This window comes from Salmo salar, chromosome 09 (genome assembly GCF_965601325.2).
Source record: "Salmo salar chromosome 09, fSalSal1, whole genome shotgun sequence".
Lineage (NCBI taxonomy): Eukaryota > Metazoa > Chordata > Actinopteri > Salmoniformes > Salmonidae > Salmo > Salmo salar.
The window spans coordinates 25654271-25798449 of NC_138299.1; the positions used below are offsets into that span (position 1 = coordinate 25654271).

At 43.3% G+C, this 144179-nt stretch overlaps 2 protein-coding genes and 1 pseudogene across 2 annotated transcripts; 1 reads left to right on the top strand and 2 right to left on the bottom strand.

Moving 5' to 3' along the window:
- Positions 1-22434: 22434 nt before the first annotated feature.
- Positions 22435-115123, top strand: LOC106610918 (voltage-gated delayed rectifier potassium channel KCNH5). The gene is made up of 11 exons (XM_045724261.2): positions 22435-22773; positions 27740-27900; positions 31044-31150; positions 31295-31444; positions 43146-43282; positions 46572-46964; positions 51654-52083; positions 65842-66041; positions 72327-72579; positions 77085-77281; positions 112105-115123. Exons 1-11 carry the CDS (start codon positions 22435-22437, stop codon positions 112930-112932), a joined length of 3195 nt encoding a protein of 1064 aa, XP_045580217.2. The 3' UTR covers positions 112933-115123.
- A 4784-nt stretch (positions 115124-119907) lies between these two features.
- Positions 119908-121174, bottom strand: LOC106611087 (glycoprotein hormone subunit beta 5). Its single transcript, XM_014210951.2, has 3 exons — positions 121038-121174; positions 120539-120737; positions 119908-120244 (listed from the first exon to the last, which is right to left on the bottom strand). Exons 1-3 carry the CDS (start codon positions 121061-121063, stop codon positions 120053-120055), a joined length of 417 nt encoding a protein of 138 aa, XP_014066426.1. The 5' UTR covers positions 121064-121174; the 3' UTR covers positions 119908-120052.
- Positions 121175-134190: 13016 nt separating this feature from the next.
- On the bottom strand, positions 134191-141591 carry LOC106610917 (estrogen receptor beta-like; annotated as a pseudogene).
- Positions 141592-144179: the final 2588 nt, after the last annotated feature.

A 144179-nucleotide genomic window follows, 5' to 3' on the forward strand; every position in this document is an offset into this window, starting at 1 on the left:
CAAAATCAGCAGGGGATCAAATACTTTTTTCCCCCCACTTTGTGTGTATATATATATATATATATCTGGCAACCCACGCAGCAGACTTCATTTTCCCAACTGCTCATTGTACTTGCCCTTGCAATCTGATGTGTGTGTGTTCTGTGTTATTATGACGTTGAAGTCTCAACCTGACCACATCCTTGTAGTAGGCCATTCAGTGACTAGTTTAGGAAAAATTACTATCAACTAGAGGTCGACCGATTAATCGGAATGGCCGTTTAATTAGGGCCGATTTCAAGTTTTCATAACAATCGGTAATCGGTATTTTTGGACACCAATTTGTCGATTATTAAAAAGAAAAAAAAAATGTACACCTTTATTTAACTAGGCAAGTCAGTTAAGAACACATTCTTATTTTCAATGATGGCCTAGGAACGGTGGGTTAACTGCCTTGTTCAGGGGCAGAACGACAGATTTTTACCTTGTCAACTCGGGGATTCAATCTTGCAACCTTACGGTTAACTAGTCCAACGCTCTAACCACCTGCTTTACATTGCACTCCACGAGGAGCCTGCCTGTTATGCAAATGCAGTAAGAAGCCAAGGTAAGTTGCTAGCTAGCATTAAACTTATCTTATAAAAAACAATCAATCAATCATAATCACTAGTTAACTACACATGGTTGATGATATTACTAGTTTATCTAGCCTGTCCTGCATTGCAAATAATCGATGCGGTGTGCATTCGTGAAAAAGGACTGTCGTTGCTCCAACGTGCACCTAACCTGTCAGAATGCTCAAGGAAGCAGGAGGGTTGAAGTCAGGCACAGGAGACACAAGTCCGTGAACACTCGTTTCTTTTTAATAAATAATCCACGCTTGCCAAAAACAGGTAGGGCAGGGCAAGGTAAAACAAATACCCATAAACAGCCCGAACACAGCGTAGGGACGCAGCCCAAAACACACTGCCACAAAACCTACAGGCAGAAGGGAAAAATCACCTGTTCCCCAGACGTACAACCTGACGAAAATAATCACGCACAAACACAGACATACCTTGCTAGACTAAATAACCCCCCTTGCTAATAACTAAAGGTGCGTGCCTACCTAGACCTAACCAACAGAAAGTGAATCAAAAAGGATCGATGGCAGCTAGTAGGCCGGCGACGACGACCGCCGAGCGCCGCCCGGTCGAGGAGGGGCGCCACCATCCGTCGGTGTCATGACAGTACTCCCCCCCTGACGCGCGGCTCCCGCAGCGCGCCGACGCCGGCCTCGAGGACGCCCCAGAGGGCGAGGCGCAGGGCGATCCGGATGGAGGCTGTGGAACTCCCGGATGAGCGCTGGGTCCAATATGTCCTCCACCGGTACCCAGCACCTCTCCTCCGGGCCGTACCCCTCCCAGTCCACGAGGTACTGCAGGCCCCTCGCCCGGCGTCTGGAGTCCAAGATGGACCGGACTGTGTACACCGGGGCCCCCCCGATATCCAGGGGGGGTGGAGGGACCTCCCGCACCTCATTTTCCTGCAGCGGACCAGCTACCACTGGCCTGAGGAGTGACACATGAAACGAGGGGTTAATGCGATAATAAGAAGGAAGTTGTAATCTGTAACACACCTCGTTTATTCTCCTCAGGACTTTAAATGGCCCCACAAACCGCGGACCCAGCTTCCGGCAGGGCAGGCGGAGGGGCAGGTTCCGGGTCGAGAGCCAGACTCTCTCCCCTGGGGTAAACACGGGGGCCTCACTGCGGCGCCGGTCAGCGCTCTCCTTTTGTCGTTCCCTGGCTCGTTCCAGGGATTCCTGAACAGTGTCCCAGGTCTCCCTAGAGCGCTGAACCCATTCCTCTACTGCAGGGGCTTCCGTCTGGCTCTGATGCCATGGCCCCAGGACCGGCTGATAACCCAACACACATTGGAACGGCGACATGTTGGTAGATGAGTGGCGCAAAGAGTTCTGCGCCATTTCGGCCCATTGCACGAACCTTGCCCACTCCCCTGGCCGGTCCTGGCAGTAGGACCGCAGGAACCTGCCCACTTCCTGATTTACCCTTTCTACCTGCCCATTACTTTCGGGGTGAAACCCTGGGGTCAAACTGACCGAAACCCCCAGTCACTCCATAAACGCCCGCCACACTCGGGACGTGAACTGGGGGCCTCGATCTGAGACGATATCCTCGGGCACCTCATAGTGCCGGAAGACGTGGGTGAATAAGGCTTCCACGGTCTGCAGGGCCGTAGGAAGACCGGGTAAAGGAAGCAGACGGTAGGACTTAGAGAACCGGTCCACAACGACCAGGATCGTGGTGTTGCCCTGAGACGGCGGGAGATCGGTCAGGAAATCCACCGCCAGGTGGGACCATGGTCGCTGTGGAACCGGGAGGGGCTGTAATTTCCCTCTAGGCAGGTGCCTGGGAGCCTTACTCTGGGCGCACACCGAACAGGAAGAGACATAGTGCCTCACGTCCTTCACCAAGGTGGGCCACCAGTATCTCCCACTAAGACCACACACTGTCCGCTCAACCCCTGGGTGACCCGAGGAGGGAAGCATGTGCGCCCACCGAATCAGACGATCGCGAACACCGAGCGGAACGTACTTACGACCCACTGGACACTGAGGAGGAGTAGGCTCCATCCGTAACGCCCGCTCGATGTCCGCGTCCACCTCCCAGACCACCGGTTCACAAGGCAGGAGGCTGGAAGTATGGGAGTTGGATCGGTGGACCGTTCCTCGGCGTCATGGAGACGAGACAGTGAGTCGGCCTTAGTGTTCCGGGAACCTGGCATATACGAGATGTTAAACTGAAAACGAGTAAAGAACATCGCCCACCTGGCTTGACGCGGGTTCAGTCTCCTCGCCGCCCGGATGTACTCCAGATTGCGGTGGTCAGTCCAGATGAGAAAAGGGTGACACGCCCCCTCAAGCCAATGTCTCCACACCTTCAGGGCTCTGACCACAGCCAACAACTCCCTGTCCCCCACATCATAGTTACGCTCCGCCGGACTCAACTTCCTAGAGAAGAAGGCGCAGGGGCGGAGCTTGGGGGGGTGCCCGAGCGCTGGGATAGCACGGCTCCTACCCCAGCCTCGGACGCATCCACCTCCACTATGAAGGGCAAAGAGGGATCCGGAGGAGCCAGCACTGGAGCGTCGGTGAACAAAACCTTCAGACGACTAAAGGCCCTGTCCGCCTCCGCTGACCACCGCAACCGCACCGGGCCCCCCTTCATCAGTGAGGTAATGGGAGCCGCCACCTGCCCAAAGCCCCGGATAAACCTCCGGTAGTAATTGGCAAATCCCAAAAACCGCTGCACCTCCTTCACCGTGGTGGGAGTCGGCCAATTACGCACGGCTGATATGCGGTCACATTCCATCACTACCCTTGATGTGGAAATGCGATACCCCAAGAAAGAGACGGCTTGTTTGGAAAACTCACATTTCTCAGCCTTGACGTATAGGTCATGCTCCACCAGTCGCCCAAGCACTTTATGCACCAGAGACACATGCTCGGCGCGTTTAGCGGAGTAGACCAGAATGTCATCGATGTACACCACTACACCCTGACCGAGCAGGTCCCGGAGAATCTCGTCCACAAAGGATTGGAAGACTGCGGGAGCATTCTTTAACCCATACGGCATGATGAGGTACTCATAATGGCCAGATGTGGTACTAAATGCAGTTTTCCACTCGTCCCCTCCTCGGATACGCACCAAATTATATGCACTCCTGAGATCCAATTTCGTGAAGAAGCGCGCCCCGTGAAATGACTCTATCGCCGATGCGATGAGAGGTAGTGGGTAACTGAAACCCACTGTGATGGCATTTAGACCGCTATAGTCAATGCACGGGCGCAGACCTCCCTCCTTCTTCTTCACAAAAAAGAAGCTCGAGGAGACGGGTGAGTTAGATGGCTGAATGTATCCCTGCCTCAAAGACTCAGTGACGTATGTTTCCATAGCCGCTGTTTCTTCCTGAGACAGGGGATAAACGTGACTACGAGGAAGTGCAGCGCCCACCTGGAAGTTTATCGCACAGTCTCCTCATCGATGAGGTGGTAATTGGGTCACCTTCGTTTTACTGAAGGCGATAGCCAAATCGGCATGCTATGAGGGAATGTGCACGGTGGAGACTTGGTCTGGACTCTCCACCGTAGTCGCACCGATGGAAACTCCTATGCACCTGCCCGAGCACTCATTTGACCACCCCTTAAGAGCCCTCTGTCCCCACGAAATCTTAGGGTTGTGAGTGGCTAGCCAGGGAATCCCTAGAACCACTGGAAACGCTGGGGAATCAATGAGGAAAAGACTAATCCGCTCCTCATGACCCCCCCGCATTACCATGACCAGTGGCACAGTGACCTCCCTGACCAGCCCTGACCCTAGTGGTCGACTGTCTAGGGCGTGCACGGGGAAGGGTTGGTCCAACTGAACCAGGGGAATCCCTAACTTAGCCGCGACCCCACGGTCCATAAAACTCCCCGCCGCGCCTGAATCGACTAGCGCCTTAAGCCGGGAGTGAGGGGAGAAACAAGGAAAAGACACTGACACATACATGTGACGGACAGGGGGCTCTGGGTGAGGCTGGTGCTGACTCACCTGAGGTGTCAAAGGAGCGCTCTGCCTGCCTTCTGGACTCCCGGGTGAGTCTCTCCAGCACCGGTCCACAGTGTGCCCTCTGCGACCACATGAGGTGCAGGAGCGAACTCCCCCTCCAGTCTTCCTGGCTGCTGCCCCCCCTATCTCCATAGGCGTGGGAGCAGGAGGGCTGGAGGGTGGAATGAGCAGGGCCCGGGTCGGACGTCCGCGGGCGGCCAGCAGATTGTCCAGTCGGATTGACAGGTCAACCAGTTGGTCCAGGGTGATGGTCGTGTCCCGACAGGCTAATTCCTGGCAGACGTCCTCCCTCAAACTACATCGGTAGTGATCTATAAGGGCCCTCTCATTCCACCCTGCTCCCGCGGCCAGGGTCCGGAACTCGAGAGCAAAGTCCTGCGCGCTCCTCGTCTCCTGTCTCAGGTTAAATAGCCGCTCACCCGCCTCTCTCCCCTACGGGGGATGATCAAACACTGCCCGAAAACGGCGGGTGAACTCTGGGTAGTTGTCCCTGGCTGAGTCCGGACTGTCCCACATGGCGTTTGACCATTCCAGGGCCCTACCCGTGAGACAGGAGACGAGGACGCTGACGCTCTCCCCCCCCCCGAGGGAGAGGGACGAACGGTCGCCAGGTATAACTCCAACTGGAGTAAGAAGCCCTTACACCCAGCGGCCGTCCCATCGTACTCCCTGGGGGGAGCGAGTTTCACCCCACTGGTACTGGGTGCTGTGGGTGCTGGTTGGGGCGCAGGCTGTTGACCTGCCGCGTTCGTGGGGCCGAGAGCGCTTCGGTCCCAGCTCTCCAATGCGCGCCAACACCTGATCCATGGCGGTACCCAGACGGTGGAGTGTTGGGCAACTCTTTCCTCCATGGACGGGGTTGGCACTGAAACTCCTGCTGACTCCATCAGTTGGTGCGTGATTCTGTCAGAATGCTCAAGGAAGCAGGAGGGTTGAAGTCAGGCGCAGGAGACAAGTCCGTGAACACTCGTTTCTTTTTAATAAGTAATCCACGCTTGCCAAAAACAGGTAGGGCAGGGCAAGGTAAAACAAATACCCGTAAACAGCCCGAACATAGCGTAGGGACGCAGCCCAAAACACACTACCACAAAACCTACAGGCAGAAGGGAAAAAACACCTGTTCCCCAGACGTACAACCTGACGAAAATAAACACGCACAAACACAGACATACCTTGCTAGACTAAATAACCCCCCTTACTAATAACTAAACCAAAACAGGTGCGTGCCTACCTAGACCTAACCAACAGAAAGTGAAACAAAAAAGATCGATGGCAGCTAGTAGGCCGGCGACGACGACCGCCGAGCGCCGCCCGGTCGAGGAGGGGCGCCACCATCCGTCGGTGTCGTGACATAACCATAAACATCAATCTCTTTCTTAAAATCAATACAGAAGTATATATTTTTTTTACCTGCATATTTAGCTAATATTGCTTGCTAACATGAATTTCTTTTAACTAGGGAAAATGTGTCACCTCTTGCAACAGAGTCAGGGTATATGCAGTGTGAAGACTATTTCTTCCTAACAAAGACAGCCAACTTCGCCAAACGGGGGATGATTTAACTTAACAGAAGCGCATTTGCGAAAAAAGCACAATCATTACACGACTGTACCCAACCATAAACATCAATGCCTTTCTTAAAATCAATACACAGAAGTATATATTTTTAAACCTGCATAGTTAGCTAAAAGAAATTCAGGTTAGCAGGCAATAACCAGGTGAAATTGTGTCACTTCTCTTGCCTTCATTGCACGGAGAGTCAGGGTATATGCAAGATTTTGTGCCGCCTGACTCGTTGCGAACTAATTTGCCAGAATTTTACGTAATTATGACATAACATTGAAGGTTGTGCAATGTAACAGGAATATTTAGACTTAGGGATGCCACCTGTTAGATAAAATACGGAACGGTTCCGTATTTCACTGAAAGAAAAAACGTTTTGTTTCCGAGATGATAGTTTCCGGATTCGACCATATTAATGACCTAAGGCTCTTATTTCTGTGTGCTTATTATATTATAATTAAGTCTATGATTTGATAGAGCAGTCTGACTGAAAAGTGGTAGGCACCAGCAGGCTCGTAAACATTCATTCAAACAGCACTTTCGTGCGCTTTGCCAGCAGCTCTTCGCAATGCTTCAAGCGTTGTGCTGTTTATGACTTCAAGCCTATCTACTCCCAAGATTAGGCCGGTGTAACCGATGTGAAATTGCTAGCTAGTTTGTGGGGTGCGCGCTAATAGCGTTTCAAACGTCACTCGCTCAGAGACTTGGAGTAGTTGTTCCCCTTGCTCTACATGGGTAACGCTGCTTCGAGGGTGGCTGTTGTCGATGTGTTCCTGGTGTGAGCCCAGGTAGGAGCGAGGAGAGGGACGGAAGCTATACTGTTACACTGGCAATACTAAAGTGCCTATAAGATAGTATCTAATAGTCAAAGGTATATGAAATACAAATCGTATAGAGAGAAATAGTCCTATAATTCCTATAATAACTACAACCTAAAACTTCTTAACTGGGAATATTGAAGACTCATGTTAAAAGGAACCACCAGCTTTCATATGTTCCCATGTTCTGAGCAAGGCACTTAAACGTTAGCTTTCTTACATGGCACATATTGCACTTTTACTTTCTTCTCCAACACTTTGTTTTTGCATTATTTAAACCAAATTGAACATGTTTCATTATTTATTTGAGGCTAAATTGATTTTATTGATGTATTATATTAAGTTAAAATAAGTGTTCATTCGGCTTTTTTTGGGGTCCTCCAATAATCGGTATCGGCGTTGAAAAATCATAATCAGTCGACCTCTACTATCAACAGTGTGCAGTAAAAAGGATATCAAATATTCAGATCTGGATTGACAAGAAGGCTAAATCATGTAAAGTTACAAACCTCTATATTGTTAGGCTATATTGTTGTCATTCAATAATACTGTAACGTTACTGTAGCCTACTGTGCATCACATTATTATCCACCTAGCTAGCTAATGATAGCTGAGCTAGCTCCAAAGAAACAACCAATGAATGACAACAGGCTTTTTACGTTTTTCTTGGAATAGAAACACCATAATATTAATCAAATTAATTAAGCAAGTACCAGTCAAAAGTTTGGACACACCTACTCATTCCAGGGTTTTTCTTTATTTGTACTATTTTCTACATTGTAGAATAATAGCGAAGACATCACAACTATGAAATAACACATATGGAATCAGTTAATAACAAATTCTTATTTACAAGGACAGCCTACTCCTCCCTCCCCCTCAGGAATTGAACCCCGGTCTCCCGCGTGCCCGAGTCATTGCGCGCGACAGGGGTTAAATTCACCGATGGGGAGGATGGAGTAGACTGTCTTGTAAATAAGAATTTGTTCTTAACTGACATGCTTGTCTTAGAGCAGTGCGAAACGGTGCTAAAATAGTTGTAGGCTATTGCTTCAAATCCTATTGCTTCTAACTTCAATATGCTCTAAAATAAACAAGACCTACACCACTTTTAACAGCACATTACTCAACACTAGTGAGACTCATATCGTCTACGGTAGGCCTACAGTATATCGAAAAATATGACGTGACTCCTTGCAAATATTTACATATAGTGGATTGGAGGATTCTAAATTAAAACCAGAAGCCGCCTCATGGGTCTCCCGGTGGAAGCCGGCACGGGTATCGAACCTGCATCTGTGAACCTTCATCTGTTTGTTCTGCGTGAGCCACCATCCACTCCGGATCCCCAATCCAAAAAGTTTCAAAATACAGAGAGGTGTTGGTAAAGGTATATTGTCCTGCTATTAGCCCATAATGAATGTTGATACTTATTTATTTTGATCCAAAGCCATGAATGAGTGAGTCGCTCAGCTTTATGCACTGTAGGTGCCGTCTATATGACTGTGCCGTCAACTTGATAATATATAACGATATTTTGGAGGTTATTTCGTTTTCAAAAAAACGTAAGTGAGCGATTGTACACTGAAAAGGCCAAAATAATATTTGTAAAGGTCAAAACATTTATTTTTGTTTTTAGTGGGAGAGAAAGGCTGGGCCAATTGTGCGCTATGGGACTCCCAATCACGCTTGGATGTGATACATAATACTTTTTGTGGTATTATTTATTTTGTCTTTCTGGTGGATTAAATTGAATTTGCATCCAATCACGGCCGGTTGTAATACAGCCAACCTAACTTAGAAATACATTCGACGATAGAATTCTCCCCCTACCCTCCTTCTAGGCAAGTATATTGTCCAGCTACCTGCTAATAGCCATAATGGCGCTGTACAACTTGACCGTGTGTGTTTGAAATAGTATTTTCCAGTAAGCAACAATTTGTTTACCTTCATTAGACAACTTTGTTCCAATATTTCTATAATTCAGTGATATTTATTCCCATAGTAATGGAGTAATAACTAAATAAACATCGGCATTTTGAAATAGTATTTCATCATTATTTTATTAACGAAAGCATAAAGATGCCATTATTAGTTACATTGTTTTAGTTTGAACGTGCAGACTGGCACTAAGAACAGCGGGAACGTTTCCCTAGTCAGCGCCATTATTAGTGCAATGCCCCTTAAAGTGTTGCTCTGTGCTAGCCAGTGCGGCGGGGTGGGGGTCCACCCCCCCTCCCCCATGGTACTAGGTCTGTCTAATTGTGCGCGGCTCTGCGGCCCATCGCGTGCTCTCTGCCCTTATGCCTTGAACCTTGCACGTTTTCAGTGGATACAGCTGGAGAACTGCAAAGGAAATCTCATCGGGAGCCATGACCAATATATATTGTCCTGCTAATAACAGGGTTAATAATATATATGTGAGAATATCCAAGGGACTTTTATATCATTCTAAATTAATAATAATAATAATAATCGCTTTGTTTAAAAAAAATATTTTGGAGATTATGTTGTTTTCAAATAACGTAAAATGAGCGATAAATAGGCCATTCTTGAACATGGGGTGAGACATTCTTACTAATTTGGAAATAAAGCGTGTTTGGTCTGGTCTTCCCTGTGGCTCAGTTGGTAGAGCATGGGTTGTGGGTTCGATTCCCACGGTGGTCCAGTATGGAGAAGAAAAAACATTTATGAAATGTATGCGTTCACTACTGTAAGTTGCTCTGGATAAGAGCGTCTGCTAAATGACTAGAAATATAGAATCATTTATTTATGTTTTTAGAGGGAGAGAAACCAAAAACCTACAGTCATCTCATGGGTCTCCCAGTCAAGGCCAGCATGTGTATTGAACCAGCATCTGCAGTGTCTTAGACCATTGCGCCACTCAGGCACTGTACAATGTAACCGGTCAGGAGTGGGATACAGTAAATGATAAATAATCCTAACAAAATAAAATAAAAACCTTAGTGTAACAACAGTTTTGGTAAGTAATAATGAAGTCGTGCACAATTATCAGTTTCTATTTAGGTTTAAAAAAAAATAATAATAAAAAAAATATAAAAAAAAATAATAATAATAATAATAATATGAAATGAAATATATGCATTAGCTACTGTAAGTCGCTCTGGATAAGAGCGTCTGCTAAATGACTAAAATGTAAATGTCGCCCATTCATTGTCAGGTGGAGACACAGTAGGACCCAAAAGCATAAGCAGTGCTCTAACTCCCCCTTGCGCTGGTTTGGAGCAATGAAGTGTAACACAGAGTACCATACTAAACCACAAATGACCTCTAAATCCTGCAGCAAACACTGTACACAACCTTCCCAAGTTCTCTCACGTCAGACCATGGTGCTTGCCTACGGAGCTGTGAGGGGAACGGCACCTCCGTACCTTCACCCAAACAAGGGCACTGCGTTCATCCACCTCTGGCCTGCTCGCCTCCCTACCTCTGAGGAAGCACAGTACTCGTTCAGCCCAGTCAAAACTGTTCGCTGCTCTGGCACCCCAATGGTGGAACAAGCTCCCTCACGACGCCAGGACAGCGGAGTCAATCACCACCTTCCGGAGACACCTGAAACCCCACCTCTTTAAGGAATACCTAGGATAGGATAAAGTAATCCTTCTAACCCCCCCCCCCCTTAAAAGATTTAGATGCACTATTGTAAAGTGGTTGTTCCACTGGATATTATAAGGTGAATGCACCAATTTGTAAGTCGCTCTGGATAAGACCGTCTTCTAAATGACTTAAATGTAAATGTAAATGTCAAGGCTTAAAAATATTTGTTTAACCTGTCTCATCCCCTTGATCCACACTGATTGAAGTGGATTTAACAAGTGACGTCAATAACGGTTCATAGCTTTCACATGGATTCATCTGGTCAGTCTATGTCATGCCGCCATCATTACACGCACCTGAGCTTCATGAGATTCACCTGGACTCCATCACCTTCCTGATTATCTCCCCTATATCTGTCACTCCCTTTGGTTCCTTCCCTAGGCGTTATTGTTTCTGTGTTTTATGTCTGTAGCTACTCGTGGTTTGTGACATGTTCGTTTATTTATTAAATTCACTCCCTGTATTTACTTGCCGACTCCTAGCATACACGTTACAACAAGGCAATGAATATTTGCATTATTGTTTTCAAGTAAGTACAATTCTACTCTAGGCTGTACACTGCAGTGAAAATGTCACTTGAATAATTGTATATTTTGCTCCATTTGGATCAGTTGTGCGTCTACTCTCAACAGATTGAAAGGCACGGGACTGTCTGGCTTTTTCTTCTTTTTTGTAACTTCTGATAGTGATGTTCTGTCTGTTGCCGATCATCCAACTACCTCATCCCCATATTATTTTTTTGCTCCTTTGCACCCCAGTATCTCTACTTGCACATCATCTTCTGCACATCTATCACTCCAGTGTTTTTAATTGCTAAATTGTAATTACTTCGTCACTACAGCCTATTGCCTTACCTCCCTAATCTTACCTCATTTGCACACACTGTATATATATTTATTTCTATTGTATTGACTGTACGTTTGTTTATTCCACGTGTAACTGTGTTTGTGTTTGTCGCTTTATCTTGGCCAGGTCGCAGTTGTAAATGAGAACATGTTCTCAACTGGCCTACCTGGTTAAAGGTGAAATAAAATGAATTATTCTCAAGTCATTCTATATAGTGTGGCCACGTAGGCCTATGTTCCTAGCAGGCCCAGTTATTCAGGAAAGCTTAACTGTCGTTCTGCCTCCTTTCTGATCCATGCGGCTATTCCTCGAACATTACGCTTCAATATACCCTGAATATTTGTAATTTTACTTTTAAGATGTATGTGCTTTTATGTGGAGCATAAACACAACCAGTCACAATGTTTTAATCTGATCAGTCTACTTCACACGTCTCCTGTAGGCTACCTGCGCACATTCATCCACTCCACGCTAATATAATTCCAACATCCAATCAGCGCACCGGCCATTCCTTGAATGGAATGAGACTGTTACAAAACACGTTTACTGACATTGTCAAGCCAACCCTTCGATACTGAATAGGGAGGTATGCATCGTCTGTGTCGAGAGACATATTTGATTGTAATGTTAACTCAAACCATGATGAAGCGCTCGTAGTTGGTAAAGCGTTACTTATTGGTTGTGTGTGGCGCATTGGCACAGAAACCTGTAGGTGGAAAACCAGACTGAAGTACTCAAGTCGATATCCACATTTACACTGAGTATACAAAACAGACTGACCAGGTGAAAGATATGACCCCTTATTGATGTCACTTGTTAAATACACTTCAATCAGTGTAGATGAACGGGAGGAGACGTTAAATAATGATTTTTAAGCCTTGAGACAATTGAGACATGGATTTTGTATGTGTACCATTCAGAGGGTGAATTAGACAAGACAAAATATTTAACTGCCTTTGAACAGGGTATAGGTGCCAGGCACATCGGTTTGTATCAAGAACTGCAACGCTGCTGGGTCTTTCACTCAACAGTTTCCCGTGTGCATCAAGAATGATCCAGCCAACTTGACAACTGTGGGAAGCATTAGAGTCAACCTGGGCCAGCATCCCTGTGGAACACTTTCAACACTTTAAAGTCCATGCCTTGAAGAATTGAGGCTGTTCTCATGGCGAAAGGGGGCCGTGCAACTCAATATTAGGAAGGTGTTCCAAATGTTTGGTATACTCCTTGTATAAACACAGGGTTGCTACAGTTATTTGGTGTTAATCATCTTTTCTTTTTTTATTATTTGCAGTACAAGGGGAGGGTAATGTGAAAATATTTTTTTTACATTGGGGAGGTTCATTTACACCTGCATTTCTAGCTGTTTGGGGTTTTAGGCTGGGTTTCTGTACAGCACTGTGAGATATCAGCTGATGTAAGAAGGGCTATATAAATACATTTGATTTGATTTTTCAATGACACCGCCTATTATCATCTGCTTTGTGGACTCAAATATATACTTCTGTGTTTTCTGCATTCACCAGAGATGACGGTCTGCACAGTCAATACAATCCAATTTCTTTTGAGATCATCTTTATGAACCTAATTAAATGTTGGTGATTATACATGTCTAGTAATTTACCTATGTTATCTAACGTTCTCTTATGCGCAGGCACATTGTTTTGTGGATAGGCTCCAGTAATTGTTTTAAAAAGTGTCATTGAAAACCTCTACACAAAAAGCGAGTGCGTAAACGTTTCCGCCAAAAAGAGGTAGGAAATCTAGAGACCCACCGACACCTGTCTCTAGGAGCGTGTTGTGTGTGGCGATAAACAGAAGGCAGCGCATCTCGGGAGGAGCGAGTCTCTGCCACAGTGTGCTCTGAGCAGTTGAAGCAAATTTTTTACAATAAGCTTCTATCTCACCGGCTGTTAAATCAATTTTTATTTTATTAGGCAAGTCAGTTAAGAACACATTCTTATTTTCAATGAACAGTGGGTTAAGTGCAGAACGACAGATTTTTACTTTGCAACCTTTCGGTCCAACGCTCTAACCACTAGGCTGCCCTGCCGCCGCACGGTGGTCCTATAAGAAGCCTCAAAGATTTCCACCACCCTGACCATCACCTGGCCCCAGGATGCCCGGGGGAAAGAGAGGGCTTGTGGAACCAAAAAATACTTTCTTGGGAAACCTTGTCCAGTGTACAAATGGTAAGCAATGAAACCAAAAGAGAAAGCTAGTTTTGATGATTGTGTTCCTTTTTTATGTCAAAATTATAGTTTTTTTTCATTTTCTTTTATACGACTTGTATGAAGTTTGTACAAATTATATAGTTTGTTTTCAAAGTTTATTCCACAATGTGTATATATTGTTTTAGTGATGATATGTAACTATTTACAGTTCATACATACAGTACCAGTCAAACGTTTGGACACCTACTCATTCCAGGGTTTTTCTATATTTTTACTATTTTCTACATCAGCCTTTCTTAAAGTATAGGACGCGTCCCAAAGTGTAGCTGCCAAACAGCAGAGGACGCTGCTAAGCAGAGAGTGCACTGAACAGTGAGGGCAAAAGGAAAACAATTATACATTTACTCTTGACATGTCGCGACCCACCACTTACAGGCCCGTGACATGTCAGAGTACATGTATAATTATTGAATTCATTGATTTGGCCAAGTGCAACTGAACTCTGTTCAGTGCGCTCTCCGGTGTGATACCCGGATGTATTGCAATGTACTGAACAAGACCGGTTACTCGCATCAATGTCTCTGTCATTTAACATTCAAACATGGTGTCAGTCGAACAACTAACCATGATTTCCGCAAATTAGAGACCCCTGTTCTGGTTTACAAAAAAAACGCTTATGAGTAAAATTTCGCCGGAATTGACCATAGAGTGAGTTTGCTAGTTAGCTTCAGTGTTGTTAGCACCAGTTAGACATGGCAGCGAACATTTCCCCCTCTCAACGTTATGAAGCTTACCGGAGATTGGAGCACGAACTGGGATACGTTTAGAGGTGAATGGGAGGGCTATGCACTAGCAACGGGACTTCTGAAAAGGACGATGAGGTAGTGGCTGCCACTTTGAGGACCATAATGGGAACTGATTGCCGACAAGTATACAAACAACTTGAACCTAACAGCAGCTCAGCAAGGTAACGCAACAGCTATTCTTGATGCTCGTTAAAATTACTTTAAACCAGTAAAGAACGTTATCTACGAGCGTTATATTTTCGGTTGTTGCAAACAGTAACTGATGAGGACACGCGCAGATGTTTGTTGAGTGAATGTGATCTGATGCTGGTCTTGGCAGTGGAGACATGCCGTGCAGCAGAGCTTACTGATATAAATAAGGATAAGGTCCATGGAGCTAGAAAGGCAACATATTGTAATGACCTGACTAGATCATAAAGGAACAATTGTCCAGACAGAGGATGGAGTTAACGAATTGACGGTTTATTAACCCAACTTAACACAGGCTACTGTTTGGCCGTAGCCCACGCCAAATAAATGAAAGGTACCCTCCAAACCAACCGTGACGTTCTCTTGTGAAGCCCAGACGTAAGTGAGAGAACAATGGCTAAACCCGGTCTTAACTTCCAATGCTCCATCCCCCTGCCCAACCCCCCTCCACGCCACTTCGCCAACCACGGTATCAGAATATTCCAGGCATTCCCGTCATTGGCAGATAGCAGGTTGATTGGCATGACCCCGCGAACACTGGTAAGTACAACACAACCCACTAATAGCCTAACACATAACCCACAGCTGTCTGTGCGGGTCGCTACAATATGGACATTGTCAATGCTACATTCAGGCAGCCAGTAAAGGAATTTCCCTTTGCCACAGCTAATGCTAATACTACAGCAAACTCTGCAGTAAGGAAAAGAACACTGCCCAGCAATATGCAAATCATGTGGTACAGCTAATCTCTTCCGCAAGGGTCTGCATGAAAAGCAAGAGAAAGGAGGATGAAGTGCACTCCATTTAAACAAACACAGATGAAGGGAACAACAGCACTGATGATGTATATGTTAGCGAGTGCTTAGGGGCAGTGAGGGCAAAAGGAAAAAAGTGGTTTGTCACTCTACTACTTAATAATAAAGCACAACAATGCCAGCTAGATTCAGGGGCCACATGTAACGTTATGAGCCTTAAAGACAAAAGGAGGCTGGCGCCCAGAGACAAACTCACACAGAGTAGCACCAAGCTGAAACTGTATTCAGGCCAGTTCATGACCTCTTTAGGCGTGTTTGTGACAGTGTGTTTTACGTGGCCAGAAACACACCCTTGAGTTTGAAATAGTTGAGGCTAGTCAACAGCCATTACTGTCAGGTTCTACATGCGATCGCCTTGGGCTTATTAACTTAACCATCCCAGCAGACTGTAACAATATAGACAAAGTCCAGGCTGGGCCCCTGATCAAGGAGACACTTCTAAACAAATGCCATGATGTCTTCAATGCACCGGTCGAGTCAGTTCCCGGCGAAGTCCACTTTGAGTTGGATGCAGCAATCCAGCCTGTCCAGTGTGCACCCTGCAATGTACCAGTGACCATGAAAGCAGCTACGAAGGCTCAGCTTGACAAATGATGCAGATGGCCACATCATATCCGTCACTGAGCCTACAGACTGGTTAAGTAATATGGTTATCGTCAAGAAACCAGACAAGCTACGGATATGCATTGATCCTAAACACCTCAACTGGGTTCTGCGACGTTCACATTACATCATGCCCACGTTGGAGAATGTTCTTTACAAGCTTCTTCACGATCATTGACGCCAGAGATGCCTTCCTGCAGTGCATGCTCGACGAGCCCAGCAGCTACATGACCATCTTTTGGACACCCTGGGGCAGGAAGAGGTGGTTGAAGCTCCCGTTTGGGGTGTCCGTGGCTCCAGAGGTGTATCATCGGAAACAGCACGAGCTGTTGGTGGGAATCAGTGGCGTGGAACCCATAGCAGATGACATCCTCGTAGTGGGCTGTGGGGACAGTGATGAGGAGGCAGAATGTGACCATGACGCCAAGCTGCTGGCCCTGATGGTCAGATGCAGACAGTTCAAGCTAAGGCTAAGCATAAAAAAAGCTTCAGTTTAAAGTGCCAGAGGTCAGCTTTCATTGGCACATCTTGTCCTCCACTGGATTGAAGGCAGATCCTGAGAAAGTGAAGGCTGTCTTGGAAATCCCCCCCCCCCCCCCCATCTTGCAGCGCTTTGTCAGATTCGTCACCTACCTGGCCATGTTCCTACCGCGGCGGTGAGGTTCCCAAAACACGACGCAGCGGTGAGGGAAATGAAACAACTGGTCACCCAGACACCTGTACTGTGATACTACGATGTGTCTCAACCTGTCACGATTAGAGGTCGAGCGATATGATTTTTCCACGCCGATACAGATTTCTTGGAGGACCAAAAAAAGCTGATACCGATTAATCAGCCATTTTTTTTTTTTTATGTATGTATGTATTAGAGGTCGACCGATTAATCGGAATGGCCGATTTTAATTAGGGCCGATGCAAGTTTTCATAACAATCGGTATTTTTCGCCAGTGATTTGCCGATTTCTTAGTTTATTTATTTATAATTTTTTACTCGTTGTTTTTTTTTATTTTTTATTTTATTAACAACATTTAAAAAAATGTATTTATTTATTTATAAAATTTATTATTTTTAGTATTTGATTTTTTAAATAATATTTTTTAATTTATTTTTAATTTTTATTTGAAATTTTTTCTTTTCTATTTTATTCAATTTTTTACTTTTTATTATTTTGTAATTTTATTTATATTTGTATTTTTTGTATTTTTTTATTTTATTTTTTTAAAATTAATTTTTAATAATATTTTTTAACTAGGCAAGTCAGTTAAGAACACATTCTTATTTTCAATGACGGCCTAGGAACGGTGGGTTAACTTCCTTGTTCAGGGGCAGAACGACAGATTTTTACCTTGTCAGCTTGGGGATTCAATCTTGCAACCTTACGGTTAACTAGTCCAGCGCTCTAACCACCTGCTTTACATTGCACTCCACGAGGAGCCTGCCTGTTACGTGAATGCAGTAAGATGCCAAGGTAAGTTGCTAGCTAGCATTAAACTTATCTTATAAAAAACAATCAATCAATCATAATCATTAGTTAACTACACATGGTTGATGATATTACTAGAGTATCTAGCCTGTCCTGCGTTGCATATAATCGATGTGGTGCGCATTCGCGAAAAAGCACTGTCATTGCTCCAACGTGTGCCTAACCATAAACATCAATGTCTTTCTTAAAATCAATACACAAGTATATATTTTTAAACCTGTATATTGCCTGCTAACATGAATTTCTTTTAACTAGGGAAAATGTGTCACCTCTCGCAACAGAGTCAGGGTATATGCAGCAGTTTGGGCCGCCTGGCTCGTTCCGAACTGTGTGAATACTATTTCTTCCTAACAAAGACAGCCAACTTCGCCAAATGGGGGATGATTTAACAAAAGCGCATTTGCGAAAAAAGCACAATCATTACACGACTGTACCTAACCATAAGCATCAATGCCCTTCTTAAAATCAATACACAGAAGTATATATTTTTAAACCTGCATATTTAGCTAAAATAAATCCAGGTTAGCAGGCAATATTAACCAGGTGAAATTGTCACTTCTCTGGCGTTCATTGCACGAAGAGTCTGGGTATATGCAACAGTTTGGGCCGCCTGGCTCGTTGCAAACTAATTTGCCAGAATTTTAAGTAATTATGACATAACATTGAAGGTTGTGCAACGTAACAGGAATATTTAGATTTAGGGATGCCACCAGTTAGATAAAATACGGAACGGTTCCGTATTTCACTGAAAAAATAAACGTTTTGCTTTCGAGATGATAGTTTCCGGATTCGACCATATTAATGACCTAAGGCTCGTTTTTCTGTGTGTTTATTATATTATAATTAAGTCTATGATTTTCTATTTGATAGAGCAGTCTGACTGAGCTGTGGTAGGCACCAGCAGGCTCGTAAGCATTCATTCAAACAGCACTTTTGTACGTTTTGCCAGCAGCCCTTCGCATTTCTTCAAGCATTGCGCTGTTTATGACTTCAAGCCTATCAACTCCCAAGATTAGGCTGGTGTAACCGATGTGAAATGGCTAGCTAGTTAGCGGGGTGTGCGCTAATAGCGTTTCAAACGTCACTCGCTCTGAGACTTGGAGTAGTTGTTCCCCTTGCTCTGCATGGTTAACGCTGCTTCGAGGGTGGCTGTTGTCGACGTGTTCCTGGTTCGAGCCCAGGTAGGAGCGAGGAGAGGGATGGAAGCTATACTGTTACACTGGCAATACTAAAGTGCCTATAAGAACGTCCAATAGTCAAAGGTATATGAAATACAAATCGTAGAGAGATAGTCCTATAATAACTACAACTTAAAACTTCTTACCTGGGAATATTGAAGACTCATGTTAAAAGGAACCACTAGCACAGAAAAAAAATGTATGAAATGTATGCATTCACTACTGTAAGTCGCTCTGGATAAGAGCGTCTGCTAAATGACTAAAATGTAAATGTAAAATGTTCTAATAGGTACCATTGCCAGCCTAATCTCGGGAGCTGATAGGCGTGAAGTCATAAACAGCGCAATGCTTGAAGCACAGCTTACGAGCCTGCTGCTGCCTACCACCGCTCAGTCCGACTGGTCTATGAAATCATAGACTTAATTATAATATAATAACACACAGAAATACGAGCCTTTGGTCATTAATATTGTCAAATCCGGAAACTATCATTTCGAAAACAAAATGTTTTCTCTTTCAGTGAAATATGGAGCCGTTCCGCATTTTATCTAACGGGTAGCTTCCCTAAGTCTAAATATTGCTGTTACATTGCACAACCTTCAATGTTATGTCATAATTATGTAAAATTCTGGCTATTTAATTACTGTCTTTGTTAGGAAGAAATGGTCTTCACACAGTTCGCAACGAGCCAGGCAGCCCAAACTGCTGCGTGTACCCTGACTCAGAACGCAAGAGAAGTGACACAATTTCCCTAGTTTAAAAGAAATTCATGTTAGCAGGAAATATTAACTAAATATGCAGGTTTAAAAAGATATACTTGTGTATTGATTTTAAGAAAGGCATTGATGTTTATGGTTAGGTACACATTGGTGCAACGACAGTGATTTTTTTTTTCGCGAATGCGCTTGTTAAATCACCCGTTTGGCTAAGTAGGCTGTGATTCAATAATAAATTAACAGGCACCGCATCGACTATATGCAACGCAGGACCGGCTAGATAAACTAGTAATATCATCAACCATGTGTAGTAAACGAGTGATTATGTTAAGATTGATAGTTTTTTATAAGATAAGTTTAATGCTCGCTAGCACCTTACCTTGGCTCCTTGCTGCACTCGCATAACAGGTAGTCAGCCTGCCACGCAGTCTCCTCGTGGAGTGCAAGGTAATCGGTGTCCAAAAATTCAGATTACCGAGTGTTACGAAAACTTGAAATCGGCCCTAATTAATCGGCCGTTCCGATTAATCGGTCGACCTCTAGTCAGATTTAGAGTGACTCGAGCCAGTATGGCCTTGGCTGTTGCCTCATGCAGGAGGGCCAGCCTGTGGCATTCGCCTCTAGGGCACTCACTCCAACAGAGCAGAACTATGCCCAGATAGAGGAGTGCCTCCGCAATGTGTTTGCATGCCAACACTTCCACCACTACCTGAACGGGCGCAACAACATTACCGCAGAGACAGATCACAAGCCCCTTATTGGTATATTCAGCAAGCCTCTCCTGAATGCCCCGAAATGACTGCAGAGCATGCTACAGGCCCTACTAAACTACAACCTCAAGGTGGTGTATAAGCCAGGGCCAGAGATGTACAGTTGAAGTCGGAGGTTTACATACACTTAGGTTGGTGTCATTAAAACTTGTTTTTCAACCACTCCACAAATGTATTGTTAAAAAAAACTATAGTTTTGGCAAGTCGGTTAGGACATCTACTTTGTGCATGACACAAGTCATTTTTCCAACAATTGTTTACAGACAGATTTCACTTATAATTCACTGTATCACAATTCCAGTGGGTCAGAAGTTTACATACACTAAGTTGACTGTGCCTTTAAACAACTTGGAAAATTCCAGAAATTGATATCATGGCTTTAGAAGCTTCTGATAGGCTAATTGACATCATTTGAGTCAATTGGAGGTGTACCTGTGGATGTATTTCAAGGCCTACCTTCAAACTCAGTGCCTCTTTGCTTGACATCATGGGATAGTCAAAAGAAATCATCCAAGACCTGCTTTGCTGCAGGAGGGAATGGTGCACTTCATAAAATAGATGGCATTATGTGGATATATTGAAGCAACATCTCAAGACATCAGTCAGGAAGTTAAAGCTTGGTCGCAAATGGGTCTTCCAAATGGACAATGACCTCAAGCATACTTCCAAAGTTGTTGCAAAATGGCTTAAGGACAACAAAGTCATGGTATTGGAGTGGCCATAACAAAGCCCTGACCTTAATCCTATAGAACATTTGTGGGCAGAACTGAAAAAGCGCGTGCGAGCAAGGAGGCCTACAAACCTGACTCAGTTACGCCGACTGTGTCATAAGGAATGGGCCAAAATTCACCCAACTTATTGTGGTAAGGTTGTGGAAGGCTACCCAAAACGTTTGACCCAAGTTAAACAATTTAAAGGCAATGCTACCAAATACTAATTGAGTGTATGTAAACATCTGACCCACTGGGAATGTGATGAAAGAAATAAAAGCTGAAATATATCATTCTCTTTACTATTATTCTGACATTTCACCTTCTTCAAATAAAGTAGTGATACTAACTGGCCCAAGACAAGGAATTTTTACTAGGATGAAATGTCAGGAATTGTGAAAAACTCAGTTGAAATGTATTATTCTGACTTCAACTCTGTGAGTGACACGCTCAGCAGGGCTACTGCTTCAGGAACACACATATGCTCCATGCATGAACAACACGCAGTGTACAGCTTACAAACAGAGCAAGTGGATGTTTAACACATCAACCAGGCTGACTACCTCAATGTTACGGACCAGCGCGTTTACAAATCAGACAGCACACAGATGGGGACGAGCAACTCCAGGCATTGAGGTCTGTGATTCTCATGGGCTGGCCCGACTGCAAGGAAGAAACTGCTTTAGACGTCAGAGAATATTGGCCAGTCAAAGAGGAGCTCAGTGTTCAAAACGGAGTAATATTCAAGGGTAAGAGTCGTTGTTCCTTTGTCTCTGCGCCCTGAGATGTTGGCGCGCGTGCACTCAAGTCACATAGGAGGTGAGGCCTGTTACAGACAAGCATGTGACACACTGTTTTGGCCAGGAATGTAGAGTGAAATCAGACTGTCAATAAATGCACAGTCTGCAATGAATATGCCATTGAGCAACGGAGAGAGACGATGATGTCCCACGAGCTACCGATGCGCCCCTGGCAGATAGTAAGTCTAGATCTCGTCCAGCACAGTGGCAAAGACTTTCTGCTGGTAGTCGATCATTACTCAGACTTCTGGGAGATTGACCTCCTCCCCGACCTTTTAGCAGAGACAACGATCAAATGCTGCAAGGCTCAGTTTGCCCACTATGGCCAGCCAGATAGGGTAACTTCAGATACTGCACCCCAATTCTCTGGATTTGAGTTCTGAAAATTTGCTGCAGAATGGGAATTCGAGCACGTCACCTCATCACCACGACACTGAAAAGCTAAGGGGAAGGCGGAGTCAGCCATCAAAATCGCAAAGAACGTCTGCAAAAAAAGCTCTGCAAGAGGGCAAAGCTGCCTGGAAAGCAATCTTGTAGTGGCGCAATACCCCGACAGAAGGCATGGATAGAAGCCCGGCCTCATGGCACGGTGCTTAAAAGCAGCTCTGCCTGTAGCCAACACTCTCCTGGAGCCATGTAAGGTGACAGACATGCTGGTGATGCTACATCACAGAATACAGGTCTCCAAGTTCATCTATGACAAATAAGCAAAAGACTTACTTACCTGAGCTCAGGGTGGGTGAAACAGTGCGAATGAAGCCACTACCAGGGGACCGGACGGGCCTCTGGAGACTCGGATCCTGTGTACAGGAAGTGGCACCACGCTCCTACTTGGTCGAAGTGAATGGATCACTGTACCGTCGTAACGGGGTTGACTTTCGGATTGCTGAGCCAGCACCTACTCAGAACCCTGATGGTCATAGGGGTCGCGTGACAAAAGACGGAACCCCAGCAAGTCACATGGGGCCTGAGGCACTGGGCAAAGAGCCAGGTGATCACTGGTCGGCCGCTCCCTCGCCCATCAATACTCCCCTTAGACAGTCAGGTGACAAGCCTGTGCGGGAACCCGCAGTCCTCGCAGACAAGCCCCCTGTCTGTTCATGCTGCGGCGCGTCTGTCCCAGCCACCTAAAACACTTAATTTGTAGGTTTCCCATTTGGGATTGTTGACAGACAGTCTTTTCACTGTTATCACTATCAAAATGTGTTAAGTTGTTACCTGAAGAAAGGAAGAAAAAAACCCGAAACTGTTCATGTTGGAAATTATTACTAGGTTTGTTTTGTTAGTGAATTGAAAGCTCCTGTCCTATTAAAAAAAAATAAAAAGGTTCAATTTAAATAAAAAAAGGATTTAACATTTTTTTATCACACGGATGTAGACCAGAAAACACACACACAGTCCTAATGAGAGGTGTGCAGCTGGTTGAAGTTTTTAACAAGCATGTCTATTCTGGGCTCATTTTTTGACAGTGTAACATTGAAGTCATGCTCAGCATTCTGTACTTGTTTCTGAAGTAATCCAGAGTTGAGAACCCTGACTGACATAGGTACGTGGTGCAAAACAGGACCAGAACATCTACTGCTTTCTCAGTCAGGCAGGAGACCGCTTCCTGCTGTAGATGAGCAACCCAGAACTGTGTGTGTTTGCCTCCAAAAAGTATATTGCTTCAATCAGTTTATTCCAGTTCAGAATAAAAATTATGACTTGTATTTTAACTGCAACGGTTCGAATGTTAAATGACGAGACAGAGGCATTGATGCGAGTAACCAGTCTTGTTCAGTACATTGCAATACATCCGGGTATCTCAAGCACACCGGTAAAAACACTGGAGTTGCAGTAATTAAAATTTACCAACAGATGGCATCACTGTGCCATCTTACACCCATAGCATCTTCCCTTTTATAAACTAGGCAAGTCAGTTAACCTCCCTGGGAAGGTGGGACGCTAGTCAACAGCCAGTGGAATCGCGTGGCGCGAAATACAAATACCTCCATAAATGCTATAACTTAAATTTCTCAAACATATGACTATTTTACACCATTTTAAAGATGAGACTCTCGTTAATCTAACCACATTGTCCGATTTCAAAAAGGCTTTACAGCGAAAGCAAAACATTAGATTATGTCAGGAGAGTACCCTGCCAAAAATAATCACACAGCCATTTTCAAAGCAAGCATATATGTCACAAAAACCACAGCTAAATGCAGCACTAACCTTTGATCTTCATCAGATGACACTCCTAGGACATTATGTTATACAATACATGCATGTTTTGTTCAATCAAGTTCATATTTATATCAAAAACCAGCTTTTCACATTAGCATGTGATGTTCAGAACTAGCAAACTTCCGGTGAATTTACTAAATTACTCACAGTTAACGTTCACAAAATACATAACAATTATTTTAAGAATTATAGATACAGATCTCCTTTATGCAATCGCGGTGTCAGATTTTAAAATAGCTTTTCGGCAAAAGCACATTTTGCAATATTCTGAGTACATAGCCCGGCCATCACGGCTAGCTAATTTGACACCCACCAAGTTTGGCCCTCACCAAACTCAGATTTATTATAAGAAAAATTGGATTACCTTTGCTGTTCTTCGTCAGAATGCACTCCCAGGACTTCTACTTCAACAACAAATGTTGTTTTGGTTCCAAATAATCCATAGTTATATTGAAATAGCTCCGTTTTGTTCGTGCGTTCAGGTCACAATCCGAAGGGTGACGCGCAAGCTCATTTCGTGACAAAAAAAATTCAAAATATTCCATTACCGTACTTCGAAGCATGTCAAACGCTGTTTAAAATCAATTTTTATGCGATTTTTCTCGTAAAATAGCAATAATATTCCAACCGGGCGACGTTGTATTCATTCAAAGTCTGAAAGAAAAACATGGAGAATTCTCATGAACGCGCATCTCCAATGTCACTGTCCTCAGCCTGACCAGTAACAAACAGAGCTGCTGTACTTCGCCCAGAGACTGCAGACACCTCATTACACTTTCTGGCGCCTTCTGAGAGCCAATGGAAGCCTTAGAAAATGTCACGTTACAGCACAGATGCTGTATTTTCGATAGAGAGGCTACAGAAGGACAATAAATTGTCACACAGGGCACTTCCTGTATGGAATCTTTTCAGGTTTTGGCCTGCCATATGAGTTCTGTTATACTCACAGACACCATTCAAACAGTTTTAGAAACGTTTGTGTTTTTTTTCTATCCAAATCTACTAATTATATGCATATTCTCGTTTCTGGGCAAGAGTAGTAACCAGTTTAAATCGGGTACGTTTTTTTATTTTTTATCTGGCCGTGCAAATACTGCCCCCTAGCCCCAACAGGTTAAGAACAAATCATTACTTACAATGACGGTCTACGCCGGCCAAACCAGGACGACGCTGGGATAATTGTGCGCCACCCTATGGGACTCCCAATCACGGCCGGATGTGATACAGCCTGGATCAATCAGTTTATTCCAGTTCAGAAAAAAAAATGATAACTTCTATTTTAACAGCAACAGCTCCAACTTAGACTTCGACAATAATTTCTACAGTAAGATGTAATGTAGACCTGATCATTTTTCATCTTAATCTGTACTGTTACTTAGGGTTGCACTATCAAAAAGCTTGCGTGTCTGTTCTGCATCTGTGTGATGTGATCAATCAGTTTGTTCCAGTTCAGAATGAAATTATTTATTGAATTTTAACAGCAACAGTTCCAACCTAGACAGATATAAAATAGTTTTGAATGGGGGAAATTAACATGACTAGCTATTTATATGGCTATTTCATTTAATTGTTATTTGTTTTTGTCTAATATTGTATTTATTTTAGACATAAGGGCAATGAATTGTACCAATATTTACATATAGTTGCATGTTTTAATAAGCTTGGGTCCCAGGAAAACACAGAATTTCTAATTTGGGTCCCAGGCTGAAAGGTTTAAGAACCCCTGTCCTACATAATAGTGAAGACATCAAAACTATGAAATGACACATATATGGAATTGTGTCTTTGGCATCATTAAACTGAAGACTTATTTTTATCAAATAAATGATCCGTAATTATTATTACGTGATTAAACTAACTTAACTTGTTATGGATAGGGGGCAGTATTTTCACGGCCGGATAAAAAACGTACCCGATTTTAATCTGATTATTACTCCTGCCCAGAAACTAGAAATGCATATAATTATTAGCTTTGGATAGAAAACACTCCAAAGTTTCTAAAACTGTTTGAATGGTGTCTGTGAGTATAACAGAACTCATTTGGCAGGCCAAAAAGATTCCAAACAGGAAGCGCCCTCTCTGACCATTTCTTGGCCTTCTTGATCATCTCTATCCAAAACAGGGGATCTCTGCTGTAACGTGACATTTTCTAACGCTCCCATAGGCTCTCAGAAGGCGCCAGAACGTTGAATGATGACTTTGCAGGCCATGGCTGAAAAACAGTAGCGCATTTGGATAGTGGTCGATCTGAGAACAATGAGACTGGGGGCGTGTGCACGAGACGACTCCATGTTTTAATTTTTTCGTCTTTGAACGAAAACAGGGTTTCCCGGTCGGAATATTATCGCTTTTTTACGAGAAAAATCGCATAAAAATTGATTTTAAACAGCGTTTGACATGCTTCGAAGTACGGTAATGGAATATTTCGAAATTTGTCACGAAACGCGCCGGGCGCGTCACCTTTCTTTACCCTTCGGATAGTGTCTTGAACGCACGAACAAAACGCCGCTATTTGGATATAACTATGGATTATTTGGAACCAAAACAACATTTGTTGTTGAAGTAGAAGTCCTGGGAGTGCATTCTGACGAAGAACAGCAAAGGTAATCCAATTTTTCTTATAGTAAATCTGAGTTTGGTGAGTACCAAACTTGGTGGGTGTCAAAATAGCTAGCCATGATGGCCGGGCTATCTACTCAGAATATTGCAAAATGTGCTTTCACCGAAAAGCTATTTTAAAATCGGACACCGCGATTGCATAAAGGAGTTCTGTATCTATAATTCTTAAAATAATTACGTTTTTTTGTGAACGTTTATCGTGAGCAATTTAGTAAATTCACCGGAAGTGTTCGGTGGGAATGCTAGTTCGCTGTACACAAAGAGGGCAATGGCATTGACATCAAAACTATGAAATAACACATGGAATCATGTAGTAACCAAAAAAGTGCTAAAAAATAAAAATAGATTTTATATTTGCGATTCTTCAAAGTAGCCACCCTTTGCCTTGATGACAGCTTTGCACACTCTTGGCATTCTCTCAACCAGCTTCATGAGGTTTGAAAGGACATCCAGCCAACTTGACACTACTGTGGGAAGCACTGCAGTCAACATGTGCCAACATCCCTGTGGAGCGCTTTCGACACCTTGTAGAGTAAATGTCCCGACGAATTGAGGCTGTTCTGATGCGGAGGGTTTACAATCCATTCAGCAATCATTAGACTGTTCTCTTATATTTGGCTGATTGTAGAGTGTTTAGGTTATATTACTTCTTGCCAAAGTGTTAGGCTACAGGCTTGAAAAGTTGCAGTAAAGCAGAACATGCTGTTTAACTAATTGAGAATCAATTTCATTTTAAATCAATACCTAATTTGAAGTAAGTTTCATGCTGTTGTAAGGATAATATTGCTTGTTATTTCTCTCTTCAAGTAGAATTAACCCCTCTACTACTTGTTTATCTCACATCCAGTAAAACTGCTGCAGCTGATGCATAGAATCCCTAATGCAGAGACTGGCGTGGAGTTGGCAGTAGAGTTCATGCATTATATGTGCTGTAAACTCCCTCTCTGATTGATGGCATTTGTGTGTGGTAGTTGGTGGAAAAAATTACAATACAATAAAGTTTCTTTACTAATCGTACTGGATTCCAAGTGTATCAACCAATCACTCTAATCTTAATTCCATTGAAGCATGATTGTTGTTGCGGATATAGAATAAGCTACTGAATGTAGTGCCGTAATTGTTTGGAACAAAAAACAGACATTTGAGGGATACGTCATCACTGTATTGGACACACATCACCAATGGGTTGTGCCAACCCATCTGAATATTTCAGCCCTCACCACACACCTGTTTCCCTGACCTCTCTTCAGAGACCAGCTTCATCCTGGGGAATGCCCAGATCGTGGAGTGGCCTGTAGTTTACAGTAATGACGAATTCTGCAAGCTCTCAGGGTTCTCCAGGACGGAGGTTATGCAGAAGAGCAGCACTTGCAGGTAAGGATGGTTGTGGTATAGTAATCATCTTATTTTCCCCTTTGTAGGTGTAATGTATCTGCTGTTAAAGATGAACTCTAAACCACTGTAGAATGCTTTCAAAAGGGCTTTCATGAAGTGAAGTAATTCTGAACATCACAGTACAGGAGTCACTGAAAACCCCTTGGTATCTGGTGTTCCACTAGTACTGAATGAGTGCCTGTACTGCCTGGTGAGCATAGAAATTGTTTCAAATGGAACCAATTTCCAAATCAAACTGTATTGGTCACATACACATGGTTAGCAGATGTTATTGCGAGTGTAGCGAAATGCTTGTGCTTCTAGTTCCGACAATGCAGCAATATCTAACATGTAATCTAACAATTCAACAACATATATATATATATATATATATATATATATATATATATATATACATACACACACACACACACACACACACATCCTAAGTAAAGGAATGGAATAAGAATATGTACATGGAAATATATGGATGAGCAATGACAGAGCGGCATACGCAAGATGCAACAGATGGTATAAAAGACAGTATATACATATGAGATGAGTAATGCAAGATATGTAAACATTATTAAAGTGGTATTATTAAAATGACTAGAGATCCATTTATTAAAGTGGCCAATGATTCCAAGTCTGTATGTAGGCAGCAGCCTCTGTGTTAGTGATGGCTGTTTAACAGTCTAATGCCTTGAGATAGAAGCTGTTTTTCAGTCTCTCGGTCCCAGCTTTGATGCACCTGTACTGACCTCGCCTTCTGGATGGTAGTGGGGTAAACAGGCAGTGGCTCGGGTGGTTGTTGTACTTGATCATCTTTTTGTCCTTCCTGTGACACTGGGTGCTGTAGGTGTCCTGGAGGGCAGGTAGTTTGCTCCCGGTGACGTAACCCTGCACCTTAGACACCTTAGTATTTCCTCACGTGTCCCTTAATGTCCCTTAATGTTGATGATATGGTTGTTACTGACAAGAAGCACATGGCTGAGATCTTTAATCACCACTTCATTAAGTCAGGATTCCTATTTGACTCAGCCATGCCTCCTTGCCCATCCAACATTTCTTCATCTCCCACCCCTTCTAATGCGACTATCCCTGATGCTTCTCCCTCTTTTTTCCCCCCTGCCCCGCTACAAAGTTTCTCCCTGCAGGCAGTCACTGAGTCTGAGGTACTAAAAGAGCTCCTTAACTTCTATGGGCTATATCAGGGTGGAAAATTCAAAAACAGCAAATGTCATAATTCAACTTTCTCAAACATACAACTATTTTACACCATTTTAAAGATGCACTTCTCCTTGATGTAACCACATTGTCTGATTTCAAAAAGGCTTTACAGCGAAAGCAAAACATTAGATTATGTTAGGAGAGTACATAGACAAAAATAATCACACAGCCATTTTCCAAGCAAGGACATGTCAACAAAACCCAAAACATAGGTAAATGAAGCACTAACCTTTGACGATCTTCATCAGATGACACTCCTAGGACATTATGTTACACAATACATGTATGTTTTGTTCGATAAAGTTCATATTTATATCCAAAAACAGCATTTTACATTGGCGCGTGATGTTCAGAAAATGTATTCCCACCAAAACGTCCGGTGAATGTGCACATCAATTTACAAAAATACTCATCATAAATGTTGACAAAATATATAACAATTATTTAAAGAATTATAGACAGACTACCCCTGGATGCAACCGCTGTGTCAGATTTTAAAATAGCTTTACGGAGAAAGCACATTTGTCAATATTTACATTTACATTTTAGTCGTTTAGCAGACGCTCTTATCCAGAGCGACTTACAGTGGTGAATGCATACATTTCATACCTTTTTTTTCCCTTCGTACTGGTCCCCCGTGGGAATTGAACCCACAACCCTAGCGTTGCAAACACCATGCTCTACCAACTGAGCCACACGGGACCAAGCAATATAGCTCAGCCATCACGGTGAGCTATACAGACACCCGCCAAGTTCGGGGCAACCTAAACTCAGAATTAGTATTAGAAATATTCTCTTACCTTTGCTGATCTTCATCAGAATGCACTCCCAGGACTGCTACTTCCACAAGAAATGTTGTTTTTGTTCCAAATAATCCATATTTATGTCCAAATACCTCCGTTTTGTTCGTGCGTACAGATCACTTATCTAAAGGCATAACGCGCGAGCGCGGAACCAGAGACGAAAAGTCAAAATGTTCCATTACCGTACTTAGAAGCATGTCAAACGCTGTTTAAAATCAATCTTTATGGTATTTTTAATGTAAAATTGCGATAATATTCCAACCGGACAATATCGTATTCATTCAAGGAGAAAAAGAAGGAACAGCGTGACTGCGCATATCCAATCCCTTTGTTGCCAGGCAGTCCACTCAGAAACTGAGCTCCTATTATCTGCCCAGTGACAGGAGAATGCTCAAACCACTTTCTGAAGGCTTTAGACAGCCAATGGAAGCCCTAGGAAGTGCAACGTAACCCCACAGATACTGTAGTTTCGAAAGGGACTAGAAAGAAGAACTACAATTCTCAGATCCTCCACTTCCTGGTTGACTTTTTCTGAGGTTTTTGCCTGCCATATGAGTTCTGTTATACTCACAGACACCATTCAAACAGTTTTAGAAACTTCAGAGTGTTTTCTATCCAAATCTACTAATAATATGCATATTCTAGTTTCTGGGCCAGAGTAGTAACCTGTTTAAATTGGGTACGTTTTTCATCCGGCCGTGAAAAATACTGCCCCCTAGCCCAGACAGGTTAAAGACAGTGTAGCACCTATTTCTCAATGCCAGATATGCATATAATAGTAATTTAGAGCACCCCAAGAAAACATTCCCAAATTACAAACTTTTAAATCAGTTGCTATAGTATTGTAATGTTGTTCTAAAAGTTGGGTTTAAGGTTTTCTCCAAAGCAGCTCTAACTTCAGAAACAATCCCACAATACACTGTGGTCAGCGTCACATGGTAAATGAAAAACTTCATGCTAGCAGATACCCATAGTTTTCCAGTCATTGCGATAACGCTAGTTAGCATTGGATCGCGAAACTACCTCATTGCCAAAATCCTGAAGTATCCCTTTAAGGGTCATATGTCAGATGACTAATCCTTTTGATCTTATTTGTCACTTTTCTTCCAGTTTTATGTATGGAGAGCTGACGGACAAGAAGACGACAGACAAAGTCAAAGAGACCTTTGCTTCTTATGAGTCCAACTGCTTTGAGGTCCTTCTATACAGGAAGAACAGTGAGTGTTCCAATTTAATTGTTGCCATTGTATATGTACTGTAGATTATTGTATAGAAAGGAAAATATAAACAAAATGTAATGTGCACCTTATGAGAAAAGCAATTATTAATACTACATTGTAAAGAATCTATTCTGCCTGCAGGGGTACCAGTGTGGTTCTACATGCAGGTGGCCCCCATCAGAAATGAGAATGACAAAGTGGTTCTCTTCCTGTGCACCTTCAAAGACCTCACTGTCGTCAAGCAGCCCATCGAGTACGAGTCCACTAAGGATAAGGACGAGTCCACTCCAGGTAAGTCTCTGGCTATTTGCTTGTTATGAAGAGCCAGTCTATGAATTACTGGAGATGGAATGGTCTTGTGGCTGATATGATCAGAAGTGGTTGTTTTTCCCCTTTCCTCTTATATGAGTGCCCTCGGAAAGAATTCAGACCCCTTGACTTTTTCTACATTTTGTTACGTTACAGCCTTATTCTAAAATTGATAAAAACCTTTTTCCCTCATCAATCTACACACTATACCCCATAATGACAAAGCAATAACTGTTTTTTAGAATGTTTTGCAAATTTATTAAAAACGGAAATATTATATTTATATAGGTATTTTTACTCAGTGTATAGGTATTTTTACCCTTTACTCAGTACTTTGTTGTAGCACTTTTGGCAGCGATTTAAAGCATTGAGTCTTCTTGGGTATGACTCTACAAGCTTGGCACACACTGGTATTTGGGGAGTTTCTCCCATTTTTCTCTGCAGATCCTCTCAAGCTCTGTTGGATGGGGAGCGTTGCTGCACAGCTATTTTCAGGTTTCTTCAGAGATGTTCGATTGGGTTCAAGTCCGGGCTCTCGCTGGACCGCTCAAGGACATTCAGAGACTTGTCCTGAAGCCACTCCTGCGTTGTCTTGGCTGTGTGCTTAGGGTCATTGCCTGGTGGAAGGTGAACCTTCACCCCAGTCTGAGGTCCTGAGTGCTCTGGAGCAGGTTTTCATCAAGGATCTCTCTCTGTACTTTGCTCCGTTCATCTTTGCCTCGATCCTGACTATTTTCACAGTTCCTGCCTCTGAAAAACTTCCCACAGCATGATGCTGCCACCACCGTGCTTCCTCGTAGGGATGGTGCCAGGTTTCCTCCAGACGTGACGCTTGTCATTCAGGCCAAAGAGTTCAATCTTGATTTCATCAGACCAGAGAATCTTGTTACTCATGGTCTGAGAGTTTTTAGGTGCTTTTTGTCAAACTCCAAGCGGGCTGTTAGGTGCCTTTTACTGAGGAGTGGCTTCCGTCTGGCCACTCTACCATAAAGGCTTGATTTGGTGGAGTACTGCAGAGATGGTTGTCCTTCTGGAATGTTCTCCCATCTCGACAGAGGAGCTCTGTCAGAGTGACCATCGGGTTCTTGGTCACCTCCCTGACCAAGGCCCTTTTCCCCCGATGGCTCAGTTTGGACGGGGGGCTAGCTCTAGGAAGAGTCTTGGTTCTTCCAAACTTCTTCCATTAAAGAATGATGGAGGCCACTGTTCTTGGAGAACTTCAATGCTGCATACATTTTTTTGGTACCCTTCCCCTGATCTGTGCCTTGACACAATCTTGTCTCGGAGCTCTACGGACAATTCCTTTCACCTGATTACTTGGTCTTTGCTCTGACATGCACTATCAACTGTGGGACCTTATATAGACAGGTGTGTGCCTTACCAAATAATGTCCAATTCATTGAATTTAGCACAGTTGTAGAAACAACGACTCCAAGTTGTAGAAACATCTCAAGGATGATCAATGGAAATATGATGCACCTGAGCTCAATTTCGAGTCTCATAGCAAAGGGTCTGAGTGCAACCTGTTTTTGCTTTGTCATTATGGGGTATTGTGTGTAGATTGCTGAGGATTGTTTTTTATTTAATACATTTTAGAACAAGGCTATAATGTAACAAAATGTTGAACAATTCAAGGAGTCTGAATACTTTTTGAAGGCACTGTGTGTTGTTTGGTCTTGGCCCTGGGCTCTGTTCTTGCCAGAGGGCACAGGGGAATGTGCCCCCTCAGATTTGTTCTGTTTAAAATATATATACACAATACAAGTCAAAAGTTTGGACACATTCTCATTCAAGGGTTTTTCTAATTTTTTTAAGCTATTTTCTACATTATAGAATAATAGTGAAGACATCAAAACTATGAAATAACACGTGGAATAATGTAGTAACCAAAAAAGTGTTAAACAAATCAAAATAGATTTTACATTCTTCAAAGTAGCCACCCTTTGGCGTGATGACGGCTTTGCACACTCTTGGCATTCTCTCAACCAGCTTCACCTGGAATGCTTTTCCAACAGTCTTGAAGGAGTTCCCACATATGCTGAGCACTTGTTGGCTGCTTTTTCTTCACTCTGCGTTCCAACTCATCCCAAACCATCTCCATTGGGATGAGGTCGGGTGACTGTGGAGGCCATGTCATCTGATGGAGCACTCCATCACTCTCCTTGGTCAAATAGCCTGGAGGTGCGTTGGGTTATTGTCCTGTTGAAGAACAAATGATAGTCCCACTTAGCGCAAACCAGATGGTATGGCGTATCGCTGCAGAATGCTGTGGTAGCCATGCTGGTTAAGTGTGCCTTGAATTCTAAATAAATCACTGACAGTGTCACCAGCAAAGCAACCCCACACCATCACACCACCTCATCCATGGTTCATGGTGGGAACCACACATGTGGAGATCATCCATTCACCTACTCTGCGTCTCACAAAGCCACGGCGGTCCCGTGTGTCTCAGTTGGTAGAGCATGGTGTTTGCAACGCCACCGGGAAAAAAAGAAAATGTATGCATTCACTACTGTAAGTCGCTCTGGATAAGAGCGTCTGCTAAATGACTAAAATGTAAATGGTTGAGTGGGTGTGTTTTCCCTTTGGTCCTCCACGCTTTGAATTCCAAATTGTCCATTATTTACTGTATTTGAGTAGAAAGTATTTTATTATCATATACAGTTTTTTGAGGGGTAATGCTTTGACTTGTTCTTGCTATTTGTATAGTCGTCGCATTGTATTTGGTTGTCATGGTGTTCTGGTCAGGTCGTTTTCTCTTTGTTCTATAAAGCTAGCAGGATGTGCATTAGCCTGTTTTACAAGGCTCTTTTGTGCTGTTCCAGTACAGATTGGGGGCTCTTTACATGTGGAGTGTTGCTCTGCCCTGGTGACACAATGAGTTACACAACTCCTAACCCTCTTTTCATCTGGGAGAGGTCAATTGTATCTGTTGCAGTGTCATAGAGAGCAATATAAGAATATAGGCCCATAGGAATAGCCGAACAAACCAGAGGTAACTAATTTATGTTTTTTTTGGACTACAAACTGGTGAGCTTTATTGTGAGGAGGCTGCTACTGTTGCCTGTATGGGTCTCTGCCACCGGTCTCCTTTTACCTTGATGTACTTTGGGGAAAATAGCTGAATTAATCTCCCTAAGAGACAAAGTGAAAGAGGATCTGAGCTTTGAGACCTGAGGGCTATTTCAAAGCCCTAATTCTCTCTGGTATTTATTTCACCTTCATTTTGGGGCTCCCGAGTGGCGCAGCTGTCTAAGGCACTGCATCTCAGTGCTAGAGGTGTCACTACAATCCCTGCTTCGTTTCCAGGCTGTATCTTAACCGGCTGTGATTGGGAGTCCCAAAGGGCGGCGCACAATTGACCAAGAATCGTCCGGGTGAGGTTTTGACCGGGGTATGCCGTCATTGTAAATAATAATTTGTTCTTAATTAACTGACTTGCCTAGTTAAATAAAGGTTAAATTAAAAACTTGTTTTTAACCAGATAAGTCAATTGAGGAGAACCAATTTTAATTTACAATAACGACCTAGCCAAGAGGGATAACATTGCAACAGTGAGCAAGAGAACACACAATACCATATTAAAGGTACAAATTCATCAAATATACAACAATAACAAATATTCACAGTGGGTTAGAGCAGAAAAGTCCAAGGCAAAACAACAGACATAATAATCAGATAGCAGCACAGTTAATGTTTTTGAAGGAGTGTGGTGGGATAGTATTGTCTAGTTTAAGGGTCTTTTGCAACTCGTTCCAGGTGTTGGTGACGGAAAACTGGAATGAACGCGATATAGGAGGTGCAGGCTTTGGGAATGGCCAGTGTATTCAGACCCCTTCCCTTTTTTTATGTTACAGCCTTATTCAAATTTTATTTTTTAATTCTCGTAAATTTACACACAATACCCAATAATGACAAAGCGGACAGGTTTTTTGAAATTTTTGCAAATGTATTAAAAAATAAAAACAAATACCTTATTTAGATAAATATTCAGACCCTTTGCTATGAGATTTGAAATTGAGCTCAGGTGCATCCTGTTTCCATTGATCATCCTTGATGTTTCTACAACTTGATTGGAGTCCACCTGTGGTAAATTCAATTGATTGGACATAATTTGGAAAGGCACACACCTGTCTATATAAGGTCCCACAGTTGACAGTGCATGTCAGAGCAAAAAACAAGTAATCAGGTCGACGGAATTGTCTGTAGAGCTCCGATACAGGATTGTGTCGAGGCACAGACATGAGGAAGGGTACCAAAACATTTCTGCAGGATTGAAGGTCCCCAAGAAAACAGTGGCCTCCATCAATCTTAAGTGTTTGGACCCACCAAGACTCTTCCTAGAGTAATCGGGGCAGACACATGTACCCTCAGCGATGAAGGTGAAGGAAGTTCAGGCAACTATTCTTTGTTTGTATCCGCTCTGGGCCTCTCATTGGGAGTGTAGACTGCTTTCCACGGCTCGTGACATGCAACCATCGTTGATTGCCATGCTCCTCTTGCTGTGCTCCTTCGATTCTGCTGTCAGATGGGGGAGGAGAGGCAGGAGATGGCTTCCTGGCAAACGAACTCCGGGCAATCGGATAGCGACAAACGACAAGGCAGAGATGGATTGAACAAGCGCGAACGCCGTCCAGCCACCGGCGTAGAAAAGGTAAACATTCCACTCTGCATTTTCTCCAGTTTCTTACATGGGCTGGTGACCTGCGTGATCAAGGAAGCCACCTCAAGCCTATAATCCTTGGCAAGCAAAGAATTGACAATTGGATCTCTGAGTGACCCAGTCTGTCCCGAAAACAAAGCGTAGTAGATACTGTGCTGGAACTGTTCATTTACTTCTCTAGACAAAGAGGGCTCTCGAGACAGAGTCATTTAAAAATCATGTTAAACACTATTATTGCACACAGAGTGAGTCCATGCAACTTAATATGTGACTTGTTAACGAAGGGGTTGAATACTTATTGACTCAAGACATTTCAGCTTTTCATTTTTTATTAATTTGTAAACATTTTGAAAAACACAATTCAACTTTGACATTATGGGGTATTGTTTGTAGGCCAGTGACAAAAAAGTATTTAAATTCAGGCTGTAACACAACAAAATGTGGCAACAGTCAAAGGGTGTGAATACTTTCTGAAGTGTTACGAACCGGCTCAGAGTTCGCAACAAAAGGGAGACAACGTGGAGACAAGGAGTATCAAAAATATATATTTATTAGCTACCACAACCAAAAACAACAAGGTGTCTGCATGGAGAGAGTCTTCCCCAATGACTGTGGAAGAGGTCTATTTATCATGGGACACAGCCGGGCCCAGGTGCTTCCCATTTAGCTGACGACCCTTCCAACTCCGCCCACCGGCATCCTAACAAGGAAACAAGAACAGAGAGAATACGGCAGACAGAGTGGGAGGGTCGTCACAGAAGGCACTGTATCTACCAGAGCGCAGGTTACTTTTGGTAGTGGAGATGTTGAGGAGTGAGCTGAGGTAGAGGGGGGATTCGCCTATGACGGATTTGTAAATAAATTGGTACCAGTGGGTCTAGTGTCGTGTATGTAATGAGGGCCAGTTGACCAGGGTGTAAAGGGGGCACTGGTAACAAAGCGGATGGCAGTGTGGTAAAAGAAGTCTAGTTTATTGAAGGAGGTTTTGGGGGCAAGCCTACTGTACATCGCCATAGTCCAGCATTGGCAGGATGGTCATTTTTACAAAGGTGTGCTTGGAAGAGTGGGTGAAGGATGCTTTGTTGAGGTATAGGAAACCAATTCTGGATTTAACTTTAGACTGCAGGTGGGTGATGTGGGTTTGGCATGAGAGTAACAAGTCCAGCCATATACCAAGGTATTTATATGTTTCGACATACTGTAGGTCTGACCCATTCAGGGTGAGAATGTTAGGAAGGTAGGCAGGTTGAGGTAGGTTTCAGTTGAAGAGCATACATTTCGTTTTTGGGGTATTGAGGAGTAGGTGAAGGTCAGAAAAGGCATGCTGGATATTGTTAAAGCTATGTTGAAAGGTGATCATAAGTGTTCATAGAGGGGCCAGTTGTGTACAGGATAGTGTCGTCGGCATAAAGGTGGATGAGGGAGTCACCAGCAGAATGTGCAACATTGTTAATATTCGCAGAGAATAGGGTTGGCCCAAGAATCGATCCTTGTGGAACTCCAAAAGATGCTGCCAGTGGTTTGGACAGCAGCCTCTCGGATTTACACATTGTACATGGCCACGTAGCCATCTATTTAACACCACAGAACGAAGCTGGAGCTAAGACCACTCTCAACCAACTCTAAAGCAATAAGCAAAGAAGACCAGTCACGTCTTGTTGTAAACAACACACAGATTCTGCTTACGTTCTGTTTTTTACGTGTCTAATAGTCAATTTGATATTGATCCAGCTTTGTACACTCACATGGGCTGGGCCTTCATTCTGTTTACACATGTCTAATATTTAAACTTATATCGATTCTTCTTTCTACTTCAAAGATAACAGTATAGGTGTCTGAAAATCACCAGATGACTGGAAACTTCTTCACTGTCAAGTGTCTTCACTGACATTTTCAACTTCTCCCTGACCGTGTCTGTAATACCTACATGTTTCAAACAAACCCCCATAGTCCCTGTGCCCAAGGAAGCGAAAGTAACCTGCCTAAATGATTACCACCCCGTGGCACTCGCATCGGTAGCCATGAAGTGCTTTGAAAGGCTGGTCATGGCTCACATCAACAGCAAACTCCCGGACACCCTAGACCCACTTCAATTCGCCTTTCTCACCTGGACAAAAGGAACACCTATGTGAGAATTCTGTTCATTGACTACAGCTCAGCGTTCAACACCATAGTGCCCACGAAGCTCATCACTAAGCTAAGGACTCTGGGTCTAAACACCTCCCTCTGTAACTGGATCCTGCACTTCCTAATGGGCCGCCCACAGGTGATAAGAGTAGACAACATCACATCTGCCACGCTGATCCTTAACACTGGGGTCCCTCAGGGGTGTGGACTTAGTCCCTTCCTGTATTCCCTGTTCACCCACGACTGCATGGCCAAACACGACTCCAATACCACCATTAAGTTTGCTGACGACACAACAGTGGTAGGGCTGATCACCGACAACGATGAGATGGCCTATAGGGAGGAGGTTACAGAGCTGGTGGTGTGATGCCAGGAAAACAACCTCTCCCTCATTGTGCGCAAGACAAAGGAGCCGATCGTGGACTACAGGAAAAGGCGGGCCGAACAGGCCCCCATTAACATTGACAGGGCTGTTGTGGAGCGGGTCGAGAGTTTCTTTGGTGTCCACATCACCAACGAACTATCATGGTCCAAACATACCAAGACAGTCATGAAGAGGGCACGACAAAACCTTTTCCCCCTCAGGAGACTGAAAAGATTTGGCATGGGTCCCCAGATACTCAAAAGGTTCTACAGCTGCAACATCGAGAGCATCCTGACCGGTTGCATCACCGCCTGGTATGGCAACTGCTCGGCATCTTACCATAAGGCGCTACAGAGGGTAGCGTGAACGGCACAGTACATCACTGCGGTCAAGCTTCCTGCCATCCAGGACCTATATAATAGGCAGTGTCAGAGGAAAGCCCATAAAATGTCTCCAGTCACCCAACAGTTATAGACCGTTTTCTCTGCTACCGCTCGGCAAACGGTAACGGAGCGCCAAGTCTAGGACCAAAAGGCTCCTCAACAGCTTCTACCCCCCCCCCCAAGCCATAAAACTGCTGAACAATTAATAAAATCACCACTGGACAATTTACATTGACATTTTTTTACACTGCTGCGACTCGCTATTTATTATCTAGGCATAGTCACTTCACCCCCACCTTCATGTGCAATTTACTTATTACTTTTTATTTTAGTGTACTTGGTAAATATTTTCTTAACTCTTCTTGAACGGCACTTTTGGTTAAGGGCTTGTAAGTATTTCACTGTAAATTCTACACTTGTTGTATTCGGCGCATATGACAAATAAAGTTTGATTTGAATGAGTGTGAGACTTTAGTTCCATATGTATTTACAGTTGAAGTTTACGTACACCTTAGCCAAATACATTTAAACTCAGTTTTTCACAATTCCTTACATTTAATCCCAGTAAAAATTCCCTGTTTTAGGTCAGTTAGGATCACCACTTTATTTTAAGAATGTGAAACATCAGAATAATAGTAGAGAATGATTTATTTCAGCTTTTATTTCTTTCATCACATTCCCAGTGGGTCAGAAGTTTGCATACACTCAATTAGTATTTGGTGGCATTGCCTTTAAATTATTTAACTTGGGTAAAATGTTTCGGGTAGCCTTCCACAAGCTTCCCACAATAAGTTGTGTGAATTTTGGCCCATTCCTTATGACAGAGCTGGTGCAACTGAGTCAGGTTTGTAGGCTTCCATGCTCACACACACTTTTTCAGTTCTGCCCACAAATGTTCTATAGGATTGAGGTCAGGGCTTTGTGATGGCCACTCCAATACCTTGACTTTGTTGTCCTTAAGCCATTTTGCCACAACTTTGGAAGTATGCTTGGGGTCATTGTCCATTCGGAAGACCCATTTACATTTTAGTCATTTAGCAGACGCTCTTATCCAGAGCGAATGCATACATTTCATACATTTTTTTTCTCCGTGCTGCAGGACCCATGCGGTAGAGTTGTGGGTATGAACAGCCTACTACCTTGTTGTAGAGCTGAGCATTGAGTCTGTAAGAGCGGTACTCCTCTCTCCTCTTCTCCTCCTCTCTCCTCCTCTGCACCTCTGGCAGCTGCTCATACATCCTGATGGGGAGGGGGGGTGACAGGGGGGAGGAGAGAGAGGGGAGAGATGAGAGGGAGGGAGGAGAGAGAGGAGGGTGAGGAGAGATGACAGGGGAGAGAGAGGAGGGTGAGGAGAGATGACAGGGGAGAGAGAGGAGGGTGAGGAGAGAGGAGGGTGAGGCGAGATGACGAGAGAGAGGAAGGAAGGAGGAGAGATGACAGATGACGGGAGGGGGGAGGAGAGATGACGGGAGGGGGGAGGAGAGATGACGGGAGGGGGGAGGAGAGATGACGGGAGGGGGGAGGGGAGATGACGGGAGAGCGGAGGGGAGATGACGGGAGAGCGGAGGGGAGATGACGGGAGAGCGGAGGGGGGAGGAGAGATGAGAGAGGGAGGAGAGAAAGGGGGGGAGGAGAGATGCGGTGAGATGGATAAAACATTACCTGTCCATATATAATCATGAGTAAGAATCATTAGGTTGTCCAGTATATTATAACTGTATTCTGACCATCAGCAGCTCTTGATTTTTCCAGCAGCATTCCTTGGGCTCTATTTTAACAAACCTAAGGCAAGGCTACGTCAAGGCTAAATCTTAGCGCTGGCAGTAGCACTATACAGTTCATTCTGAAAGTATTTAGACCTCTTGACTTTTTCCACGTTTTGTTACGTTACAGATTTATTCTAAAATGGATCTCCACACAATACCCGATCATGACATCACAACACCCCATCATGACATCACCCCATAATGACATCACAATACCCCATAATGACAAAGCAAAACGTTTTTTTTATACATTTTTGCAAATGTATTAAAAACTGAAATATCACATTTACATAAGTATTCAGACCCTTTACTCAGTACTTTGTTCAAGCACCTTTGGCAGTGATTACAGCCTCGAGTCTTCTTGGGTATGACGCTACAAGCTTGGCACACCTGTATTTGGGGAGTTTCTCCCATTCTTCTCTGCAGATCCTCTCAAGCTCTGTCAGGTTGGATGGGGAGCATCACTGCACAGCATCGTTGTCTTGGCTGTGTGCTAAGGGTCGTTGTCCTGTTGGAAGGTGAACCTTCACCCCAGTCTGAGGTCCTGAGCTCTCTGGAGCAGGTTTTCGTCGAGGATCTCTGTACTTTGCTCCTTTCATCTTTCCCTCGATCCTGACTAGTCTCCCAGTCCCTGCCGATGAAAACCATCCCCACAGCATGATGCTGCCTCCACCACCATGCTTCACCGTATGGGTGGTGCCAGATTTCATCAGAACAGAGAATCTTGTTTCTCATGGTCTGAGAGTCCTTTAGGTGCCTTTTGCAAACTCCAATCAGAGTTTGCAAAAAGCCACTGAGGAGTGGCTTCTGTCTGGCCACTCTACTATAAAGGCTTGATTGGTGGAGTGCTGCAGAGATATTTGTCCTTCTGGAAGGTTCTCCCATCTCAACAGAGGAACTCTGGAGCTCTGTCAGTGACCATTGGGTTCTTGGTCACCTCCCTGACCAAGGCCTTCCTCCCCCGATTGCTCAGTTTGGCCGGGCGGCCAGCTCTAGGAAGAGTCTGCCAAGCTGCAGCAAAGCACCCCCACAACATGATGCTTCCAACCCCGTGCTTCACGGTTGGGATGTTCTTCAGCTTGCAAGCCTCCCCCTTTTTCCTCCAAACATAACGATGGTCATTATGGCCATACAGTTCAATTTTTGTTTCATCAGACCAGAGGACATTTCTCCAAAAAGTACAATCTTTGTCCCCATGTGCAGTTGCAAACCGTAGTCTGGCTTTTTAATGGCGGTTTTGGAGCAGTGGCTTCTTTCTTGCTGAGCGGCCTTTCAGGTTATATCGATATAGGACTCATTTTACTGTGGATATAGATACTTTTGTACCTGTTTCCTCCAGCATCTACACCAAGGTCCTTTGCTGTTCTGGGATTGATTTGCACTTTTCGCACCAAAGTACGTTCATCTCTAGGAGACAGAACGTGTCTCCTTCCTGAGCGGTATGATGGCTGCGTGGTCCCATGGTGATTATACTTGCGTACTATTGTTTGTACAGGTGAACGTGGTACCTTCAGGCATTTGGAAATTGCTCCCAAGGATGAACCAGACTTGTGGAGGTCTACAATTTTTTTTGTCCTGAGGCATGGTCTTGGGAGGGAGAAGACTTTGAGGGAGCACACAGGACACCAGATAAGACAGGAGACTGACCCTAGCCCGCTGACACTTAGACTAATGCAGCATAGATACTGGAGACTGAGACAGGGATGGTCGCGGGACACTTTGGCCCCGTCCGACGATACCCCCGGACAGGGCCAACCAGGCAGGATATAACACCACCCACTTTGCCAAAGCACAGCCCGACACCACTAGAGGGATATCAACAGGAAGATCACGTCAGTGACTCAACCAGCTTAAGTCGAGTATAGCGGAAAAAAAGCCTAGCTCTATGTGATGCACCCTTCCTAGGGATGGCATGTGAAAGTGCTAGAGATTCCCAGTGGAGCGAGGGGAGCCAGCCAGACAGAGACAGAAAGGGCGGTTCGTCACTCCAGTCCCTTGCCATTCACCTTCGCAACCCTGGGCCAGACTACACTCAATCATAGGACCTATTGAAGAGAGGAGTCTTCAGTATAGACTTAAAGGTCAAGACCTAGTCTTCGTCTCTTACATGGACAGGCAGACCATTCCATAAAAATGTTGCTCTACAGGAGAAAGCCCTGCCTTCAGCTGTTTGCTTACAATGTGTAGGAACAATAAGGATGCTGTAGCTTTGAATCCATAGCTGCTAGTCTTACAACAAATTGTTAAGTAATTTTAAAATGTATGCTTAACAGTGTGCACTTTTAGTTTTCTCCAAGTGGTTTTGAAGCGTATATTATTTATGCACCCTTTCCATATGACCAAGCTGTGCTAAATGTGTCAATGTTTTTGATGTCTGCAGGATGTACCAAGTTTGGACGGCTGACCAGTGCTCTGACACATAATAACCGCAACACCAGTCACCACACGACACCACAGGAGCTCACTCCTATGAGCAGGCATGAGGTCAGCCAACCCAAGCAATCCCATCTGGCAGAGGTAAATGCTACGTCATACACTGTAAATCTGTACACACCAAGGTTATTATAGTAAACCGAAAATAAAATGAAAACTAATCATAAAAAAAAAACCGATTCAGTCAACTGAAATAAAATTAACAAACCCGTTTGAAAAACTAAAACTATTAAAATCCATCATGAATTATGTTCATTTAAAAAAAAAAAATTATATTAACTTTGGGCAAATATTGAATGGGGCTTTCAATGGGTTTTTTAAGCTTTTCGGAGGGTGTTCAAGTACTGAAGCTGGTGGATAAATGCGGCCATGAGATGGCGACGTTTCAAATAGGCCTAGCTTGTGAATCATTACAGAGAGGAAGAGGCGAAGTGAGAGGTTTGACTCCACCCCTGTGTCTGCGTGAAAATACAGCGAGAAGCAGAGGATTTTTTGCTATGTGAGGCTTAATTGATCTAATAGCCGTAATGTTTAGGTTGTTACAAAAGTACTGATATAAGTGGACGTAAGTGGCATTCCTGAACTTTGAGAAAGGACCTATATTCTAAGCAGTGTCAGAGGAAGGCCCAAAAAATTGTCAGACTCCAGTCACCCAAATAGACTGTTCTCCCTGCTACCACACGGCAAGCGGTACCAGAGCGCCAAGTCTTGGACCAAAAGGGTCCTTAATGGCTTTTACCCCTAAGCCACAAGACTGCTGAACAATGAATCAAATGGCCACCCAGACTATTTACATTGACACCCCCTTTGTTTTTACAATGCTGCTACTTGCTGTTTATTATCTCTGCATGTCACTTTACAAATTACCTCGACTAATCTGTACCCCGCACATTGACTCGGTACCGGTACCTCTTGTACAGTGGTTCCTCAAATAAAAGTTTTGAGATTATGCTGCGGGTTTTAGAGGTAATTTGTGGTTTAGTACGTTACCCTGCGTCATTGCTCCAGACCACCGCAAGGGGGAGCACTGATTATGCTTTTGGGTCCCAAGGCACTAATGTGTGTCTAACTGACAATGAATGGGTGATATAAACCAAATAGAAACTGATAATTGTGCACAACTTCAAAACTGAATTTCAATGAACTGAATAATGAGGATGAAGAAGGTGATTGAATTTAGAACAATAGTGTAAGAATTGCTATTCCTCTGTCCTGGACGCACACCTGAAAAAATACATTTATTTTTGTTTTTACTTGCTCAGAAGAAGCTGTAACTGGACTGTAGCATATGACTTACTAAAACTGTTGTTACACTAAGGTATTTATTCTAAGAGAAATGAAAATGTTCAATTATATTCCATGATATTCTTAAGATACTCACTACCGTTCAAAAGTTTGGGGTCACTTAGAAATGTCTGTGTTTATTAAAGAAAAGCACAATTTATGTCCTTTAAAATAATATAACATTGATCAGAAACACAATGTAGACATTGTTAATGTTGTAAATCACTATTGTAGCTGGAAATGGCAGATCTTTTTTATAATGGAATATCTACATTCGCGTACAGAGGCCCATTTATAAGCAACCATCACTCCTGTGTTCCGATGGCACGTTGTGTTAGCTAATTCAAGTTTATAATTTTAAAAGGCTAATTGATCATTAGAAAACCCTTTTGCAATTGTTAGCACAGCTGAAAACTACTGTTCTGATTAAAGAAGCAATAAAACTGGCCTTCCTTAGACTAGTTGAGTATCTGGAGCATCAGCATTTGTGGGTTTGATTGCAGGCTCATAATGGCCAGAAACAAAGACCTTTCTTCTGAAACTCGTGAGTCTATTCTTGTTCTGAGAAATGAAGGCTTTTCCATACGAGAAATTGCCAAGAAACTGAAGATTTTGTACAACGCTGTGTACTACTCCCTTCACAGAACAGCGCAAACTGGCTCTAACCAGAATAGAAAGAGGAGTGGGAGGCCCCGGTGCACAACTGAGCAAGAGGACAAGTACATTAGTGTCTAGACAGAGGAACTTCTAGTTTGAGAAACATCGGTTTCTCAAACTAGACACTAATGTACTTGTTCTCTTGCTCAGTTGTGCACCGGGGCCTTGCACTCCTCTTTCTATTCCGGTAAGAGCCAGTTTGTGCAGTTCTGTGAAGGGAGAGAACAAAATACACAGGGGATAATGGGGAAGATGGGCGACACCTGGAGAGGGGTGGAGACAATCACAAAGACAGGTGAAACAGATCTGGGTGTGACAGATATTCCATAAAAGATCTGCTGTTTCCAGCTACAATAGTCATTTACAACATTAACAATGTCTTCACTGTATTTCTGATCAATTTTATGTTATTTTAATGGACAAATAATTGTATTTTCTTTCAAAAACAAAGACATTTCTAAGTGACCACAAACTTTTGAACGGTAGTGTATGTGTTGACTAAACATAAGCAGCAAGTGTTGTCTGCTAAATAATGAAGTTGATTGCGTGGTCATAAAGCCTCGGCACCTACATAAAGCTGAGTGACTCACTCATTCCTGGCTTTGGAGCACAATAAATAAGTACCAACATGTTTTTAGACAGTCTTTAATAATGAAATGTTTTGACTGTCCGCCGCATGACCTCAAACAAAGTTAGAGCACTGATTATGCTTTTGGGTCACAAGGCGCACCATTTTGTTTCTCTCTGTCACCCACACGCACTTTAAACATTTGGATAATAAAGCATTTATTATTATTATTGTTATTATTATTATTAACCCTGCATTATAATTATATTAAAGCAATCATTTTATCACAGACCAGATTTTCCCTAACGAAAAATGACATGAAAAGCACACATTTGTAAATCCCAAACTCTAAAGGTAATTGGAAAGGTAGATACAAATGATTTGTGACATTGTGGTTACAAAAAAGAATGTAAACAAGATGTTGATAGTGTTTGCGAATAGCACTGTCCATGACCAAAATCCCCTAGTCTACCAGTATTTTTGGAAATGTCTCCAGTTGATTTTCCATTCCTCCTGAAAGCCCTAATCTGCTCACTTAAATGAATAGAGATTCTGGTCATGGTGCTACAGTATGTTGTTACAGCATAGTCAAAGTGAGGACAATCGGCGATCTGCTGTATGCTTATGGCCTATTGTAAGCTGAAAGTCGCACCTTTTCAGTACTCCTCACCCCGCCCCAAACTCTACCCGAAAAAATGCATGGTTGCCAAGAAAACGGTTAGTTTTGCTAGATTCTAAAAATGTGTACGCAGCATTTGTGTTGGAGTCACTTTTTTAATTCTTAATTGATCTATCGTTTCTATCATAGGCCACTGTAATCGTCAGTCACTTTCTCTCTCTCCATCCCTCTGTGTGTGTTCTCAGGTTCTCCAGCTAAGTTCCATCATCCTCCCCCAGTACAAACAGGAGGCTCCTAAGACTCCCTCCCACATTATCCTCCCCTACTGCACCTTCAAGACCCCCTGGGACTGGGTCATCCTCGTCCTCACCTACTACACGGCAATCATGGTGCCCTATAATGTGTCCTTCATTACCAATCTGAACAACTTTGTGTGGTTGGTGCTGGACAGTGTGGTGGATGTCATATTCCTGGTGGACATCGTGCTTGACTTCCACACCACCTTCATGGGGCCTGGTAGGGAGATAATCTCACACCCCAAGCTGATCAGGAGGAACTTCATAAAGATCTGGTTTGTCATCGACCTGCTGTCCTGCCTGCCCTACGGCATCATCATCGCCTTTATGAATGTGGATGAGGTGCGGTAGGCTTGCTCAGGGAAAGGGTAGTGGGGGGGGGGGGATCTTTGAGATAATGTTTTTAAGGACATAATCTAAAGGTACTTCTGGCGGGATGTATAACACAGTCAGAGAGCGTGATCACACAGTTGTCCAGAACAGCTGATGCTCTCATACATGTTTCAGTGTTACTTGCCTCGAAGTGAGCATAGAAGTAATTGGTAGGCTCGTGTCACTGGCTCGTGTCACTGGGCAGCTCCCGGCTGTGCTTCCCTTTGTAGTCTGTAATAGTTTGCAAGCCCTGCCACATCCGACAAACGTCGGAGCCAGTGTAGTACAATTCAATCTTAGTTCAGTATTGACGCTTTGCCTGTTTGATGGTTCGTCGGAGGGCATTATATTACAGTTTTTAATGTCCCGTTGGTAGGATATACATGCTCGTATTTACTCTATTTTATTATCCAGTGATTGTACGTTGGTTAATAGGACCGATGGTAAAGGCAGATTACCCACTCGCCCTACAATGCACCCAGACCTACGTCCCCAATATCTCCGTCTCCATTCTTCTGCGAATGACGGGGATGAGGGCCTTGTCGGGTGTCTGGAGTAAATCCTTTGTATCCGACTCGTTAAAGAAAAAATCATCTTCCAGTACGTGGTGAGTAATCGCTGTCCTGATATCTAGAAGCTCTTGTCGGTCATAAGAGACATTGGCAGAAACGTTATGTATAAAATAATTTACAAATAACGTGAAAAAACACACAATTGCACAATTGGTTAGGGGACCGTAAAACGGCAGCCGTATCCTCCGGCGCCATTAACTACATAATTTTACTGCTCCTCTTTAATTATTTGTTGTTTTTATTTTTTACTTAACACTTATTTTTCTTAACTGAGTTGTTGGTTAAGGGCTTGTAAGTAAACATTTCAGTGTAAGGTCTTCACCTGTTCTATTCGGCGCATGTCAAATAACATTTGATTTGATCTCTGTGGTTTCAAGGCTTAAAAATCCTTCTTTAACCTGTCTCCTCTCTTTCATCTTCACTGATTCATGTGGATTTAACAAGTGACATCAATAAGGGATCATAGCTTTCACCTGGATTCACCTGGTCAGTCTGTCATGGAAAGAGCAAGAGTTCTTAATGTTTTCCACACTCGGTGTGTATATATGTTATATAAAATACATGTTTTCTGTATTAATGGCCGAGGTGCCCAGGTGGCTAGAATGGGAGGTTCCCTGCTGTTACTTGAAGCTGGTGTGAAGGGGTGAATTATGTCTTGTATTGGTGTCTGTTCAGGATACAATAGATGAATAGTCTCCTGCTGTATATTAGTTTAGGTTTGTGTGCCTCTCTAGGGTTTACCAGTGTGGGCCTGATCAGTTTGGGGTTAACATTAGCCTAGCACTAAGGCTATCTGGCGGGGTTTGGGTTAGCATTAGCTTAGCGCTAAGGCTGGCATTGGGGGTTTGAGTTAGCATTAGGCTAATTTAGCGCACTGGTATAATGATATAAGAAGCATGATACCTGGTAAACAGCGTACTACATCCTGATAGCCAATGTCTCAGGAGCAATGATGTAGGCTCTAGAGTGGTGCAGTGGTCTAAGGCACTGCATCTCAGTGCTAAAGGCGTCACTACAGACCCTGGTCTGATCCCTGGCTGTATCACAACCGGCCGTGATCGGGAGTCCCATAGGGCGGTGCACAATTGGCTCAGCCTTTTCTTGGTTAGGGGACGGTTTGGCCGGGGTAGGCCATCATTGTAAAATAAGAATTTGTTCTTAAGTGACTTGCTACATTTACATTTTACATTTAAGTCATTTAGCAGACGCTCTTATCCAGAGCGACTTACAAAATGGTGCATTCACCTTATGATATCCAGTGGAACAACCACTTTACAATAGTGCATCTAAATATTTTAAGGGGGGGGGGGGGTTAAGAAGGATTACTTTATCCTATCCTAGGTATTCCTTAAAGAGGTGGGGTTTCAGGTGTCTCCGGAAGGTGGTGATTGACTCCGCTGTCCTGGTGTCGTGAGGGAGCTTGTTCCACCATTGGGGTGCCAGAGCAGCGAACAGTTTTGACTGGGCTGAGCGGGAACTGTGCTTCCTCAGAGGTAGGGGGGCCAGCAGGCCAGTGGTGGATGAACGCAGTGCCCTTGTTTGGGTGTAGGGCCTGATCAGAGCCTGAAGGTATGGAGGTGCCGTTCCCTTCACAGCTCCGTAGGCAATCACCATGGTCTTGTAGCGGATGCGAGCTTCAACTGGAAGCCAGTGGAGAGAGCGGAGGAGCGGGGTGACGTGAATTGCCTAGTTATATAAACGTTAAAAAACATTGGCGCGCCTCTCTCGCATTGATAGTTAACCTCTTTGTGCCCCACCTGCGGGACACACTCGCCAACAGCCAGTGAAATAGCAGGGCGCCAAATTCAAAACAACAAAAATCTCATAATTCAAATTTCTCAAACATACAACTATTATATCCCATTTTAAAGATACACTTCTCGTTAATCCAACCACAGTGTCCGATTTCAAAAAGGCTTTACGGCGAAAGCATAACATTAGATTATGTTAGGACAGCGCCTAGACAAGAAAAACCACACAGCCATTTTCCAAGCAAGGAGAGGCGTCACAAAAACCAGAAATGCAGTTAAAATGAATCACTAACCTTTGATGATCTTCATCAGATGGCACTCATAGGACTTCATGTTACACAATACATGTATGTTTTGCTCGATAAAGTTCATATTTATATCCAAAAACCCCATTTTACATTGGCGTGTAATGTTCAGAAATGTTTTGCCTCCCAAAACTTCCGGTGAATGAGCACATCAATTTACAGAAATACTCATCATAAACGTTGATAAAATATACAACTGTTATTCAAAGAATTATAGATACACTTCTCCTTAATGCAACCGCTGTGTCAGATTTCAAAAAAGTTTTACGGCGAAAGTACACTTTGCAATAATCTGAGTACAGCGCTGAGACATCAAAACAAGCCATACAGATACCCGCCATTTTGGAGTCAACAGAAGTCACAAATAACATTATAAATATTCACTTACCTTTTGATGATCTTCATCGGAATGCACTCCCAGGAATCCCAGTTCCACAATAAATGTTTTTTTTTTCTTCGATAAAGTCCATCCTTTATGTCCAAAGCGCAGTAAGTTCAGACAAAGTGAAAAAAGTTATATTACAGTTCGTCGAAACATGTCAAACGATGTATAGCATCAATCTTTAGGATGTTTTTATCATAAATCTTCGATAATATTCCAACCGGACAATTCCATTGTCTTCAGAAATGAAAAGGAACACACCTAACTCTCACGGGCGTGCTCCTGTCTGAGCTCATGTCATTTTCTCAGTCATCTGATTCCAATGGCTCTTATTCTCTCCCCATTCACAGTAGAAGCATGAAACAACGTTCGAAAGACGTTCTAAGAACGTTCTAAAGACATCTAGTGGAAGTCTTAGGAAGTGCAAAATGACCCCACATACACTGTGTATTAGATGGGCAATCACTTGAAAAACTACAAACCTCAGATTTCCACACTTCCTGGTTGGATTTTTTCTCAGATTTTTACCTGCCATATGAGTTCTGTTATACTCACAGACATCATTCAAACAGTTTTAGAAACGTCAGAGTGTTTTCTATCCACATCTACTAATAATATGCATATCCTACCTTCTGGGCCTGAGTAGCAGGCAGTTTCTTCGGGCACGCTTTTCATCCGGACGTCAAAATACTGCCCCCTACCCCGATGAAGTTAAATGAAGGGAATTTATCATGAGCTGAGCTGGGGTCTCAGGGGAAGCCTTTGATGCTGTGAGAGAAGAGAGGATGAGAGGAGAGATGAGAAGAGGGGCAGAGGGGAGGCGATGATGGGGATGGTGGCATGTTAGTTAGAGCTGCCCACAGCTACAGTACAGCTCCTCCACTGACTTCTTTAATGTCATATTAGTGGATAGAAAGTTTGTCTTTTATGTACTTTCATGTTGCTGCAATACTTCATCTGATAAAAGCAGCGTATGGAGATTCATGTTTGTAAACATTTCACTATCTCTGGATGTTGTTGCCTTGTGGAGACTCCCCTGCCTTCCACCTGTGCTTCAGTTTGTGCAGAGATAATGTAGATACAGTAGCACAATTTACACGATGCCATCTACTAGAGTTTTTTTTCCTCTTTTCCATATTAGCAGAATCCTTTTGTTTGTTGTCTGCTTGTTTTCTCAGCCAACTGCTTTTGTGTCCTCTCTGGGAAAGTTGTTATTACAGAGACAGAACACAAGCACTTTGGAGAACATGTGTTGCTTACATCAGAAGAGAGAACTCTGAATACAAGATGAGCTGTTTGATTCAGACATCAATTTTGTGTGAAGTGAGATATGAAGGCTAAATTACATCTGTATTCAGTTTTTTTTAGGCAATATATTCTGTTTTATAAACTAGTGGGAAAGCTGCAATTATGACTACTTTTATCCTATTCAGCTCCACTCATAGAACATTGTTTAGCCTTACTTAGATGACATTTACTGAGATGGAAATGTACCCATGTTTTTGTACCCCAGGTCCAGTTGGGTTGATTACATCATGCTAATTTGAGGGCGGAGGGGGGTTAGTGCTACATGTCAACACATATCATGTAGTTTTGCCCAATGACCCTAACAAACCCTTTACCATGTTCCCTCTCTGTGTCTCTTGCAGGGTATTCACAGACTGTTCAGTTATTTAAAGGTGGTGCGCCTGCTGCATCTAGGCCGGGTGACCCATAAACTGGAACACTACTTGGAGTATGGAGCAGCTGTACTGGTCTTACTGATGTGTGTGTTTGGCCTGGTGGCCCACTGGATGGCCTGCATCTGGTACAGCATTGGACACTACGAGGTCATCGACGAGGTCACCAACAACATCAGGATGGACAGCTGGCTCTATCACTTAGCCATCAACCTCGGCTCGCCGTACTCCTACAATGCCAGTGGCTCAGGCCAATGGGAGGGCGGCCCTGGGAAAAACTCTCTGTACATCGCCTCTCTGTACTTCACCATGACCAGTCTGACCACCATCGGGTTCGGCAACATCGCCCCCACCACGGACAGAGAGAAGATCTTCTCTGTGGCCATGATGATAGTGGGATGTAAGTAAATGGGCTTTGTTGTTTTATCTTCTCCATGGTGTTGGTTGGTTGGGTCGGCAGCTGTTCCAGGGAGATAACTGATAGTAAAGAGTAGAGCTGGCTGGGCGATATGGAAAAAATCCATATCACTATAAATCGCATGAATTGATGCGATAATTTTTCAGCTGAGTTTAGGCTCTCCTTTCTCTAGGAGCACAGCATGTTGGCTGTGGTAACTTGCATCACAGGGCTAAGTAGGTTGAAAAGACCTGTCTCTTCATACCTCATTTTTCTTCGTTGTATTCTCCTCCTACTGAAATTCCTTTTATAATTGAATGCACTCCATGGAAACATTAATAATGGCATGGTGGTATATTTGGACATGTTGCGATGGCAACGGGTCAGGGGGACCTAGCACAAGTGTGGGTGTGTAAAAGGGATATTCTGCAGGTGTTTCATAGTAGAGTTGAACCTCTACTGTTACTAACCAAAATCACCAGTTTTTCTCCATTCAAATTACCCAGAAGTTGCTTTTGTACTGATTCTCACACCATTTCCATAATTATCACTGTTCAAATCGTTCCCATCGACCCAAACTGGCAATCACTTTTTTTTATTGTAATTGTTTTATTTCTCACAGTGATTTATGCGGTGCTGAAAGCGTAGAGTCTTCAGTCTGACTCGCAGTGGGGGAAAATGTAATCATGCAGGATGGATTGGACCTCTTAAAACTTCTTCAGGATTGGTGGGTCCCCTGCGGGACGGTTGAGCTAATGAGATTAGCATGAGGTTGTAAGTAACAAGGACATTTCCCAGGACATAGGCATATCTGATATTGGCAGAAAGCTTAAATTCTTGTTAATCTAACTGCACTGTCCAATTTACAGTAGCTATTACAGTGAAAGAATGCCATGCTATTGTTTAAGGAGAGTGCACAGTTTTGAATATGAAAAGTTATTAATAAATAAATTAGGCACATCAAATCAAATGTATTTATATAGCCCTTCTTACATCATCTGATATCTCAAAGTGCTGTACAGAAACCCAGCCTAAAACCCCAAACAGCAAGCAATGCAGGTGTAGAAGCTCGGTGGCTAGGAAAAACTCCATAGAAAGGCCAAAACCTAGGAAGAAACCTAGAGAGGAACCAGGCTATGAGGGGTGGCCAGTCCTCTTCTGGCTGTGCCGGGTGGAGAATATAACAGCACATGGCCAAGATGTTAAAATGTTCATAAATGACCAGCATGGTCAAATAATAATAATCATAGTAGTTGTCGAGGGTGCAACAAGTCAGTAACACAAGAGTAAGTGTCAGTTGGCTTTTTCATAGCCGATCTTTGAGAGTATCTCTACCGCTCCTGCTGTCTCTAGAGAGTTGAAAACAGCATGTCTGGGACAGGTAGCACGTCTGGTGAACAGGTCAGGGTTCCATAGCCGCAGGCAGAACAGTAGGAACTGGAGCAGCAGCACGGCCAGGTGGACTGGGGACAGCAAGGAGTCATCAAGCCAGGTAGTCCTGAGGCATGGTCCTAGGGCTCAGGTCCTCCGAGAAAGAGAATTAGAGAGAGCATATTTAAATTCACACAGGACACCGGAAAAGACAAGAGAAATACTCCAGATGTGACAGACTGACACTAGCCCCCCGACACAAACTACTGCAGCATAAATACTGGAGGCTGAGACAGGAGGGGTCAGGAGAAACTGTGGCCCCATCCGATGAAACCCCCGGACAGGGCCAAACAGGCAGGATATAACCCCACCCACTTTGCCAAAGCACAGCCCCCACACCACTGGAGGGATATCTCCAACCACCAACTTACCATCCCGAGACAAGGCGGAGTATAGCCCACAAAGATCTCCGCCACGGCACAACCCAAGGGGGGGCGCCAACCCAGACAGGAAGACCACATCAGTGACTCAACCCACTCAAGTGACGCACCCCTCCCAGGGACGGCATGGAAGAATACCAGTAAGCCAGTGACTCAGCCCCTGTAATAGGGGTAGAGGCAGAGAATCCCAGTGGAGGGAGGGGAACCGGCCAGGCAGAGACAGCAAGGGCGGTTCGTTGCTCCAGCCTTTCTGTTCACCTTCACACCCCTGAGCCAGACTACACTTAATCATAGGACCTACTGAAGAGATGTGTCTTCAGTAAAGACTTAAAGGTTGAGACTGAGTCTGCGTCTCTCACATGGGTAGGCAGACTATTCCATAAATTTGGGCAGTCTTGATACATCAGTTTGAACAGAAATGCAATGGTTCATTGGATCAGTCTAAAACTGCACATACACTGCTGCCATTTAGTGGCCAAAATCTAAATCGCACCTGGGCTGGAATAATACATTATGGCCTTTCTCTTGCATTTCAATGATGATGGTACAAAATAAATACAAAAAAAGGTTGACTTTTTCTTTGTATTATCTTTTACCAGATTTAATGTATTATATTCTCCTACATTCCTTTCGCATTTCCATAAACTTCAGTGTTTCCTTACAAATGGTACCAAGAATATGCATATTCTTGCTTCAGGGCTTGAGCTACAGTCAGTTACATTTGGGTATGTCATTTTAGGCGAACATTTAAAAAAAAAAAGGTGCCAATAAGAGGTTAAGTATAATTGCAGACAGTGGGGGTCAGGCACTCTGGCTGCATTTCAACCTTTATTCATAGGGCTGTTACAGGATGTACCTGCTCACCATTATTCAAGGACCGGTAAGTATTGCCTTCAGAAGTATGCACAGTGCTTAATTTGTACATTTGGATGTGCCGGAACAAAAAGTGAGCCAGAGATGAAGGTGACCTGGTTGGGCTCTGAGGTACCGGAACGGATGAAAAAAAGAATTGCCTTCATAATAAAACATTGCATGCATTATCATCGCTTTTGCGTACTGGCATAGAGCAGTAGCCTAAAGGTGATTGCAGAAGTTTACACATGTGAAAGAAATGCATTTAATGCAATTATGCATCATTTTAGATGACTGGAGACTCAAGCAGAATCTTTTTTATACCTCACAAATGATCAAAATGACAGGCTACTTTGACACTGACAAACTGAGAATACGAGAGCAATAAAAACATTTTCTTGAATCCATCAATAACCTTTCTTTCCCACTTTCGTTCATTTTATTCATTTATATGATTTATTTATTTCTGTCCTCCAATATGATAATGAGGGGTGTCAAGCAAACGTATGAGGGTGGTATCTAACACACCATTGGTTGATCAATGCCACAGCGCGTTAATTGATTGCATTTGACTGGGCGGCGTTCAGTATGACAGAAGGATGTGTCACTATCCAGGTCCATGTCACAGCATGCAGTGGCCTGATGACAATATATGCATTATGTACCTTTCATCACCAAAGCCATGTTAGCATTTACTGCACATGTTGCTGAACAATTTAACCTTTTTGTTAGTGTCATTGATGTATGGAAATTCGCATACAATATTCAACTCCCGAGTAGCGCAGCGGTCAAAGGTACTGCATCTCAGTGCAAGAGGCGTCACTACAGTCCCTGGTTCGAATCAAGGCTGAATCACATCCGGCAATGATTGGGAGTCCCATAGGGCGGCGCACAATTGGCCCAGCGTCGTCCGGGTTTGGCCGGGGAAGGCCGTCATTGTAAATAAGAATTTGTTCTTAACTGACTTTCCTAGTTAAATAAAGGTTAAATTAAAAATAAGCATTGACTAATACCTCTAGGGTAGGGGTAGGCAACCAGGTGTGTTGAATTTAGGCACTGAACTGATCAATTTGGCCTTTCTAGGAAGTTTTTCCTAGCCACCGTGCTTCTACACCTGCATTGCTTGTTGTTTTCGGTTTTAGGCTCGGTTTTTATAAAGCACTTTGTGACATCAGCTGATGTAAGAAGGGCTTTATAAATACATTCGATTGATCAATTCGTTTAGTTGGTCAGGGCTGCGTTCAGTACATAAAAACATAATAGAACTTTCAATTGAACGGAAACGGTGCTGTACTGAACGACTAGTTGAAAAACAGGGAAAGGTTGGGTTGTGGGTTCAAAATACACTACAGCGCTTTAATTACATCACTTATTGCTACAAGCCGCAACAAATTCCGAACGGATCAAATGTATCTCAAAGTCTGTTCAAGAACGTACAATAATGTTTTGGGAAAACGTGACGTTCAGTACAATCTGTTCCTCAAAGTAGCAAACATTCAAGAGAACTGAACGCACTCCTGGTGTGGTGCCTAGTTGGCACAAAATCCTTCAGTACCTGCAGCATGTCTGGAACAGGGTTTCCTACCCCTGCTCTAGGGTTCTGTGGTAAAAGGACTACTGTGCAAGGTATTGGGCATCATCTTTCTTCTAGGGCCCATATTCAAATCAACCTTTATTTGTCACATGGCCAAATACAACAAGCGTAGACTTTACCGTGAAATGCTTACTTACAAGCCCTTAACCAACAGTGCAGTTCAAGAAGAGTTAAGAAAATATTTACCAAATAGACTAAAATAAAAAGTAAGACACTAAGAATAGCAACTGTACCGAGTCAGTATGCGGGGGTACAGGTTAGTTGAGGTAATTTGTACATGTAGGTGGGGGTGAAGTGACTATGTATAGATAATAAACAGCAAGTAGCAGCAGTGTACAAAAGGGGTGGAGGGGTCAGTGTAAATTGTCCAGTGGCGATTTTATTAATTGTTCAGCAGTCTTATGGCTTGGGGGTAGAAGCTGTTGAGGAGCCTTTTGGTCCTAGACTTGAAGCTCCGGTACCGCTTGCCGTGTGGTAGCAGAGAAAATTGTCTAACTTGGGTGACTGGAGTTTCTGACAATTTTATGTGCTTTCCTCTGACACTGCCTATTATATAGGTCCTGGATGGCAGGAAGCTTGGCCCCAGTGATGTACTGGGCCGTTCGCACTACCCTCTGTAGCGCCTTACGGTCAGATGCCGAGCAGTTACCATGCCAGACGGTGATGCAACCGGTCAGGATGCTCTCGATGGTGCAGCTGTAGAACCTTTTGAGGATCTGGGGATCCATGCCAAATCTTTTCAGTCTCCTGAGGGGGAAAAGGTTTTGTCGTGCCCTCTTCATGGCTGTCTTGGTATGTTTGGACCATGATAGTTTGTTGGTGATGTGGACACCAAGGAACTTGAAATTTTCAACCCGCTCCACTACAGCCCCGTCAATGTTAATGGGGGCCTGTTCGGACAACCTTTTCCTGTAGTCCACGATCAGCTCCTTTGTCTTGCTCACAATGAGGGAGAGGTTGTTGTCCTGGCACCACACTGCCGGTTCTCTGACCTCCTCCCCATAGGCCGTCTCATCGTTGTTGGTGTTCAGGCCTACCACTGTTGTGTCGTCAGCAAACTTAATGATGGTGTTGGAAAAATGAAGGCGAAGAAGACACTAAAACAGATATATATTTCATAATATATATTTTTAATTTTCTTAGCTAGAGAATGCAGCTAGATAGTTTATCCTATTAAAACACCCGGTTCAAACAGAGAGAGTGATGCTATATTAGTTAGCCGGCTATGGATATCCAACACTGGAATTCTTCCAAGTCAAGGTAAGCTTTTGGTTTTATTAATGTATTGTCACCGGGGTCCGCCGGTGTAACTGCTGAGCTGCTGACTGTACACTGTACTGCATGATTGTAGCGGGTTTACTAGCACGTTACTTCTAGTAGCTATGTTGACAATGACGTTATATGGTGACTACGATATAGGCTGTGTGTAGCGATTTATGATATGAAGGTTGGGCTTGGAAAGGTTTTTCGCCTGGTCACAGACTGCTGATGTGCTGTGCACTAAAATGAACAAGCGTAGGGAAAAGGTGAGGAGGAGAGCGCATAGATGTGAGAAGGAATTATACAACTATCAAAGGGACCATGCTATTTGTATGTGGCTTCTATGAAAGTGAACTGTGTTTGCGTGTGATCAGGGGTGTATTCATTCTGCCAATTCTGTTGAAAAACGTTTCTTAAACAGAAGCAAATGGAACGAAACAGTGATAAACATACCTGAATTTGTCCAACAGAAACTATCGTTTGCAACTGTTTGACTAATAATTACACCCTAGATCAGCTAGATTCAGGCAAGAGTGTGCAAGGTGGTATTGAATGTGTCAATGTCTGTCACCTTGATTATTCAAATTTCATTTTTTTTCTGCATCAGGGAAAGCGTAGACAGACGTTTCGGCTTTACTGCCTTCTTCAGTGTGTAGGTACAATTTGCTTTAATTAAAAACAGCATTTGTAAAGAACAACAGATGAGCAGCAGGTTCTTCTAATCAGGTTTGCCACTCATCTGCCAATCAGAAATGTGGCCTCCTATGATCTACCTGTATACAAATGAGTCACAAAGAGATACAGAATTATGGAGTATGATAGCGGGCACGAAGGGCAAGTCACAAATCAGTTGACCAAGGTGGCAGCTTCATTAAATTAGTACCCTTAAAACTAGAGGTTGACAGATTTATGATTTTTCAACGCCGAATGAACACTTATTATATATATATATATATATATATATATATATATATATATATATATATATATATATATATATAAAAAATAAGTGTTCATTCAGTATTGAATGAACAATGAACACTTATTTTAACTTAATATAATACATCAATAAAATCTATTTAGTGTCAAATAAATAATGAAACATGTTCAATTTGGTTTAAATAATGCAAAAACACAGTGTTGGAGAAGAAAGTAAAAGTGCAATATGTGCCATGTAAAAAAGCTAACGTTTAAGTTCCTTGCTCAGAACATTACATTTACATTTACATTTATGTCATTTAGCAGACGCTCTTATCCAGAGCGACTTACAAATTGGTGCATTCACCTTATGATATCCAGTGGAACAACCACTTTACAATAGTGCATCTAAATCTTTTAAGGGGGGGGGGGGGGGTTAGAAGGATTACTTTATCCTATCCTAGGTATTCCTTAAAGAGGTGGGGTTTCAGGTGTCTCCGGAAGGTGGTGATTGACTCCGCTGTCCTGGCGTCGTGAGGGAGCTTGTTCCACCATTGGGGTGCCAGAGCAGCGAACAGTTTTGACTGGGCTGAGCGGGAACTGTGCTTCCTCAGAGGTAGGGGGGCCAGCAGGCCAGAGGTGGATGAACGCAGTGCCCTTGTTTGGGTGTAGGGCCTGATCAGAGCCTGAAGGTATGGAGGTGCCGTTCCCTTCACAGCTCCGTAGGCAATCACCATGGTCTTGTAGCGGATGCGAGTTTCAACTGGAAGCCAGTGGAGAGAGCCGAGGAGCGGGGTGACGTGAGAGAACTTGGGAAGGTTGAACACCAGACGGGCTGCGGCGTGCTGGATGAGTTGTAGGGGTTTAATGGCACAGGCAGTGAGCCCAGCCAACAGCGAGTTGCAGTAATCTAGACGGGAGATGACAAGTGCCTGGATTAGGACCTGCGCCGCTTCCTGTGTGAGCATGAGAACATATGAAAGCTGGTGGTTCCTTTTAACATGAGTCTTCAATATTCCCAGGTAAGAAGTTTTGGGTTGTAGTTATAGGACTATTTCTCTCTATACCATTTGTATTTCATAAAGCTTTGACTATTGGATGTTCTAATAGGTACTTTAGTATTGCCAGCCTAATCTCTGGAGTTGATGATAGGTTTTGAGTAATAAACAGTGCAATGCTTGAAGCACAGCGAAGAGCTGCTGGCAAATGCAGAAAAGTGCTGTTTGAATGAATACTTACGAGCCTGCTGCTGCCTACCACCACTCAGTCAGACTGCTCTATTAAATCATAGACTTAATTATAATATAATAACACACAAATACGAGCCTTAGGTCGTTAACATGGTCAAATCCGGAAACTATCATTTCGAAAACAAAACGTTTATTCTTTCAGTGAAATACGGAACTGTTCCGTATTTTATCTAATGGGTGGCATCCCTAAGTCTAAATATTGCTGTTACATTGCACAACCTTCATTGTTATGTCATAATTAGTTCGCAACGAGCCATGCGGCCCAAACTGTTGCATATATCCTGACTCTGCGTGCAATGAACGCTAGAGAAGTGACACAATTTCCCTAGTTAATATTGCCTGCTAACATGAATTTCTTAACTAAATATGCAGGTTTAAAAAAATATACTTCTGTGTATTGATTTTAAGAAAGGCGTTGATGTTTGTGGTTAGGTACACATTGGTGCAACGACAGTGCTTTTTTTCGCGAATGCGCTTGTTAAATCACCCGCTTGGCAAAGTAGGCTGTGATTCAATGATAAATTAACAGGCACCGCATCGATTATATGCAACGCAGGACAAGCTAGATAAACTAGTAATATCATCAACCATGTGTAGTTAACTAGTGATTATGCTAAGATTGTTTTTTTTATAAGATAAGTTTAATGCTAGCTAGCACCTTACATTGGCTCCTTACCGTACTCGCATAACAGGTAGCCAGTCCGCCACGCAGTCTCCTCGTGGAGTGCAATGTAATCGGTGTCCAAAAATGCCAATTACCGATTGTTATGAAAACTTGAAATTGGCCCTAATTAATCGGCCATTCCGATTCATCAGTCGACCTCTACTTAAAACACCAGTGTCAACGTCAACATTGAAGAGGCAACTCCGGGATGCTGGCCTTCTAGGCGGAGTTCCTCTGTCTAGTGTCTGTGTTCTTTTGCCCATCTTAATCTTTTATTTTTATTGGCGAGTCTGAGATATGGCTTTTTCTTTGCAACTCTGCCTAGAAGGCCAGCATCCCGGAGTCGCCTCTTCACTGTTGACGTTTTTTTTGTTTTGTTTTTTTGCGGGTACTATTTAATGAAACTGCCATTTGAGGACTTGTTAGGGGTCTGTTTCTTAAACTTGACACTCTAATTAAAAAAAAAAAATACATTATTTAACCAGGTAGGCTAGTTGAGAACAAGTTCTCATTTGCAACTGCGACCTGGCCAAGATAAAGCATAGCAATTCGACACATACAACAACACAGAGTTACACATGGAATAAACAAAACATGCAGTCAATAATACAGTAGAACAAAAGAAAACAAAAAGTCTATATACAGTGCGTGCAAATGAGGTAAGTTAAGGCAATAAATAGGCCATGGTGGCGAAGTAATTACAATATAGCAATTAAACACTGGAATGGTAGATGTGCAGAAGATGAATGTGCAAGTAGAGATACTGGGGTGCAAAGGAGCAAGGTAAATAAGTAAATACAGTATGGGGATGAGGAAGATAGATGGGCTGTTTACAGATGGGCTATGTACAGGTGCAGTGATCTGTGAGCTGCTGTGACAGCTGGTGCTTAAAGCTAGTGAGGGAGATATGAGTCTCCAGCTTCAGAGATTTTTGCTGTTCGTTCCAGTCATTGGCAGCAGAGAACTGGAAGGAAAGAAGACCAAAGGAGGAATTGGCTTTGGGGGTGACCAGTGCGATATACCTGCTGGAGCGCGTGCTACGAGTGGGTGCTGCTATGGTGACCAGTGAGCTGAGATAAGGCGGGGCTTTACCTAGCAGAGACTTGTAGATAACCTGTAGCCAGTGGGTTTGGCGACGAGTATGAAGCGAGGGCCAACCAACGAGAGTGTACAGGTCGCAATGGTGGGTAGTGTATGGGGCTTTTGGTGACAAAACGGATGGCACTGTGATAGACTGCATCCAGTTTTTTGAGTAGAGCGTTGGAGGCTATTTTATAGATTACATCACCGAAGTCGAGGATCGGTAGGATGGTCAGTTATACGAGGGTATGTTTGGCAGCATGAGTGGAGGATGCTTTGTTGCGATATAGGAAGCCGATTCTAGATTTCATTTTGCATTGGAGATGCTTAATATGAGTCTGGAAGGAGATTTTATAGTCTAACCAGACACCCAGGTAGTTGTCCACGTATTCTAAGTCAGAGCCGTCCAGAGTAGTGATGCTGGACAGGCGAGCAGGTGCGGGCAGTGATCGATTGAATAGCATGCATTTAGTTTTACTTGGGTTTAAGAGCAGTTGGAGGCCACGGAAGGAGAGTTGTATGGCGTTGAAGTTCGTCTGGAGGTTAGTTAACGCAGTGTCCAAAGAGGGGCCAGAAGTATACAGAATGGTGTCGTCTACGTAGAGGTGGATCAGATAATCACCAGCAGCAAGAGAATTTAATCCTGTGGCACACCAATAGAGACTGCCAGAGGTCCGGACAACAGGCCCTCCGATTTGACACACTGAACTCTATCAGAGAAGTAGTTGGTAAACCAGGCGAGGCAATCATTTGAGAAACCAAGGCTGTCGAGTCTGCCAATAAGAATGTGGTGATTGACAGAGTCGAAAGCCTTGGCCAGGTCGATGAATACGGCTGCACTGTGATGTCTCTTATCGATGGCGGTTATGATGTCATTTAGGACCTTGAGCGTGGCTGAGTTGCACCCATGACCAGCTCTGAAACCAGATTGCATAGCGGAGAAGGTGTGTGGGATTCGAAATGGTCGGTAATCTGTTTGTTAACTTGGCTTTCGAAGACCTTAGAAAGACAGGGTAGGATAGATATAGGTCTGTAGCAGTTTGGGTCTAGAGTGTCACCCCCTTTGAAGAGGGGGATGACCACGGCAGCTTTCCAATCTTTGGGGATCTCAGACGATACGAAAGAGGTTGAACAGGCTAGTAATAGGGGTTGCAACAATTTCGGCAGATAATTTTAGAAAGAGAGGGTCCAGATGGTCTAGCCCGGCTGATTTGTATGGGTCCAGATTTTGCAGCTCTTTCAGAACATCAGCTATCTGGATTTGGGTGAAGGAGAAATGGTGGGGGCTTTGGCGGGTTGCTGTGGAGGGTGCCGGGCAGTTGACCGGGGTAGGGGTAGCCAGGTGGAAAGCATGGCCAGCCGTAGAGAAATGCTTATTGAAATTCTCAATTATAGTGGATTTATCAGTGGTAACAGTGTTTCCTAGCCTCAGAGCAGTGGGCAGCTGGGAGGAGGTGCTCTTATTCTCCATGGACTTTACAATGTCCCAGAACTTTTTTGAGTTAGTACTACAGGATGCAAATTTCTGTTTGAAAAAGCTAGCCTTAGCTTTTCTAAATGCCTGTGTATATTTGTTCCTAACTTCCCTGAAATGTTGCATATCAGGGGGCTATTCGATGCTAATGCAGAACGCCACAGGATGTTTTTGTACTGGTCAAGGGAAGACAGGTCTGAAGTGAACCAAGGACTATATCTATTCCTAGTTCTACATTTTTTGAGTAGGGCATGCTTATTTAAGATGGTGAGGAAAGCACTTTTAAAGAATAACCAGGCATCATCTACTGACGGGATGAGGTCAGTGTCATTCCAGGATACCCCGGCCAGGTCGATTAGAAAGGCCTGCTCGCAGAAGTCGTTTGGTCGCAGCCCATTACGGATGCAGGCAATGAGGCAGTGATCGCTGAGATCTTGATTGAAAACAGCAGAGGTGTATTTGGAGGGCGAGTTAGTTAGGATGACATCTATGAGGGTGCCCGTGTTTACGGATTTGGGGTTGTACCTGGTAGGTTCATTGATAATTTGTGTGAGATTGAGGGCATCAAGCTTAGATTGTAGGATGGCCGGGGTTTTAAGCATGTCCCAGTTTAGGTCACCTAGTAGCACGAGCTCAGAAGATAGATGGGGGCAATCAATTCACATATGGTATCGAGGGCACAGCTGGTGGCAGAGGGAGGTCTATAGCAAGCGGCAACATTGAGAGACTTGTTTCTGGAAAGGTGCATTTTTAGAAGTAGAAGCTCGAATTGTTTGGGTACAGACTTGGATAGTAATACAGAACTCTGCAGGCTATCTTTGCAGTAGATTGCAATGATTAACAATGTACTTGTCCTCTTGCTCAGTTGTGCACCGGGACTTCCCACTCCTCTTTCTATTCTGGTTAGAGCCCGTTTGCGCTGTTCTGTGAAGGGAGTAGTGCACAACGTTGTACAAGATCATCAGTTTCTTGGCAATTTCTCGCATGGAATAGCCTTCATTTCCCAGAACAAGAATAGACTGATGTGGTGCAGAAGAAAGTTCTTTGTTTCTAGCCATTTTGAGCCTGTAATCGAACCCACAAATGCTGATGCTCCAGATACTCAACTCGTCTAAAGAAGGCCAGTTTTATTGCTTCTTTAATTAGAACAACAGTTTTCAGCTGTGCTAACATAATTGCAAAAGGGATTTCTAATGATCGATTAGCCTTTTAAAATGATAAACTTTGATTAGCTAACACAACATGCCATTGGAACACAGGAGTGATGGTTGCTGATAATGGGCCTCTGTACGCCTATGTAGATATTCCATTAAAAATCAGCTGTTTCCAGCTACAATAGTCATTTACAACATTAACAATGTCTACACTGTATTTCTGATCAATTAGATGTTATTTTAATGGACAAAAAATGTGCTCTTCTTTCAAAGACATTTCTAATTGGCTCCGAACTTTTGAACGGTGGTGTACGTGACTTTATCTCATATGTCCTAATGTTAGAACATTTCCTTATGGTGCTACAAGAGGAACAATATCTACAGGGGAAGCATCCTTTTATGAACGTCTCTTTTCTCTCTCTGACCACATCTGATTTAACCAATATGTTTGATAGATTTCTTGATCGTTTATAGGTGGATTCTGGAAAGCAGAATTTAAAGAGGAGTCTGATAATTTGTGCCAATGTTTATTAACAATAGACTTGATGACATTATGGCTATCATTGAAAGTAAGTATATAGTTTACAGAAAACTGTTCTGTTTTTGTTGGGATTTATTAAGTAATTGACTTCTGTTCAAGCTTTTAACTTATATTTTAGCTTTATCAAGCCAGGTATCAGGGTAATGTTATCCTCTCAAGCGAAAACGCTTAAGGAAAGAATTTGATTGTCTATCATATTCTTCCTCTGTGTCGCAGATGCAACACAGTCTATGAAGTTGGCTTGCTGGTAAACCTCTTTTTAGGGGGTTGTCAATATAGTACTTTTATCTGTTGGTTTTCTGTAGACTGTCGTACTTAGAGATTGTCCCTTCTTTGTAACAAGTACATCCAAGAAATGTATAGAGTTAATGTTATTTTCTATAGTGAAGGAAATTGATTGTGTAGTTAAGATATTAATTTAATTTCGGAACCCGTCCAGATCATAAAGCAATCGTCTATATAGCGGGTCCAATATTTAACATGATCTTTGTTAGGATTATTAATGTAAATAATATCCAGTTCGAATTTCCACATAAATAGACTTGCATAGTTGGGAGCTAATGGAGTTCCCATTTCTGTTCCAAAAGTCTGTAGATAGTAAAATGTATGAAATATCATATTTTTTAGTAAGCACTAATTGTGCAAGCGCAATTATATAATTTGTAGGCACATCGCTTAAGCAGTTGGAGAGGAAGAATTTGAGGGCCTCCATCATTCAGTATATTGGTATATAGCAATGAGTCATCAAGAGTGAATTATCAATCTCCTTCACTATTACCTGGCATAGGAAATCAGAAATAAGGCCCATTAAAAAAAAAATGTCTTCCTCCCTCATCATAAACGGCACTGAGGGAGAATGACTAACAAAATCAATTGAGTTCCCATGGAGGTCAGGGCCTTGGGCACTTTCTCTGTGTGCTCTGTCTGTATTTGGCTGGGATTACTAGTTTATATAACCACATTTTGATATTGCAACTGGTGTATTATAATATTCTTACTCTCAATAGTATGTTGAAACCCAAACTGAGTTCCGGGTGCTACCTAGCAGCCGGGGGCCCTAAGCGACCACTTATGTTGCTTATTCCTGGAACCGGCCCTGCCTGTCATTACCACTCACTTCAGCTCATTTCATCTTATGACAACTGTATTCCTTTCTTCTCCAGCTCTTCTGTACGCCGCCATCTTTGGAAATGTGACCACCATCTTCCAGCAGATGTACACCAACACCAACCGCAAACACAAGATGCTGACCGATGTGAGGGACTTCCTCAAGCTCTACCAGGTGCCCAATGAGCTGAGAGAGAGGTTGATGGACTCCATCGTCTCCACATGGTCTATGTCCAAGGGCATCGACACTGAGATGGTGAGCCATGGCCCTGAGCTTGGACCCCGGAGTGATAACATCTAACACCAGGGCTGCCTGGGGTTAGAGTACAGGAGGGCTCCGTGCGGTTAAAGCACAGGAGGGCTGCATGGGGTTAGAGCAGGTGTTACACTTTTTCAGCCTTGGACCCAAATTAGAAATTCTGTGTTACCTGGGACCCAAGCTTATTAAAACATGCAACTACACGTAAATATCGGTACATTTAATTATGCCCTTATGCCTAAAACAAATAACAATGAAATGCCTATGGAAATAACAATTAATGTTTATTTTCCCCCATTAATAACAGTCTTACATATCTGTCTAGGTTGGAACTGTTGCTGGTAATATACAAGAAATCATTTTCATTCTGAACTGGAATAAACTGATCACATCACACAGAGGTATAGCAGAACACACAATAGGGCTGTCCCAGACAATTTTTTTTTCTTTGTCTATCGAAAGTAATCTGTTCTTTCGATTGGTCAAAAGAAATTCAAGTGTAATTTTTCATATATAGATACACCCTATGCGTTTTAATGAAATCAACTATATGCATTAAGCTTGTCTGATGCTTAAAGCTTATGGTTTGATGAAATAAGACAAATGCCTCGAAGGCACCAGAGAGAAAAAAAACCTTAACCTGAACCAACTATTCTCCTCCCGTCCTTGCTGGCTTTCGCAGATTCTGCCATTACTCACCTGAAATTGCAGGTAATGGACTTCACGAGGAGTTGGCAACCTTTCTCTTGTTGAATGCCAATTTATCTTACCATTTCTACCGATCTGTGTTCCAGTTATGGTTTTCATATGCACATTTTTGTGACAGTCATTTAATTCATAATAACGTCTTCATATCTCAAAATCATTGCTGTGGTTAATCAAGTCTATCCAAATCTAATCTAAAAATGATACAAACCTAAAAAGTAATTTATATTGTCATTGACAACTATGTAAAAATAGCTTACATAAAGCCAACAAATGAAAACATTGCAGCGTTAACAAATATACAGTTGAAGTCAGAAGTTTACATACACCTTAGCCGAATACATTTCAACTGAGTTTTTCACAATTTCTGTCATTGTAAAAATTACTTGTCTTAGGTCAGTTAGGATCACCACTTATTTTAAGAATGTGAAATGTCAGAATAATAGTAGAGAGAATGATTTATTTCAGCTTCTATTTCTTTCATCACATTCCCAGTGGGTCAGAAGTTTACATACACTCAATTAGTATTTGGTAGCATTGCCTTTAAATTGTTTAACTTGGGTCAAACGTTTTGGGTAGCCTTCCACAAGCTTATCACAATAAGTTGGGTGAATTTTGGCCAATTCCTCCTGACAGAGCTGGTGTAACAGAGTCAGGTTTCTAGGCCTCCTTGCTCACACACACTTTTTCAGTTCTACCTACACATTTTCTATGGGATTGAGGTCAGGGCTTTGTGATGGCCACTCCAATACCTTGACTTTGTTGTCCTTAAGCCATTTTGCCACAACTTTGGAAGTATGCTTGGGGTCATTGTCCATTTGGAAGACCCATTTGCGACCAAGCTTTAACTTCCTGACATGTTGGCTGTCTCATCATTGTTGGTAGTCAAGCACACTACTGTTGTGTCGTCTGCAAACTTGATGATTTGAGTTGGAGGCGTGCATGGTCACGCAGTCGTGGGTGAACAGGGAGTACATGAGGGGGCTGAGCACACACCCTTATGGGGCCCCAGTGTTGAGAGTCAGCGAAGTGGAGATGTTGTTTCCTACCTTCACCACCTGGGGGCGGCCTGTCAAAGTCCAGGACCCAATTGCACAGGGTGGGGTTGAGACCCAGGGCCTCCAGCTTGATGAGCTTGGAGGGTACTATGGTGTTGAATGCTGAGCTGTAGTCAATGAACAGCATTCTTACATAGGTATTCCTTTTGTCCAGACGGGGTAGGGCAGTGTGCAGTGGGATGATGATTGCATCGTCTGTGGACCTGTTGGGGCGGTATGCAAACTGAACTGGGTCTAGGGTGGTCTTTAACCTCTATGGGCTAGGTGGGACGCTTGCTATTACTTCAATTTCTCAAACATATGACTATTTTACACCATTTTAAAGACAAGACTCTCGTTAATCTAACCACACTGTCCGATTTCAAAAAGGCTTTACAACGAAAGCAAAACATTAGATTATGTCAGCAGAGTACCCAGCCAGATATAATCAGACACCCATTTTTCAAGCTAGCATATAATGTCACATAAACCCAAACCACAGCTAAATGCAGCACTAACCTTTGATGATCTTCATCAGATGACAATCCTAGGACATTATGTTATACAATACATGCATGTTTTGTTCAATCAAGTTCATATTTATATCAAAAAACAGCTTTTTACATTAGCATGTGACTAGCATGTGACTAGCATTCCCACCGAACACTTCCGGTGAATTTACTAAATTACTCACGATAAACGTTCACAAAAAACATAACAATAATTTTAAGAATTATAGATACAGAACTCCTTTATGCACTCGCTATGTCCGATTTTAAAATAGCTTTTCAGTGAAAGCACATTTTGCAATATTCTGAGTAGATAGCCCGGCCATCACAGGCTAGCTATTTTGACACCCACCAAGTGTGGTACTCACCAAACTCCGATTTACTATTAGAAAAGTTTGATTACCTTTGCTGTTCTTCGTCAGAATGTACTCCCAGGACTTCTACTTCAATAACAAATGTTGGTTTGGTTCCAAATAATCCATAGTTATATCCAAATAGCGGCGTTTTGTTCATGCGTTCAAGACACTATCCGAAGGGTAAAGAAGGGTGATGCGCCCGACGCGTTTCGTGACCAAAAAAATCAAAATGTTCCATTACCGTACTTCGAAGCATGTCAAACGCTGTTTAAAATACATTTTTATGCGATTTTTCTCGTAAAAAAGCGATAATATTCCGACCGGGAGTCGTTGTTTTCGTTCAAAGAGAGAGAAAGTAAACATGGTGTCGGCTCGTGCACGCGCCTCCAGTCTCATTGTCCTCAGATCGACCACTATCCAAATGCACTAATGTTTTTCAGCCAGGGCCTGCAAAGCCACCATTCATCGTTCTAGCGCCTTCTGAGAGCCTATGGGAGCGTTAGAAAATGTCACGTTATGCCAGAGATCCCCTGTTTTGGTTAGAGATGATCAAGAAGGCCAAGAAATAGTCAGAGAGCGCTTCCTGTTTGGAATCTTCTCAGGTTTTGGCCTGCCAAATGAATTCTGTTATACTCACAGACACCATTCAAACAGTTTTAGAAACTTTAGGGTGTTTTCTATCCAAAACAAACATTATATGCATATTCTAGTTACTGGGCAGGAGTAGTAACCAGATTAAATCGGGTACGTTTTTTATCCGGCCGTGCAAATACTGCCCCCTATCCCCAACAGGTTAAGGTGGAGGTGATATGATCCTTGACTAGTCTCTCAAGCACTTCATGATGACAGAAGTGAGTGCTACGGGGTGGTTGACATTTAGTTAAGTCATCTTTGCCTTCTTGGGTACAGGAACAATGGTAGCCATCTTGAAGCATGTGGGGACAACAGACTGGGATAGGGAGCGATTGAATATGTCTGTAAACACACCAGCCAGCTTGTCTGCGCAAGCTTTGAGGACGCGGCTAGGGATGCCTTCTGGGCCAGCAGCCTTGCGGGGATTAACACATTTAAATGTTTTACTCATGTTAGCCACGTTGACATCATTTGAGTCAATTGGAGGTGTACCTGTGGATGAATTTCAAGGCCTACCTTCAAACTCAGTGCCTCTTTGCTTGACATCATGGGAAAATCAAAAAATTGTAGACCTCCACAAGTCTGGTTCATCCTTGGGAGCAATTTCCAAATGCCTGAAGGTCCCACATTCATCTGTACAAACAATAGTACACAAGTATAAACACCATGGGACCACGCAGCCGTCATACTGCTCAGGAAGGAGACACGTTCTGTCTCCTAGAGATGAACGTACTTTGGTGCGAAAAGTGCAAATCAATCCCAGAACAGCAAAGGACCTTGGTGTAGATGCTGGAGGAAACAGGTACAAAAGTATATATATCCACAGTAAAACGAGTCCTATAACCTGAAAGGCCGCTCAGCAAGGAAGAAGCCACTGCTCCAAAACCGCCATAAAAAAGCCAGACTACGGTTTGCAACTGCACATGAGGACAAATATCATACTTTTTGGAGAAATGTCCTCTGGTCTGATGAAACAAAAATAGAACTGTTTGGCCATAATGACCATCGTTATGTTTGGAAGAAAAAGGGGGACGCTTGCAAGCTGAAGAACACCATCCCAACCGTGAAGCACAGGGGTGGCAGCATCATGTTGTGGGGGTGCTTTGCTGCAGGAGGGACTGGTGTACTTCACAAAATAGATGGCATCATGAGGCAGGAAAATTATGTGGATATATTGAAGCAACATGTCAGGAAGTTAAAGCTTGGTCGCAAATGGGTCTTCCAAATGGACAATGACCCCAAGCATACTTCCAAAGTTGTGGCAAAATGGCTTAAGGACAACAAAGTCAAGTCAAGGTATTGGAGTGGCCATCACAAAGCCCTGACCTTAATCCCATAGATAATTTGTGGGTAGAACTGAAAAAGTGTGTGTGAGCAAGGAGGCCTAGAAACTCTGTTACACCAGCTCTGTCAGGAGGAATTGGCCAAAATTCACCCAACTTATTGTGGTAAGCTTGTGGAAGGCTACCCAAAACGTTTGACCCAAGTTAAACAATTTAAAGGCAATGCTACCAAATACTAATTGAGTGTATGTAAACTTCTGACCCACTGGGAATGTGATGAAAGAAATAGAAGCTGAAATAAATCATTCTCTCTACTATTATTCTGACATTTCACATTTTTTAAATAAAGTGGTGATCCTAACTGACCTAAGACAGGGAATTTTTATAATGATTAAATGTCAGGAATTGTAAAAAACTGAGTTTAAATGTATTTGGCTTAGGTGTATGTAAACTTCCAACTTCAACTGTTTAAAATGATTACTTGTATTTTAACAGCAACAGTTCCAACCTTGACTTGTTTTCAACAATATCTTATACACTAAGATAAAAATGGAGGCCTACTTTACATCTTCATATGTACTGTTATTTAAGGTTGAACTATCAGTAGCAAGCTAGAAAACTTGCTTTGGCTAATGTTAGCTAGCTGGCTTTTATCTGTGTACAAGAGGATCGTTTGAAAGACAAGACAAACTCACATCTACTACTATGATAGATAGTGCCGTCATGTTGTGGAAGTTTAGTCAGGACATACACTACCATTCAAAAGTTTGAGGTTCTTAGAAATGTCCTTATTTTTGAAAGAAATGCAATTTTTTGTCCATTAAAATAACATCAAATTTGAATAGACATACAGTGTAGATATTGTTCATAATGTAAATTACAATTGTAGCTGGAAACGGCTGACTTTTTATGGAATATCTACATAGGTGTACAGAGACCCATTATCAGCAACCATCACTCCTGTGTTCCAATGTCACGTTGTGTTAGCTAATCCAAGTTTATAATTTTAAAAAGCTAATTGATCATTTGAAAACCCTTTTGCAATTATGTTAGCACAGCTGAAAACTGTTGTTCTGATTTAAAGAAGCAATAAAACAGGCCTTCTTTAGACTAGTTGAGTATCTGGAGCATCAGCATTTGTGGGTTCGATTACAGGCTCAAAATGGCCAGAAACAAAACTTTCTTCTGAAACTCGTCAGTCTATTCTTGTTCTGAGAAATGAAGACTATTCCATGCGAGAAATTGCCAAGAAACTGAAGATCTCATACAACGCTGTGTACTACTCTCTTCACAGAACAGCGCAAATTGTCTCTAACCAGAATAGAAAGAGGAGTGGGAGGTCCCGATGCACAACTGAGCAAGAGAACAAGTACATTAGAGTGTCTAGTTTGAGAAATGGATGCCTCACAAGTCCTCAACTGGCGGCTTCATTAAATAGTTCCCGCAAAACACCAGTCTCAACGTCAACAGTGAAGAGGCGACTCCGGGATGCTGGCCTTCTAGGCAGAGTTGCAAAAAAAAGCCATATCTCAGACTGGCCAATAAAAGATTAAGATGGGCAAAAGAACACAGACACTGGACAGAGGAACTCCGCCTAGAAGGAGAAGAGATGCTTGTAGGACTCCCATTAGATTCTAATGTATGTGAATACACAATGTCTTAATGGCTCAGTAAGATGGTGAAACCCATACTATACCATGCAAAGTAATAGAAACGACCTGAAAGCCTGATTGCCAGGTGTCTGTCTCTCCATCTCCAGGTGCTGTCCATCTGTCCTAAAGACATGCGGGCTGACATCTGTGTCCACCTCAACCGGAAGGTGTTCAGTGAGCACCCAGCGTTCCGCCTGGCCAGTGACCGCTGCCTGCGCTCACTAGCAGGGGAGTTTCAGACCATCCACTGTGCCCCCGGGGACCTGACCTTCCACACAGGAGAGAGCGTCGACACCCTGTGCTTCTTGGTGTCAGGGTCACTGGAGGTCATCCAGGACAATGAGGTCATCGCCATTCTAGGTGAGCAGCAGAGTGTATCTTGGCGCCTCGCCTGTTTCCGCACCAACTTATTGGCTAGTTCTTGAGTTTGTCTGTGGATGATGTTGTTTCAGTGGTTTGGCTGATACCTTGTCAACTCAAAAACGAACAGATAAAGCAGCACGAGAGGAGGGAGGCACATGAGTCTAACATCACTCAGAGCATTAACTCTGCGGAATGGTAGTCTGTAAGTTTGAGCTATCATGTTTAAAGGCTCAATGCAGATGCTTTTTTATTTCAATGTGAAATCATTTCTGGGTAGGAAATAAGTACCTTGGCAGAGAGGTTTGGAACTCTCTTTGTTGTTGATATATTAACTTAAACTGCATGGTGTTGTCACCAGGCAACCCAAAACTACACCCATGCAAAAACTTCTGATTAAAAGGTCCTGTGTAAATTGTATTTAAATTGTATCTATCAGGAAATAACAATGATCATATTGTTTCACACTTTTACAATGTGATCATCAGCAGATAAAACAGAATTGTGACTGCACTGGGCCTTTTTGGTATTTGGTATTTTATTAGGATCGCCATTAGCTATTGCAACAGCTACTCTTCCTGGGGTCCACACAAAACATGAAACATGACATAATACAGAACATTAATAGACAACAGATCAAGAACAGAAGTACATAAATGTAAAAAATTTGAATACAAAAGGCACACGTAGCCTACATATCAATACATAGTCACAAATTATCTAAGTCAAAGAGGGGAGAGGCATTGTGCCGTGATGTGTTGCTTTATCTGTTTTCTTAAACCAAGTTTGCTGTTCACTTGAACAATATTAGATGGAACGGAGTTCCATGCAATAATGGCTCTATATAATACTGTATGCTTTCTTGAATTTGTTCTGGATTTGGGGACTGTGTAAAGACCCCTGGTGGCATGTCTGGTGGGGTAAGTGTGTGTGTCAGAGCTGTGTGTAAGTTGACTATGCAAACAATTTGGGATTTTCAACACATTCATGTTTCTTATAAAAAGAAATGATGCAGTTAGTCTCTCCTCAACTTTTAGCCAAGAGAGACTGGCATGTATAGTATTTATATCACCCCTCTGATTACAATGAAGAGCAAGGCATGCCACTCTGTTCTGGGCCAGCTGTAGCTTAACTAGGTATTTCCTTGCAACACTCAACCGCAAGACTGGACAATAATCAAAAGACAAAACTAGAGCCTGCAGGACTTGGTTTTTGGAGTGTGATGTCAAAAAAGCAGAGCATCTCTTTATTACGCACATACCTCTCCCCATCTTTACAACCATTGTATCTATATGTTTTAACCATGATAGTTTACAATCCAAGGTAACGCCAAGTAATTTAGTCTCCTCAACTTGTTCAACAGCCTCACCATTCATTACCAGATTCAGCTGAGGTCTAGAACTTAGGGAATGAGTTGTACCAAATACAATGTTCTTAGTTTTTAGAGATGTTTAGGACCAGTTTATTCCTGGCCACCCATTCCAAAACAGACTGCAAATCATTGTTAAGGGTTAGCTGTGGTTGCTGATGTGTGTATGGTTGAATCATCCGCATGCAATCAAATCAAATTGTATTTGTCACATGAGCTGAATAAAAACGGTGTAGACCTTACAGTGAAATGCTTACTTACAAGCCCTTAACCAACAATGCTTTAAGAAGTTAAGAAAAACAAATAAAAATAAGTGTAGAAAATAATAGTCAATGTGCAGGGGCACCAGTTAGGTGAGGTAATTGAGGTAATATGTACATGTAGGTAGAGTTAAAGTGACTATGCATAGATTATAAACAGAGTAGCGGCAGTGTAAAAGAGGGGTCTGGGTAGACCTTTGATTAGATTTTCAGGAGTCTTATGGCTTGAGGGTAGAAGCTGTTAAGAAGCCTTTTGGATCTCGACTTGGCGCTCCGGTACCACTTGCCGTGCGGTAGCAGAGAGAACATGGACACACATGCTTTGTTTAACGCCAGTTGCAGATCATTGGTAAAAATAGAAAAGAGTACAGGGCCTAAAGAGCTATTCTGCGGTACACCACACTTTACATGTTTGATATTATAGAAGCTTCTATTAAAGGAAACCGTTTGAGTTCTATTAGATAGATAGCTCTGAATCCACGATATGGCAGAGGTTGAAAAGCCATAACACATACGCATTTTCAGCAACAGTTTATGGTCAATAATATCAAAGGCTGCACTGAAATCTAACAGTACAGCTCCCACAATCTTCTTATCAATTTCTTTCAACCAATCATCAGTAATTTGTGTCAGTGCAGTACATGTTGAGTGCCCTTCTCTATAAGCATGCTGAAAGTCTGTTGTTAATTTGTTTACAGAGAAATAGCATTGTATTTGGTCCAACACAATTTCCAACAGTTTGCTAAGAGCTGGCGCAAGCTTACATGTTTGCTGTTAGAATCATTAAAGGACGCTTTGTCATTATTTATCGATAACAATAATTTTTATACCTCTCCCACAATAATTTTACACAATTCAAACTCGCAATGCTTTTCTTTCATCATTTCATTTTTTGATGTATGAATACGATGGCTCACAGTTCGTTGTTGGCATTTCCTTCCTAAGTTTGCCCACTTTGCCAATGAAGTAATAATTAAAATAATTGGCAACATCAAATGGTTTTGTGCTCAATAAGCAATCTGATTCAATAAAAGGAGTAGAATTTGTCTTTCTGCCCATAATTTCATTTAAAGTACTCAAGTTTTTTTATCCAGCATTCGTTATATCATTGATCTTGGCTTCATAATACAGTTTCTTTGTCCTTTTGTTAAGTTTAGTCACACAATTTCTCAATTTGCAGCCAGTCAGATGTGCAACTAGACACTCCTTTTGCCCCATCTCTTTCAACCATGCTGTTTTTCAATTTCTCATCAATCCATTGAGCCTTAACAGTTCTAGCAGCCAGTTTCTTAACAGGTGCATGTTTATCATTAATTGGAAGACGCAATTTTATAAATTCATCAAGTGCAGCGCCTGGATGCTCCTTATTAATCACATCTGACCAACAAATATTTGTAACATTATCCACTTAAGAGTCACAGCAACAACAACAAAAATGATCTCTTATACACTATTTTAGGCCCAGATTTTGGAACTTTGGCATTCCTGGATATAGCCACTATTTTGTGATCCCTGCATCCAGTGGGTACAGATACAGCTTTAGAACAACGTTCTACAGTATTAGAAAAAAAGATTATCGATACATGTGGATGATCTTGTTCCTGTAGTGTTTGTAAACACCATGGTAGTTTGATTAATAACTGAACCAGATTACAGGCACTGGTTACACTGAGAAGCTTCCTTTTTGAGCGGAGAGCTTTATGAAAACCAGTCAATATTCAGGTCCCCAAGAAAGTAGACCTCTCTGTTTACATCACATACACTATCAAGCATTTCACACATATGATTTAGATACTGACTGTTAGCACTTGGTGATCTATAGCAACACCCCAAAAGAAAAGACTTTAGATGTTCCAAGTGCAACCACAACACTTCATTAACACTTGACATAAGATATTCTCTAACATTACAGGTATATGGCTCTGAATATATACAGTACGGCAACACCTCCCCCATAAGCATTTCTGCATCTTCTATAGATGTTATATCCTTGAATTGCTACTGCTGTATCATCAAATGAATTATCTAAGTGATTCTCAGAAATGGCTAAAATATGAATGTTATCTGATGTTAGCAAGTTATTGATTATATGAACCTTATTTCTAAGGCTACGTATATTAATATGGGCTATTTCCAGCCCTTTCCTGGGTAGTTTATCAGAGATAGACGTAATAAGGAAAAGAGCAAACAAAGCATGATAAAAAAAATATACATTCAGCAGTCCATTAATCAATTGGTGTGTGTGCTGCGGGGTTGAAGCTACAAAACCATAGGCTTGGCTCTCTCATCCCTTCCAGGCTTCTGGTTTGAAGGGTGGACAATGAGCCTTTAATATTGTTGATGGTAAGTTATGAGTACGACTAGAGATAAATCGGGAGACACTCCTATGATTTCCCCTGGCTAACACTAAGCTTACTCTGAGCTCTGGGTACGCTCTCTATTCCTCATTAGCAGCCCAGTAGCAGATGAGAGGAGCTGCCTGCTACACTCCCACTGTAGCAAGCCTATATCTGGACAACCTGCAGAAACACTTTTAATAATCCACTCCACTGGCCATGCGGCCATAGCCGCGGGAAGTAGGAGTGCTGAGGGTGCTGCAGCACCCCCTGAAAAATCATTTTATTTATATATGAAACACTTTTCCCCCTCACAAAAGTAGCGCACTGGGCCTTTACTAGTCCTATATTAGCGGACCGATATATCCGTCTGTAGTGCGGGCAAAAAAATAATTCTGCTCCTTTACAAAACATTCTCACCTTAACCTCGGATCTCAAAATATCCATTAAATTTGTGACTGCTGATTTCACTGAGAAATGACTAAATATTGTACTTTGTCTCCCACACAAATCTCTCCATTTCTCTTTTTCCTCTCTCAGGTAAAGGAGATGTGCTTGGAGATATGTTCTGGAATGAGACCACTCTTGCATACTCGTGTTTTAACGTGCGGGCGCTGACATACTGCGACCTGCACATCATCAAGAGAGAGGGGCTGCTCAAGGTTCTGGATTTCTACACATCCTTTGCTAACTCCTTCTCACGCAACCTCATCCTCACCTGCAACCTACGCAAACGGGTAAGACTTAAGCAGTGACACGCACGCAAACACACACACACACACACTGACAACCACCTGCCTCTCCTCCTTCCTCCCTCTTCTGTAACCAATTTTTTGCGTGTGTGTTGGCATGTGTGTTTGTGCTATGGCTGGACCTGTGTGTGTTAGCTGGTACTATGGTGCGTGCGTGCGTGTGCGTGTGTGTGCGTGCGTGCGTGCGTGCGTGCGTGCGTACATGTGTGCAGTGGTGGAAAAAGTACCCCATTGTCATACTTGAGTAAAAGTAGAGATACCTTAATAGAAAGTTACTCAAGTAAAAGTGAAAGTCACCCAGTAAAATAGTACTTGAGTAAAAGTCTAAAAGTATTTGGTTTTAAATATACTTAAGTATCAAAATTAAATGTAATTGCTAAAATATACTTAAGTATCAAAAGTAGAAGTAAAGTATACATCATTTCAAATTCCTTATATTATCAAAGCAGACGGCACCATTTTCTTGTTTTTAAAATGTACGGATAGCCAGGGGCACACTCCAACACTCAGACATTATTTACAAAAGATGCATTTCTGTTTAGTGAGTCCGCCAGACCATAGGCAGTAGGGATGACCACATGTTCTCTTGATAAGTGCGTGAATTTCACCATTTCCCTCTCCTGCTAAGCATTCGAAATGTAACGAGTACTTTGGGTTGTCAGGGAAAATGTATGGAGTGAAAAGTACAATATTTTCTTTAGAAATGTAGTGAAGTAAAAGTTGTCAAAAATATAAATTGTAAAGTACAGATACCCCAAAAAACTGCTTAAGTAGTACTTTACACCACTGCATGTGTGTACGTATGTGTCGAACTGCCACTATATGGTTGGGCCTACATGTGTGTGATCTGGTACCATGTGTAAGTGAGCTGGTGCTTGGGAGTGAAACAATTTTAATTACGCTTTTTTGCCGACGTTTACTGACAACTGGTGTTGTTTACTGCTCAACTGGTGTTGAGCGCTCGTAAATTCATTATTCTGCGCTCTGGTACACTCAGACGAGAGTGCTCTGAAATCCATGTAGATACCCAGAGCGAATTTACGAAAGCACCCGAATGTCCATTGAGAATGCACAACGACTATACCATTTAGCTAAGCTAAGAATGACGGGAATAATCAAGTCAATAAACGTTGGGTAGTTAGATAGCCTATAGTTAATATACTGGCAACTTTGATGTGTAACTACTAACGTTAGGTAGCTAGCTAACATACCAGTACATACTGCTGTAATGATATGCTATGTGGTTCGTAAGGACAGCGTAGCTAACAAATTGTCAGCCAACATAACGTGTAAGGTAACTTATTTGAAAAGTCATTACTTTATTACATTGAGTAGGCAGCTACCCCTTGGTCATTAGGGCAAATCTGGTCTGTGATAGGAGGGGGGGATTTCACATCTAGCTCAGCTATTAGACTATTCTTTAGTAAAGGTTGAATAGTCTATTGTTCAGCTATTAGCCCCGCTCCCCAATCTCATTCCTTTCCCTCTTCCACGGGTCATCATTCTGCACCCGAGTGGCTCGCTTGTGGGCGTGCTGGCAAGATCTGGCAGCATCTTCAGTTGTGCGTCAAGAATTCAGCATACAGTAGCACGTTTGTATGAAGGTGTGGTTATTCACAGGCAAATTGTTATATACTATGGAGGTAGATTTGTGTCTTTTTGTTGAGAGCAAAACTTTTTTATTTTCAATCAAAAATAATTGTACTTTTTTCCGACACAAAGGAAGTCATAGCGGACACCTACGAAGAAGGACTGTGTGATGATGGCATCTCAGGTACTCAGCACTGGGTGTTCTTCCGTCCAACTTTTACATAGCTAGTAGTTAGCTCCTACGATTCAGTGTTGGTTCATAACATTGTACTATATTACATACATACATACCGTAGAATGATAAATCATGCAATTATTATTCTCAACCTAACCAAAAGCATTTAGCTACGAACGCCTGTTCTCGCCATTTTCAGTTGGATTAATCTAACTTTGTTTCATGGCAACTCATAAGCAGGCCATGTCATATTTGTTTCATAGTCGATATATAATCATATTTCATGACAGTGTGTAGATGGTGCCGGTATCATTGCATATTTCCCATCACCTAATGAACAACCACAATATTAGTCTGGTGTTAACCTGTTGGGGCTAGGGGGCAGTATTTGCACGGCCGGATAAAAAACGTACCCGATTTAATCTGGTTACTACTCCTGCCCAGTAACTAGAATATGCATATAATCGTTTGATTTGGATAGAAAACACCCTAAAGTTTCTAAAACTGTTTGAATGGTGTCTGTGAGTATAACAGAACTCATTTGGCAGGCCAAAACCTGAGAAGATTCCAAACAGGAAGCGCTCTCTCTGACCATTTCATGGCCTTCTTGATCATCTCTAACCAAAACAGGGGATCTCTGGCATGACGTGACATTTTCTAACGCTCCCATAGGCTCTCAGAAGGCGCCAGAAAGCTGAATGGTGGCTTTGCAGGCCCTGGCTGAAAAACATTAGCGCATTTTGTAAGTGGACGATCTGAGAACAATGAGACTGGGGCGCGCGTGCCCGAGCTGACACCATGTTTACTTTCTCTCTCTTTGAACGAAAACAACCACTCCCGGTCGGAATATTATCGCTTTTTTACGAGAAAAATGGCATAAAAATGGATTTTAAACAGCGGTTGACATGCTTCGAAGTACGGTAATGGAATATTTAGAAATTTCTTGTCACGAAACGCGTCGGGCGCGTCACCCTTATTTACCCTTCGGATAGTGTCTTGAACGCACGAACAAAACGCCACTATTTGGATATAACTATGGATTATTTGGGACCAAACCAACATTTGTTATTGAAGTAGAAGTCCTGGGAGTGCATTCTGACGAAGAACAGCAAAGGTAATAACATTTTTCTTATAGTAAATCTGACTTTGGTGAGGGCTAAACTTGGTGGGTGTCTAAATAGCTAGCCCTGTGATGCCGGGCTATCTACTTAGAATATTGCAAAAATGTGGTTTCACCGAAAAGCTAAAGGCTTTACAACGAAAGCAAAACATTAGATTATGTCAGCAGAGTACCCAGCCAGAAATAATCAGACACCCATTTTTCAAGCTAGCATATAATGTCACATAAACCCAAACCACAGCTAAATGTAGCACTAACCTTTGATGATCTTCATCAGATGACAACCCTAGGACATTATGTTATACAATACATGCATGTTTTGTTCAATCAAGTTCATATTTATATCAAAAAACAGCTTTTTACATTAGCATGTGACTAGCATGTGACTAGCATTCCCACCGAACACTGCCGGTGAATTTACTAAATTACTCACGATAAACGTTCACAAAAAGCATAACAATTATTTTAAGAATTATAGATACAGAACTCCTCTATGCACTCGATATGTCCGATTTTAAAATAGCTTTTCGGTGAAAGCACATTTTGCAATATTCTCAGTAGATAGCCCGGCACCACAGGGCTAGCTATTTAGACACCCAGCAAGTTTAGCACTCATCAAAGTCAGATTTACTATAAGAAATGTTATTACCTTTGCTGTCTTCGTCAGAATGCACTCCCAGGACTTCTACTTCAATAACAAATGTTGGTTTGGTCCAAAATAATCCATCGTTACATCCAAACAGCGGCGTTTTGTTCGTGCGTTCAAGACACTATCCGAAAGGGTAAATAAGGGTGGCAAGCATGGCGCAATTCGTGACAAAAAAATTCTAAATATTCCATTACCGTACTTCGAAGCATGTCAACCGCTGTTTAAAATCAATTTTTATGCCATTTTTCTCATAAAAAAGCGATAATATTCCGACCGGGAATCTGCGTTTAGGTAAACAGACAAAAGAAAAGAAAGCATTCGGTCGACTCGGCACGCGCCTAAGCCCATAGTACTCTGAGCAGCCACTTGCCAAAAGCGATAAAGTGTTTCAGCCAGAGCCTGCCTCGATATCGTTCAGCTTTTTCCCGGGCTCTGAGAGCCTATGGGAGCCGTAGGAAGTGTCACGTTATTGCAAAGATCCTCAGTCTTCAATAAAAAGAGCCAAGATGAAACACTACTTCTCAGACAGGCCACTTCCTGCATGGAATCTTCTCAGGTTTTGGCCTGCCATATGAGTTCTGTTATACTCACAGACACCATTCAAACAGTTTTAGAAACTTTAGAGTGTTTTCTATCCAAAGCCAGTAATTATATGCATATTCTAGTTACTGGGCAGGAGTAGTAACCAGATTAAATCGGGTACGTTTTTTATCCGGCTGTGTCAATACTGCCCCCTAGCCCTAACAGGTTAATTTTTAAAAAAAACTTAAGATGTCAGCTGCTAATTTTCAGATTTACAACATGTATTTTGTATTTATAACACCTGGATAATGAACTTTCAATAAAGCATTTCACATTCTCCACTGGTTGAAATTAAGTATCTTATTGAAATACTATCTTGTGTCCTCAGATTAATGCAGATGAACGGAGATAGATATGCATATTTTTTTTCCTGTATATATGAATTACAAACAATAATTGTTCTAGTCTATTGCATAGTTACAATGTGTAATAATTGATGTCCCAGGAGCAGGAGTGGTAAACACTGTTGAAGTGTATAATTGTAATACATACATGCAGACACAGCATCATTCAAATAATAGAGTTTGATATGACTGAAATAATGTCTCAGAGATTCATACATGAACCGCACCTTTATTTGCCAAGGAAAAGTACATGATCAGTGAATATATTCAATGTACAGGCTACAATGTGGGAATCTCATGCGTGGCGATAACTACAGTACATGTATATAGGACTTGCTTCCTTGGCACAATAAAGTTATTATATTCTACTCTATCCATAGGCTTCATTAATGCCATTCAGACTTGAAGTTGAAACAACAACTATTATAGCTGAGGTTCATAGATTGGTATGAATATTAGTTATATGAATATCAGGCAGCTAAAATGTTAAAAGCAGAAATTAAAGATTTTGGACTTGTATACATATGGAGATTTCACAACCAAAGGCTAATTTTACTCCCCTGTCGCTTACAGTTACTCTGGAATCGACTCCTTTCTTATTCCAGCAGGCAAGGGAAGTTTAACTACTGGGTGTAAAGTATTTACCAATAATTATGTCAGAATATTCTGCCCTGCAGGCTTCATTACCAGTCGGTAAAACCCAACCACCCTCAAGAAGGTGGAGGTTTGGCACTTACTTACTAAATAATCCCACATTTGTAACATTTCTGAACACTCATCAACATATTTTTTTTGCACCAATAACCACTCTGCCTCCCCCCTAATTTTATGGGAAACTCCTTGCATATCTGAGGGGCAAATACTTTTGTTTTGTTCGGGTGTTTGTAAGATGTATAAGGCTCAAGTAAATTCATTGGAGAAAGAAATTTGAGATCTGGAAAATTGGAATTTAATCCTGACGACCCACAAAGCAGAAAACACACTTAAGAGAACAAAACTACTATGGAGATAAAGCAGGAAAGTTGCTTGCTTGGCAGATAAGGCAAGAGGAAGCTAGTATAGTTTTTGGCTCTATTAAGCTGCCCAATAACACAGTTGTTCACAGTCCTGAGCAAATCAATCTAGTCTTTAGGGAGTTTTATGAAACATTGTACAAGTCTGAAGGGGATGCCCCTGCCACAATGCATGAGTTTTAGAACAAACTCAATTTAAAAGCTTTAACTGATGAGGATAGAGAATACTTGGAAAAAGTGATTACATCTGAAGAAATTAGGGAATCCATTTTCAACACTGCTGGGGGAAAATCACCAGGGTTCAACAGATACCCTATTGAATTCTATAGATCATTTTTACCCAAACAAATTGAGCCTCTTTGCAACATGTTTAATTATGCCATAGAGACAGAAAAGCTCCCAGACACACTTGAACAAGCACTGATCACAGTTTTGTTAAAACCTAGGAAAGATCCTCTGCTTTGTGGGTCGTATAGACCATATCTCTATTGAACACTTCAATAAGATTCTTCTAAAACTCATAGCTCTTAGACTGGATAAGGTTCTTGCTGACTTGGTTGATATGGAACAAACAGGCTTTGTAAGAAACCGCTCATCTCCTGATAATATCAGAAGATTATTTAACATTATGCATTATGTAGAGAATGACCAAGAACCTGTAGTGGTGACTTCATTAGATGCGGAAAAAGTTTTTGACCGCATAGAATGGAACTGCCTATTTTTGAAGTTTTACAGAGGATGGATATTGGACCTAAGTATGTAGGTCTGATTAGATTACTGTACAGATGTCCAGTAGCTCAGATCCTGACTAATGGAAATGTTTCCTCCCAGTTCTCCCTATCACGTGGCACAAGACAGGGTTGTCCTGCTAGTCCTCTCCTTTTTTTCTTTGGCCATCGAGCCACTGGCAGAAGCTTTTAGATCTCATCCATCCATCCATCCTATACAGGTGGGTGCGAGCATCTGGTCTCGCTATATGCTGATGACATTTTGCTTTACCTCACTAAACCAGAAATTTCACTCTGAGCATTAGTTGACATCCTGAAAGAATATGGGACCTTTTCAGGATATAAAATAAACCTATCGAAGATTATAATTATGCCTTTTAACAGGGCGGCTATGCAGAACCCAATCTTATACCAGACGTTTTCTTGGAGACCTCAGAAAAGGACATATCTTGGATTGCAAATTCCTTCTGAAATTATTAAGACATATCAACTTAACTATACTCAACTTCTCAAAAAGGTTGGAGAATAATTGGATAGATGCGGGGATTTACCAATTTTTCTTAATGGGTGGGTCAATTGTGTCAAATTCTTTTACCTTTAACCTTTAACATTTAACAGAAGGTCATTCTGTTAAATGTTTTTGTTGTTAATCACTGAAGATAATACCAGTAGAGGGGAGGGAGGGGGGTGTTCATGTGTTGGGGAGGGAAGGGTTTCGTTCGATGTGCTCCCATGTAGCATGCTGTTTTGTGTAGGTGGAAGGAATAACGGGGCATTATGTGTGATATTTTGCTGATGATTTTTAAATTGTAAATAATGCCTAAAAACATATTGTAAAATTTAAAAACAAAACTCCTACAGCCATTCGGCTCCCAAGTGGCGCAGTGGTCTGACACTGCATCTTAGCGCCAGAGGCATCAATGCAGTACCTGGTTCAAATCCAGGCTGCATCACATCCGGCCGTGATTGGGAGTCCCATAGGGCGACGCACAATTGGCCCGTTGTCGTCTGGTTTTGGCCAGGGTAGGCCGTCATTGTAAATAAGAATTTGTTCTTAACTGACTTTCCTAGTTAAATAAAGTTTAAATAAAAATTTAAATAAATAAAAGGCCTACCTCCAAGAAAACCATCTTAAATGGAATGCAATCAGGTTTTAGGTCTGGCCACAGTACTGTTTTAGCAACATTTAAGGTTTTAAATGACATTCACTGTGCTCCTGACAAGAAGTTAATTTTTTTTTATAAATCTAGCCAAATCTACGATGGCTACGAAAGAGATATACAATCGGAAGTTATGTGAACTAAACAAAGAAGATACAGCTGTACCTTCTGTATTCCCATGTACTGGATCTGGTGCCGTCCAAAATACAGAATAACTTTTCAGAAGAGAAAGCATCAAAGTGAGCCTTCAGAGATATGTTAGACAGTGGCGGTCAGTGCTGTTAGATTTTTTTTTCTATGAGCATGGCCTTATTTCTATTACAGCATATTGGATGACTCATTCATACAGTATTCCATTCACCCAGTTCAATGTAACAGCGATAGGTTTAGGCTACTACATTATACTCAAATTTTCCCCAAACCCATCATGAGGTTTTTACAACTAAGTCTATGAATTAAAGTTTACAGCGTAGGTGCACAGAAGTCGAGAGAACAGACAGTGACACATTCAATACTGCCTTTCACACTCTTGCTGCATCTAGCTGATCTAGGGTGTAATCATTAGTCAAACAAACGAGAGTTTCTATTGGACAAATTCAGGTGTGTTTATCCCTGTTTTGTTCCGTTTGCTTCCATTAAAGAAATATTTTTCAACAGAATCGGCGGAATAAATACACCCCAGGCTAGAGAACCTGTCCAAGATATTATAACCTCTACACACAGCTTACATCGTTGTCACCATTTTAGCTAAAGTAACATCATAGTCAACATAGCTAATAGAACTAACGCATTAGCAAACCCGCTACAATCATGTAGTAACGTTACAGTGTACAGTCAGTAAGCAGTTTAGCACTTACACCGGCAGGCCATAGTGGCAATACATTTGTAAAACCAAAAGCTTAACTTGACTTGGAAGACTTCCAGTGTTGTGTTGGATAGTTATAGCCAGCTAGCTAACATAGCATCCCTCTGTTTGAGTAAGGGTGTTTGAGTAGGCTAAACTAGCTAACTGCATTTGCTAGCTAAGTTAGTGAATCTGAAAGTGAAAAAAAATTATGAAATCTCTCTCTCCCTCTCTCTTGCTTCTTGTTCATTTTGGAAGAAATACATTTTTTTCAATCAATCAAATTCAAATGTATTTATAAAGCCCTTTCTACATCCGCCGATGTCACAAAGTGATGTACAGAAACCCAGCCTAAAACCCCAAACAGCAAGCAATGCAGATGTAGAAGCACGGTGGTTGGGAAAAACTCCCTAGAAAGGCCAGAACCTAGGAAGAAACCTAGAGAGGAACAAGGCTCTGAAGGGTGGCCAGTCCTCTTCTGGCTGTCCCGGCTGGAGATTATAACAGAACATGGCCAAGAGGTTCAAATGTTCATAGATGACCAGCAGGGTCAGATAATAATAATCACAGTGGGACCATAATTTATATTTATTTACTGACCTGATTAAAAAAGAACAGAGATAAAGTGGCATTTTACCCAGTATGGTCTTGTAAATCAGTGTATACCAGTGTTTTAGCCTACGCAACGTCAATGACAACCAGCCAAGTCCGGCAGGCCCCGACCCCAAGCCAAAGCCCGCGGTTCTGGCACCCGGACAGCGTGTGCCCCCCCCCCCCCCCAAACCCTCTTTTTACGCTGCTGCTAGTCTCTGTTTATCATATATGAATAGTCACTTTAACTATACATTCATGTACATACTACCTCAATTGGGCCGACCAACCAGTGCTTCCGCACATTGGCTAATTGGGCCGACCAACCAGTGCTTCCGCACATTGGCTAACCGGGCTATCTGCATTGTGTCCCACCCACCACCCGCCAACCGGGCTTTTACGCTACTGCTACTCTCTGTTCATCATATATGCATAGTCACTTTAACCATATCTACATGTACATACTACCTCAATCAGCCTGACTATCCGGTGTCTGTATGTAGCCTCGCTACTTTTATAGCCTCACTACTGTATATACCCTTTCTTTTTACTGTTGTTTTATTTCTCTACATACCTATTGTTCACCTAATACCTTTTTTGCACTATTGGTTAGAGCCTGTAAGTAAGCATTTCACTGTAAGGTCTACACCTGTTGTATTCGGTGCACGTGACAAATCAACTTTGATTTGATTTAATGTTAACTCCCATTTTGTCCATATTGCACTAGTAACATGTTGTGCTTTCATGCTGTTCACTATGGTTGCTACTGCGTGTGGAACATACAAATCTACTTTTTTACCCATTGTAATCGAAGCCATGTTATGCAACACCATTTCTGTCGCCTGTACCGCCCTAAGGCACGGTGGCATTCCTCTTGCCACCGAGTCTAGCGATTTTCTCCAGTACATTACTGGTCTTTCCCTACCCCCATGATTTGGCATAACCACCACGCTACAATGTCCTTCCTGTTCATGAACAAAACATTTTAAATGTCATTTTAGGTTTGGTAATCCCAATGCTGGTGCTTCACACAATTGCTTCTTTAGCTCGACAAACGCCTCCTCACACTCTTGAATCCGCTCTATCCTGTCATGTGTACCCTTCCCCCCTTTCGCCAACTCTGTAAGTGGCTCAGCAATTTCAGAGAATGACGGAATAAAATGTCTAACAAAATTGAAAACTCCTCCTGTGTGAGGAGTGTTTGGCCGTGCCAAAGAACGCATTGTTTCTACCCAATCCCGGGTGATGTGTTTCGTGCCTTTAGAAATCGAAACCCCCAAATATGTTACCTCTTGCTTTGCTAATTGTGCTTTCTCATATGATGCTTTATGACCCTGCTCCGCCAAATAGTCTACCAATGTGGTGAGGTCTCGCATATGAGTTTCTTCGTCTTTTGACGCTAATAACAAATCATCCGCGTATTGTGCCAACACAATCACGGTACTCCATTTTGTTTATTTTTTTTGTTTATCTGTCGGCCCCAGCCTCGAACTCAGGCCCTGTGTGTAGTTAACTGACCCTCTCTGCCCATTCATCGCCATTTTACCTGTTGTTGTTGTCTTAGCTGATTAGCTGTTGTTGTCTTACCTGTTGTTGTCTTAGCTAGCTCTCCCATTCAACACCTGTGATTGCTTTATGCCCCGCTTTATGTCTCTCTCAAATGTCAATATGCCTTGTATACTGTTGTTTAGGATAGTTATCATTGTTTTATTTTACTGCGGAGCCCCTAGTCACACTCAACATTCCTCAGATACCTCCTTTATCCCACCTCCCACACATGCGGTGTCCTCAACCAGCATAACTAGCGCGTCCAGAGATGTAACCTCTTATCATCACTCAGTGCCTGGGTTTACCTCCACTGTACCTGCACCCCACCATACCCCTATCTGAACATTATGCCCTGAATCAATTCTACCACACCCAGAAATCTGCTCTTTTTATTCTGTCCCCAACGCACTAGACAACCAGTTTTGATAGCCTTTAGCCGTACCCTCATCCTACTCCTCCTCTGTTCCTCGGGTGATGTGGAGGTAAACCCAGGCCATGCGTGTCTCCAGACACTCTCATTTGTATGACTTCTGTAACTGAAAAAGCCTTGGTTTCATGCATGTTAACATCAGAAGCCTCCTCCCTAAGTTTGTTTTACTCACTGCTTTAGCACACTGATGTCAACCCTGATGTCCTTGCCGTGTCTGAATCCTGGCTTAGGCAGGCCACCAAAAATTCTGAGATTTCACTACCCAACTACAACATTTTCCGTCAAGATAGAACTGCCAAAGGGGGAGGAGTTGCAATCTACTCCAGAGATAGCCTGCAAAGTTCTGTCATACTTTCCAGGTCTATGCCCAAACAGTTCGAGCTTCTAATTTTAAAAATTAATCTCTCCAGAAATAAGTCTCCCACTGTTGCCACCTGTTATAGACCCCCCTCAGCTCCCAGCTGTGCCCTGGACACCGAATTCATTGCCCCCATCTATCTTCAGAGTTCGTTCTGTTAGGTGACCTAAACTGGGATAAGCTAGATGCCCTCAATCTCACACAAATTATCATGGAACCCTCCATGTACCACCCTAAATCCGTAGAAATGGGCACCCTCATAGATATTATCCTGACCAACTTGCCCTCCAAATACACCTCTGCTGTTTTCAATCAGGAACTCAGCAATCACTGCCTCATTGCCTGCATCCGGTATGGGTCCGCGGTCAAACGACCACCCCTCATCACTGTCAAACGCTCCCTAAAACACTTCTGCGAGCAGGCCTTTCTAATCGACCTGGCCCAGGTATCCTGGAAGGATATTGACCTCATCCCGTCAGTCGAGGAAACCTGGCAATTATTTAAAAGTAATTTCCTCACCAACTTAAATAAGCATGCCACTTTCAAAAAATTCTAGATCTAAGAACAGATCTAGTCCTTGGTTCACTCCAGACCTGACTGCCCTAGACCAGCACAAAAACATCCTGTGGTGGACTGCACTAGCATCGAATATTCCCCGCGATATGCAACTTTTCAGGGAAGTCAGGAACCAATACACTCAGTCAGTCAGGAAAGCAAAGACTCGCTTTTTCAAACAGAAATTTGCATCCTGTATCTCTAACTCCAAAAAGTTTTGGGACACTGTGAAGTCCATGGAGAATTAGAGCACCTCCTCCCAGCTGCCAACTGCACTGAGGCTAGGTAACACTGGCTGACTCTTTTCTCTGTATATATCAACGATGTCCCTCTTGCTGCGGGTGATTCCCTGATCCACCTCTATGCAGATGACACCATTCTGTATACATCTGGCCCTTCTTTGGACACTGTGTTAACTAACCTCCAAACGAGCTTCAATGCCATACAACACTCCTTCCGTGGCCTCCAACTGCTCTTAAACGCTAGTAAAACCAAATGCATGTTTTTCAATCGTTCGCTGCCCGCACCCGCCCGCCCGACTAGCATCACTACTTTGGACGGTTCTGACTTAGAATATGTGGACAACTACAAATACCTAGGTGTCTGGCTAGACTGTAAACTATCCTTCCAGACTCATATTAAATATCTCCAATCCAAAATTAAATCTAGAATCGGCTTACTATTTCGCAACAAAGCCTCCTTCACTCACGCCGCCAAACATACCCTCGTAAAACTGACTATCCTACTGATCCTCGACTTCGGTGATGTCATTTACAAAATAGCTTCCAATACTCTACTCAGCAAACTGGATGCATTCTATCCCAATGCCATCCGTTTTGTCACCAAGGCCCCATATACCACCCACCACTACGACCTGTATGCTCTAGTCGGCTGGCCCTCGCTACATATTCGTCGCCAGACCCGCTGGCTCCAGGTCATCTATAAGTCTATGCTAGGTGCTCAGCTCACTGGTCACGATAACAACACCCACCCGTAGCATGCGCTCCAGCAGGTATATCTCACTTGTTATCCCCAAAGCCAACACCTCCTTTGGCCGCCTTCCCTTCCAGTTCTCTGCTGCCAATGACTGGAACAAATTGCAAAAATCGCTGAAGCTGGAGACTTATATTTCCCTCACTAACTTTAAACATCAACTATCTGAGCAGCTAACCAATCGCTGCAGCTGTACATAGCCCATCTGTAAATAGCCCACCCAATCTACCTACCTCATCCCCATATTGTTTTTATTTACTTTTCTGCTCTTTTGCACACCAGTATTTCTACTTGCACATCATCATCTGCTCATCTATCACTCCAGTGTTCATTTGCTAAATTGCAATTACTCTGCTACTATGGCCTATTTATTGCCTTACCTCCTCAAGCCATTTGCACACACTGTATATAGACTTTCTTTTTTTCTATTGTGTTATTGAATGTACGCTTGTTTATTCCATGTGTAACTCTGTATTGATGTTTGTGTCGCACTGCTTTGCTTTATCTTGGCCAGGTCGCAGTTGTAAATGAGAACTTGTTCTCAACTAGCCTACCTGGTTAAATAAAGGTGAAATAAAAAAAATAATAAAATAAAATAACCTTCAAATTGATACCCTTTTAACAGTTGTTTCAATGCAGAATGATACCAAGTGGGACTATTTGTAAATCCCATCGGTGCCCTAGCCCACGTATATTGCCCCGCTGGCAACAGAATCCAAACCAGTGTCATGACTCCTCAGGCACCGGCACAGACCAAAATCTGTTTTTCATGTCTAACACACTGTACCATTCTGTCTGAGGGAATAGATGCCAATAGGTCTGCCAAATCTGCTACCAATGGTGTGATTTTCACTGCATGTTTGTTTATGCCGCGAAAATCCACAGTAATGCGTCATTTTACTCCCCTTTTCACTGTCTATAAAGGGCTGTTGCATCGAGCTGGTCCGTGGATCACTATGCCACGTGGATCACTATGCCAAATAATATTGGAAGGTCCTTTACCACTGATTTCCCAGCCTCCGGTTTCATAGGGTATTGCTTCATTGGTTCTCCCTTAACCACAACAAATCAAATCAAATTTTATTTGTCACATACACATGGTTAGCAGATGTTAATGCGAGTGTAGTGAAATGCTTGTGCTTCTAGTTCCGACAATGCCGTAATATCCAACGAGTAATCTAACCTAACAATTTCACAACAATTACCTTATACACACAAGTGTAAAGGAATGAATAAGAATATGTACATTAAAAAGAATATATATATATATATATATATGAGTGATGGTATAGAACGGCATAGGCAAGATGCAGTGGATGGTATTGAGTACAGTATATACATATGAGATGAGTAATGTAGGGTATGTAAACATTATATGAAGTGGCATTGTTTAAAGTGGCTAGTGATACATTTATTACATCAATTTTTCCATTATTAAAGTGGCTGGAGTTGAGTCAGTATGCTGGCAGCAGCCACTCAATGTTAGTGATGGCTGTTTAACAGTCTGATGGCCTTGAGATAGAAGCTGTTTTTCAGTCTCTCGGTCCCTGCTTTGATACACCTGTACTGACCTCGCCTTCTGGATGATAGCGGGGTGGTTTTTGGCCTTCCTGTGACATTGGGTGGTGTAGGTGTCCTGGAGGGCAGGTAGTTTGCCCCCAGTGATGTGTTGTGCAGACCTCACTACCCTCTGGAGAGCCTTAAGGTTATGGGCGGAGTAGTTGCCATACCAGGCGGTGATGCAGCCGGACAGGATGCTCTCGATTGTGTATCTGTAAAAGTTTGTGTGTTTTTGGTGACAAGCTGAATTTCTTCAGCCTCCTGAGGTTGAAGAGACGCTGCTGCGCCTTCTTCACCACGCTGTCTGTGTGGTTGGACCATTTCAGTTTGTCTGGGATGTGTACGCCGAGGAACTTAAAACGTTCTACCCTCTCCACTACTGTCCCATCGATGTGGATAGGGGGGTGCTCCCTCTGTTGTTTCCTGAAGTCCACGATCATCTCCTTTGTTTTGTTGACGTTGAGTGTGAGGTTATTTTCCTGACACCACACTCCGAGGGCCCTTACCTCCTCCCTGTAGGCCGTCTCGTCGTTGCTGGTAATCAAGCCTACCACTGTAGTGTCGTCTGCAAAATGTATGATTGAGTTGGAGGCGTGCATGGCCACGCAGTCGTGGGTGAACAGGGAGTACAGGAGAGGGCTGAGAACGCACCCTTGTGGGGCCCCAGTGTTGAGGATCAGCGGGGTGGAGGTGTTGTTACCTACCCTCACCACCTGGGGGCGGCCCGTCAGGAAGTCCAGGACCCAGTTGTACAGGGCGGGGTCGAGACCCAGGGTCTCGAGCTTGATGACGAGTTTGGCTTGCAACCTTTGATTAGATCACAATCTAACGTGTCTTTTGCCCATAGTGGATGGTCCTGAAACAACAATTGTTCAGCTTTCGCTGTTCTTACTGCCAATTTGAATTTGTTACTTTCCAAAATCCATTCTCCCGGCATCTCGCAAAGATTATCCAACCCTAAAATCGGTTCTATTCCTGTCGCCATGTAAAATGATCCTGGTATTGTTACTAGTCCGATGTTTATGACATAGGTAATAATTAAATCGCCTTAGATTGTGCCCCTGTTACCCCGCTAAAAATGTGATACTTTTTCCTGTCGCAAATTTAGTCAATTTTTCGTTGTAAGGAATCAGTGATATTTGAGAGCCTGTAGCTATTAGAAGGTTGTGTGAGACATGACCTCCTACGTCTCCCTTCACATAAAAAACGTAATCTCTATGAACCACTATTGATCGAACGGAGGCCATGTACTGCTATGCAAAATGTTTGTGTCCCGCTGCCTTCAAGAGGGTTTGCCGATGCTCTTTTGACAAAGACGCAAACGCTTGTATAGCAGCATTTCCTCCAAAGTCAGCAGGTTCCAGTACCACCCTACAATCCATTTTCCAATTACCCACAGCTCAACACCTAAACCAGGGCTTAGTTGACTGTCTTCCACCACATTTCCCTCTCTGTCCATTTGTCTTATTTGGGCCATTGTAACCACTGTTAGTGACTTTCACGGTAGCAGCATTAACAACTCGTACAGCTGTGGAGTAAACAGAATTAGATTCTACTCTCAACGCTGCTTGCACTATTTCATCCCAGCGAGAATGCTGATCAACCACCCCTGCAATAGCCGTTTTGATAACAGGTTTCAAACCATTCGATCCACATAAGCGCGTACTCCTTCTTTCGCACCCTGAGTACAGTTATTCATTTTGCTAGCATCTGGTTGAAACAATACACTCCCAACCGTAGTTAGGAATCCTTCAATTTTATAATTTGCTGTCGCTGGGTCACAATCTTCTCGTCCTGAGGACCAAGCCGAAGTTCTATATCCCGTTGCGAGTGTTGGCAACATGGCCCCAATATGATCACAATCACCAGTATGGAACCCAAAAATTCTACCCTGTCTCCTCAAGAAACTGATAAATTCCTGTCTGTCCCTTACTGGATCTGGTGCCTCTTTCATAATACTACGCATTTCGCTCACTCTCAACAGCTGATGGTGATGCTGTATTTGTATTTATACTTGAGGTTGCGCGTCATCTGGAATAGGGTCGTTCTCCCCTGGTACTATTTGTCCCGGATAATATGTAACCTGGGTTGCGTATGTTCGTACTGGTCACACCTCTCTATGATTTCATGGATCATGCTGATCAAGTATCCAGTCCGGAACTACTATGTCCGGACTCGTAATGTGCCTGTACCCTGCCTCTCGCAACTCATATCGCTCTTTTTCCTCTTTAAGAGAGGGGTATAATGGTGACCCACCAATTGTGACCTGTTTCACCTTATAGCATGGGGCGAACAGTGGAGGATTTGCAATTGCATATACTCCTCTACACGTATTCTGATACTGTTGAAGCGTAACCCTGAGTTGTCTTTCTCTAAATTTTGATTTAGGTTTTGACTCTTTTCTAGCGCATTTGCCAATTCCTGTTTCTGTTTATCTAATCTATGCGCCTGCCATTCGGATATTCCTAGTTTTTTATTTGGCGCCTCATTCTTGTCTACTGCCTGCTCCATTTTACCTCGCAGATCTGTCGTTTTATCCACTGCTGATAAAATGCTGTGATTAGGATGCCTGTGTAATGTGGTTTGGTCCAACCAGGCAGTATTTTGACGTCCGGATGAAAGGCGTGTCCGTAGTAAACTGCCTGCTACTCAGGCTCCGAAGGTAGGATATGCATATTATTAGTAGATTTGGATAGAAAACAGTCAGAAGTTTCTAAAACTGTTTGAACGATGTCTGTGAGTATAACAGAACTCATATTGCAGGGAAAACCTGAGAAAAATCCAACCAGGAAGTGGGAAATCTGAGGCTTGTAGTTTTTCAAGTGATTGCCTATCCAATATACAGTGTAAATTGGGTCATATTGCACTTCCAAAGGCTTCCACTAGATGTCAACAGTCTTTACAACGTTGCTTCTACTGTGAATGGGGAGAGAATAAGAGCTGTTGGATTCAGGTGTCTGGAAAAAAGGCATGAGCTCAGTCATGCGCGTGGCCTTGGGAGCGAGCCGAGTTCCTCTTCATTCCTAAAGACAAAGGAATTGTCCGGTTGGAATTTTATTGAAGATTTATGATAAAAACATCCTAAAGTTTGATTCTATACATCGTTTGACATGTTTCTACAAACTGTAGTATAACTTTTTTGACTTTTCGTCTGGACTTAGTAAGCGCGCGCCTTGTGCATTTGGAATAGTGAACCTAACGCGTGAACAAAATGGAGGTATTTGCACATAAAGATTAACTTTATCGAACAAAACAAACATTTATTGTGGAACTGGGATTCCTGGGAGTGCATTCCGATGAAGATCATCAAAGGTAAGTGTATATTTATAACTCTATTTCTGACTTTTGTTGACTCCACAACATGGCGGGTATCTGTATGGCATGTTTGGTGTCTGAGCGCTGTACTCAGATTATTGCAAGGTGTGCTTTCGCCGTGAAGCTTTTTTGAAATCTGATACAGCAGTTGCATTAAGGAGAAGTGTATCTTTAATTCTGTGCATAACACTTGTATATTTTATCAAAGTTTATGATAAGTATTTCTGTAAATTGATGTGGCTCTCTGCAAAATCACCGGAGGTTTTGGAGGCAAAACATTACTGAACGTAACGCGCCAATGTAAACTGAGATTTTTGGATATAAATATGAACTTAATCGAACAAAACATACATGTATTGTGTAACATGAAGTCCTATGAGTGCCATCTGATGAAGATCATCAAAGGTTAGTGATTCATTTTCATCTCTATTTTTGCTTTTTGTGACTCCTCTCTTTGGCTGGAAAATGGCTGTATGTTTTTTTGTGACTAGGTGCTGACCTAACATAATCGTTTGGTGTGCTTTCGCACGTTCTGGAATGGCCTTTTTGAAATCGGACACTGTGGTTGGATTAACGAGAACCTTATCTTTAAAATAGTGTATAATACTTATATGTTTGAGGAATTTTAATTGAGATTTCTGTTGTTTGAATTTGGCGCCCTGCACTTTCACTGGCTGTTGTCAAATGGGAGGAGGTAATGGCCCCCTGTGTGCCCCCCCCCCCAAAAAATATTGGGGCTGCCTCTCATGCTTCCGTCGTTGCCGTGCTAGTTCCTCGTATTGTCGCCGTTCCTCTCTCGCTATCTCCGCCTGCTTCCATGGCAGGGTCTTGTCCCCTGCCATTACCTCCTCCCAGGTCCAGGATGTCCTCCACTCTTTTCTCTCCCGGGCCCAGAATCCCTGCTCCTCCTGGGCACGCAGCTTGGTCCTTTGGTGGTGGGAGATTCTGTCACGGTTGTCATAGGATGAAGGAGCGGACCAAAGCGAAGCGTGTGTATCATTCCACATTTTCTTTATTTAACTGTGAAACTATGCAATACATACAAATAAACGAATAAACAAAACAACAAACCGTGACGAAGAGGTGCAACATACACTAACTCAAAATGTCATCTCCCACAAACCCAGGTGGGAAAAACAACTAAAGTATGATCTCCAATTAGAGACAACGATGACCAGCTGCCTCTAATTGGAGATCATCCCGCCCCCAAAAAACATAGAAATACAAAAACTAGAACATAACAACATAGAAAATCTAAACTAGGAAAACCCCCTGTCACGCCCTGACCTACTCTACCATAGAAAATAACAGCTTTCTATGGTCAGGACGTGACAGATGGCTCATTCATCACAAAACCCACTGATACTGCGAACTACTTTAATTTGTTATTCATTGGCAAGATTAGCAAACTTAGGCATGTTCTGAAATTCTGAATTTACATATCCATGCATAACTGAATTCCGTAAAGTGAGTGTGGGAGAGGTAAAAAAATGTTTTTATCTATTAACAATGATAAGCCACCTGGGTCTGAAAACTTGGTTGGAAATTACTGAGGATGATAGGGGATTATATTGCCACTCCTATTTGCCGTCTTTTCAATCTAAACCTACAGGAAATTGTGTGCCCTCAGGCCTGGAGCAAAGCAAAATTAATTCCACTGCCCAAGAATAGCAAATCACCCTTTACTGGCGCAAACAGCAGACCAATCAGACTGTTACCAACCCTTAGTAAACTTTTGAAAAAAATGGTGTTTCACCAGTAAACAAAAAATGGTGTTTCACAGTAAACAAATTAAGAACTGACTTTCAGCACGCTTATAAGAAAGAGCACTCAACATTTACGGCACTTACACAAATGACTGATGATTGGCTGAAAATTAATGTATAATAAGAAGATTGTTGGAGCTGGTTTGTTAGACTTCAGTGCAGCTTTTGACATTACCGATCATAATCTGCTGCTGGAAAAACTCATGTTTTATGGATTTACATCCTCTGCTATATCATGGCTCGAAAGTTGTGTGTCTAACAGAACACAGAGGGTGTTTTTTAATGGAAGCCTCTCCAACATAATCCATGGTAGAGTCGGGCATTCTCCAGGGAAGCTGTCTAGGCTTGACCTGCCACTGGCTCTGAATAAAGCCTGTGTGTCTATGTATGCTGATGACTCAACATTATACACTTCAACCAACTACCACAGCGTAGTGAACCTGCCCACACCCAACCCTAACTCGCAAATATCGAAAATGTGCTATAGGCTACAGTCAAAAACATTCAACAAGGGGTGCAAAATTTTGTTTTGCATGATTTAGATATGTTTCTGCTTATAATTTCAGACATTTTGGTAGGCTATTTGTTTGTCAACTTGTCTATAATTAGATACATGTAGCTTCTCTTTTGTCATTAGAATAATGTAATAGATTGATAGAATGAATGCTTTAATCTAGTTGACATCGGCAAAGATGTCCAAATGACATCACTTTGACAGGTTGTAAGGAAAAAGAAAGCTGTGAAAACCATCCATCGTTTTTCTGATAAGATTTCAGTTCAGCTTTGATGCATATTTTATGTGGTTGAAATACTATCAGCTTTTATGATGCTTTTATGTTGAAGACAGCACCTCTACAGATCATATCGAACTGAGCATTGCATTCTCTCAAGATGAAGAAAGAAATAAATCATATTTCTCCACTTCTGTTCCCAAGTCCAAATTTTGCCTACATTTGGTGTATAATTTTACTGCAAGAAATTATTCATTCTGCAGGCGTTATTAAGGCTATAGCCCTATTCGCACGGGACTAGTATTACTAGAGAATGTTGGTTGTGTATTTATTACACCATAATGTCCGTTATTCCAGGGGACAATTTTGACACCACACTACAAGAAGCAAGATCTGCAGGTTCTAGTTTTGTTTAATCTTGATTATTGTCCAGTCGTGTGGTCCAGTGCTGCAAGGAAAGACCCAGCTGCAGCTGGCCCAGAACAGAGGAGCATGTTTTGCTCTTCATTGTAATCAGAGGGCTGATATAAATACAATGCATGCATTTCTCTCTTGGCTAAGATTTGAGGAAAGACTGACTGCATCACTTCTTATAAGAAACATTAATGTGTTGAAAATCCCAAATTGTTTGCATAGTCAACTTACACACAGCTCTGACACACACACTTATCCCACCAGACATGCCACCATGGGTCTTTTCACAGTCCACAAATCCAGAACAAATTAAAGAAAGTGTACAGTATAATATAGAGCCCTTATTGCATGGAACTTCCTTCCATCTCATATTGCTCAAATAAACAGCAAACCTGGTTTAAAAAAAACACAAAGCAACACATCAAGCCACAACGCCTCTTCCCTAATGGACCGAGATAGTTTGTGTGTATGCAATTATATGTATGTGTGCCTTTAAAAAAAAAACTGGATGTAGTTCTGTCCTTGAGCTGTTATTGTCTATTGATGTTCTGTATTGTCATTCTCTATTATGTTTCATGTTTTGTGTGTACCCCAGGAAGAGTAGCTGCTACTTTTGCAACAGCTAATGGGGATTATAATGAAATACCAAATACCCCATAATGACAAAGCAAAATCAGGTTTTTAGACATTTTTGCAAATGTAATACAAATAAAAAACTGATATCATGTTTACATAAGTATTCAGACCCTTTACTCAGTACTTTGTTGAAACACCTCTCACAGCGATTACAGCACTGAGTCTTCTTTGGTATGACGCTACAAGCTTGGCACACATGTGGGGAGTTTCTCCCATTCTTCTCTGCAGATCCTCTCAAGCTCTGTCAAGTTGGATGGGAAGCGTTGCTGCACATTTATTTTCAGGTCTCTCCAGAGATGTTTGATTGGGTTCGAGTCCGGGATCTGGCTGTGCCACTCAAGGACATTCAGAAACATGTCCATGTACTTTGCTCTGTTCATCTGTGCCTCAATCCTGACTAGTCTCCCAGTTTCCAGCACTGCTGAAAAATATCCTCACAGTATGATGCTGCCACAACCATGCTTCAACGTAGGGATGGTGCCAGGTTTCCTCCAGACATGACGCTTGTAATTCAAGCCAAATAGTTTCTTTGTTTCACCAGACCAGAGTGCAGAGATGGTTGTCCTTCTGGAAGTTTCTCCCATCTCCAAAGAGGAACTCTAGAGCTCTGTCAGAGTGACCATTTGGATGTTGGTCACCGCTCTGACTAAAGCCCTTCTACCCCGTAGGCTCTGTTTGGCCAGGCGGCGAGGTCTAGGAAGAGCCCTGGTGGTTCCAAACTTCTTCCATTTTTGAATGATGGAGGCCACTGTGTTCTTGGGGACCTTCAATGCTGCAGACATTTTTTGGTACCCTTTCCCAGATCTGTGCCTCGACACAATCCATAATCCTGTCACAATTCTTTCGACCTCATGCCTTGGTTTTTGCTCTGACATGCACTGTCATGCACTGTCAACTGTGGGACCTTATGTATACAGGCATGTGCCTTTCCAAATCATGTCCAATCAATTGAATTTACCACAGGTGGACTCCAATCAAGTTGTAGAAACATCAAGGATTATCAATGTAAACAGGATGCACCTGAGCTCAATTTCAAGTCTCATAAAGGGTCTGAATACTTATGCAAATAAGGTATTTGTTTTAACATTTGCTATAAGTAAAAAAAAGAAAAGTTTTTGCTTTGTCATTATGCTGTATTGTTTGTAGATTACTGAGGAAAGGTTTTTATTTAATCCATTTTAGAATAAGGCAGTAACGTAACAAAATGTGGAAAAAGTCAAGGGGTCTGAATACTTTCCGAAGGCACTGTAGACCGTTTCAGAAAAAACTGAATAGTCACTACCTCCCAATTAATCCACAGGTTATCTGCAGGTAACCTGATTGACAATTCCTCTCTGTCCCCGTCCTTGTCCCCACACTAGCCCGCTGACCCAGCAGGGGACTTGATACAATGACATTAAGTGACGTTATGCAGCCTCTTCCAACAGAGGTGCCGGGTACAGAGGAGAAGGGGGCATGTCCTGACAGGGCTGACAGAAAGAATGTGAGGGAATAATATAATAATATACTGTATTTCCACCATGCGAAAGAGCCACATGCCTAGACTGTCAGCTACAGAGGTACCATTATTATTTTAACTAAGAATAACACTTTGGTCTTCTGGCTGAGATCCTTGTCATTACTTATGTAATTAGTGTCTAAGGAGCGCCAGGAGAGGAGACCAGGCTGGCGGCGCCAGGCAACACAGGTTGGATAATAGAGGGAGACAGATCATTTAACAGAGATCCTCCCTAAAGCCAGCTGCAGTAGAGGGCCTGACTGGCAGCACTGCAGTGTTAATGGGACACATGACAAGTGGATCGACAGATACACAGGCAGACAGGTGATTTAAAAAAAAAAGTAAGAATATAAAGTTTCTAAACAATTCTACATTCATGTGGATGCTACCATGATTACGGATAATCCTGAATGAATCATGAATAATGAGGAGTGAGAAAGTTAGACGCACAAATATCATACCCCCCCCCCCCCCCCAAAATGCTAACCTCCCCTGTATTGTAATGGTGAGAGGTTAGCATGTCTTGGGGGTATGATATTTGGGCGTCTGTAACTTTGTCACTCATCGTTATTCACGATTCATTCAGGATTAACTTAATCATGGTAGCAGCCACATTAATAGGGATAGGAGTCCCGCTAGCTAACTTCTGGTGAAACTGGAGGGCGCACAATTCCAATAAATGATCATAAATATTATGGATTTTAAACATTTATGTACATAGAAGTGTCTTATATCGGCTGAAAGGTTAAATTCTTGTTAACCTAACTGCTCTGTCTGATTTACAGTAACTATTATAGCGAAAACATGCCATGCGATTGTTTGAGGACGGCGCCCCACATCAAAATATTCTTTTTTTTGTCTTCATGGCGCGCGCAAACACAAATTTACAAGACTGTGTCCCACTATTAAAACTGATATTTCTTATTATTTTTTTAAGTTACAAGCCTGAAACCTTGAACACAGACTGCTGACACCCTGTGGAAGCCATAGGAATTTCATCCAGGGAGCTAATTTTCAATATGACCTTACTCTTGCATTTCTAAGAGGATGGTCTCTCAAAAAATAAAACTTCTGGTTGGTTTTAATTTGGATCGCCTCCTACCATATCTATTGTGTTATATTCTCCTACATTATTTTAAAATTTCTACAAACTTCAAACTGTTTTCTTTCCAATGGTACCAATTATATGCATATCCAGGCTTCAGGACCTGAGCTACAGGCAGTTTACTTTGGGCATGTCATTCAGACAGGAAGTAGAGAAAAAAGGGGCCTAGCCCTAAGAAGTTGTAGAAGTGTTTAGAAACATATTCTATTCTTACTTACAATAAAAGTGTAGAGTGACAGGCTTGATATAGCAATTGTGTGCTATGACTATGGGACGAAATACTTTAATAACACTTTAATGCACATATAAGTGTATTTGTGCCAATACCTTTGGTCCCCTAAAATGGGAGAATTGCTGTAATTTCTAAACAGTTCACCCAATATGGATGAAAATACCCTCAAATTAAAGCTGACAGTCTGCACTTAGGCATTGTATCATTTAAAATCCAAAGTGCTGGAGTACAGGGCCAAAACAACAAAACATTTGTCACTGTCCCAATACTTTTGGAGTGCACTGTAAATATTTTATATTGCCCATTCACCCTCTGAATGACACACATACACAATCCATGTCTCATGGCTGAACAACGACATGAAAAACATACAGCTGGCGGGTTATACACTGTACCAGTAGGATAGAACAGCAGCCTCTGGTAAGATAAGGGGTGACGGTCTATGTATATTTGTAAACATCAGCTGGTGCACGATATCTAAAAGTCTCAAGGTTTTGCTCGCCTGAGGAAGAGCATCTCATGATAAGCTGTAGACCACACTATCTATCTAGAGAGTTTTCATCTATATTCTTCGTAGCTGTCTATTTACGACCACAAACCGATGCTGGCACTAAGACCGCACCCAATGAGCTGTATATGGCCATAAGCAAACAGGAAAGTGCTTATTCAGAGGCGGTGCTCGTAGTGGTCGGGAACTTTAACCCTTTCACGCGTGAGTTCCAAATATCTCTAACGGTCGCCCCAGCGTGAGTTTTTTTATGCACGTGATGTTCGAACGTTCTCTCCATTCCAGGATGTGATTGTTACATAAACAACAACACTGAATGGCTCAGAGTGGGAGTGAGAGGTTACCGTGATTGACTGCCTAAACGCGCAATTTGTATCAATAAATCACTATCAGAAAATGTTTTGTGTGGTATTATTGATATATTTACCATTTTATTTACGTTTTTCAATTACCCGTGATAAATCATGCGTTCCGATTTTTGCATAAATTGTAAAGGGCGCATAGTATGTGTGTAAAATAATGTTTTGAAGGTTGTACTGATTATGATGAGCTAAGCTAATTCCAGCTTTGTGTATGGAGCCATGTTTGTTGACATACAATGCATTCTGGGTTTCACTTGATCGTCTGTCACACCAAAGATGCTATAACAAAATGAGGTGAGTAAGGGTTCACTCATTTTTTGAGAACTTCAGGAAGTGAATGATGGTAGACCCCTTCAACAACTCATCTTGTCTTCTCTTATTATCTTCGGTTTCTGTGAGGTTAAAAAAGCATGGCTGCGCGCTGAAACTAATTGTCGGATTACTTTCGATTTCTAGAAAGTGTTTTACTCAATTATTTTGATCAACGGTGAGCTCACCCGTGATGTGATTAATTGTACATAGTAATTGCTATTAGCTAATTCATAGTGTAGTTTATGTCAGCCGAGAGTTAGAAAATATGACCGCTTGTGTTGCATCAATCTTTCCTCAGCGCTAGGACAAATGTAGCCTACATTTTTCCGGTTAGGATGATTGTGTTATGCTATAGATACTTCTGTGAATATCTGAACATTGCATCCAAAAATAAACTGCTCACATTCTGGACATAACTTTGTAAGGACTGTGTTTGTGTAAATAGTTTCTGAAAAAAGTGTGGCCAGCTCAAATGTTGATTGTTGCGTCATTCGAAACTGGCCGTTCTAAATGAGTGTTCTAATCACACGGGGTGTGATCGTACGCTTCAGGGACTACTGTAGAACGATCACACCCTGTGTGATGGTACGTGTGAAAGGGTTAATGCAGGGAAACTTAAATCCGTTTTACATCATTTCTACCAGCATGTTAAATGCGCAACCAGAGGGAAAAAAACTCTAGACCACCTTTACTCCACACACAGTGTCAAGACTTCCGCCGAAGTCGGGTCCTCTCCTTGTTCGGGCGGCGCTCGGCGTCGCCGGTCTTCTAGCCATCATTGATCCACTTTTTATTTTCCATGTGTTTCGTCTTGTTTTTCCTCACACCTGGTTTCAATTCCCTCAATCACTTGTTGTGTATTTAACCCTCTGTTCCCCCCATGTCTTTGTGTGGGATTGTTTATTGTAAGTGCTTGTGCATGTGTTGATTGGTGCGCGACGGGTTTTTGTACCCATATCTTGTTATTTTTATGTCGTTGGTTTTGCTACTAAACTGCTCAGGCTATTACCAAGTTCTGCTCTCCTGCGTCTGACTTCCCTGCCACCGGTTACGCATCCCTTACAGAATCCCACACCAACTATATGGAGTCAGCAGGAGCAGGTGCCCCTGGAATAGAGGTGGAGGAGCGCGTCTGGGAGTATGCAGCGACGCTCCACCATCTCGGCGCCGCCATGGACCGCGTTGTCCAAACTATGGACCGCTGGGAGAGACGGAGTTCCTCCAGCGCCTCCACCAGCACAACCAGGGTCTCCACTACTCGCCCCCCTTTCACCCAGTCTCAGTGGGATTCATCTCGCCCTTCCCCAGGAGTATGATGGGATGGCTGCACGCTGCCAGGGTTTCCTGTTACAGCTCAACCTCTACCTGGCAACCGTCCACCCGGCTCCTTCAGGTTCGTGAGAAGGTCTCCACCCTCGTATCGTGCCTCTCTGGGAAATCATTGGAGTAGGCCAACGCCGTGTGGGGAGAAGTGGATGCGGCGCTGGACCATTTCGAGGATTTCACCCGCCACTTCCGGGCAGTCTTCGACCATCCACCCGAGGGTAGAATGGCGGGTGAACGTCTCTTCGCCCAGGAATTTGCCATGGATTTTCGGACCCTGGCCGCCGGCACGGGATGGAAAGATAGGGCCCTGATCGACCGCTATCGCTGCAGTTTGCGTGAGGACGTCCGTCGGGAGTTGGCCTGCAGGGACACCACACTCACTTTCGACCAGCTGGTGGACCTGTCCATTCGGCTGGATAACCTGCTGGCCACCCGCGGACGTCCAGATCGGGTTATATCGGTTCCATCCCCCAGCACCGCCGCTCCGGTACCCATGGAGCTGGGAGGTGCTGTGCATAGGGAGACTGGAGGAGGTTACGGCTCGTGCACCATCTGTGGCCGCAGAGGTCACGCTGCCGTTCTGTGCCGGGTTGGTTCCTCTGGGGATCGAGGCAGCAGGTAGGGCACTCTGGCGTCATCCCAGGTGAGCCTGCACCCTTCTCAACCAGAGCCCTCTGTTGCACACGTTTTTTTGTATGTTTCTTTCCCTGAGTTTTCCCCGCATTCTCAGCATAAGGCGCTCGTCGATTTCAGGCGCGGCTGGGAATTTTATAGACAGATCGTTCGCCCTTAGTTTAGGGATCCCCATTGTTCCCGTGGCTGTGCCCTTCCCCGTTCACGCCTTAGACAGTCGACCATTAGGGTCAGGGTTGATTAGGGAGGCCACCGCTCCTCTGGGTATGGTGACACAGGGGGGTCATAAGGAGAGAATTAGTCTCTTCCTCATTGACTCTCCTACGTTTCCCGTGGTGCTAGGCCTACCCTGGTTAGCTTGTCATGACCCCACTGTTTCTTGGCAACGGAGGGCTCTCACGGGGTGGTCGCGGGAGTGCTCGCGGAGGTGTTTAGGGGTTTCCGTGGGTGCTACTATGGTGGAAAGTCCAGACCAGGTCTCCACCGTGCGCATTCCCCCTGAATATGCCGATTTGGCTCTCGCCTTCTCCAAAAAGAAGGCGACTCAATTACCACCCCATCGACGGGGCGATTGTGCGATAAATCTCCTGGTAGACGCTGCACTTCCCAGGAGTCACGTGTATCCCCGCTCACAGGCGGGGATGGCGGCTATGGAAACATATGTCTCCGAATCCCTGCGTCAGGGGTACATTCGGTCCTCCACTTCACCCGCCTCCTCGAGTTTCTTTTTTGTGAAGAAGAAGGAGAGAGGTCTGCGCCCGTGTATTGACTACCGAGGCCTAAATCAGATCACGGTGAGGTACAGTTACCTGCTACCTCTTATCGCCACAGCAATTGAGTCAATCCACGGGGCACGCTTCTTCACCAAACTAGATCTCAGGAGTGCTTACAACCTGATGCGTATCCAGTAGGGAGACGAGTGGAAGATGGCGTTCAGTACGACATCAGGGCATGAGTACCTCGTCATGCCGTACGTATTGATGAATGCTCCATCAGTCTTCCAAGCCTTTGTAGACGAGATTTTCAGGGACCTGCACGGGCAGGGTGTATATTGATGAAATTCTGATATACTCCGCTACACGTGCCGAGCATGTGTCCCTCGTGCGCATGGTGCTAGGTCGACTGTTGGAGCATGACCTGTACGTCAAGGCTGAGAAATGCCTGTTCTTCCAGCAGTCTGTCTCCTTCCTAGGGTACCACATTTCCACCAAGGGGGTGGAGATGGAGAGTGACCGCATTTCAGCCGACTCCCACCACGGTAAAGGAAGTGCAGTGGTTCCTAGGGTTTGCCAATTACTATCGGAGGTTTATCCGAGGTTTTGGTCAGGTAGCGGCTCCCATTACCTTACTGCTGAAGGGGGGCCCGGTACGTTTGCAGTGGTCGGCTGAGGCGGACAGGGCTTTTGGTCACCTGAGGGCTCTGTTTACCTCGGCTCCCGTGCTGGCCCATCCGGATCCCTCTTTGGCGTTCATAGTGGAGGTGGACGCATCCGAGGCTGGGATAGGAGCCGTGCTCTCTCAGCGCTCGGGTACTCCACCGAAGCTCCGCCCTTGTGCCTTCTTCTCGAAGAAGCTCAGCCCAGCGGAGCGAAACTATGACGTGGGGGACCGGGAGCTATTGGCTGTCGTCAAGGCTCTGAAGGCATGGAGACATTGGCTTGAGGGGGCTATACACCCTTTTCTCATCTGGACTGACCACCGCAATCTGGAGTACATCCGGGCAGCGAGGAGACTGAACCCTCGCCAGGCAAGGTGGGCCATGTTTTTCACCCGTTTAGTTTTTTCCCTTTCCAACAGACCAGGTTCCCAAAACGTGAAAGCAAACGCACTGTACCGACTGTATGACACAGAGGAGCGGCCCATGGATCCCACTCCCATACTCCCGGCATCCTGCCTGGTGGCGCCGGTGGTGTGGGAGCTGGGCGCAGACATTGAGCGGGCGTTATGTGCAGAGCCCACTCCCCTTCAGTGTCCCGCTGGGCGTCTGTACGTTCCGTCTGCTGTCCGTGACCGGTTGATCTATTGGGCCCACACGTCACCCTCCTCTGGTCATCCTGGGATCGGTCGGACAGTGCGCTGTTCGGTTGGGAAGTATTGGTGGCCTACCTTGGCCAAGGACGTGAGGGTTTATGTTTCCTCCTGCTCGGTGTGCGCCCAGTGTAAGGCTCCTAGGCACCTGCCCAGAGGGAAGCTACACCCCTTACCCATTCCACAGCGGCCTTGATCGCACCTGTCGGTGGATTTTCTCACCGACCTCCCCCCCCCCCCTCACAGGGAAACACCACGATCCTGGTCGTTGTGGATCGGTTCTCTAAGTCCTGCCGTCTCCTCCCTCTGCCCGGTCTCCCTACGGCCCTACAGACTGAGGAGGCCTTGTTTATACACGTCTTCCGGCACTACGGGGTGCCTGAGGATATAGTGTCTGATTGAGGTCCCCAGTTCACTTCGAGGGTCTGGAAGGCGTTCATGGAACATCTGGGGGTCTCGATCAGCCTTACCTCAGGGTTCCATCCCAAGAGTAATGGGCAGGTGGAGAGAGTGAACCAGGATGTGGGCAGATTTCTGCGGTCGTATTGCCAGGATCGGCCAGGGGAGTGGGCAGCGTTCGTGCCCTGGGCCGAGATGGCTCAGAACTCACTCCGCCACTCCTCCACTAACCTCTCCCCCTTCCAGTGCGTACTGGGGTACCAGCCGGTTCTGGCGCCTTGGCATCAGTCAGACCGAGGCTCCTGCGGTGGACGACTGGTTCAGGCATGCAGAGGAGACATGGGACGCCACCCATACCCATATCTTGTTATTTTTATGCCGTTGGTTTTGCTATTAAACTGCTCCGGCTATTACCAAGTTCTGCTCTCCTGTGTCTGACTTCCCTGCCACCGGTTACGCACCCCTTACACACAGAGACACATACAAAGCTCTCCCTCGCCCTCCATTTGTAAAATCTGACAATAATTCTATCCTCCTGATTCCTTTTTACCAGCAAAAATTAAAGCAGGACGCACCAGTGACTCGTCAATAAAAAAATTGTTTTATATGAAGCAGATGCTAAGCTACAGGACTGTTTAGCTAGCACTGACTGGAATATGTTCCGGGATTCTTCCGATGGCATTGAGGAGTACACCATATCAGCACTGTTGCCAACTCCTCAGTAAGGAAAGTAGCTATTGGCTGTCCTAAAAGTAGCTAGAAGTCGCTAAATGATGTCATCACCTAATTTGCATAATTGGCCATGTGCATGTAATTGTGATGGACGCTGTAGGAGAGAGGAATAACGTCGTGGGAGAGACAAAAAGTGAGTAAAAAACACCCTAAATATGTTTACAACTACAAATGAGCAAGCTGCAGAGAGTGGCACCCACAGCAAATGAGAACCATATATTTGAGGCCATACTCCTCCTTCAGCACTTTATGGACCCCATTGTTAATCCCCGTCATAACAGAGGCATTGTCAGTCCCTATCCCCAGGAGTTTCTCTTTTTTAAGACAACACTTCGAGGAAAGAGCACGGCTATAGATTTGGCATCTCCTCCCTCCAACTCAACAAGCCCCAGAAATGTTGATACAATTGTCTGCTTGGCGTCACTAAAGTACCTTATCTAGGGTGACCATACGTCCTCTTTTTGGACCTAAATAAATGCGTCCGGCCGGGATTTCTAAATCGCCCAAAATGCCCGGGATTCGGCTTTTGCTTTCTACAGTCGCCATTCATTTTGTGCGTTTTGGGGGTTTTGCATTGCTTTGACCTTTCTCTTTAGGTCCCGCCTTCTCACACGCCACCATTGGTGGGTCATGTAGGCCTACGCAAACATTGGTCAAACTGCATTTCAATCATTACCCTCACCATGGCAACAGCCAAGAGACAGCGCAGCAGTTTGCTTGTCAACAGTGGCACATGGCTCCAGAACAGCGTAAAATGCCCAAATGCAAATGTAAATTCAGACGATTTACAGAGAAAATTCCCGTGTTTTCGTCTTGGTCGGGATCCGTGTGAAGCAGAATGCATGACCTGCAAAGCTGGCACGTACGTGTCATTGTCAAATAAAGGTGCTAGCGACCTAGAAGCCCACATAAGCTCTGCAAAACACAAAATTGCAGCTAAAGGAGAGAGTTCGTCAGGTAAATTAACTGACTATTTTGTGAGAGCAGGTAAAACAGAAGATGCTGTTACTGCTGCGGAGGGAGTTTTTGCATTCCACAACACGAAGCATCACAATAGCTACAGATCAATGGACTGCACGTCTGCCTTGTTAAAAAAGGCATTCCCTGATTCCGAGACTGCGCAAAATTTTTCAAGCGCTCGTACTAAGAACGAAGAAATTCTTACCGCTGTGATAGCACCACATTCTGTCGACATAGCTCAGAAAGCACTAGAAGACATACCTTACTGTGGTGTTTCTACTGATGGGAGCAATCACGGTGCTGTGAAAATATTCCCTCTGCTTATTCAGTATTTTGATTGGAAGAATGGTGGCGTGCAAAGTAAATTAGTCGAAGTTAAAAACACTCCAAATGAGACAGCTGATACAATCGCGCAATACATCAAAGAAACACTGGAATATAATGGGATTTTTTCCAAATGTATTGCATTTACAGGTGACAACTGCAATACAATGTTCGGGGGAATCCGCCGTGACGAAGAAGGAAAGAATGTTTTCGCAAACTTAACGAAGTCATTGCAGAACAAGTCTTTAATCGGTGTGGGCTGCCCAGCACACGTCTTGAACAATTGTGTTCATTACGGGCAGACACACTAGATGTCGATATTGAGAACATCATCTTCAAAATATGTCAATACTTTCACATCTACACTGTGCGCACAGAGAATCTGAAGGAGTACTGTGAATTTGTTGATGTTGAATACAGAAGTCTCCTTTCTCACAGCAAGACGCGATGGCTGTCATTATTCCCAGGTATTGAGAGGCTGCTACAGATGTTTCCAGCCTTGAAAGCATTCTTTTTGTCACAGGAAAAAACACCCTCCTTGATCAAGAAGTTTTTTGAAGATGAGTTCAGTGAAATTTACCTCTGGCACATGCACTCGCTCGTGTGTGTTTCATTCACACATTCAGGAGATGGAAAGGGATAGTAATTCAATTGTGGAAGTGAAGAACCTTTTGAACAAAGTCCACACCATGCTTCTTGAACGCAAGACCAGAAGGGGCTTCTGTGTACACAATACAACTTTAAAAATATGTCTTGCAAAGACTTTCATGCCTACTTGATTGGTAATAAAGGACTGTTGGGAAAGATTCGATCTTCGGGAAAGTATCAGGAGGACTGACATTATTTTTGACTGAAATAGTAGATTTTTTTATAACTGTTTTTTAAATTTTATTTTAACCTATGGCCATTTATTTTAACCTATGGCTAAACTATTTTTTTATTTTTTATTGTATTATTCTATTGTTGAGGGCCAACAGTTGAATGGAAAGGATGCATTACTTTATGTATTAAAGTTCAATAACATAGTTGCATGGTTGTGAACGCATTTGTATTTACCGCCCACTGTGTCCGTCTGCCTCCCGCTCCCACTGTCCTCTTTTTTGAAAACTAAAATATGGTCACCCTAACCTTATCACAACCCCCAGGTACTTAGAAACACTTACATCCGTGCACTCAGAGGAGGAGGCTGAAACGCTGGTCACCCACATCTGCGACCAACTTCAGAAAGTATGGTACTAGAACACCATTAATAATTTCTGGGCACTTTGTCCTGTGCATTTTGAAGTGGGTAGCAGCAGTGGAGTCTGAGAAAGCAGCTCTACATGCTTTTCCGATGTGATCACATGCCAGCATGGAACAGTGTTCAGCGTTAGCTAATGCCATGGTGGCCTCAGCCTTTTTTGCAGTCAATTTTTTTTACCATAAATGGCAGCTTGTTTAGGGTGGAACTGTTATAAGGCTTTGCCTTTTGAGTATGTTTTTGAGTTGTCATGTGTTTTTTACATCACTAAGTATGGCGTAGAAATCAGCCTTACAATACAGGCAGTATGCCCGTGTATCATCTCCAATATACGGCTTCAACCAGCCTTTGAATTCAGGGTTTGATTCCCACTCCTTTCTGTATTTTTGAGTGTACAGTTTAGACTGAGACATGATGAACTAGACAGCTAGATGTTTAGCTTATGTCACAGAGAGGCACACACACAGTGGACAAGGTGAGTGACTGAGGCTGTGTGAGTCAAATGCAGTGATTTATTTTTGTGCCTTGATTTATTTTAGACAAAACCTTTTACATTCCGCCCTGAATGTAACCCAGGGCGGGATCAGCCAGCGGCGGCTTCCCACATGCGCGATTCATTTGCATTCTGGACGCGGAGGGGTGAACATCTTCTGCTCTGACTGCACCGCCTGTGAGTGCTTTGGGATGGGGGGGGTGGGGGTGGGACCCACGGCAGCACCCGCTGCTCGTTGAGAAGAGGAAGAATGATACGTGCTTTCACGCCAGAGTCTCCAATAACACCAGAAAAAGTCGCATGATTTGTCGCAAGTCGATTTTTTGAAAATGTGTCGCTTGAGGGGTCTGAATACTCGCTTAATACAGCGACAGAGCCGCTAAATTGGCAACACTGCACATCAGTCACTGGCTTCATCAATAAGTGCATCAATGAAGTCGTCCCAACAGTGACGAGCCTCAACTAATCCCTGGCATGTCCAACGTCATCTGAAAGCGACGTATGTTTGTTGTTGAGCGAAGAATGAGAGAACTCGGTTCATTGTTTTTGTAAAATTGACAGTTTTTATATACTTTTATTTTGGATCCTGCGGCTCTGTTGGGCTTAGTTGCTGTAAGCGCTGCTGTCTGTCCCGGGATCCCTCCAGATTCTGTAGAGGGGGAGAGACATGGAAGTCCAGCTAGCCTAGCTGGCTCGGCGGTCTCAAATGGAGGTCGCTATTGAACGTTTCCAGCGCTGCAGGGGCTGTGTTTACTTTGCTTTGTTCCAAGACCATGTGGACCACGTTGACTTTCAATATAGCAACTACTTGCTTGCGGAGGACTACATGGGCGAAGTGGCTACTCTTAGCAAGCAAGTAGCAAACCTACACTAGCTACTTGGGAATCCACACTCACCTACTTTTTATTTTTCTTCCACCCCAGTAGCCGGACGCCGCTCTGGTCTAGTGGAAGTGAGCCGACTGGCCGGTTCTCAGCAGGTTTCCAACCCCGAAGGCGTCTCCGCCTTCCCTGGAGAACGGAGCTGTTCTCGACCCAAAAGGGTCTGATCCTTAATTAATAACCATACCTACATGTACATATTACCTAAATTACCTCGACTATCCGATTCCCCTGCACATTGACTCTGTACCAGTACGCCCTGTATATAGCCTCGCTATTGTTATTTTTACTGCTGCTCTGTAATTATTTGTTACTTTCATTATTATTATTATTATTTTGTTATATTTTTCTTAAAACTGCATTGTTGTTTAATGGCTGTAAGCATTTCACTGTAAGGTCTACACCTGTTGTATTTGGCGCATGTGACAAATACGATTTGATTTAATTTGAATTGTCTCAAGGCTTCGAAATCGTTTTTTGACCTGTCTCCTCCCCTTCATCTACACTGATTGAAGTGGATTTAACAAGTCATAACATTCACCTGTTCAGTCTGAGTCATGGAAAGAGCAGGTGTTCTTAATGTTTTGTACACTCAGTGTGTATTGTATTAAAATGATAAAGAATAAATGTTTGTATGAAATTATTAATTTGGTACCGTTGTGTGTCCCTGTAGGTGATTTTCCGTAAGATCAGTGACATGAAGGAGGAGGAGTGCCAGCGTCAGCGGAACCAGGGTGCGTCCTCTCAGCTTGGCCTGGAGAAGAACCAGGTCCAAGTGGAACACCACCAGCACCCCATCCACCACAGCCTGCAGCTTTCCTACTCCAGCCTGCAGCACTCCCTGCCCCTCAACATCCAGCTACCTGGGCCCCATTCCTCCCTACACGGGCTCCAGAATGGGGCTCCCCTTCTGGGTTGCAGCAGCAGTGTGCTCACTGTGTCCCAGGTCACGCCCAGTTCATGCCCTCCTGCTGCCAGGGGCTGGGGGCGCATCAAAAGCTTGACTCCCCCACCTCCAGAGGTCAGGAAGGTGGGACTGAACAATGTAGCTAAAGCCGTCTCCGAGGAGATGCTCTCTCAGGAGGGCAGTGGTCAGGAGGCTGGGCTTAGAGGAGGAGAGGAGGAGGACAACCACCTCCGTAAGACAGACTCCTGCGACAGCAGCACCACTAAGAGTGAGCTGCGTATAGACGGGGCCGGGGAGGTTCGGGTTCACCTCCAGCAGAGACCCCTGCCACACCCGTTCGGCCCCATCCCAGAGCAAGCCCTGCAGGCTGTGCTGCAGGAGACCCGGTTAGTGCTCCGGGGGGACAGCCAGACTCTGGGGGGCCGGCTAAGGGCCCTGGAGACACAGGTGGCTCAGATCCTCAAACTGCTGACCTCTACAAAGAGGAGGATGTCTCTACCTCTGGCCGCCACCCCCAAAACCAAAAGTCAGGACGTCTCCGCTGTCTCCAGACCCGTTTCTCCTGACTCAGTGGACGACGATGGACACATCTGAAGAGGATATAACACCACTGTTCCACATACCTTAATATTTGCAAACAAACTTTTAACTAATGTCAATCATTATTCCTTTCTTGATTGTAAATACTTCTCTATTCATGTCCAGCTGGATTCTGGCTTGTCAAAGAAACTATAACTATTTACTTCTTGCCTGTGTATGATGCATTTGACTGCATGCAAATGTATTTAAAAATAACCAATATTTTATTGATCTACTCTGTATATAAATATGTTTTAAGTATTGACAATTTCCAATGTTGACATTGAGGGTATGCATAGAGGTAGCGCTATTAACCATGAGTTACCAATGGGTTCTGAAACTGCATTGATACTTGGTGTATTGGGAAATCCATGAGGTTAAGGTTTTTCCCACAGAAAGAAAGTCCAGAAGCTGTAGGCTATACTGTTATGTGGCCCTTTCTTGATGATATGAGTGCCCATGCAAGTAAGTGATAACTGATATGAATTATTGAGCAACGTCATGATTTGAAGGCAGTAGTCCTTTTTTTTCTCCCAAGCCTTGGTCTGTTCCAGTTAGTTGTTGCTACTTACATTGATTTATATTTTTTATGATCACCCTATATATCTCCTATCACTGTCTGATTTCCTGTAGAGAAAAATATTATTTCCAGAGGTATTTTAGTGTTAATAGCGTAACAGTTGATTTTCCTCATGTCTATGCATAATTTAGATACATGTTGTGTATGGACTTTATGTTGACATGATGTCTAAAGAAGGCTTTTTATGTTCACCCTGCAGCATGAACTAGATGTGCAACTGACTGCACTATGGTAAATAAAGTAGGGAAGTCTGAAACAGACTGACAGCATGGCTTCTGGGAAATAGAGTCCCATCCAGTGACACACAGTCCCACTCTCCTTACACATGACACGAGCCACACAGTTGCATGGTGTATCACAAAGCCTGCTCCGACTTCTATTATTGAAGATTCATTTGTTGAGAGCACCTTCACCAGCTTATCTCTCATTTCTTATGTTGTGGGTGCTGAGGTTGCCTGCCTGCCTGCCACTTAGCCTCTCCCCAATTCAACTCAACTGCACTGAACGACGGTTGGGCTGGCTTCTGTTTAAAACCCACCTTTGATCAGCTAGCCTGCTGCCAAGTGATCCCTCTGTGGCACAGCTATTCCAATAGAGATACATGCCTGGTTTGTGAAGTACCAATGTGGATGTCTTCTGTCCATTTTACGGCCATGTTTATGGTTATGAATTTGTTTTGAATATTGCAAGCTATACAACCTGTGATTTTCTGGTGAGTGAGAACATATTTATTCTTACTGGCACTTGTAAACTCACAGCAGAGTCATATATACAGTATGTATGTGTATGGCTCTGGGTCTTAGTCCACTGATGAATACCTGTCTGCTACACAGGGAGCCTGTCTTACTACAACGTAATAATACAGAGATATATTAGGATGCAGTGGTAGCATTCAGTCGAGGGATCTGTGTACATATAAGTCATCTATGCAGTAACCCATTTCTTGAAAGTGTCTCTCAAACTTACTTCTGAAGTTCATAAAGGGATAGAGCGACTAGGAGCAGTGTCTTTGACAATCGACTAAGAGAGTCCTGTGGTCTGAGTGTGGTCCACAGCAGGAGAGAGAAAGAGAGAGCATGTCCAGCCTTCCCTTCATTACAGGGAGAGAACTAATCGCGTCTCAGCTCAGTCTCAGTCACCTGAATGTATTGCTGCATCCTCAATCCCTCTCTCACCTGACACTGCTCTCTCCTCTCTTCTATCTCTCTCTCACACCTCACACTGGTCTCTCGCTTTCTCTCAATCCCTCATATTTCTTCTTCTCTCTCTCGCATACTCTCTCTCTCTCTCTACCCCCCCTCTTCTCTCTCTCCTCTCTGTAAATAACTTCTATTGAAACTCACTGATTGTGTCCTGAGCATACTAATATCTAGCCTCTTTCTCTCTGTTGGTGTGCTAGCTGGATACCTCTCCCTATAGGGACAGGACAGACAGGATTGGGAAGCATTTCTTTACACCTGGACTATAAGGTCCAATCCTTTTCTGCTGGAATATTGCTTTCAAATGTTTGGTAAAGTAATGGCATTAATAAGTAGCACTGATCATTCCCACTATGGTTCATGTATTGTTTTACAGTTGCACACCTTGATTGTAGCGTCAGCTAAATAAACTACTGTCTGGAACATCTCTGTCTGGGGCTTTCTAGTGTAATTGTCATCTTGAAAATGTGCTTCTCTACAGGAATGGGAATGTATTATTACTGGGATACCTGCAGGATATCAGAATCACTCATTCAATGTATTCTCTCTTTATACTTTGAAATGACTAAGAAGCTAAAGTTTCACCGCAAAGTTCAATTTGTGATACCGTATAGTAGTTAAATCGGAACTCCCAGAAATTTTATTTTGTTTTTACGTTGTATTTATAAATTGAGATATATATATACTGCTGAAAAAAATAAAGGAACACTAAAATAACACATCCTAGATCTGAATGAATGAAATAATCTTATTCAATTCTTTTTTCTTTACATAGTTGAATGTGCTGACAACAAAATCACACAACAATAATCAATGGAAATCCAATTTATCAACCCATGGAGGTCTGGATTTGGAGTCACACTCAAAATTAAAGTGGTAAACCACACTACAGGCTGATCCAACTTTGATGTAATGTCCTTAAAACAAGTCAAAATGAGGCTCAGTAGTGTGTGTGGCCTCCACGTGCCTGTATGACCTCCCTACAACGCCTGGGCATGCTCCTGATGAGGTGGCGGATGGTCTCCTGAGGGATCTCCTCCCAGACCTGGACTAAAGCATCCGCCAACTCCTGGACAGTCTGTGGTGCAACGTGGCGTTGGTGGATGGAGCGAGACATGATGTCCCAGATGTGCTCAATTGGATTCAGGTCTGGGGAACGGGCGGGCCAGTCCATAGCATCAATGCCTTCCTCTTGCAGGAATTGCTGACACACTCCAGCCACATGAGGTCTAGCATTGTCTTGCATTAGGAGGAACCCAGGGCCAACTGCACCAGCATATGGTCTCACAAGGGGTCTGAGGATCTCATCTTGGTACCTAATGGCAGTCAGGATACCTCTGGTGAGCACATGGAGGGCTGTGCGGCCCCCCAAAGAAATGCCACCCCACACCATGACTGACCCACCACCAAACCGGTCATGCTGGAGGATGTTGCAGGCAGCAGAACGTTCTCCACGGCGTCTCCAGACTCTGTCACGTCTGTCACATGTACTCAGTGTGAACCTGCTTTCATCTGTGAAGAGCACAGGGCGCCAGTGGCGAATTTACCAATCTTGGTGTTCTCTGGCAAATGCCAAACATCCTGCACGGTGTTGGGCTGTAAGCACAACCCCCACCTGTGGAAGTCGGGCCCTCATACCACCCTCATGGAGTCTGTTTCTGACCGTTTGAGCAGACATATGCACATTTGTGGCCTGCTGGAGGTCATTTTGCAGGGCTCTGGCAGTGCTCCTGCTCCTCCTTGCACAAAGGCGGAGGTAGCGGTCCTGCTGCTGGGTTGTTGCCCTCCTACGGCCTCCTCCACGTCTCCTGATGTACTGGCCTGTCTCCTGGTAGCGCCTCCATGCTCTGGACACTACGCTGACAGACACAGCAAACCTTCTTGCCACAGCTCGCATTGATGTGCCATCCTGGATGAGCTGCACTACCTGAGCCACTTGTGTGGGTTGTAGACTCCGTCTCATGCTACCACTAGAGTGAAAGCACCGCCAGCATTCAAAAGTGACCAAAACATCAGCCAGGAAGCATAGGAACTGAGAAGTGGTCTGTGGTCACCACCTGCCGAACCACTCCTTTATTGGGGGTGTCTTGCTAATTGCCTATAATTTCCACCTGTTGTCTATTCCATTTGCACAACAGCATGTGAAATTTATTGTCAATCAGTGTTGCTTCCTAAGTGGACAGTTTGATTTCACAGAAGTGATTGACTTGGAGTTACATTGTGTTGTTTAAGTGTTCCCTTTATTTTTTTGAGCAGTATATATATATATATATATATACGAAAGTATGTGGACACCACTTAAAATTAGTGGATTCTGCTATTTCAGCCACACCCGTTGCTGACGTCTATAAAATCGAGCACACAGCCATGCAATCGCCATAGACAAACATTGGCAGTAGAATGGCCTTACTGAAGAGCTCAGTGACTTTCAATGTGGCACTGTCATAGGATGCCACCTTTATAACAAGTCAGTTCGTAGAATTTTTGCCCTGCTTGAGCTGCCCGGTCAACTGTAAGTGCTGTTATTGTGAAGTGGAAATGTCTAGGAGCAACAACGGCTCAGCCGCAAAGAGGTAGGCCACACAAGCTCACAGAATGGGACCGCCGAGTGCTGATGAGAGTAGCACCTAAAAATGATCTGTCCTCGGGTTGAAACACTCAGTACCGAGTTCCAAACTGCTTCTGGAAGCAATGTCAGCATAAGAACTGTTCGTCGTGAGCATCATTAAATGGGTTTCCATGGCCGAGCAGCCACACACAAGCCTAAGATCACCATGCGCAATGCCAAGCATCGGCTGGAGTGGTGTAAAGCTCACCGCCATTGGTTTCTGGAGCAGTTTAAATGCGTTCTCTGGAGTGATGAATCACGCTTCACCATCTGGTAGTCCGACAGCCGAATCTGGGTTTGGAGGATGCCAGGAGAACGCTACCTACCCGAATGCATAGTGCCAACTGTAAGGACTGGTGGAGGAATAATTTTTATGGGACTGTTTTTCATGGTTCGGGCTAGGCCCCTTTCAGTTCCAGTGAAGGGAAATCTTAACACGACAGCATACAATGACATTCTAGACGATTCTATGCTTCCAACTTTGTGGCAACAGTTTGGGGAAGGCCTTTCCTGTTTCAGCATGACAATGCACAATGCAAAATCCATACAGAAATGGTTTGTCGAGATCGGTGTGGAATAACTTGACTGGCTTGCACAGATCCTGACCTCAACCCCATCGAACACCTTTGGGATCAGTTGAAACGCTGACTGCGAGCCAGGCCTAATCACCCAACATCAGTGCCCGACCTCACTAATGCTCTTGTGGCTGAATGGAAGCAAGTCCCCGTAGCAATGTTCCAACATTTAGTGAAAAGCCTTCCCAGAAGAGTGGAGGCTGTTATAGTAGCACATGGGGGACGAAGTCCTTATCAATGCCCATGATTTTGGAATCAGATGTTGGACGAGCAGGTGTCCACATACTTTTGGTCATTGAGTGTACTTGGTTGGGCTGGATTTGGCAGCAATAATCTGTCCACTCAACTCCTGTGTTGTGCTGACTCCAGTAGGCTCATTAACACTGGTGTTACAGTCTGTGTTCAGGGAGAATGCAGTAGGGTTTGAATATGAACCGCCAATTAAGACTGAGCAGGTTGACAGAAATTATTATAGTTCATTTACCATCATTTGTGTATATTGACACCAAGCCAAAGAGAACAGTTGAGAGAAATTAACTTGTCAAGAGCTACTAAAAATAAAGCTTTATAAACTCATTGACTTGATCACTCCTGGGAGTGTGAAAATGTAAGATGTTATGACTATTCCTATTTTTCTTAATCGTTTTTGGCCACAGAATTCGAACCTAATACCCTTGGTTAAGTGCTCTTAAAAACTGAGCCTGGTTTCTTGTCTTTGGCATACTCTCGTATAAGGACATTGATTATCAGACTTCTAAGATCGACAAACCAAGACACCAGGATCCCCTTACACTCAATATAGACCGCTATAGATTTTCCAGTAAAACCACCAGCTACATTATGTGGTCATTCTTTCACAGCAGTCAGTTAGAGTTGGATTTGGGTTCAGCATGTTCTCTGCTTAGGGTAACAATGTTTATGTTTTTGTTTAGAATTTTCCTTTTGAGTGAAAATCGTACAACTTGTGTGTTTCATAATGGAGGCTCTCAGCAGGTGTGACAGAGGGGTTCACTGTTGTGACTGAGGTCTGAAGGACAGGGTTGTCATCATCTTCATCATCATCCTTATCATCATCATCATCATCTGTACCTTCCTCTCAGATCCTGCCACCTCTTTTTCCATTAGGATGTTGCAGTGTGGCACCAGGGGGGCCTCCCCCTCAGTCCTCCAGGAGCTATTGCAGCCCCCCCCCTCCTCCCCCAGCCCGAGGAGGAAGCGGCTGAAATGTCACACGAGTACAACAACAGGGGCTGTTACAGCAGCTCTCGACAGGGCCATAAAACTGTGCTCTCTTGAGACACAACTATTGTAAGGCTTCTTACCTCGCCTCTTCCTTTGACAGTGGCAGCGCTGTAGATGGTCAATGTGTTTGAGAGGGAGACTCAGGAGACAGGGCCAGCTGACAGTGCACAGAGGCCCAGGTCTGGTCACTGCTCCAAGTTAGGTGTACTGGGTCGAACGTGTTTGCACTATGTATTTTTTTAAGTAAGGCAACTTTGGCCGGTTTTACTGATGTCAGGAGTAGTCAAACAGGAACTGAAGATGGAAGAACAGTTGGTTGCTTTTCCATGGTCATGTTTAACAGATATCTCTTCATTCCCTCTCCGTAATGTCTCCCATCCTAAGATGGTGGAACTCCGTTGACCCCTGAATGTGACATTTTGAATGATCCTGGTGTCACAACATGAAAACCCCAAAAGCATGAATCACAGGGAGATTGTACGATTAATATCTGGGGAGAGGGGGTGATGAGTGTTTATGTTCCCAGTCTTGAATATTTTGTGAGGAACCATAAGGGAGTATGACACCACTGACACCATAAGGAGTATGTGCGTGTCTGTGTGTGTGTGCCCGTATGTGTGTGCCCGTGTGTGTGTGTGGCGTGCGTGCGTATATGCTCTTTATGAATGATTTTAAGTTCGTTATCAACCACTATGCTCTGAATGTCTTGACTCTTCTTTGTTCTCATCTGCTTTTTTAGTGAAGAGAGCTGAGTGATCTATATCTAATTTAAATAAAGTATTCAGATTCAGATGACATTATTTATTAACATGTTTTAAGTTTTTCCAAGTTGTATAATGACTTGAAATAGAAAGGTGATTTCCATTCTCTCCATAGAGTAAACATCCAGCGCTGCTGCTCTCCCTGTCCAGTGCCAGTGATGGTGCTGCAGTCAGACAGAGGTGATACACTCAGTGGTACTGGTCAGGCACACTCCACAGTCACACCTCAGGGCTACAGGGTAGGTGTACATGGGGTCCACGTTGGCTGAGCAGTTAGGCAGCCGCACCGTCACCAGGCGGGTCTCGTTGTAGGTACACACACGCTGGTATGACTCTATGTAGGGAGGGTCAAGGACAGGCTTCTGAAAAGACACACAGAACCAGGGTTAATTTACATTAACATCTGTTCATTTATTTCAACAAGCTCCACAATTATGACTTTATAATAAAGTACTTTATTACTGACTTATTACGTTATTATGTCAGGGGTGGATTTAGCCTTTAGCCGTGGTACAGTGATGCATTTTTCTTCAATAATCATCATAGTTTAGTTACTGTTATATTTTCCATTTGATTGATTTTGTTAACATCTACTGATTTCTAACACTTCTCTCCAGTCTGACTGCGTAGGACTCTCTCCCTCTCTCTGCCCTCACCTCCCAGGTCTCACAACGCCCCCAGCAGGCGTCGGTGGTGATGTGAAGCCCTCCACAGCCTGGTTTCCTGGCCAGGAAGGTGAACTCCCGGACGGCACAGCCAATGAAGCGGCGCAGGTTGACGGCTGAAGCCTGACTCAGTGTCTCTGGGTGAAGCCATGACCACAGCCCTGTACAGCACAGCAGCACAGCACACCACCTCCACACAGACACCACACACATCACATGGTTACCTCTAATGCCTAACATATTTCGCTCTTTCTCTATCTCACTTTTAGCAAAGTCTTCAAATAGTTAGAGTATGGCAAGTTAATGTCAATAGTATTTTTAGACTATATTGTTGGCATTTTAATGAAAACAATCAAATGAAAAAAACAGATTGTTGACGAAACTAAAAACAACAACTAAAACATGAAATATTCCAGAGATCTCAGTGATTCCTGACCCTAACTTCATACAGAGTAAGTGTGACTGATCTAACTAAAGTGTTATAACTCACCACTGAGTACCTCTCCTCTGGGTCATCTCACAACTGGTCTCACTGCAGTGGTTCTCCACTGGAGAAAACTGCCACTACTGAACCTCTGAATCAGGAGCTACAGTAACTCCAGTAGCTGTGATGTCTCTGACAGCAGAATCACCCGATAATGGATCCCAGGGAGGAACTCCCAGCTATTTATCCCAGCATCTCATGTCAATCAGGAGCCATTTAAGGCCTTAGTAACCACCATGTCTCTAGCTCCTGCCAGAGAGTCAGGCTCCTGTCTGATCCCCCTTAGGCCTGTCTACTCTGTCTCACCCATCAGCCCAGTCACCAATCAACTACAGACCATTAGCCTGATTAGGGATTGAGACTGGTCCTTTGTTCATAGCCATCCACATGGAAGAGGGGAGAAAACACTCATACCTGTAGATTAGACTCATTTAGCTGATTGACCTCAGGAACTGTTCTTACAGGTGAGAACCTTGCCCTGGAGCGCTAACTTTTACTATCCAGTTCAGTGCAGGTCTGTTATAATTTAGATGTTTTTTTTCTGCTATGACATTTTCACAGAGCATTTACTGTAGCTCTAACGTGTTTGTTGTGTGGATCCCATGGAGACAGAGGAATAATTCACGGTCTGGTCTGATGTATGGAGGCCGCAGTAGGGTAGATGAGAGCGAGAAGAGGGCTGAGTTTATTTGGGTGAGTAAGCACTTCGCTCATTATTAAATCACCATTTCCCAAAGCCCTCAGGATACTGGGGATTGGAGCAGAATAACTCAAGTACTTTAGGAGATTAACCTCAACCTCCAACCAATTAGAGTTAGATTAGAATAGCAGGAAGGGAGGATGAGTCTGGGATACACTCTTAGAAAAAAAGGGCTTCAAAAGGGTTATTCGGCTGTCCCCATAGAAGAACCCTTTTTGGTTCCAGGTAGAACTCTTTTGGGTTCCATGTAGTTCCACCCTCTGTGGAAAGGGTTCTACATGGAATTCAAGAGTTCTACCTGGAACCAAAAGGGTTCTACCTAAAACCAAAAAGGGTTATTCAAAAGATTATTGTCACGTCCTGACCAGTATTAGGGATTATTTGTAATTGTAGTTTGGTCAGGACGTGGCAGAGGGTATTTTGTTTATGTGGTTCGGGGTGGTGGTTTATTTAGTAGGGTGTTTGGTTAGTTAGTTCTGGGGTTATGTTCTGTGTTAATATTTCTATGTTCTTTCTGGTTAGTTGTATATCTATGTCTAGTTAATTGGGGTTGGACTCTCAATTGGAGGCAGGTGCTTTCTAGTTGCCTCTGATTGAGAGTCCTATATATGGGTATGTGTTTGGTTTAGTGTTTGTGGGAGATTGTTTCTTGTTTTGCTGTGTGTGTGTGCACGCGCCTGACAAGACTGTCTAGTTCGTTTGTGTTTTTGTATACGTGTTTATTTTGGTTTTTCCTTCTTTGTCCTTAATAAAGAAGATGAGTATACACTTCCCTGCTGCATTTTGGTCCTCTCCTTACGATATGCGTGACAGAATCTCCCACCAATCAAGGACCAAGCAGCGGGGTAAGGAGCAGAAAACAAATATATGGACTATCAGGAGAAATGGACCTGGGAGGAAATTCTGGACGGGGCTGGACCTTGGCACCAGGCTGGGGACTACCGTCTCCCTCCGGAAGAAATCGAGGCAGCCAAGGTGGAGAGGCGTCGGTACGAAGCTATATACGCGCCGATAAAGCACGAGAGGCATCCCCAAGACATTTTTTTGGGGGGGCACACGGGTAGTTTGGCTGGGCCAAGGGTGAGCCCTAAGCCAGCTACCCGTGCTTATAGGAAGGATCGTATGGAGTGGAGAGCGCCGTGTTTTGCAGAAGTGCGCACGATCTCGCCCATACGCACGCACAGTCCAGTGCGAGTTATTCCAGCCCCTCGCAGATGCCGTGCTAGAGTGGGCATCCAGCCTGGTAGGAGGATGCCTGCAGAGTGCGTCTGGTCGCCGGCACGCCTCCTAGGACCAGGCTACCCTACTCCCGCTCTACGCACGGCAACCATCAGGGCCCTGCACAGCCCAGTTCGCCCTGTACTAGCACCCCGCTCGTACAGGGCTGCTAGTTCCATCCAGCCAGGACGGGTTGTGCAGGAGGTGCGTTCAAGACCGCCTGTGCGCCTTCATGGCCCAGTTCTTCCAGTTCCTGCCTCTCGTGCTGACCCGGAAGTTCGAACCCCTAGTCTGGCACGTCCAGTACCAGCACCACGCATGAAGCTTCCAGTGAGTCAGCCCAGTCCAGTACAGCCTGTTCCTGCTCCTCGCACTAGCCCTGAGGTGCGTGTACCTAAACTGGCATTTCCAGTACCAGCACCACGCATCAGGCTTTCAGTGCGTCAGCCCAGTCCGACTTGGCCTGTTCCCGCTCCCCGCACTAGCCCTGAGGTGCGTGTCCCCAGACTGGCACATCCAGTACCAGTACCACGCATCAGGCTGCCAGTGCGTCAGCCCAGTCCGACTCGTCCTGTTCCCGCTCCCCGCACTAGCCCTGAGGTGCATGTCTCCAGCCTGGTACCTCCTCTACCAGCCCCACGCATCAGGCTTCCAGTGCGTCAGCCCAGCCTCGAGAGTCCAGAGACAGTGCCCCGTCCAGAGGGTCCGACAACAGTGTCCAGTCCAGAGTATCCGACAACAGTGTCCAGTCCAGAGTATCCGGCAACAGTGTCCAGTCCAGAGTATCCGGCAACAGTGTCCAGTCCAGAGTATCCGGCAACAGTGTCCAGTCCAGAGTATCCGGCAACAGTGTCCAGTCCAGAGTATCCGGCAACAGTGTCCAGTCCAGAGTATCCGGCAACAGTGTCCAGTCCAGAGTATCCGGCAACAGTGTCCAGTCCAGAGTATCCGGCAACAGTGTCCAGTCCGGAACCGAGTGAGTCTAAATATAACTTTGAACTGTGTGAGTCTGCCTACAGCTCGGAACTGAAGGAGTCTGCCTACGGTCCAGAACCAAGCGAGTCTCCCTACAGTCTAAAGGGTAGAAGACCGGAGCCAGAACCACCTCCAGTTTAGGTGGGTTGGGGAGGGGGGGTGTTGCACAAGTGCCATCGGTGACGGCAGCCACCCTCCCTTCCCTCCCTTTTTGTTTAGGGGGATTATATTTTTTTTGGGGGGGGGGGGGGGAATTTATGTTTTTCATGGAGGTGCATGGTATGCACCTTTGGGGGGGGGGGTAATGTCACGTCCTGACCAGTATTAGGGATTATTTGTAATTGTAGTTCGGTCAGGACGTGGCAGAGGGTATTTTGTTTATGTGGTTCGGGGTGGTGGTTTATTTAGTAGGGTGTTTGGTTGGTTAGTTCCGGGTTTTGTGGTTATGTTCAGTGTTAATATTTCTATGTTCTTTCTGGCTAGTTGTATATCTATGTCTAGTTAATTGGGGTTGGACTCTCAATTGGAGGCAGGTGCTTTCTAGTTGCCTCTGATTGAGAGTCCTATATATGGGTATGTGTTTGGTTTAGTGTTTGTGGGAGATTGTTTCTTGTTTTGCTGTGTGTGTGCGCACGTGCCTGACAAGACTGTCTAGTTCGTTTGTGTTTTTGTATACGTGTTTATTTTGTTTTTTCCTTCTTTGTCCTTAATAAAGAAGATGAGTATACACTTCCCTGCTGCATTTTGGTCCTCTCCTTACGATATGCGTGACAATTATTCTATGGGGTCAGCCAAAGAACCCTTTTAGGTTCTAGATGCCACCTTTTTTCCTAAGAGTGTAGGTCTCCACCTGATCTCAGTCATCTAAGCACCCTCCTCCCTTCCTTGATATCACACTCCTAAAGAATTATAAAGCTCAAGTCAGGTTTTCTAAGCTCAAATCAGATTTTCTAAACTCTGCGCATCTCAGGCTCTGTTTAGGATGATGATACAGTGACCTCTTCTGCCTGCTGGCAGTACCGAATATTCCCATAAAGCAAAGGACATCATCCAACATTCATGACACTCTGTAGTTGTTGAATAAAAACGGACAATTCTCAAAGGAAATACATTGATGGTGGACTGGCTGCCTTAAGACTACTGCTGTTAATAAGTGTTCAAAACGGTATATTTCATGTATTTATTTTCAAAATACTAATCTATATATCTTAGTACATGGTTTTCGGACAGCAGACCTTAAACTGTTGAGAAATTACTGAGTCTAGTTAGCTATAGAGACCTACTGACTGAGAGGGAGTGGAGTGTTTACTTGCTAATGTGACATTATTTTCATTCCATCAAAGCCACCATTCTGGCTGGCAATAGTGTTGCTAAAGTACATTCCAGATCTAAAAAGGACATAAGATCTGAGTTTGGTGGTGGATGGGTTTTACATCAATATAATAATGAATTCTGAGGAGATGTGATTAGAAAAACAAGTCATGCAGGGACTATCATTGTTCATGAAATGTGTTGTTGTTCCACATGGTACAGTGGGATTCACTTCTGTAGGCTAGCCCCCAACCCTTACAGGTGGACCAAAATGGGCAGTATGTCCGACCTGACTGGTTGATATGTTTTGCAGGGACAGCCGGGCCTGGGTCTGAAACCTAGTCCTCCAGCGACAGAGGCTCGCTTTACTCTCTGAGATTTAGACATCTCCAAATGTGTGTGCTGTGGTAGGGGTGTAACGGCGCTGGTGTTTCACAACTTGTACTGAATAGCGCACTCTATTTTGCCATATCCCAATTAATGCTTATTGTTATTGCCGGATCTGCATATGAATGTAAGTGGCTATGAGGAAACCTGGCACCATTCCTACAGTGAAGCAAGGTGGTGGCAGCATCATACTGTGGGGATGGTTTTCAGCTGCAGGGACTGGGAGACTAGTCAGGATCGAGGGAAAGATGAACAGAGCAAAGTATAGAGAGATCCTTGATGAAAACCTGCTCCAGAGCGCTCAGGACCTCAGAATGAGGTGAAGGTTCACCTTCCAACAGGACAATGACCCTAATCACACAGCCAAGACAACGCAGGAGTGGCTTCGGGACAAGACTCTGAATGTCCTTGAGTTGCCCAACCAGAGCCCAGACTTGAACCCGATCTAACATCTCTAGAGAGATCTGAAAATAGTTGTGCAGCGACGCTCCCCATCCAACCTGACCGAGCTTGAGAGTATCTGCAGATAAGAGAAGAATGGGAGAAACTCCCCAAATACAGGTGTGCCAAGCTTGTAGCGTCACACCCAAGAAGACTCGATGCTGTAAGCACTGCCAAAGGTGCTTCAGTAAAGGGTCTCAAGTTAAGGGTCTTAATACTTATGTAAATGTGATATTTCATGTTATTTTTTTGGTTGAAAAAAATTCTAAAAACCTGTTTTTTGCTTTGTCATTATGGGGTATTTATGTGTAGATTGAAAAGGGGGGGGGGGGGGGAAATCTATTTTAGAACAAGGCTGTAGCTTAACAAAATGTGGAAAAAGTCAAGGGGTCTGAATACTTTCCTAATGCACCGTATGTAACATTAACTGGATATGGTGTCAGCTGTTTGTGGTATAGAACAGGTGGCACCTTAATTGGGGATGACGGCTCCTAGTAATGGCTCCAATGGAATGGTATTGAACACATGAAACACATGTTTTCCATGTGTTTGATACCATTCCATTTACTCCATTCCAGCCATTATTATGAGCCGTTCTCCCTTCAGCAGCCTCCTGTGTTGTATAGTATAGTTGTACAGTTGTCCTGTAGTACTACAAACCTATGGTCGCTTAGATTACAAAAATGTAGAACAAGAGACATTATTATTTCTGTTTCAAAACATACTAGTGACTGAAAAAAACTGCTTTTTAAGTCATTATGTAACTTAAAATCAAAGTAGAACGCCGTAGTTGTGGACAAAGAGGTGCTGATTGGGAATTAATTTCAGATGGATACATGACTGGAAATAGGACCCCCATCATGTAATACATTATGCAGTGTTTTCCACTAGCGCCGGCTATAGCCTACAGCTGATCACAAAGACATTTTCAGTCGGCTACTTTTTCCACCTGAATTAACTGGGCTACTTTTAAATTCACTAGTCAGACAAAAGTCTACCGTGAACTCTAGTCGACTGTAAAGGCATTCCTAGTCGATCACCATCAGATACAGGTACCATAAAAGCAAATTTTTTCAAATTATGCTCCACTATGCCTCGCAAGTGATATAACAACTGATCTATTTTATTATCAAAGCTCGAGTTTTGAATATAATATGGTATGAGAAGAACAATATTGGCAGGCCAATCATAGCCAGTATGCTGTGATAATGTATTAGGCCTACTGCACAAACCTTTAGGAATGTTTGTCTTAAAGGGGCAGCGTCCTATTTTCAAATCTTCTCAAAATGACATATTTAAGAAACTAAAATGAATGCAATTAATACAATGCAATTCTAAAGAATAGAGTAATGACTTGTATTGCTAAATTATATTACACCACTCTTTAATACATATCATAATAACCAAATGTAGCCTATTAATAGCTGAATATAGAGAGAAAGCATACCAACCTATTGGCCCTTCATGACCCCAATGCATTTAAAAAACTACACCATGTCCGGGCTAGTAGAAATTCTGTTCGAGCCAGTAGATTTTTGGACACTGGCATGTTTCATATGCAGCCACAGAGTGGTGCGCATAGGCTATTTACTGTGCTTTGATTGACGAACAGCAAGCTTTACTAAAAGGTGTCGAACTGACTGAATAAAGTTGATCTTATATATCCTTGCCATTCATAGATCATACAGCGTAGTTATATGGTATCGCATCGGGACAAGTAAATTAAAATCTTGGGGGTTTTTCTATATGAAGTCCATCATGACTTGCCAGACAGTGACGTTAAAGGCATACTTCGGGATGTTGGCAATGAAGCCCTTTATCCAATTCCCCAGTCAGATGAACTCATGGATACCATTTTGATGTCTCTGCATCCAGTATGAAGGTGTCATGGTTCCTCCGGGCACCAGAAGACAGCAGAGACCGCCCTAGAGATACCTCGACACAATCCTGTCTCGGAGCTCTATGGACAATTCCTTCGACCTCATGGCTTGGTTTTTGCTCTGACATGCACTGTCAACTGTGGAACCTTATATAGACAGGTGTGTGCCTTTCCAGTTCATGTCCAATCAATTGAATATACCACAGGTAGACTCCAATCAAGTTGTACAAACATCTCAAGGATGATCACTGGAAACCGGTTGCGCCTGAGCTCAATTTCGAGTCTCATAGCAAAGGGTCTGAATACTTATGTATATTTTTATTTTTTATAGATTTGCAAAAATGTCTAAAACCTGTTTTCACTTTGTCATTATGGGGTATTGTGTGTAGATTGAGGAAACATTTTTATTTAATCCATTTTAGATTAAGGCTGTAACGTAACAAAATGTGTAAAAAGTCAAGGGGTCTGAATACTTTCCGAATGTGTAGTAATGTATTCAGACTCAATGCGTTCTGATTCAAAATGTTTTGCCAAAGAAATTATTCTGCATACCAGTCTTTCTCAAGTTCTTAGCAAACTGATTTATTGATGGTTAATTGATTGTTTGACCTAAGCGAGGTTATCCTGGCTGTTCACCCAGCTGCAGACTCTAAATACATAATGCACCAGATGAAGGAGATGGAGCATGGCTCAGCCTCCCATGCCCTCGCACAGAGACCAGAGGTACAGACAGAAACACTACACTAACCTGCACCCTTGTCGACAATACAGGGGTATACCATGCCCGCTCTTAACAAACATATAGCCATCACTTCCCCCCATCTGTTCCTCAAATGTATTATTTTTCAGTATTAATGATGAGGTGTTTGTTTGTTGCTCAGGTGACATCTGAGTATGTCAGAGTGGAGTTCCTGCCAGGCCCATCTGAATGAGGTGGTGAACTTCCTTGTCTGGCTGACTGACCCCATGACTGGGCTGACTTCGTCAAGATAACACAATTTGTAAGTCAGAGATAACGCTTCCATGACAAAATTAGAAATGCAGTGCTGTTATGCACTCTTGTTACATTTCAGTAAAAAAATGTTTTTTTTCCCCCCAGACTGTCATAGCTGAGCCCAGAGGAGACGCAACCAGACCCCAAGACTTCCAGGCACTCTTCAGATAGGCCACTCAGATCCTGAAGGAACCAGTGGAGGCCATATCTGGACCCTTGAAGACTTACAGGAAGAAACTACAGGTACACTATGCCAGGGGACTTCCAGTAACTCAGACATTTGGTGAGTGACTGCGGTATTGGCCTGACATGCTAAGCAGATTCTAACAGTGGTTTCTGCCTGTCGAGCTATGGAGGGAAACCATAGCTCTTCTCTGAGGGGTGTCTTAGTCTTTACATTGCCCTGATATCCTTCATGGGAGAGCTGAAGCACTCTGCTTTGAAGAACTGGGAGGATGACGATCCTTTTGCCTTGGAGGATGATGTCATCGTTGTTTGACACAGTAAGCTCACCACTGACTTACTTGCTTGTACTGTTTCAGTGCAGCAGAATGTGGTGTGTTATTTGTGATTGTGTGCCATGTATTGTCTATGGGCACTGACCTTTTGTAGGGTAGGGTCTTTCTGTGTCTCTGTTTTGATTTCCTCCAGTGTCATTGCTTTTGGTGTGGTGTGCTGTGCCACAAAATTGACATATTCCTCTGCCACAATCGCTGCTTGTGTGCTGTCACCTACCTTTAAGTGGAGTGGGTGGTGGGACATGTAGTCTGCTGGGTTGTCAGGTCATTTTCGGTAGTCAACTCTGTAGTTGTATGGCTGAAGCCAGAGTCCCCATCTTTTTATCCAAGCAGGTGGCTTTGACCTTCGGCTGTTCCTGATCATCTCCAGTGGTTTGTGATCTGTCACCAGAGTGAATGGGTTGCCATATACACTACATGAGTACAAAAGTATGTGGCACCACTTCATATGAAGGCCAGGCTTCACAGGCAATAATTGTGCTTTTGCTTCCATCTGTCAATTTTCAGATTTTGGGATATTTTTCAACTATAACGTCCCTACTTTCATAAAATGTACAAATAAATCGTCAATAATGTATTTAAATACTTGATTTGTATAATTATATCCCAACTCTGTCAACTACACCTAGCATACATTTTGTTCTTGATAGCATGTTTCATGTAGAACTATATTTAAAACTCTCGATGTTGAATCATATATCATTCAAAAGCTTGTTTTCTGGAGCATATCATTAGCTAGTCAACACATGGCTATATGCTTTGTAGACGTAGTGCTTTGTGCTGAAAGATGAGTAATTCCCTGACATCCGATTGGTTACTGGCATTTAAAGGCCCTTTCCGTCAACCTGATTGGTTAAAATGCCTCAAGTGCCGCGCAGCACTTCTTTGTTTGAAAATAGCTCTTGTGAATAATCTACGTGAAGAGAGACAAAATTAACAAATTTCGAAGAATATACCTACAGTATTTGAATAAAAATAAGCGATCTCAGTTAGTCAATGTGAGCAAATCAGTGAATGAAAAAAAAATGAGCCTAATCAGCCGATTGAGGCAGTGGCAGTACAGGTAGAGAAGGAAAAGGAGGTAGCCGACAGCAGTGCATTGAGACGCAAATTAGATGAAGATGACGATCAGACAGCAGCCTGCCAGCAAGCCAACAGTGGTTTTATTCCATATGCCACAAATAAACCAACTTGTACATGGTTTGATTTTCCTGAGTGTCTATACACTAGACTGAAAATCACCACAGACCCCACCAACCAAGGATTCTATAATTCTGTCATGATAGAATATGCACACTGTGAAGGTGATCGTGATGCATTTAGGAGTGTTTACACCTCCTCCAGGCTGCAGGGGTGCTTCAGGGGAGATGTGGCATTTGACAAATGTGAAGATGGTTCTTCTAGCCCACGAACTTGTACTTGGTTATGCAGCTCTAAAGAAAATAAGCAGTCCTAGTGATTCCTTCCTTGCATCTCAGCTCATATCTGTCACAAGCGTTGTTGTATGGAGTGGACCAAACTGCAGCGGGTATATTTATCATATTTTATTGAAGGAAACCAAAAACACTTAACCAAAACAAATGACGAAAACAGTCCCGTAAGGTGCTCAGACTATACAAGGAACAACCACCCACAAACACAAGAGAAAACAAACCCACTTAAATATGGCCTCCAATTAGAGGCAACGACAACCAGCTTCCTCTAATTGGAGGTCGTTCCAAAACTAACATAGATATAGAAAACCTAGAAAACCCACATAGAAATAGAAAACATAAACCAAAAACCCCGAAACACACTAAGCAAACACCCCCTGCCACGCCCTGACCAAACTACAATAACAAATAACCCCTTTTACTGGTCAGGACGTGACAATATCAGAGACATGACAGGAGAGTGACAGGTAAATAAAAGGGGAAAGTAGCCTATTATTGTCAGGTGACTTGCTGTGTATAAATAATATGTATTTCCTTGCCCCAGCAAATGTAATCAAAGTGAATAAAAAGAGTGATAGGAAAACATAACTATACAACGAGACTGTCACATAGGCCTACTGTGATTACTGATAAATTGGCTTAAGATAAAGTAAATACATGCTGATATGCTAATATTTACATAGGGTAACATGCTGATATTTAGTCCTGCAGTTATGACTGTAATGTCGACAGACATCGTAATAAGTACCCCCCCCCCCCCCCCCCCACACACTTTAGTTGCAGAGATTCAGAGAGGGCTACAGTCAATGGAGAGTGCTACAAAGACAGTTAGAAGAGTATACGCAGATATAGACCCAGCCATAGCAGAGTTGCTGAAGAAGGATGCCATCATAGACATTCATGTATCCTTTTATGGCATTTGGCACAAGAGAGGATTAACTTCCAACTACGGGATAGGTGAATGCTGGCCTTCTAGGCAGAGTTCCTCTGTCCAGTGAACGTGTTATTTTGCCCATCTTAATCTTTTATTTTTAATTGGCCAGTCTGAGATATGGCTTTTTCTTTGCAACTCTGCCTAGAAGGCCAGCATCCTGGAGTCGCCTCTTCACTGTTGACGTTGAGACTGGTGTTATGCGGGTACTATTTAATGAAGCTGCCAGTTGAGGACTTGTGAGGCGTCTGTTTCTCAAACTGGACACTCTAATGTACTTCTCCTCTTGATCAGTTGCGGACCGGGGCCTCCCACTCATATTTCTATTCTGGTTAGAGCCAGTGTGCGCTGTTCTGTGAAGGGAGTAGTACTCAACATTTTACGAGATCTTCAGTTTCTTGGCAATTTCTCACATGGAATAGCCTTCAATTCTGAGAACAAGAGTAGACTGACGAGTTTCAGAAGAAAGGTCTTTGTTTCTGGTCATTTTGAGCTTGTAATCGAACCCACAAATGCTGATGCTCCAGATACACAACTAGTCTAAAGAAGGCCAGATTTATTGCTTCTTTAACCTGTCTGGGCCAGTGGGACGTCAGCGTCCCACTCTATTCAACAGCCAGTGGAATCGCGTGGTGCGAAATACAAATACCTCAAAAATGCTATAACTTCAATTTCTCAAACATATGACTATTTTACCATTTGAAAGATAAGACTCTCGTTAATCCAACCACATTGTCCTATTTCAAAAAGGCTTTACAGTGAAAGCAAAACATTAGATTATGTCAGGAGAGTACCCTGCCAAAAATAATCACACAGCCATTTTCAAAGCAAGCATATATGTCACAAAAACCAAAACCACAGCTAAATGCAGCACTAACCTTTGATGATCTTCATCAGATGACACTCCTAGGACATTATGTTATACAATACATGCATGTTTTGTTCAATCAAGTTCATATTTATATCAAAAAACAGATTTTTACATTAGCATGTGACGTTCAGAACTAGCATTCCCACCGAACACTTCCGGTGAATTTACTAAATTACTCACGATAAACGTTCACAAAAAACATAACAATTATTTTAAGAATTATAGATACAGAACTCCTTTGTGCAATCGAGGTGTCCGATTTTAAAATAGCTTTTCGGGGGAAAGCACATTTTGCAATATTCTGAGTAGATAGCCCAGCCATCACGGCTAGCTATTTAGACACCCACCAAGTTTAGCCCTGACCAAACTCCGATTTACTATTAGAAAAGTTTGATTACCTTTGGTGTTCTTCGTCAGAATGCACTCCCAGGACTGCTACTTCAATAACAAATGTTGGTTTGGTTCAAAATAATCCATAGTTATATCCAAACAGAGGCGTTTTGTTCGTGCGTTCAAGACACTATCCGAAGTGTAAATAAGGGTCACGCGCACGACACATTTCGTGACAAAAAAATTCTAAATATTCCATTACCGTACTTCGAAGCATGTCAACCGCTGTTTAAAATCAATTTTTATGCCATTTTTCTCGTAAAAAAGCGATAATATTCCGACCGGGAATCTCTGTTTAGGTTCAGAGACGAACGAAAATAAAAACATGGGGTTGACTCGTGCACGAGCCTGAGTCTCATAGTACTGTGACCGGCCACTATCCAAACGCGCTAATGTTTTTCAGCCAGGGGCTGCCTCCATATCATTCAGCTTTTTGCCGCCTTCTGAGAGCCCATGGGAGCTGTAGGAAGTGTCACCTAACAGCAGAGATCCCCTGTATTGGATAGAGATAATCAAGAAGGCCAAGAAATGGTCAGACAGGGTACTTCCTGTACAGAATCTTCTCAGGTTTTGGCCTGCCAAATGAGTTCTGTTATACTCACAGACACCATTCAAACAGTTTTAGAAACTTTAGGGTGTTTTCTACCCATATATAATAAGTATATGCATATTCTAGTTACTGGGTAGGATTAGTAACCAGATTAAATCGGGTACGTTTTTTTTATCCAGCCGTGAAAATACTGCCCCCTAGCCCCAACAGGTTAAGGAATACCTAGGATAGGATAAAGTAATCCTTCTAACCCCCCCCCCCCCCCCCCCCCCTTAAAAGATTTAGATGCACTATTGTAAAGTGGTTGTTCCACTGGATATCATAAGGTGAATGCACCAATTTGTAAGTCGCTCTGGATAAAAGCGTCTGCTAAATGACTTAAATGTAATGTAAATGTAATTGTTTGGTGCATACATGTAAACAGTTGTCATGGCATTGTCATGGAATCTCCTTTGGTCAAGTGTGTACGCATTAAGGTTTAGAATGTTTTCTGTGTTTGTAGCATAAGTGAATCTCAAAGTGACCATAGTGGTGCCCAACTGCCATGACCTCTTAGTGAACCTACAACCGAGAACCATCTTGCTTGAGTCTGACTTCCTTCGTACTCTTGTTCCCCATCCCAGTGAAGTCGGTGGCTGACCTCCCCAGCTTGCACTCCCCTAAGCCCCAGGAGAGAACGCATGTTCCCAGGGACATTATCTGGGGCCTGAGCTCCTCTCCCACCCACACCACCAGTACCCGCCTTCCATCAGCAGTAAGTCACCATACTACCTGCCTCTTGATAGGTTCTAAATAAACTGAGTAAAAACTGACAGACAACTATAAAAGCTCAAACCAAATGTATTCAACCATAGGGTCAGACAGCTAAACAGACCAAGACATATTCACACAAGTACTGGTATTTAACCCTTACTCCTATGCTGAGTCTCCTCCTTACACATCTGAACAGCCAATACACCTCTGTTGCTAGACAGAACAACTTTAGTGATATCTGTTCTTCCTCACTTCATCTGACCTGACCTCAGCTGAAATTTCTCACTCACGGCTGTCCTGTTGACTTGTACCAGACTGTGGCCCTTCTCCTTCCCATCTAACAATAACATATTCTGACCGAATGTAAACGTTCTGCATTGCCCTCCCTCAGTGACATGAATAGGGATATTTCATATTTCGAGTTTAGAAGTCAGAACCCATCAGTCCCCACTTTTGAACATTAACACCAAACTGTTCAACATTATATAAACTTGGAAATTACTTATAAATGAACAAAAAGTAAAACATGAACAAAAACATGATTAACATTCACAATTAATGATTAGGTTTACAACTCCGAGACTTATGGCTTCTATTTTATAATAACACTATGAACACTCTTATTTCCATTTCTCATTGTACAACAGAATGACATTTCAGCTGGAGCTTTTGACATCCTCCATTTCCGCTGGAGCTTTTGACTTTCTCCATTTACTCCTTCTGGTTCCTATCAAGGCACAAGGCGAGACCCAGATGCAGACACAGGAGGCAGATGGTTGGAGTCTTACAATGTTTAATAATCCAAAGGGGTAGGCAAGAGAATGGTCGTGGACAGGCAAAAAGGTCAAAACCAGATCAGAGTCCAATAGGTACCGAAGGGCAGGCAGAATCAAGGTCAGGGCAGGCAGGAAAGTAGTCCAGAGTCAGGCAGGGGTCAGAACCGGGAGGACTATAAAAAGAGAATAGAAAAGGAGTACGGGAAAAACACGCTGGTTGACTTGACTAAACATACAAGACGAACTGGCACAGAGAGACAGGAAACACAGGGATAAATACACTGGGGAAAATTAGTGACACCTGGAGGAGGTGGAGACAATCACAGGAACAGGTGAAACAGATCAGGGCGTGACAAACGTGTTAAGACTTGCACAATTATATATGCATAACAATCCAAAGCTTGATAGCATGACAATTCCCCCTCTCTCTTAGCCGGACTATGCCTTCAGGATACTTTGAGGTTGGCAAAAATGAAATCCCTAAAAAGCCTCCTCCTGCTTTCGCCCAGTCTTCCCCGTCAGACTACAGGATCCAAGATGTGTTCCCAAGCCATGTCATTCTCACTTTGCTCCCCATCATCTTCCTACATAGCCACCCGATATATACGTGCGTTAGGCTTAATCAATTTTACCTCATCTTGAGGTAACTCAACACTGTGTACCGTAATTTCCGGGCTATAAGCCGCAACTTTTTTCCCACGCTTTGAACCTCGCGGCTTAAACAATGACGCGGCTAATATATGGATTTTTCCCGCTTTCAAATAAAAAATAAAAAAACATTCTGTGACGTGCTCAGTTTTTTGGCGGCATGAAGCTTTCATTAGACCAATGAAATTGCCGAACGGGTTAAGGTCTAACAACTTTTTTGTTTACTGTTTAGATTAAATCGAGCGTGCTCAAACTTCCCATCATTCTGATTACGGTAGTCATTTTGTCACCCTCATCATGGCAAAGACACAGAGAAATGCATATGATGCAGCTTTCAAGTTGAAGGCGATTGATCTGGCAGCGGGGGATTTGCCTCCGGATGAAAGTGACGAGAGCGACAATGAAAACGATCCAATATCGGATTAAGCAATTCTGAGGCTATTCAACTCCGACACCGAAGGAGATGACTTCAGTGGTTTCAGTGCACAGGAGGAGGAAGATAGTGACCAATGACTTTCTTGGTAGGCTACTGTTTACTGCTAATCTTTTATTTTTTGTTACAAGCCGTGTTTCGTTAAAGCCTATTTATTTTTGCTACAAGCCGTGTTACGTTAAAGCCTATTTATTTTTGTTACAAGCCGTGTTTCGTTAAAGCCTGTGTAAAGTTAATTTGTTTCAATGTACCGGTAGGCACCTGCGGCTTATAGACATGTGCGGCTTATTTATGTTCAAAATAATATATATTTTTTAATTCAGTGGGTGCGGCTTATATTCAGGTGCGCTCAATAGTCCGGAAATGACGGTAGTCATTTTAACATCAATGCCCTCAGCACATGATATCCCAACAATATCACCAAAGTAACCCCTGCTATTACTAACAGTGCCCCTGACACATATCTCACAATACCCCTCATTTGCACCGTAGTCCAATTCCATGCTGTCAATATAGCATCCTTCGCTACTAGTACTGTTCCTTCAGTTACTGTCCCTACAGCGACTGCAGTGGGAATAGCTATTGCCCGGAATCTGTCTCCTGCTCTCCTATTATCTTCGGGTTTACTGATAAGCCTAGGACTGAACCTTTCAAATACTCCCTACCTGTTTCCCAGTTAATTCCCTGGTTCTTAGCCACCAACATCTCCAATGACCTCCTGTGTTCTGCTACAGTTGGTAACTGTGGATAATACTTTCCTGTGCTCAAGTTAGGTACACATCGCTCATCCCAAGGCCGATCTACACGCCACCCGTTTGTGAACACCCATGTTACGGTGTAAACTTTGGGTCCCAACGGTTGATAAGCAGCCACCTTCTGACACTTTACGTTTACCGTCACTCAGGTCCCAATCTTCTGGGAGGTATGTCAAGTGTTTACTAGCAGTCAGAAACAGGGGAGAGATTAATGGCGTTGGAAGAGTATCCAAGTCACATGTTCCTTAACCTCTATGGGCTAGGTGGGACGCTTGCGTCCCACCTACTCAACAGCCAGTGTAATCCCGTGGCGCGTTATTCAAATTCCTCAAAAATGCAAAAACTTCAATTTTTCAAACATATTACTATTTTACACCATTTTAAAGACAAGACTCTCTTTAATCTAACCACACTGTCCGATTTCAAAAAGGCTTTAAAACGAAAGCAAAACATTAGATTATGTCAGCAGAGTACCCAGCCAGAAATAATCAGACACCCATTTTTCAAGCTAGCATATAAAGTCACATAAACCCAAACCACAGCTAAATGCAGCACTAACCTTTGATGATCATCAGATGACAACCCTAGGACATTATGTTATACAATACATGCATGTTTTGTTCAATCAAGTTCATATTTATATCAAAAACCAGCTTTTTACATTAGCATGTGACTAGCATGTGACTAGCATTCCCACCGAACACTGCCGGTGAATTTACTAAATTACTCACGATTAAACGTTCACAAAAAGCATAACAATTATTTTAAGAATTATAGATACAGAACTCCTCTATGCACTCGATATGTCCGATTTTAAAATAGCTTTTCGGTGAAAGCACATGTAAAAAGCAGTTTTTTGATATAAATATGAACTTGATTGAACAAAACATGCATGTATTGTATAACATAATGTCCTAGGTGTGTCATCTGATGAAGATCATCAAAGGTTAGTGCTGCATTTAGCTGTGGTTTTGTTTTTTGTGACATTATATGCTAGCTTGAAAAATGGGTGTCTGATTATTTCTGGCTGGGTACTCTGCTGACATAATCTAATGTTTTGCTTTCGCTGTAAAGCCTTTTTGAAATCGGACAGTGTGATTAGATAAAGGAGAGTCTTGTCTTTAAAATGCCGTGAAATAGTCATATGTTTGAAAAATTGTTTTTGTATTTTTGAGGAATTTGTAATTCGCGCCACGCCTATCATTGGATATTTGAGCAGGTGTTCCGCTAGCGGAACGTCTAGATGTAAGAGGTTAACCAGGTCAGAGTCCGAAAGGTACAGGGGGGCAGGTAAGCTTGAGGTCAGGGCAGGCTGAATGGTCAGGCAGGTGGGCGCAGGCAGAACAGGTGCAACTCTGCCTAGAAGGCCAGCATCCCGGAGTCGTCTCTTCACTGTTGACGTTGAGACTCCAGCTACAATAGTCATTTACAACATTAACAATGTCTACACTGTATTTCTGATCAATTTGATGTTATTTTAATGGACAAAAAATTGCCTTTTCTTTAAAAAACAAGAACATTTCTAAGTGACCTCAAACTTTTGAACGGTGGTGTATTGAACGGTGGTGTATTGTCCTGCAAATAACAGGGTTAGTAATATATCTGTGAGAATATCCAAGGGACTTTTATATCATTCTAAATGAATAATAATCGCTTTGTTTTAAAAATAACAGTATTTTGGAGATTATTTTGTTTTCAAATAACGTAAAATTAGAGAGAAAAAGGCCATTCTTGGACATGGGGTAAGACATTGTTACTAATTTGTAAATTAAGCCAGTTGGTCATTTAGAATTATATTTAATTTTTAATATTACAATATTTAAACAGGGACAGTTTCGTTGCAAACAAGACACACTCATTTGGCATTGGAGAAATATGATAAAATGAACACATAGGCCAATCTCTCTGTCCATTCTTAGCCTGTAATTTCGGTAATTTGTGTGGTATTAAAAATTGATTCAACTAATATCTAAAATGACATAGAATTACATCTAATTTTAATAAAAGGCCATTTTTACTTGGACCTGCAAATATGATGATTGAATCATGCAATGCTTTAACTATGAAAGAGATCTTTACACCCCTACTCTTGTCCATAGTGGTTAGAGTTTAGGTAAAATATATTTTGCCGAAGGGAGGGCCATCCATTTTCATTTTAGAGAGTTCCAATTTTCTCCATGTAAACCTTATTATAAACGTTCACTCCCTAAGGGCCCCTACATTTAAAGGGACTAATAAAGGACAGATGAAATGCATAGTAAAGCCCTGATAGACTAGGAACACCATAAAGCGCACAACAGTCTTAGCTGGACAAGTACTGAAGGATGGATATTGGAACAAAGCCGAATGCTGAAGAACCTTGCATTAATGAAATTGCAGTGCTCTCTGGAGCAAATCCACAATACACAGCTAGTCTGTAGAGTTTTTGTTCTTCTTTATAACTGACAATACAAGCTAATTTTCACATCTCCTTATTTCACCAAACCCCCAAAGCCCCATTTCAGACAAAAAAGTGTGTGAACTCAGACCCATCTCCCCTGAGAGGACACCTGCTGGGCTCATTTCTACAACCATGAGTGAGGGGAGAAATATGCTCTGTAGCAGGGTAGAGAGGAGGAGTAACCCCTTCATAGCCTGTATGATTTCCTGTCCCTCGGGACTACACAGCCGTGTGGCTGGCTGCAGTACATGGGGTAATGAGAAGGCTAAGGGCCAACTACTACAGTACTGATCACAGTTAGTAGATATAGAAGTAGGGTAGGGTCTACAGCCAGCCAGCCAGGTAGTCTTTCTTTCTTTAGACATACCTACTGCATCTCACATATAAACCTGAGGCATCAACCAAACCTTGAACATGTTCTGCACTCAAGCTGACACACACACACACACACACACACACACACACACACACACACACACACACACACACACACACACACACACACACACACACACACACACACACACACACACACACACACACACACACGGTGTCTCACCAGGGATCATTTTGGCCCAGCTGATCATGAGGAACAGCTCCTTGTTGGCCAGTTTGGTGAGTAACATCATCATGCTGGCCTCAGTGAAGGGCCTCTTTACGTCCTCCATCAGGTAGATCTCTGGCGGCTCCACATTCATGATGCAGGATATCAGCTGTTCAGGGGTCAGGGATGAGTGGTGCAACTCCAGCCAGGGGAGGGAGCCCCCCACCAGATTCCTCTGGGCCCTGGCACCGACCCCCACCAGCCCGCCTGGTGACGCCTGCCCATGAGGTACATGCCTGTGCCTCGCCCCCCTGTAACTGTAGCGCTCTGGCCTCATACTTGAACAACAGCACAGACAAACAACTGATGGATTTCACTCCGACAGATACTTCTACAAGCTCACAGGCTCACAGCTCACACGTTTGACTACGTAAGGTTGGGTTTCACAACCCAGCTAGTGAGAGAGAGTAGATGGCTGCCTACCACACGACGATGGCTGCCTACCACACGTCTTCATGCCCACTTCATAACACTTGCGTAGGCGGCAGGACTTGCATCTTTTACGGAGGTTCTTGTCGATAGTGCACTGGTTAGTCCTTGGACAAATGTAGTCATTGTGCCCTAGAAAAGATAGAGCTTGACATTGGGAGATATTACATGAATTGTATACATCACATCTGATCGACCTACAATGAACCGTATTACTACATAATAGACTGCAGATAATCCTTGGAGACCTATAGTACAGTAGGTAAAACAGGATATAATGAGGTCTCAGCAGAGAACACAGTGATTAGACTCAGCAGTGGACACCATGACCCCAGTCCCCAGGGCAGAGACACTGTAATGACACCACACAGCTCCCCTGTTGGTCCTACCTTGGATGCTCCTCTTGAAGAAGGCCTTGCAGCCCTCACAAGACCACACGTTGTAATTGTAGCCCGAAGCATGGTCATTACATACGGCACAGAGTTTCTTCCCCGGAAGCTTGGTAGGGTGGAGGAGAGGGCTATGAGAAGGAACATCAATCACACTGTAACACACAAACTCCAAAATAGGAGCCTATGTTTTGCTAAGAGGCTGTCTCCTTTTGTTTACCCATCTGAGATGTTACAGGAGACAAGCAAAGGTCAAATAAGACAGGTGTAAAGATTGAAAGATACAAACGGGTGTGTCAGTGTCAGATGCTGGAAGACAGTAGCTACCTGCTGGGGGTGAGGTTGAGGTTGTGGGGTTTAGGCTCTACAAAGGGGGCGTGGTGGTTGGGATTGCTGTACACCAAGGGTTGGGGACAGTGCTGGATCAGCGAGGGCATGTTGTGCTGGCCATGGTCATGGGGGGGCCAGCAGAGAGGGAGACTGAGTGGGGGACACGGAGAGGGGCTGTCAGAGATGGTTGGTCTGCTGTAGCCCAGCGTAGAGTGGTTGTAGAAGGCTAGAGAGCTGTAATCATGGCTGCTGCCTGTGTGGGAAGAGGGGATGCAGTGGCTGGAGCTCTCCATGCCACTGAGGGGCTGTAAATGGTGGGCAGGAGTCCAGGGCCTTGATGGAGCCCACCTTCTGGACCTGGAGCAGGGGAGAAGTGTCAGTCCCACTCCCAGGGAAACAGGCCATGCTGGGGCTAACGTTGGGCTGAAGTTGTGGCTGCTGCTGATGATGTCTATTGCATAGCTCACTGGACCCAGTCAGAGAGAAGTCCATCTGCAGTATGGAGGGAGGGGTGGAGAGTGGGATAGAGAGCGGGATAGAGAAAATGGATACGGAGTCACACTCAAATACCACATAGATATTCTCAAGTGCACACCAAGTCACTCAATGATAATGTTATCTTCACTCATCCTCCTCAACAAAAACTATTTGATCATTATTTGAATTAATTTAAGGAGTCCCTTAGGAGTCATGGTGACGAAGAAAAAAAAAACAGCCAGGCAAAAGAGTTCCCTCTGTTTTTTTTATTTGTTCCCTCAGTTTTTTGTTTTTATTAATACCCTGAATATTTATTTCCCTAAACATATTAATTAATTCCCTCACTTTATTAATTTGTCCCCTAAATGTTATAATCCTTGGAATCAGCGAGATTGTCCATACGTTGCATCTCCCTCTGCACCCCGAAGGCCTTCCCAAGAAACATGCTGTGTGTATGTGTGTGTATTGTGTGTGTGTGTATTGTGTGTGTGTGTGTGTGTGTGTGTATTGTGTGTGTGTGTGTGTGTGTGTATTGTGTGTGTGTGTGTGTGTGTGTGTGTGTGTGTATTGTGTGTGTGTGTGTGTGTGTGTGTGTGTGTGTGTGTGTGTGTGTGTGTGTGTGTGTGTGTGTGTGTGTGTGTGTGTGTGTGTGTGACTGACTCAGCTGTGCTAGCTTGATAGATTTTTGCTCTGTTCAATATGTTCAGCTGGATACTAAAAGCCAGGCTATGATAGGTAGCTAACACATTTTTGATAGCTAGCTAGCTAGCTGGCTAGAGTCTGCCCATCTCTATCCCCTGGAGTATAGCACAGCTAAGATAGATCAGAGCCAGATGGAATTCATGCCTAGTGTATGGAAGAGAAAGCATCATTGCACCGTCGCCTCCTGGAAATTATGCACAATACATTTGCTTGCCTTTCCTTTCTACCTCTGATGAGTGACATGCACAATCGTAAAAGAATCATAAACACATACAGGCGGTTGGCTGGTGCCTTGATTTACTGGACGCAGGTTATGGCCCTAACTTTATGCATGTGGGGTTAAACACTGGGTCACATGGATGAGAAGCACGCAAAATGTCCATGTTGCATGAATCCGAGTTTGCACAAAGTCTATAGGCCTACTTATATTTAATAATAGAACATGTTCAATACTCATATATAAATAATATAACTAGGTGCAACATAAGGAGTTTTTATGTAGGTATTCAGTTTTTACATATACTATAGGTAAAATACTGTGTTATTAGGCTGGGACAAACAGGCCATCAGCACGTTAATCAGGGTCAAAGTGAATAACACAGCTACCAACAGCACAGGTAGAGGACAGCACAGCCAGGGCCGCCGGAAAACGTGGCGAGGAAGCATTTTCCTCAGCAATTTTCAATCAGGTATGGCAGCAACACAACACTTTTGCTTTAGTTGAATAAAATATATCGATGTAAAGTGTTAAAAGAGGGACAAAGTGCTGTTTTTCTTAGACCGATTCACTTCTTCACATCAGAGTGCTGCGGCAGGCTCTTTGTGTGTCTTGAACAAATCAGATTCACCAAAATCGCATGTTGCGCGGACCGATGCAACGCACAAATATAAAGGCGCACTACACTTTCATCTGGTATTTATTAGCAAGCGTTATAACACATCCCTCACACAAGCAAAAACTCTTACATAAATGTAGCAGTTTATAGGCCTACACCTAAACATTAGCGATCTGACATGTTGTATTGCATGGAAGCGAGACTATTTTTCAGTCTGATCAACTATAGGCTACTAACAGCAGCAGCTGCATAGTCTAGCCTACTATGCGCCCTGTCTCTCTGGCCAGGGTACATGAAGCGGTAACGTTTTGTATTTATAGCCCATTTGTTTGGGCTATCTAGCTGACATAGACTGTGAGTAAATGTTCTATTAGGCCTACAGTTCAGTAAGACAGGACTATATGCAAACCGGCTTTCTCTTTGTCTGTGTATAGGAAACCCCCCTAGTCCTTCTTTAAAATATAATTACAATATAATTAATATGAAGTGCAAGGTTGCTGCAGTCTGACTGCGTTTTCGTCCTACCGAAGGCCAAAAGTTTCTCCAGGAGTTTTTTAAAACCCTGTGATCTGATTAAAAAACCTCTGGTCCCATCATAGACAATATGAAAGGGGAATGGAAACACTTCAGGAAGAAAAGCTGAGCAAAGAGATGTATTCAATCCACTAATACTAAACATGTAACACAGAACATCTACTGTATATAGAGGGCTTGCAGATGACGTACGATGCCTTCTGCCGGCCATGTTGGAAGACCACCACATTAATTCTTCCGACAACAACAGCTAAGTGGCTGTAAGTCCTGCTGTTTTTTGATAAAGAGCAAATACAGTTGATGTCGGAAGTTTACATACACTTAGGTTGGAGTAATTAAAACTTGTTTTTCAACAAGTCCACAAATTTCTTGTTAACAAACTATAGTTTTGGCAAGTCGGTTAGGACATCTACTTTGTGCATGACACAAGTCATTTTTCCAACA

Excerpts from the sequence above, each read along its gene's own strand:
- LOC106610918 (XM_045724261.2), top strand. The coding sequence starts at position 22,435 with ATGAAGCCACTACCAGGGGACCGGACGGGCCTCTGGAGACTCGGATCC. Across the intron at positions 22,774-27,739 it reads TCCTCGCAGACAAGCCCCCT|CCCTCACCACACACCTGTTT; the intron begins GTCTGTTCATGC and ends TGAATATTTCAG. Across the intron at positions 27,901-31,043 it reads CAGAAGAGCAGCACTTGCAG|TTTTATGTATGGAGAGCTGA; the intron begins GTAAGGATGGTT and ends CTTTTCTTCCAG.
- LOC106611087 (XM_014210951.2), bottom strand. The coding sequence starts at position 121,063 with ATGACCCAGAGGAGAGGTACTCAGTG. Across the intron at positions 120,738-121,037 it reads CAGAGGAGAGGTACTCAGTG|GTGGTGTGCTGTGCTGCTGT; the intron begins GTGAGTTATAAC and ends GTCTGTGTGGAG. Across the intron at positions 120,245-120,538 it reads GGCGTTGTGAGACCTGGGAG|AAGCCTGTCCTTGACCCTCC; the intron begins GTGAGGGCAGAG and ends GTGTCTTTTCAG.